This window comes from Mugil cephalus, chromosome 14 (assembly GCF_022458985.1).
Source record: "Mugil cephalus isolate CIBA_MC_2020 chromosome 14, CIBA_Mcephalus_1.1, whole genome shotgun sequence".
Lineage (NCBI taxonomy): Eukaryota > Metazoa > Chordata > Actinopteri > Mugiliformes > Mugilidae > Mugil > Mugil cephalus.
This window is the reverse complement of record NC_061783.1, coordinates 9,157,847-9,266,520: the sequence shown is the minus strand read 5'-3', so window position 1 is coordinate 9,266,520 and position 108,674 is coordinate 9,157,847. Positions and strand designations below refer to the sequence as shown.

General features: G+C 44.9%; 6 protein-coding genes across 7 annotated transcripts; 3 read left to right on the top strand and 3 right to left on the bottom strand.

Moving 5' to 3' along the window:
• Positions 1–271: 271 nt before the first annotated feature.
• On the bottom strand, positions 272–20,858 carry hibadha (3-hydroxyisobutyrate dehydrogenase a). Its single transcript, XM_047605375.1, has 8 exons — positions 20,715–20,858; positions 18,523–18,683; positions 18,223–18,332; positions 17,936–18,057; positions 8,110–8,243; positions 7,050–7,126; positions 2,289–2,445; positions 272–1,623 (listed from the first exon to the last, which is right to left on the bottom strand). The coding sequence occupies exons 1-8, from the start codon at positions 20,782–20,784 to the stop codon at positions 1,465–1,467; spliced, it is 990 nt and encodes a 329-aa protein (XP_047461331.1). The 5' UTR covers positions 20,785–20,858; the 3' UTR covers positions 272–1,464.
• A 417-nt stretch (positions 20,859–21,275) lies between these two features.
• Positions 21,276–39,401, top strand: tax1bp1a (Tax1 (human T-cell leukemia virus type I) binding protein 1a). The gene is made up of 18 exons (XM_047605309.1): positions 21,276–21,402; positions 22,117–22,206; positions 22,618–22,832; positions 25,818–25,920; positions 26,540–26,730; positions 26,920–27,075; positions 29,568–29,716; positions 30,123–30,213; positions 30,299–30,484; positions 30,587–30,838; positions 31,081–31,272; positions 31,370–31,442; positions 31,536–32,047; positions 33,830–33,916; positions 35,024–35,210; positions 35,322–35,530; positions 36,316–36,398; positions 37,907–39,401. The coding sequence occupies exons 3-18, from the start codon at positions 22,644–22,646 to the stop codon at positions 38,115–38,117; spliced, it is 2,871 nt and encodes a 956-aa protein (XP_047461265.1). The 5' UTR covers positions 21,276–21,402; positions 22,117–22,206; positions 22,618–22,643; the 3' UTR covers positions 38,118–39,401.
• A 62-nt stretch (positions 39,402–39,463) lies between these two features.
• Positions 39,464–53,444, bottom strand: jazf1a (JAZF zinc finger 1a). Its single transcript, XM_047605394.1, has 5 exons — positions 53,120–53,444; positions 47,176–47,248; positions 45,241–45,437; positions 43,802–43,971; positions 39,464–42,161 (listed from the first exon to the last, which is right to left on the bottom strand). Exons 1-5 carry the CDS (start codon positions 53,232–53,234, stop codon positions 41,985–41,987), a joined length of 732 nt encoding a protein of 243 aa, XP_047461350.1. The 5' UTR covers positions 53,235–53,444; the 3' UTR covers positions 39,464–41,984.
• A 4,659-nt stretch (positions 53,445–58,103) lies between these two features.
• Positions 58,104–74,240, top strand: creb5a (cAMP responsive element binding protein 5a). Of its 2 annotated transcripts, none has more exons than XM_047605351.1 (11): positions 58,104–58,173; positions 60,393–60,459; positions 60,792–60,885; positions 62,510–62,619; positions 62,923–63,182; positions 66,268–66,397; positions 66,652–66,723; positions 71,602–71,976; positions 72,064–72,345; positions 72,440–72,548; positions 73,345–74,240. In XM_047605351.1, exons 2-11 carry the CDS (start codon positions 60,406–60,408, stop codon positions 73,479–73,481), a joined length of 1,623 nt encoding a protein of 540 aa, XP_047461307.1. In that variant the 5' UTR covers positions 58,104–58,173; positions 60,393–60,405; the 3' UTR covers positions 73,482–74,240. The 2 variants fall into 2 exon arrangements, with proteins under 2 accessions (XP_047461307.1, XP_047461306.1); XM_047605350.1 differs by lacking the exon at positions 58,104–58,173 and adding an exon at positions 58,185–58,583.
• A 1,081-nt stretch (positions 74,241–75,321) lies between these two features.
• Positions 75,322–78,603, bottom strand: tril (TLR4 interactor with leucine-rich repeats). The gene has a single exon (XM_047605317.1). The coding sequence runs from the start codon at positions 78,333–78,335 to the stop codon at positions 75,840–75,842; it is 2,496 nt and encodes an 831-aa protein (XP_047461273.1). The 5' UTR covers positions 78,336–78,603; the 3' UTR covers positions 75,322–75,839.
• An 8,936-nt stretch (positions 78,604–87,539) lies between these two features.
• On the top strand, positions 87,540–105,571 carry LOC125020067 (oxysterol-binding protein-related protein 3-like). Its single transcript, XM_047605318.1, has 22 exons — positions 87,540–87,677; positions 93,374–93,563; positions 93,866–93,982; positions 94,654–94,707; positions 94,788–94,901; positions 95,026–95,178; positions 95,277–95,367; positions 96,198–96,301; positions 96,516–96,605; positions 96,712–96,871; positions 97,010–97,134; positions 97,228–97,353; positions 98,560–98,653; positions 99,681–99,916; positions 100,389–100,526; positions 101,730–101,793; positions 102,142–102,220; positions 102,365–102,509; positions 103,424–103,568; positions 103,655–103,781; positions 104,450–104,572; positions 104,821–105,571. The coding sequence occupies exons 2-22, from the start codon at positions 93,501–93,503 to the stop codon at positions 104,915–104,917; spliced, it is 2,445 nt and encodes an 814-aa protein (XP_047461274.1). The 5' UTR covers positions 87,540–87,677; positions 93,374–93,500; the 3' UTR covers positions 104,918–105,571.
• Positions 105,572–108,674: the final 3,103 nt, after the last annotated feature.

Sequence of the window (108,674 nt, the reverse complement as noted above, 5' to 3'; positions counted from 1 at the left end):
TTGTTAGCACACATTGCTTTGGATAAAAACACAACATATCCTCATTATTTAGTGAAACATGAACAATTGACTTTTGCAGCAATTATCAGGTCAGATTACCACTGTCTTAAATGTTCCGTATTTTATTAACAAATAATATCAAATTCGCTATTTCTGCTTTCCTTATGTATACCTGTCAATATTGTGTTATAGTGTGTTGCACTTTGCATGATATACTGTACCTCATGTACGCTGCAAAATATTTTATCTTACAAAAAAGGTAAACACCAAATACACAGAACATCTTTTATTATAGGCTACAGTGTGGCTGAAGAACGGCTTCACAGAACAAACACAAACTGTAGACGCTATTATTACATTTTCCTAACAAAAAAAAAAAAAAAAAAGACAGTCCATTCAGTTTCCTTTTCAATTCTACCTAATCAAATGAAATATACATTATGTACAGAGGAGGACAAAAGAGACAGGAAAGGGTGCTGAGAACATTTTGTCCCGAACGGTATAAAATTGAAACAGTGCCGGTCAGAAAATAATACTAAGTGGCTCGATAAGCAGTTGTAGACAGTAGAGAAAAGAGGTAAGTTCAAATAGATTCTGTAACAGTATCAAAACAGCCCAGCACATCGCACTGCGACGCACGTGGTACAAAAATAACCAAGTATTTATCTCACAGTAGAGTCGAGCAGAACTGGCTGATCCAGTGAGTGAAAACAAAGAACCAAAACAGATGTAACTATAGTGTATTCACAAGGTAAAAAGTGGATTCAACATATGACTGAAAAAATGAAAGCATGTATCGACCAGAAGACAGTGAGGTGGCTGAATAATACCACCTTCCTGCCAAAAACAGACAAATGGAATGAAATAAGTAAATATGAGCTTAAACTGGAGCCAGTTTTGAAAACCTTACATGCAGAGCTGGGAATGTAAAAATAAGCACAAGGATAGTGTAACCACAGCTCTCTCTTCAATTAAATTTCTTACTGTTGTTTTACTGTCCTCTATAATTTAACTAGGGAAGGCTCAGGTAATTTAGGTAACAGACAAATTGCACAAATCTGACAAAAGGTACATTTTAGTATTTTATAATATTTTTTATCCTGAAAACACATTAGTTGGATTGTTTCAAGTAAACCTGCAGTGCTTTATCCCACCTCTCATTTACCTGGCCCAGGCCTCTCAATAAAAACCGGGAAGTGAGTCTCTAGATACTGATCTAAGGTCAGTTTTAGCATTTTCCTCATGTAGAAGGAGCGGCATGAAATGAAAATATGATTCAGCTAATGCAACGAGGAGACATGTGTCGACATACAGTATGTTAATTGGACCCCAGATCTGTGCCTGAGGGCAAGGCCTTAGTCTCTCCTGAGCATAGTGGGATAAGGAGCACTGGGGTGTGCGGTTCTCATGTGTAGGTGGATTTGTGTATTGTAACAACGGAGTCAAATAAGCTCCCCCCTCCGTTCACTGTCCTTCCTCCTCGCGCAGGAACTGGAAGACGGATGAGAAATCCTTGTTAGCGTAGCCGCGAGAGCACATGACTCGGAATATCTGGTGGGCGAGGGAACCCAGAGGGATGGGGGTCTTAGTGTTGGTGGCAGTGTTCTGGGCTAAACCAAGATCCTTTGGAAAAACAGAGACACAGAGAGCGACAGTGAAAATTAAAGACAAACTGGTTAACTTCATTATAACCTGAGGAGCAGTGGGGAAAACAGTGTTTATCTCCAGTTGTTTTTCATTTTAATAAGTCAGACCTGTATGAACCCAATTAAATGGAGAAAATACGCTGAATGTGACTGAAAACAATTAACTTAATAATGCAGACCCAGACTGACCCATGCAGAGGAGCTGAAGCAGTGACAGTCTGTCACATGTGAACAGGAGCAACCACACTCAGACAAAAGAACAGAAGAAAATCAAAGTAAAGTGAAAATAAAGGGACTGTTAAAAGAGACACCAAATAAAAAAAAAAAGAAAGAAGAAAAGGAGCTGAAACAACTCTTCAACTACAGCAGTTTTGATGGATGGTTAACAATATAGGTGATTTATCATGGAAAAATATTAACATTAGTTGAGATTTGCATGTTTCCCCCCATTTTATTATATGGAATATTAAATGTTTTTCAGTCTGGACTGTTGGTTGGACAAAATAAGCCATATGAAGCTGAAGCTAAAGAATCCACAAATTGATCAGGAGAATGATAATGGAACTGATCTGATGTGAGAATAACACAGATGACGAAAATAAAATAAATATGGGACAAATTGAGAGAGAGCAGGTCTTGTACCTTGGCCATGAGTGTGGTTCCAAAGCCGCCCTGGTAGTTGTTGGCAGAGGGGACTCCTTCCATCACTCCGGGGACAGGGTTGTATGTGTCGCTGGACCAGCAACGGCCTGAGGACATGTTGAGGATCTGTGCCAACAGCTTGGGGTCCAAACCCAGTCTGGGACAAGGAGGAGAAGGTCTGAGGTCAATAACTTCTATGGACCTTTGACACATGTGGAATGGTGTCAAGTGTCTGAGGCTATACGCTGGCCATTACGATTTTGACAATGTTAGTTAGTGAATATAAATGTCTTTTCAACAGCTTCCACGAAAAAGAGAATCCAGAAAAACAAGCCAGACAAATATATTTCCATTTTACTTAGTTTTCACCAGCTGTGTGGTGGCGTAAAACTTAAAAGCACAGAGGAATTATGAGAGAAGTGCTAAGGAAATGGGGCAGACATGAATGGGATGAGCAGAAATACCGATTATGGCTTTCTTTTTCAAAACGGAGCGAAGAAGAAATGCGCCGGAAGATGAGTGTGGGGGCGCCCGGTTATTATAGTGACCCCCGCTGAACCTTACGCCCGGCTGTGACCATTCCTCAGTGTTAATGGCTGAAGGCTTTGTAATGCCGGCTAATGCAGTATTGATGTTTACCACCACATCTATCCTTCATCATCCCTCTTTCAAGAAAAGTGGAGGAGGAGAAGTGGTTAAGCAGCACCGGGGAGCCATAAACCTCGCTGTCACATACGGAGGCACGCTCTTACTTCTGCTGCCCCATTTTGCAGCAACCTACTTCCATATGCAAGAGGACCAATTTCCAAGCTGTGATAAGAAGCGGCAAAAAGGCGAAGGAGACGAGGAGGCAGAGCACAGACAGACAGAAAGAAAAAAGGAGTGAAACCCAGTGCCAACCATTACAGTAGGGAGGGTGTAACTATAGCGTCTGTGGCAGCCAGTCAGCGTGCCTGTGTAGTGCAGCTTTTGTATATTAATGGTTTTAAGGCCAGTGTAAAAATGACCACATCAAGTCGTGGCTGCCTTAGTTTACTGTTTCTTACAGGCCTGTAACTCTATTCTGCTCTCAATATGACTATTAAACCATCATAGGTCCTAAAGGCCAGCAGCCTCCCTCCCTCCACCTGGCTCTCATTCTGCCATTACCGCCACAGCTTTATTAGCTGTCTACTAACTAATTAAGAATAGGAATTGCATTAACACTCTCTCCATGTCTCTCCCTCCCCCTTTCCCTTCTCTTCCTCTATTATGTGTCCGCTCAGACTCCCCAATTTTTTTTTTTATTTTTTTTTTTTAAACAAACTGTTTTGGAGAAGTGACATAAGTGACTCTGCATGCAGTGTTGTTTTCTTTTAACAGCAGTCATGATGGCTTTTTTAGTTTATGTCTACGAGCATCCCTCGCCATCCTGTTCTCCTCCGCTCTTCCTCCCCCTCGCCTTCCATGCTGACACCTCCCTGTCTGAGGACTCTTGGGGACATATGTTTGACATCGCGCACAATCCCCCAACTATCTCCCCCCCCCGCCACACACACACACACACACAAGCAGTCAGCCCCTCCCTGCGTTATGGGTCAGCAGCTGAAAAGGTTACTGGCTGAGCTACAATAAAGCGCGTCCGAGCGCGCAGATCGTTTGTTATAGCGACCAGAGACGCTGACGGCGAGCTGTTGTCCTCTGTTAACGATAAATCAATGAAGTTCCCCTCTTGCTCCCATCACGCATACACGCGCAGCGAAAGCCGCTCACACACACGCGTGCAACTGTGGTTATTAGCTGACGCAGTGGTGTTGTTCCTCGCCTGCGGTAATTTGCGTGGAGAAGAGGACATGTCACGCTTTAACAAGGCTGACATGGATAAACAGACACGAACGTGTCGCCGCGCCGTGCTGCTGCAGATAAGAGAAATGCGAGAAAGATGGAGCCGCAGATGGAAATGAGAGGGGAGGGCGTTTATGTGATGGGAGCTCTAGCAGGTGGAGTTCATTTGCAGCACTGATATTAACTGGCTGTTTCATTATGATTAGCTTCTCGTCCTCATCTGATGCCACAAGAGAGGAAGCCCAACCCGTTCCCCATTTATTATTTCATTAAAGAGCTAACGAGCACATATACACACACAAGCATTTACTATCTCATTTAAAGAGGCAACAAGCACGTTTATCACCCAAGTTCAATCTTCATCAGAGCATATGCTCACAATTCATCTGTGCTGTGGAGAGAGACGGAGAGATGTGTGTTTGTGCTCATGTGCGTTGTGGTTACCCTATTTCTGTCTCTCAGCACCGAGACTTGCGCCTCGTTATACACTTTGATTTGCCTCTTGTTCTCCCCATAAAAACGAACAAAGGAGCAAATATGCGAGTCTCCTTTCTTGTGCATAAGTGACTGTTTGTTTGTACGGATGACTGGGCGCAGGTACATGGGCGTGCAAGGTGAGCTGCGAGCTGTGAAGGCGTCATATCCCTTCCTCAGCCAGACGTCTCTCTCCCCTTCTTCCTCTCCTTTCATCTTTCCACGTGCATCATTAAAACCACTGCTGTCCCTCTCCACTACTCCGCACTACTCTCTCCAGCTCTGGTCGGATTACTTCAGAAATTACCACGCGCACAAAGAGACAACAAGAGATGAAAGGATTAAAAAAAGTAATAAGACGACAAGGTAAAGCAAGTACAGACAAAGGAGAAAAGAGAGAAGAGAGGGAATAAAAGGAATGTGGAAAAGACAGGGTGTGCATGTTGGTGTGTCTGCGTGTGTGTGTGTGCGCGCTCATAATTGTCATGCGTGGCCATTCCTTGCACTAAGAGAACGTCACGCTCTGTTGGAGACGGCCCGAGCTTCCATCTGAGATCAACAAATTAGCTTCATGAACAGAGCCGTGTGTGTGTGTGTGTGTGTGAGCGTGTATGTGGGTTTGCCTGCATGCATAGGTAGGGATAAGTACACACACACATATATATTTGAAGAAAGGGCAGCTCTATCAGGCCCGAGTACTGCATGATAAAATGTTATTGCAGTTTTCCTGTAAATTGGCTGTGAGTGCTCGGTCTCCTTTGTGCTGGACTATGTCGGTGTGTGTGTGTGTGTGTGTGTGTGTGTACACATGCGCCTAAGAGAGCGTCCTCTCTGCATAAGAGGCTGGGCCGCAATGCAGCATGGGAGATTTACGGGTGTGGGCTCTCTCTAAACGATGACAGTCTTTGTCAAGCCCTCTAATAAAGCCCAAGAGATTGGCTAGTAAGAAGAACGGGGAAACACAATAATACACACACATTATGCATGTACGCTCATACAGACAAGACTGAATATGGGTCAGACTTACAAAGATATAAAAATAATTCAGCCTCCAAATGAATGGATGCAGTAGTTAGTAGTCTTTTTTATAAAGGAATACATTATAATGATGTGCGCTGTGAGAAGTTGTTGCACTGGTACGAAACTGCTGTCTTCAGTGTCTCTGGATGTAAATCTGTGTCTGTGTGTGTGTGTGTGTGTGTGTGTGTGTGCGCTTCAGAGACAGTGTGGCAATGTGTAAATCTGTGTTGCTCCCTTAATGCCTCCATATTTCAGAGGCCTAGTGAGGGGATTTATGTGCGACTGCTCATGCCAATTTTCCTCCTCTGTCTCAGCACAGATAAATCAGTCGCACTAACACAGCTGCTCTGTGCGAACAGCAATTCGTGTACACTCACACGCGCACACACACACACACAAAAAACTGGATGAACAAACCATTTTACATTGTAAAACCCATAAAAACGCATAATAGCAAGACAGTGAAGAGAGGAAACAGTCTATTATTGACAAGGGATATGCATAAACGGAGTAGAAAATAAATTCACACATCCTTCTTCTGAGGGATCCCTAACTGCTATATGGGCTAACTGCAGGCAAACAGCATTTAAAATCTACTTACTTCTAGAAACAAGGGCATTTTTGAGGGAAAATACACTTTGATGGGATTTGGACCACCACAGGCTTTCTCACACCTGTCCCCCATCATAGAATCTCTGACTCCTTACATGATTTCTAGTCATGTGCCATAATATGCTGTGTTGGTCTAATTCAGCAGACTTCACATCGCATCATCCGCAGCCTCCTGGGGAAAGGAGCTTTGTGCTAGGCGTGATGAATGACGGGATTTCTAGGTGGTATTTGGTGGCAGGGGTGTGGCAGGATACTGCTGAGAGCTCAATCAGCAGATGTAAATCAGACTCTTTGGCTCCACCCCCTCATCCATCTCACTCCAGCAGAGGAGGCTCTAACTTGGGGCAGGGCTGACCCCCTTGCACTTCCATAAACTACACACACACACACACAGGAACACATTGGAGTATATGGTGTATTGGAGCAGTAAATTATAGCTGAGCCCATATCACTGGTATAGTAATTGCTTTCATAGTGACGGCTATATCGGAGAGTGATTTCTTAAATGGACTAATGGGTTGTTGCATCTAACAGTGCTACGCTAAATGTACAACGATAACCAACATACATCACATCCTTCAAAAAGAGAAAATAAGCTGGCTCTGCTTAATCCTTGGGTTTCACATGGATACCTTAACCCCTAGGCTACATCTGCTAACAATATATTCTGATAACCTTCCAGGTTTTGGTTAGGAAAGTTATTTATATCTACTTTTGATGAACCCACTGATGAACATCAAAGTCCTCACAGATAAAGCCAATGATTCATTCCTGTTTAAGACTGTAGAATTGCAGGTAGAGAACATGTTGGCACACATTTGCATACAGTACCTGATGCCAAGGTTCATAGTCTCTGCGGTCCCAATCATCCCAATGGCCAACAGCATGTTGTTGCAGATCTTAGCTGCCTAGAGGAGTGTGAACAGCAGGAGGGAAAAAAGCAACCCGTGTGTTTGTGGTGAGGTTTGGAAAAAAAAAAAAAATAAATACAATACATTTAAAGGTACATTTATATGTACACATATGAGTTCAGAACAGATGGTCACTAAAGACATTTTTCCTATATATCTTCTAATTACTGCAATTACATTATTTAACATAATTAAATTATTTCAATAATATGTTAAATCTTAATAATGCTCAGCATAATTTCTTTTTGTGACAAATATGGTTTGGTGATGGTTTGTTCAAACCACTGAGGAGTTTTACAGCTCTTCAATGATTTTATAGATCCGATTTGAAATTTTGAACATACTGTCAGATTAAAAAAAAAAAAAAAGTTACATAAGTATGCCAGAGTAGAGGCGTATATGAAGGAAAATTTAACCAAAAGTCAGATCTTCGTGTGTAGTTACATACAATAGTACATAACAATGAGGTAAAGAACCAACAAGTAAGGGTCAAATCCATTTCATGTGAAACATTTGTCATACTTGTTAGTAAAATGTCTGCTTAATTGTGTGTTACGCTTGAGTGCTGGAGACTTCTATAAACTGCAAAAAAGGAATTTCAAGAAAGCCAAAAATCATTGTATCAAAGAAATGCATCTTAAATGTTGTTCAGATACAATAGCTTTATGTTAATTTGAAAACTTTGTGCTTATTTTAAGATTTTTTGTCAAGTAAAAAAAGCTTAACCCATTGGTAGTGGCAGATTTTTTTTATTTTCTTTTTGAAAAAAACAAGATGATTTGATTGAATATAAGAATATTTTGCTTCTTTCTAGTAATACTATTTTTGCAGTGCAGGAGGTTATTGTTGCCTGAAAAATGTCTTTGCACTCCAACACCTTGTCCATGCCGACTAGGAACCTGTATGTGCATGATACAATAACTAACAAAGAAACTAACTCGACTGTGTGATATCTCTAAGTTTGTGTTTTTTATCTTTACCTGTCCAGAGCCAACCTGTCCGCAGTACACAACATTGGCTCCCATGCAGGTGAGCAGCTCCTGCGCCGCGTTGTATTCCTCCTCCACTCCACCAACCATGAAAGTCAGTTTGGCCATGCTGGCAGCACCAACACCTAAACCACACACAGCACACATTCAAAACACAGTATTGAGGCTAATGCAAATTTGACACATAAATGTAAAACAGTCTGTGCCAAACAAATAGACCAGCAAAATACCTTTTATATTTCATATAAGGCTGAATAAACAAAGATGAAGCAAACAGGACTGTTAAAATAAAATGGATGGCTTTGCCATACAAGTGACATAACATATTAACCACTTGACTGTTTCAACTGTATTAACCGTGTCTAAAGCTGTGTACTGTTCTGAGTGTGTATGTGGGACTCATAGTGGGACAGACGTGTTAAGTAGTGGTGCACCAGAGGGACAGAGGCATCTTTAAAAGCCGATTGTTGCCATCATCCGCTGCACAACCCTCATGGGAACCCTTGCCTTTTGTCTTGTCACCCCGACTCTTTCACATACACACACACATATACACCAACAGCTGTGCCTGAGGCCACCCCCCACTCATGGGGGTATCGGTGACAGGCGTGAGGGGTAATTAACTTTACACTTTATCATGTTCAATTAGGCGTCCCTCCCCGTGCCTGATGGCTTAAGGAGCGTGCCATGTTGTAGGAGGCAACCTCACCCCCCCTTGCCCTCTCTACAGGGTCCTTAATGCAGAAATAACCTCTTTTCAGAGCAGCTCGAGCCCAGCCGGCCTGAGTCTCTTATGTGATTGCACTGAAATGCTTCAGCGATTAGCCCTGAACCTGTGATACACAGCGACTAATGGAATACACATAAACAGAGAAGAAGATGCAAACAAAAACATTTGACAAGTACTACAGAAGCTGTTGCGTTGAAAGAAGGAAAAAAGCTGATTTCATTCACGTACAAAGCAACAGACTTTCTCTGTAAGAATAAGAATGAAAAGTAAAAGCGTGGGGAGGGGAGGTGGAGTTCAAATTTGTCTTCAGGGTGCCATCCAGCTCTAATGAAAGGCCTCTTAACAGTGAAAGCCTAATAATGTCAGTGTTAATAATTAAAAGGGAATTACTGGGCACAAAACAGCTGAAATCACATTATCAGACTTCACCGCAGAGGGAGAGGAGAGGAGAGGATTTACTGTATATTTTCATGGCACATAAACATTAATATACATCTTGTACCCCTCCCCCTTCTTTAATTGGCTGTGCTGTTGTCAACTATATGATGATGCTACTGTATATGTGTGTGTATGTCAGTGATGAGCTGTCAGCGGGTCATTAGGGCCACATAATGAAGCCCAAAGCCCACGCTGCAGCAGCTGCCTACGGACCACGGCTAACATGCGCTCAACATAAGGCTGCCACACACACCAATCATACACACATATGGCCCACAGACACGATAGATTTATTTCCTTTCTTGTTACTTTATGTCATTTTCCATTTGGGTTAAGCCTGTTTAGTTGAGTATCATCTGCTTCCGTTTATAACAAAGTTTTTGTCCAAGTCTTTCACTTTGATACACACATGTATTGTGTACAGCGCGATGTACCAGGAAATTTAACCTCCCTTTATACTATCATTACATAAAAAAAGTTTTCTTCGCATTTTTTTTTTTAATTAATTTTTTTTCTGAATTGAGCAAGAAATACACACACGCATGCAGAGACATAGCAGTTTGACAACTGTGCTGGCTCATTAGTGGAGATCACTGTTTGCAGACGACTAAAAAGGAGATTATTGATAACAGAGTCGACATGCTGATCAATATATCTCACTAAGAAGAGAAGGAAGGAGAGCGAAACAGAGGCGAGCGAGGGAGAAGCAGAGGTAGAGAGAGAGAGAGAGAAGTAGAGATGACAGCAAAGAAGGAAAAACGACCTTTCTCTTTCTACCTCCCAGCATCCCTCCCTCAAATTAACTAATCACCCATAATAAGCTCTTATGATCTGTAGTGGATTTCTATAAGGAGTGACACTGGGATGATGGAAGATCCTTGTTGGTGGAAGAATAACACATCATTAGCATAACAGTGTGAGTGTGTCTGCGTGCGCGCATCTTGAGGCTATCAGCGAGTCTATTCAAAGTGCACGGACTGAGGCGCATTTTTGTTTCCTTGTGCGACTACAATATTGTGTATGTGGTCTGTACACTTTCCCTGAGTATCTGTGTGTGTGTGTGGCGTGTGTGTGAGAGGGGACGTCCCGTTCTCAGGCCGGTCCTGTCAGAGACGGATTAAAGAAGAATCTTAATGAGGCTTCTTGAGCGCCGGGTACGCCGGCTCATCCATCCCAGCGGGAGTGACAGTCCTGGATCGTTAGCACTGCACAACTACACAACGCCCCCTAGGGGGAGAGACAAGGTGTGTGTGTGTGTGTGTGGTTGTGTGCGCGTGCGTGTGTGTGAATTGGGTTGGGGGGGCACATATGATAGAAGATGCAGGGTTTAGACATGCAGAAAAGAGTAGAGGAGGCATAAGAATGCTAAAAAGACACCCACAAGAGGAAAGTGACGAACATAGGAAATAATAAACGGGGCACGACATAAATATGCCAACGTGTCTCACAAAGATTTAGAATAAAGATGAAAATGCCACTCTAATAACTAGCAGATGATCCTTCCTTGGGAAATAATTCCCTTGGGAAAGCACCACCTCTTTCCTCTGTTACTTTCTCTCATATCTACATCCTGGGGACAAGTTTTAAAAGTCGCGACGCAAGTTTTCACCCCAAAATTACAACTCGAATATTCCCAGCCCAAGTCGAAGCTTACTAGACTATTAATAAGCTACTCTGTGAGTTTTTTTTTTCACATGGTTGAACCGAGGTTGTCTGAGAGTGGCTCATGCAAGTGCACTTCCTTCAATTATAGACATCTCACATATAGACATCTCCTTCATCTAAACTCCTCTATTAACAAAAACACAAGTTAATAAGCAAGCTGTCAAACACCATTAGGACAGATGCTGAACAGCAGGCTTTGACAGTGCGCATTAGTTTGAAACTGGCTGTGTGAAAGGACCAGAAGATCAGAGAAACAACTCTGGTTTAGCCTGTTTGTAGTGAACACTAAGTTCATTAGCACTTCTTTCATTACACACATCAACCAAAGCGATTCATGACAGCCGTGTAACCTTTTAAAACTTAGCCCTTTTTGAAGTGGTGCGTGTATGTACAAAGCAAGTGGGAATATGAGTGTGAATGCGCCTCCCGTATCTGTGTGTGTGTGTGTGTACCAGAGACAGGTGCAGATCCCAGAGCTTGCCGCCAATAAGACGTCAGTTGGAGCTTCTGAGGCCGTGTCTCGGAGTTACGAGCCGCATGTAAACCAGTAGCCACTTTTTATTGGCGGTGGGTTTAAATTAAACTACATTTGTGAATATGAGGCTGCACAAACAACACACACACGGTCGCAGGCGCACATACACACACAAGATGGGATGTTCCCAGTGTTTGGTAATGAATGACGCATTTGACAACGTTCCACAACCCTGTTTTTTTTCCCCTGGAGATTATACGGAAAAACACTTGGAGCAAAACAACACCTATAATATCATTAGAGCTCCAGCAAACACCTCATTTCCTCAAATGATAACGTTAACTGCTCTTACTACAAGAATGCCCAGAGAAAGGTAGGGATACGCCAGGTTTCGTGTCACACCTTCGAGTCAAAATCTAACTGGTGCAAACAAACTCTAGCCTCGCCAATTCACTACACCATTTGCTGCTAAGTTTTCTAACTATATGCACATGCATGGTTGCTTTGATTCAGCTGCCGTCATCTATAATTCCGACTGTAAAGAGCATTCACACTTAATAGTGTAACAGCCTACAGTCAATGGGAGTTGACTGCTTGGAGTGTAAGCCAGTGGGGGTAGGATGTTTACAGGCCAACAACGTAGCCTCATGTGGTCCACCATTATAATTACACCCAAGGGCAGATCTTTTTCTCAAACAAATTAAAACCCTAAACAGGGCCCGTAAAAAGCACAACGGATATCGAGTAAATAAGTGAAACGGGACGAGGGTGTGTGTTGACCAAAATCGCTAGCATACATCGGCGTCAAAAATTCAGCACTTTCAACAGTTTTTCTGCCAACTTTACTAATGCTCCTCTGTTATGTTAAAAACAGACTCTTTATCGGCTCCACTTAACGAGCGCAGAGCCATGAGAACTGACTGCTGTACACAAATACTCCATGAGAACCTCGAACGAGCAGGCGACTGGAGAGAGTTTGGATTTTTGGGGGGAAGAAAGGAGGAGGAAAGTTAATTCGGTTTAGAGGGTGAACGTAGATGCTTGCTTCCACAGCCTTAAGGGTTTGGTTTGCAATGTCTATCCATTGACCACTGGGTCGGTCCTCATCATCATCATCATCCTCATTATCATCATCATCATCATCATCAGTAACTGCTGTATTCCGTAGGGGAGCGGATGGTCAATGCTAAGTGACAGAGTATAGAGGGAGCTGGAGAGAGCCACAATCAATCCCTTCCCTGGCCCAATGAGACTAATCTAGAATAGAGCAAGTTAATAATGATCCCCAATTAGGCTTTTAGCAGGCAGCGGCTTACATACACACACACACAAACACACACTTTTATGCAGGCACAATGGTAATTCGCTTTTAGATGAGTGACATGCAGTGTGACGTTGTCCAAATTTGATGGACAGAGACTTTTGGTATGACTCATACACCAGCTGACTATTTTCTGCGCACACACACATACACAGCAGATGACATAGGGGCAGAGTTGTGAGAACCAGTCCCCCAGCTGCTGCGGGTCTACGTCCATCTGGTGCATAGGCAGGACCCCACCCCTCAACCACCCCTCCATCATCACTGGTCACTTTACCGCCCCCTCCAGCCTCCCTCCTACAACCCCCTCACCCGTCACCGAGAGTCTTGTTATGCTAATCTAGTTTTTGGACGACTGACACTCTCTAGCACTTGGTTGAACATGAGAGACTGCGACAGCACCACCCCCTGCCTGTCCAACCTGATTCCTGAAGTGAGTGTCAGAGAGTCATCACTAACCCTCGCTAAACACCCCTGAGGCTCTCAGCACGTCTTCTTAAACAATTCTGTTCTCAGACTGGATTAGGTTGGCCCAAGTGCACACGTATCGGTGGCCGCTTTCACAAAGCACATTTAGGGGAAAGGCAAGTCTTAAGCTGTGTTCAAATCAAACAAAAATGGCCACCAAGCTCACTGCAGTTTATTTTCATTCCATTTATGTATCGTACGGTGCACTCAAAAAATTCCACTATAGAAAAATATGCAGTATTCAAAAAAAAATTTTTGTTAAAAAACCTCCAGAGTAATACTTGACTACACTCACTTGACAAAACATTAGGTACACTGGTGGAAACGAATGCATTCTCAAATATTAGTTCTGCACTAAATAAATAGAAATACAAAGAAATAGCATCTGAAAGGTGGCGATTGTACTGATTGTTTTGGAAAATGTAAGTTGTGGTGATGTTAAACTAGATTGACATTGGGTTGTCAAAATAAAAGAAACGTGTCGATACAATATAATTAAATAGTACTACAAACCACAGCCGTTAAAAGGCTCTCAACTTATCTGAAAGAAATACTGAATACCATAACCGCCACAAAGTGAAGACGTAATGCTGTTCCATGAGAATGAATTCATTGCTACTAGTGTAGTTCGGAAAGGCACTCGACAATGATAGGATAAAAAGAGGAGGATTCATGAGCATCCAAATTTGTGTCTCACTTTACTAGCGAAGACAGAAATGTGGGGCTGAGACGAATGATTGTTTTCACTAGTCATCATAAAACTGATGATTGAATTCTTTAGAATCAATCAATGTGACAACTTCAAATGTCTTGTATTGTTGAACCCCACAGCTAGTATTTCTATCAAAGTCAGTTGCAACCTTTTGTCTGATAATTGTCTAATAATTCCAGCTAAACAAGACTGACAGTTAACCATGGGTTATAGAAAATAAGTGAAGAAGGGAGTGATTTCAGACACAGTCCCAATGAACACAGTTCATACTTGTGTGATCTGATAAGTACGTATTGAAAATAAATTGAAATTAACAACTCAACTGCTGAACTGAATGTTCCACGATTCTATGGCCTGTGACGTCGTCTAAAAAATTCAATGAAGGAAAGATTGGAATTTATCCAAGATATGTAAGGAAACAGTCCTCTTTGACAGCCAAAAGATATACAGTCTGACAAAGCAATTGCAAATCAAGGACACTCCGTCAACCGCATCATGCAGTTGTCCTCGGGGAATGTAGTTTCTCACTTGTCATGGAATTGGCTCTGTTGATATGTAAGCTCAATAGCTGTTTTGATTTTATGACAGTTTCAGTCTATGTTGACTTTAAAGATAAGCATGAAAGTTTATTCTAGACCTTGGAGATAGTGTAGCGAAAACACCCCATGTGCTGATTTCATATATAAACTAGGACGTAAACTAGCAATGAAAATACCATTTCCAATGACAGACAATAGGTAAATCAATAAATACTAATAATCTGATACCCAATATGACGTCAGTTCATGTGTTACCTGTCAAAACAATACTTTCATGCAAAGTGAAAGCTGATTTTTGTGGAAGAGCCCCAGGTCTTATGGCTCGCAGGGAGAAACAGTCTTTTATCAGTCAGCAGAGGAGTGGATCAGTGGTGTTGACAGACGAACCAACTGGTGCCAGCCTTGGCTTGAACAAGCTCCTACAGGCTGGAGGATGACGTTCAAACTGTCGGCAAATGACACATTGCAAAACTTAGGTTGAGTTGATGTGGTATGGATATGATTAGAGTGGTGTTGAGACTCAGCCTAAATAGGCAGTTAGCTGTGGATTATAGGACCTCGCAAACAAGCAGCATTAGCCTGAATGCCTATGGTCTCACAACAGCTAGGCTGCCTCTTGCTTTCATTTACACTCAGAGCTGACTTTCCCAGCATTGGGAAAAACACAATGAAAGGTTTTTTAGGGCCTTTTTAAAGCCACCGTCCGTTAGCAATGTGGCAGCCCACCATGGGCACACAGACACAAACACGAGCATTCTGGGTAATTACTGCTAACGACCCCGCCGCTTGTTAGCCAGACCTCCTATTTTTGCCATCACTGTGCCAACACCCTGGGCCTGTGACATCAGAGCTTGTTTTGTTGTGGGTCAACTTTGCATGCGGACGTTTTTAATGACACCAGACAGTGGTAGGAGTGTGTGTGTGTGTGTGTGTGTGTGTGTGTGTGTGTGTGTGTGTGTGTGTGTGTGTGTGTGTGTGTGTGTGTGTGCGTTCTAGCAAACGTTAGCCTGCCTGAAGAACGAGTCCATCAGTTAATATAACTGCAAGAAACTGTTTAGAGAGTGGGGGTGGGATGTTTAAAGTGTTCAACCCTGTGTGGATTTCTGTCTATGTACCAGGACACAGCTGGCTCACCCAGGGCTCAAGCCAAGACACTGGTCAATGTGCAAGACTCGAAGCCAGCAGCATGCCAATGAGAAGAAAGTGAAGGCTTTTTTTGAGCTTTTTAAAAAGGGTTATGACTTTGCAATTGAAATCCCACGGTCGCCTGCCAAACCTCGAGTGACGCACATGACATGCAAACACACATTTCTGTGTAAAAAGTGCCACCTCACACAACACACAGAGGGATTTATTTTATATCAAAAGAAAGTCGACATTAAAAATAAAAAAGTACTGGAACCACAAAAAGAACAGGCTGTGTCTGCAAAAGTTTAAGAGAAGGGCACATCACAGCTAGTCTGTACTCAGAGTATTGTTATTCCCAGAGGGTTAAATAAGTTCTAATTGTACAACACATTACATTATCAAAAACTTAAGTTAGTTAAATCAAATATATACAGTTTATACATCTTTAGGATATAGTAAACAATATGCAGTAGGTGAGCTATAATGTAAGTATTATATCATGATATGTGTCGCAAAACTACTTAACTCAACACTAGATGTGTTAAACTCAATGAATGAGGTGCTTCTTTTACTGATTATTAATAGTGATGTCAATATGTGGTAATAGGAGTATGGTTGGTATCTGTCACATAGTTGATGTCATGCATACTCATCTCTGTTGCACACACATACACACAACCTCAATAGCATGACAGTGCCCTGTTTGGGTAGGGTGCCATCTCCTGGTTAGAACAGAGCATGTAACCTCATATCCCACCTAGAGATGTGGATCATCATCAGGGTGGGGGGGGGGGATGAGGGGGTGTATACTGATCGCTGACATTTTCCATCGACTTGTTACATAGTGGTACAAACTCTTTTGCAACGTGACCATCCAAGTTGGTCTTAGTTAACCAGGGTCACGCCATCAAGATCAAGTCCTATCGGTTAGAAGAGAGTAGACCTCAATGTTTCAGACTAAATATTTCCCATTTTAATATGATATAAAAGATGGAAATTGTAATTAATTTAGAATACTCTGTAATCATACACTTGGCCCGATATACATATTTATGGATATGACTGTGTCGAGGTGACATGGGTGGGCGGGTGCATGCAGCATGTGTGCATATGAAAGGCGAGTGTCTGCAGAGTTAGCTGCAGAAACCAGAGGTAGCAGGTAAATCATTGGTCATCTCAGGCTAGTAAAAGAGGCTTAGATACAAGACAGGAGAGGAAGAACCTTCACAGGGGACTGCACACACGAAACTGCACACTGTCTATAGTATGTAAACAGTGTATGTGTTAAGGGAGAGTAACAGGTTTAAGGCTGTGATCTCATTGACTGCAGTCAGTCTGTTCTGCAGACGCCAGCTGGTAAACATGCCAAGTCTGTGTTTGTATGGGAGAGGTTAGGAGCTACAGTGTGTATTATGCGTGAATTAAAAATTGTGCAATTAAAAAAAGAAATAGACAATGATCAGAGTTTTTAGTCAAACTTGCAGGATTGTCAGGATGTAGAAAAGCATAAATGCATACCAGAATCAAAAGAACTGTGTGTGTGTGCGAAAAAGAGAACGAAGCATAGAGAGCGGGAGAGATGGACAGTTTTACTAAGATGTATCTCCTTCATGTCTTATCTCCCACCTCTCTTCTCCTGCTCTCCATGTGAGGACAGTTTCCCTCTTCTTTATGACTCCTTATCTGACATGAAAGGCCCTAACATGGGATACCCGCCATTACGGCTCCATCAACATGAAAAGCCCTGACATGGGATTCTCCACCGCGACTCAGCCCATTAAGGACGACTGGTGATCCTGTGCTCTGTCAAGAAGCCGTCACAAGTAGACAGCGCCAACATAATGAGGACTTAAAACCTTAACCTTGCCTTTAAGACCCCCGGTCAAAAGCAGCAATAAAAATCTCAAGAGGGCACCTACTGGCAGGCCCGCTCAGTAATTACAACCCATGTCCGAGCACTAACCCAAAAGGTCCAATAGTTTAGATATACAAAAGAGTGCAGGACAGTTCAGCACTAAGACTGAAGGGTCATAGACCTAACATTACGCTTGGTATTGTCCAATGAACAAGCTAACTGCCTAATTCTCTCTTTGATACTGCCATCGACACACACATTTTCTTTAAATAACGCTTGACCAGTGACAGCCCACTTAAAGTGAGTTATTAAGCCTGCTGTGCCATTCACAAAAATATTCTCTTTAGGCTCACCTTGTGTGAGCGACACCATCTATTTTTGTTGATATTTAGTGGCTGAACTGAAGTTTACAGAAGTGAAGTGCTTTGAGAGAAAGACAGCTAACAATATTGCGCATTCTTGCTAATGGGTTGGTTGATGTATTACCTCCTGACACTGGGGCATCCATGAATACAGCACCCATCTTCTCTGCAGCCACCGCCATTTCTTTAGAGACGGCAGGATCGATTGTGGAGGAGTCGATCAACAGCGTGCCCTTCTTCACCTTCCTGAACAGGTTGAAATGGAAAGCATTAACACAACGTGTACAGTGTGCGAGAATGCATGTTGTTTATCCAAACTTGTATTAATATTATTGTTTAAAGACCATTTTAATGGTAGAATGGGTTTACATGAATCTCACAGCAGAAATGTTGACACTAAAGCTTGCTTACTTAAGGATGCCGTTTGGACCTGTGTAGACTTCAATGACGTTGGGACTGGAGGGTAACATTGTGATGATGCGGTCTGCTTTCTCTGCCACCTCTGCTGGGGAATCCACTACCTGAAACGTGCAGCCGTCATTAAACTGAATCATTAACACAAAATAAACACAGTTGTGAACACAAAAATTATTGCTCTTATTTCTTACAACCTGTCGGCCCCGGAGGAGTTTGTTCACTGAGCCGCTGTTATAAAAACCGTTGAAGAATAACCACGCTGGCTAAATAGGACGTTAAAGGCGGCCATGTTACCTGGGCACCTGTGTCCTGCAGCTCCTTGCGGGACTCGGGGAAGACATCAGTGGCAATGACGGGGTAGCCATTTTTTAACAGGTTTTTGGCCATGGGACTGCCCATGTTTCCCAGACCAATAAACCCCACTGGTGTCTTTGAGGCCATGGATCGCGTTGACACTATTGGAAGAACACAAAAAGAAAAGAAAGTGTGAGAAAACTGATCATTTCTTTTGTTTAGATGAACTCCAGAGCAATCCACACTCTCATAAACTCATGTGTTGAAAGCATCTCTGAACTGGGTCAGATGATTATGAGGGTACGACTAATTCCCACAGCGAGTAATGCTATAAAAAAGTTGGGATTCTAGGAAACTGTAAGAAAAACTATTCTTACATCCTCCAGAAGGAAATACACTAATTTGAATGAATAACAACAGAGCAGACTTTTATGCTGGAACTTACAGCGAGGCTTTTGGAAGTCTGATCAAGCTATTAAACACTTCTGGCCCAGCCAAGGCCCAGCCAAGGTCCAGCCAGGTTAAGAGACACTAAACAGAGTGGAAACTCTGGCGCCAAACCAGCGAGACTACAACAGGATTAGGCAGGGATGGAGAAGCCCAAACAGAAAGCTGTATCTTAAATTCGGCCAAGTCTTTAAGAGACACTGATCGGATCAAATAGTTAAACTAATCACTATCGTCACAAAACTTCCACGGCTGTTTACTTCCATTAATCCAAGCGCCTGAAATGTTATAATTACACACGCAAAGGAAGAAAAATAACAATAATTGGTATAAGTGTCCAGTTGACAATATGAACAGCTAAATGTGTATTCTGGATGGTTTCTTTGTGTTTTTCTGAGTCTGAAAATATCAACATTGTAGATACCATATCAAAACAAATCAGACTTTTTCAGACTTTGCTTCTCACACTGCAAGGAATAATTTGTCCGTCAATGATTTACTGTTATTGTATTTATTGTATTTCTAGTAAGATGTGGTAGTGTTCAGCGAATTAAAAGGAGCTGAAGAGAGGCTTCTTCCAAGTTTATATGAATCGTTGTCCTCAGTTCGCAGGTCAATAGTTTGACATTATACCTATTTTCCTTGATGCGTCTGATTCAGTGCTTGCTTTTGGGAACCAGGCTTTTCAGTTACATTCAGTAAGCAGGACACAAAAATACTCCTCCTTTAAAAGAAACTGAAATACAAGTTAAGATAATTGAGGTGGTTTCATATAATTCATATATTTGTAAGACTGAATTTGTTCTTTTTTTTAAATTTAATAATTCAAATCTGCTACCCTGGCCCAAAGGTGGGAAGACATAACAATAAAAACAAAACAAAAAAGCTCATAAAAAACATCAGTGTTTTGCATAATTTCACAACCAGTGTCATTTGCCTTTTGCAGTAGTAATAGTAGCAGCAGTGGTGCAATAACATGATGCACTTGAATGATAGAAAGTGTGAATGATAGAAACTGACTGAATGATATAAATTGTCAGCGTTAAGCGTATTCTCGTGTATTTCATGAAATTATAAATCCTCTAAATAATACACTGCATCCTCAGACAGCCTCAAACTAAGCTAAAACTACACTCAGTCAACCCACATGACCGGGACTGACTCTGTGAGAGTCTGAACTGAGAGTGAGACTGCACTTAAACCATTCTAATCAAAAATTCACTGATTCACTAAGCATGTAGTCATGTCCTGCACTGTGGGGTGGGGTGGACTGAGTGGGCGTTATGACTAATGCAATCCAAGGCTAACCCACAGATCTGTATGGTACATAGCAAACATTTGACTGGCAATAATATCATCTATCAGCTACATCTCATACTCAGAATATGAGATGTAGCTATTATTTTAGTATTCTCATATATACACAATATATTCACCCAATAAATCTTATTGCAAGAGATGGTTTATAAAGGGAACTGTCGTTTTAGAGTTGTAGCTTAGCTGTTGCTTCATATTTCAGTAAATTCATGCTCACTGCGCACTGAACGCTGTCCACCACACATGTGGCCAACTGTGTCCGAGCTGTAACGCCAAAAAAACATGGGCAGTAGATATTCACACTTTCTTCGGAGGGCTAACGAGCGAGCTAACCAGCTGCAGCAGACAGCCCTCCGTTAGCGTTTAATTCCGAACCTATATCCGTAAACAGGAAGGGAAAAAAGCGGACGACATAGCGAATACGTTACCGAGAGCCAAGTCGACATGCTTATTCCACCTTAACAATAAGTGTCGGGACCCCCTGAACAGCGCAGCCATGCTTCTTTCCCCTTGACCTCGGCGCACGGTGACAGCTGTCAAGCCAGGAAAGCCTTGCTGACCCGCTTTGATTGACAGTCGTTCTCGCCAATCAGAGCAGCGGATGTGTCGGTGGAGCCAATAGGAACGAGGCAAAGGCGGGACATCCTGTGTTTTTATTCCTTAATGCCCTTTAGCCGGCTGTGTAATTACAGTCTTCACTCCAAATGAATAAAATAAGAAAAAATCACCACAATAACAGCAGCATTACACTATATTTTTCGTCCCTAATGAGCGGTTCATCTTTAATGCAAATGATCTGATGAACAGTTATTCTGTGGCACAGTTGAAGTGGGGTGGAATAAAAATGTATAACGCGAATAAAATACATTGTGTAAAAACAAATGCAGTACTTTTAGTCATTAATAAAGTTTTCTCACAGTCTTCTGGTCCACCCCCCTTTGCACCGACAGCATCAGTGGTACTGCTCAGCATCCCGGAAGTTGAGCATCATTTTCTCTTTCAGGAAGAAGAGCGCGTCATCGTCAGAGCGTTGACAACAACGGGGACAGTGGCATAAACATCGGATCGGTCGGCAGAAATTCACCTTTTCTTGCCACTGGAAATCACACTAAAAGGGTACCCTTTCAATTTCTTGCTAAATTAACGCCTGTGGTCGTTGCCTCTTGTGTCTTAGCTGGTGACTTGACACGACATGGCCTACTTCACCAGCTAACGTTAGCTCCTTAGCAACCTGGGGCGAGATTAACCTCACAGAGCTGTGCCACGGATGTTTAGTGACACAGCCGCCGTGCGTTGCTTTGCAGCGTCTCGGTGCCCTGGCGTTGTATGTTAGGCTCTTAGCTGCACCGAGCATCAGTTACGACTTAGTCATTTCACGTTCGTTTACCTCAGTCCGGGGAGGGGTCGTGAGGAAACGCAGGGTTTTGATGGTTTGTTGTTTTTAACTTCGTTAGCGTCTGTGACTTGGAGACAGGGATACAAAATAGCTGCATCACTTGCCAGCAGCCACGCCTGCTTCTTCTTCTTTTTTTATTTTAGCTTATTTATTTATTTTAGCTTATTTTATCATGCATCTTGCTTTAAGGTACTTAGTCACATGGGTGGGGTGGCTGAAATGGTAAATGATATTAATAATGTGATTTCCACGCCCCTCGTCCACAGCAGCCATATATTCTGTAAGTTATGGTTTCAGCAATGTGGTACTGCATGTTGGAGCAATGTTGGATGGTTTTTTGAAAGTTTGAAGCCACAGAGATTTGTTACAGTAGCAACCATCAGCTGGGTGTTATATTTCCTATTATATAATAAATATATATATTCTTTCCTTAGGTTGTCTCACAATGTCATCACCATCTCTGACTTGACGGAGCTCCTCCAGAGCCACAGAAGACACATTACGCAACGGTTTTCACAGGCTGGGTAATGTCTTTTTTTTTTCTTTTTTCTTTTTTTTTTTTTTTACTAGTGACTCGACTTTGACAAGTAAAATTCTCTGTTACCAGTGAAGGTTCGGAATGATCTGTCACTGGCTTCAGGCTTGAAAGTAACCCAAGCTACAGGGACACAGGAAGACTGGTTAAGCTTGGCTGTGTTTTAGGACAGATCGCTGTTGCCTGACAAGCGGTTCTTCCATAAAAGATAAAGTAGCATTTGGATAGACGTTTCCACATTTTAGTAAACATTCAAGACAGCATTAAACATTTTGACAGAACAGGCTGCTGCCTTGATCTCTTACATAGACACTGATGCTTACTTAAACCTTTTTTTTTTTTTTTAAACCATTATCAACACAAACAAAATTCTCTGTCCCCTGCTGTTTTCCCCACGCAGACAAATGAAGTGACCACCAGGAGACAATGTCATCGTTCCAGGTGGTGGACTCATCGCCGGGCAGCAGCGTCAGCGTCATGGAAACGTCCAACTTTGCCCATGTCATCTTCCAGAATGTGGGAAAGAGTTTCCTACCCCAGGCACCCTTGGAGTGTCGTTACACCCTGACCCCTTACATTGCTCCCCACCCCAAAGACTGGGTGGGCATTTTCAAGGTAATCACACGCACACACACGCTGCAGCTGCTGTAACTCAGACCGTGCTTTTAAAGCCGAAGTCAAGCATAATCAATTAAGGAGCAGGCTTTTATTAACCTGAATCATTCGGGTTACAAAGAGATATGCGGAGATCAGAACTATCCCGCACTCATTACAGAAGTGTTTGTGACATGGATTATGTGTTAGGACTTTATTAATTGGCCATAGTTTTGCACTTGGCACATCAACACGTGCATCTGCCTTAAAACTAATGGCTCAGCTCTTCACTACATGCCTGGAACCTCACCGCAAGCTTTGGTGTGGTCGCTCTGTATGCAGAATGAGGAAGAGTGTACATGGTGGGCTGGTTGCATTAGGTCTCACTGGGGGGGCGAACATTTGGTGCTCTTTATTTACCTCTCTGATTCTTATTACATGTTTGCTCCCCTCTGTCTTTCCATTTCTGTGTCTTTTTCTTTTCTTTTTTCGCCGCTTAACCAGCGACCCCCCTCCCTCGCCCCGTTCTTTTATCAAGGCCATCAAATCTCACACGTAATTAACAGGAAATGTGAACTAGGAAACTTAATGTCTCGTAAAGTCAAAAGACAAACATTTTATCGTCGCTTAAGAACTGACTTCAAATCCACCAGCTCACTTAAAAAGGAATAAAGATGCTGGGTTTATTTGGAAAAAAGTCAATTGGAAAATGTAACTGTTGTAATCCACGCTAATGAAACCCGTTTGATGGTTAGCGCCTTATGTCGGGGGAAGAAGAACGCCGCGCTTCTTTAATCCTTTTGACGTGCGCGTCTGTCTTTTCATCTGAGATCTTATTTGATCGTGGCAAAAAAAAAAAAAAATTATAACCATCCACTTTAATCATTGGAGGAAATGAGCTGCACCGATCATTTAATGTAAAAATCAACAGGTTGCTTTTGACTCACTAACCGACTGAACACTGATGAGCAAAACTGATGAAAATGTTAGTCTTCTCTTGTGTATTTTCCCCCTAGAGCCAAAGTCTTTGAAGGAGGGATGACTCAGTTGAAGAGTATTTTCTTCTTCTTACCTTTCACATCTATAGGCGTTACCTGAATGAAAGAAGCAAGAAGGAGCAGAGATAGAGAGAGTAATACAGCTGACTTGCTGTGAGGATGACTTAGATGGCACAGTTTGTTTGAGTTGTGTACAGATACCCCCTAGTGGCGGAAAATGTTCATAGAAAAACACTTAGGATCCTGACATTATGAACTTGTTCCTAGATGGTGGTGCACTCAAGAAGAGCTCGTACGCAGTGTATAAACTGTAAACTGCATTGGTGTGCATTCTAAACAAGCTTGTCATGTTTTCTTCTGTTCTTAGCTCGACAACGTTTTTTTTTTTCTCTATGAATTGCTGAAACGCAGAACGCGAACCGCCATTCGTGCACCCGACGGCTTGGTTTCACAACAAACATGCATACGTTCGCACGCGCGCATAACTCCCCGAAAAGCCCCGTGGAGGCTGTTGGTCGTGGCATGTTTGTTCGATCAGCCGGGAGAAACCCGTTGTGCAGGTGTATAATTATCGTGTCATCGTGCCGTTCCCTCACACCTAGGCTGAATGACTGATAGCTGCTTTGCCTGTGATTATTTTATAACATCACTCCTGTGCTGGAATGCCACGCCGTACCTGGCCGAACGTCAGTCAACTTCACTCTGCAATTAGCAAAATAATTTATGTCCCTTGTCTTAAGCAAACACACGTGAGCGCACAAGCAAACTTGGCAGGAGTCCAGCTTTACTCCAGCTTCTCACTCAAATGCTGGTGCAAGTGAAGAGAATGTTCTTGGCCTGGGTTTACGCGGTGACAATTACCCTTTGTTTTTGAGCGGCATTATATTCGGCGTAATGTGTTGATGGGGCGAAAGCCACAATTATCCATCAGGGTTATCTGAGCTGAAATTTTGACAAATGTTTTTTGGAGTTCAGTTGATTTACTGTTCTCAGGTAAAGCTTCCAAATAGTTTGTCACACATCAGGCTCTAGTTATTTTCTCCTAAATAGTTTTTGTACTTCAATTCCTTAAAGTAAGTCATTTGATTTAGTTTTTTTCAAACGTTCAGTCGCATAAATGATTTTCTGGTGAATTTATTCTTTGCGGGTTAAACAAAAGCGGCCGCTCCCTCCGTGTGTCGTATGTCCTATAATTTCCTGTGTAGCATAATCAACCGACTCCCTAATTGTAATGTCGTGATGAGTAATCGGCGGTTGTTCAAGGGATAAACGTTGCTACAATTACTCTAAAATGTTCAAAATGTCGCATGCAATCGCAGGTGCTTGAGGTGCCCGCCGCGGTTATATAATGTCACAAACATGTATCGCATTTGTGAGTTGAAACGAGGTATGTGCGTGAACGGCCCAGACGGCGAGAGTGTGCGGTTGTATTTGACGGATTTACGACGCAGGGCCTGAGTTATGACGTCCACAAATGCCCTTTCATCATCTGTCACCTAGAAACACACGAAATCCAGGGAATTACTTTTCCCTTGCCATTTTGTGTAAAATTTTCACCTTTTTTTCCCTCTCGTGTTTCCCCCCCCCCCCCCTCCCCTTTTTTTTTCCTTCGCTTCCATCTGGGTGATTTTCTGCCGTTTCGCGGGTCTGCGCATGTATGCGTGCAATGCACGCCCCTGCCCTTCCACCCCATTCTCACACCTTCACACTGCCCCTCTTTTTTGTGAGTCCAAAAGGGGCAGGAGCTGAGGGGAAGGAGAGAAGGAGGGAGGGAGGTTTACAGAGGAATGAGGGAGAATGCTTTTAAATGTTTCCATACTTGAACATGATGCGTAATCTGCACAAATCCTTTGCCGAGCATTGTTTCAAACATTGAATTTTCAAACAATCATTATGTAGCTTTTAAACATATGTTTATTATTTTTTTTTTTGTTATAATGTGTTGAAGTGCACTGTGCAACTAGCTTTTTAGTTGCGTATTTTAATTTCTGTTTACAATGTTCCTCAGGTGGGTTGGAGCACAGCCCGGGATTACTACACCTTCCTCTGGTCTCCTATGCCCGAAAACTATGAACCAGGAAGTACAGTGCACAGGACTGTGGTGTTTCAAGGTACGCGCACACACGTGCGTGCACACACACACACTATGAAAACCACTATACCCTGGGTATTCCAAAGTAACTCCTGCATTTTACGGTGCATATAAAAACCAGCACTTTTATTTAATAAGGGAACACAACCGCAAACGGAGGCCTGGGACCTGAGCACCTCTCAAACCACACACACAAACGCACACACACACACACACACGCACACACACACACACACACTCATTGAGGGCCTGCAAACAGGTTTTACTGGGCCTGGAACGGTCAGATATTACACAGTGAAAATATGAGAGCACGTTGTGGTGTGTCAGGAGTCAGTAAAACCAGTAGGCTGCTGAATATTCTGTGCTTAGTCCTCCCGTTCCAGAGAACCAAGCCTAACATTTAAACGACGTGCGCCCTGGTTAGATCTCAGTGTGCGACTGCGGACTGCAGTGTGTAAATGATAAGATTATTCGCGCGTGTTCCTAAAAATTTATTGACTATCATGCTTTGTGTTGTAACAACGTCCTTCTCCACTTTGGAGCAGAGCAGCTGTGGACGCTGTTCTGCTGTCAACTGAAGCGGCGCACCTTTAAGCAACAAAAGAAGAATTTTACAAACAAACGTGTGTTTCTTTTAGGTTATTACGTTCCCAAATCCGACGGAGAGTTTTACCAGTTCTGCTATGTCACTCACGCTGGTGATATCAGAGGGGCCAGCACGCCCTTCCAGTTCAGGTCGGCCACGCCCACCGAAGAGCTGCTGACCGTTACCGAGGACGACAGCAACTCCGACATACTGGTCGTCACCACCAAGACGGGCCTGCTCGAGGTAGACCACACAAGATTTTTTGTTTAGATTTTATCCCATCTTTCTGCTCTTGACCCCCAAATAAAGTGATCGAATGTGTCTGTGCGACACGAGCGCAACATCCGCCACCAGATATTTCGATATTATGTGCGAGTCCGTTTAACAAGGCCCCCCCGCCCCATCTCCGTCTGCCTCTTTTTCCGTCCTTAGCGGGTGGAGGAGGCGCAGCAGGAACGCAGGGAACTGCTGAAGGCCATGCGCCTCCTGCAGGAGGAGAAGCAGCAGCTGCAGGAGGAGCAGAAGCGCCTCGCCCGGGAAAGGGAGCAGGAGAGGGAGACGTGCTGTCTGCTGCGGACGCATAACCAGGTTAGATGGCGTAACTGAGCGCACAGAGCGACGTGTTAGGTTTCTGTCTGCACGCACCAAATACGTTACTATGTAGGGACAAAAGTGTCTCGTGGGACCGTAGAGTTTATGGCACATAGGCGTGCACAAATGAAAAATTAATTTTTCAAATCAGTTTTAATGTGTTGTTGTGTTTTAGTGCGTACGTGTGTTGAGGTGAGTGTGCACGTGGACGGACAGGCGCTCCTGTCACGTGTGCGTGGAGCCCGTTCCTCTCCAGAGATCATAGGTCTGTAGACTTCAAAGGTCTGAATTTATGAATAATCTGCGTCCACGTTTAAGGGACACTCAAGGAGCTGCAGCGTGTGCGTGTGTTTGTGTGTGTGCGCACGAGTGCGCGCGCGTATGTGTGCACACCGCTCTTTCTGTCCCTCTTTAACGACCTGACTCAGTGGGCCAGAACGGAATTGGGACGCAGTTTTCTCGGGCATCTGGCGTCAGGGACGATGCCATCGCGACCGCAGAGTGAACAAACATGACGTCAAACGCACACAGGCCCATACACATGCACAAACTGCATCCCCTCCGTCTCCCGTCTCCCCCCCAACGTTCACTGTCACATTCAGGTTCCACACCACAGGGCCCCTCTAATGTGCATTCACACGTGCACATGTGCGCACAAACACAAACACGCTCATTATGCCACCAGCCTGCAAACCCTTTTAGTCTGTGTGTGGAATGAGAGGAGGGTAGTCCGCAAAACCGCTTGTCTGAAAAAAGAGCCCGGCCCAGCCTCAGGGACAAACACCACTCAGTCACGCGATTCAGTGGCCACTGCTTTCTCACTGTCTATTTTCTCTCTGCCTTTTCTCTCTCTCTCTCGCTCTCTTTTCATTTGCTTTATGGCCGGGAGAGGAAAATAATTGATTTGTCCACAATTAAAAAAACACATAACTCAGCTAAATAAAAAAAAAAAAAAAACCTCAACACTGGTTTCGTCACCTTTTTTCCCTCGTGCCTTTCCATTAACTCACTCGCCAGCATGAGTCAGATTTTAGTATGTTATGAGTTGCTCATTTGATAAGCAGTAGCTTGGCACACACGCCTAAAAGCAGTCAGCTCAGTGAGAGCGGGAGAGGGGAGTTGGCAGAGAGACCTGAAACTCTGGAACTCGACGAGAGTTCTGGGAATTTGAATCTAGTCTCTTATCGCCCCCTAGTGTAGCCACGCGGTGCGGGTCCCCGGTCCAGGGCAGGCTGCTTTGAGTTAGTCCTCTGCTCTTTTTACGAAGGACAAAATCGCCATAAATTAAGTGGTAGTACACACACACACACACACGCACACACTGTTATTACCGTGCCGCCTTTCATTCAACAGGCATGTCCATCTGTAGATATACGACCTGTGTGAGGTGGGTGTGTGTGTGTGTGTGCGTCTTTTCGAAAGCCCGTACAGTAGGTGCGTTAGCTCGTGGCACTCTGATGAAAATATCCTTTGAGTTTAACATGAAAACATAAGTACATATTTTGTGGCTGCTAATTTTACGACTACACTTTTTATAAGGTCTTTATGCACTGCTAAAGTGCTTCCCAAACGCCAGCCGTAAAAATCATACAGTAATCTAAGCAGAGCCAAGCCCAGAGGGAGACAGGCCTGAGTGTGCACTGGTGTGTGCACGCCACATCGGATTGATGGCTGCACTCTCGCGCTGTCTGTCTCTATATGTCTTTTGTGTGGCTGGGCGATCTTTCCTCCTTTTTGCCTGTGACTGTGTGTGTGTGTGTGTGTGTGTGTGTGAGAGAGAGAGAGAAAAACTCCTTGTATGTCCCATCCAACAGAAGAGGAAGGGTGTGTGCAGAGGTATGTTGTTCTGTCACAACCAATATTAGCTATGGATGATTTAAAGTCTTTCACACGGCAAGTTCAAACAAGGCATTTCCTCGGCGGGCACACCACAAAGAGAAGGCCGTGTGCAATCCGTCGGGCGATATTGGTATTTGTTTTTCGGCAATCCGCTTGACGCGCTTGACAGCTTACTCCTGTGTACCTCCACCGCATAATGCCACTGTTTGTTTATTAACAGCTACACAAGATTTCTGAATGCGTGATTTGCATCCATTAAAAAGGCTCACATGAGTCACAATTTGTTACTGCTGATATTTAATATGATAAGATAAGGCTTTGTAGATTCCCCAGAGGGGGAATTCACGTGTTGCAGCTGCACTTGAAATATGCGGTACATGTAGCAAAGCAACATGCTGAATATGAATCAGATCTGCTTTTATTACGGAGTAGCACGAGATCCGCAGCAGTGTGACATAGAGTATGAGTACATAACAGTTCATCTTCGCATAAAGTTTTATCATCTGTTATTAATCACGGGGCTTGCGTAAGCTCCAAACGTAGTCCAGGGCTTTTTCCCCAAGCGCCAAGTCCGGCCCACCGGCTCGGCCGCAGCGATTGGCCGAGGCCTCGGTCGGCGTAAACCCACAACTGGCTCTCTGTCCCCGCAGGAGCTGCTGCGCTCGTCGCAGGGCCTGTCGGAGGAGAGGGAGGAGGTGAGGCGGAGGCTGACGGAGGCCACTGACCGGGTCCGCCAGCTGGAGGAGGACCTGCTGGGAGTCACCCAGAGAGGCCTGCAAAAAGAGACGGAGCTGGATTGGTCAGTAGCGGAGTGCGGCGCCGTCAATCATCCATTTGTGTGGAGACATGACCGTGCAAATATGTGGGTTTAGAGGGAGATTTGTTGCAGTCGCTTCTTCAGCGTCTTCATTTCAGTCGGCTCAGCTTGGGAGTGATGATAGGTTGAATCTGACTCCTCACATATATTTTTAATTTTCCCCAAAAAACTGAAATTAAATGCACGTTAACACGAATCCAGTGCATTTTAGTGAAGGGATAAATCTTTCAGTCACAACATCATTCATTTACTGATACAGGAGCTGTAAGTTTCCCCTCCACTGTCCCTGCTACATTTGAAATTTGAACCTTAATATTGAATGCACTGAAACATATAAATGTTTCTATAGTAATTCTGAAACATGTGTGGTCACTGTCAAATATTTCAGTCTGCGCGACCGTTTGAAGAAGCTGACGGTAGAGAGAGACAGTCTGGAGAGCCAGCTGAAGAATGAGAAGGATGAGAGGGATCTCTATAAGGTGAGAGGTTTTCCCATTCATGGAGTCACCAACAAAGGCTGCGTTTCTGTTTGCGCGCTGACTCCCGTTTCCCACACCCATGCAGGCCCACCTGCGCAGCACGGAGCTGGAGAACACCAAGCTGAGCGCGGAGCTTCAGATGCTGAAGGCTGTGGAGCTGAACCGGGAGGTGACCATCGCTCAGTTTCAGGAGGAGCTGGATAGGCTCAGGGCCTGCGTTGCCCAACGAGACAGCCTGGAGAAAGAGCTGCTTGCGCACAAAGCCGACAAGGTGGTGTACCGCCGCCAGCGCTCCGAAAACAAATAGGCAAAGTCTGTTTTTCTGTCGGAACAGTATGTGTTTGTACAGCGTCTGTCTTCCCCGTGTCTTCAGGCGGAGCTGGCCCGCGTACGCGAGCAGCTCCGTCAGGCCGAGGAGCAGCTCCAGGCGTCCCGGCAGCAGGCCTCCCTCCTCGCGTCGGAGCTCCGCGACTCAGCCAGCGCCCGTGACCACACGATGACAGAGCTGTACCGCGCCCGCCTGGAGGCCGACAAGCTCCGTGCCAGTCTCGCTGATGCTCAGGCCGAGTGCCAACGCATGGAGAGCCAGTTAGACCGCATGAGGAGCACTGCACACAAGGAAGTGGTCGGTGTTTAATCAACTTCCTCAAAGAGCATCTCTGTCTTTTGGCTAGGATTGAGAGAGAACTCTGACGCTAAACTTAGAAAGGAATTTTCCTGAGGGAATTGTCACACTTTTCAGTTTTATTAGATTTCAGCATTTAATTTGAGAGTAAGGAACTTTCTAAATATGAGTTCCTGTCACACAAACACAAATAACATTTTTATTTATTTATTTATTTTTTCTTCTACTTTCGACTATTTCAGGGTGTTGGGACCGGTGGGGATGTGACGCCCAGCATGATGGTGGTGTCGGAGGCAGAGGCCGAGCTGCAGAGGGAAGTGGAGGAGCTGAAGCTGCGCCTCCACATGGCTGCCGAGCACTACAAGGAGAAGTACCGGGAGTGTCAGCGCCTCCGGAGGCAGGTGGCCAAACTGAACACAACAGAGTCGCAGGGGGTGAGTACGCCTTTGTAAAAACAAAAATAATAATAATAATAAAATAACTGTTCCATGCAGGGTAGTATGTGCATAAAACTTGATTATATATTTGCAGGAGCAAAAGAGAAACGCATCCACCGAGACGACTCTGGACCCACTGACCCCTAGTCCAGAATCACCCACAGCAGGTACAAACACCACTAGGCCTCAACACTGCTAATAAGCCCTACCTAGAGTAAAGCAGCCACTGTCTACTTCATGACCTGTGTGTGTTTTTACAGGGGATATAGCTACTACAGTGATACAAGAAGCCACAGAGATGACAATCACCGTGGAACTCCATAACAAGGAACCCACATACTCCGACAACAATACAGAGAGGGAGGAAAGGCAGAGAGATGAGGTGGAGGTAGAGAGGGATGCGAAACTGAAGGAAGGCAGCGAAAGAGAAAACGAAGAGGAGGAGGAGGAGAAGAAGAGGGAAAGCCTGCCGGAGGAGAGCCTGAGGATGACGAGCTGGGTGGAGGTGGAGAACGAGAGGCTGAGTGCCGAGTGCGTCGTGGAAAGGGCGCCGGACGCGGGAGGAGTCGGGGATGGCGGCGCCGGGGAGCAGGGGCTGCTGGAGGAGGAGGAGGAGGAGGAGGAGGATGAGGATGCAGAGGAGGAGGCGGAGAAGGAGCAGACTCGCTCGGTGGAGGAGGAGCTGGCGATGATGGAGGAGAAGTGGAGGGAGCAGTGCGCAATCAACGAGACGCTCAAGCAGCGGCTGGCCGACGAGGAGGAGCGCTTCAGAGTAAGACGCAAGGTTACACACAGATCCCCAACGCGGAGGCTCAATATGTGCTAAGAACACACTCGGCCCTTTATGTGAAGACATAATCCTACTCAAATCAAAGCAGAGATTTGACGCTTTAATGTTTAATGCATCAATTCTTATTATTTAAATTTAAATGTGCCAGATGAGAGAGCCTGGCGAGCAAGAGCCGTCCAAATACTTACGAGCACAACAATGCGTCCACGCCACAAGAGCCAGTGTGTGTGGTACGTGTGCGTGATTCAATAGCGCCCCTGCATTCTGCGTGCATTCGACCAGCAAAGCACCTACTGGCATTTAATCTCCATGAGTGAGTGTGTGTTTATCGGCGCTGTAAATACGGCTCTCCCTTCACTTTGATAGAGTCTCCTGTCCGAGGCGAGTGCCCGGGGGCCCGAGCCGCTCTTAATGGCCCCGGAGACTGACAAGAGAGTCGGCCGCAGAACGCCATGCTTTACGGCTGTTTACATCAGCCACCCGGAGGACGGAGAGAGAGAGGGAGAGGGATAGACACGGACAGACAGGAGTGGGAGGGCGGGCGGCACAGGAATACACTGCCGAAGACTCCCTTCACCTGGACTTAACCCGCTAATGCTGCGCCGTAAATCCACGGACGAAAGGGGGGAGCCGGAGAGGACAAAAGGAGATGAAAGAGGATGAGGAGGGAGGGGACAAGGGAAGCGGACAGAATTTAAGAGTGAAAATATCGAGAGAGACAGACAGACATGAAGCAGAAAGAGAAGCCATGGGAGAAGAGGGGATTTGGAACCTTTGAAATGGGCTGAAATGAGAGGAGGGCAGGCAACCGGCCATGTAAACTATCCCACAGGGTCGGTTCTGTTACAGAGGGAGAGATTTATTGGGATCCGCCGGTCCCCTTCAGCTCTCTCTCACCGCAGACCGCGTTTCTTTGGCTTCGGTTGTGCCTCGTACAGTAAGAAGCACGGATCTGACGCAGGCTGAATGAAAACCTAATAGTTAGGATCGTGGATCGCATCGTGTTCAGCTGAATTTAAAGTGAAAGCAAGAGTGAGGAAAGAGGATCTCATCAGCCAGACCAGATGGCTTATGTCTTTTCCCTCAGCTCCCCTCAACTTGAATAATCCATCAGTTCATGATAAGAAAATTTGGGTTTGTTTCATATTTTAGCACTAATGCAGTTTATGTGAATTAAATGCCTTCGTGACAAAAAAAACACACACATTTGAAGAATTTACATTTTAACCCAAATACTGTATTAATTAATATAGAAGCATTTATAGAAATTATTAAGGAATATTTTATTTTATTTATTATATTTTTTAACTGCTAAAGATCTGAGTACATTAAATCCCTTTGCATTTGCATACTTGCACACATTTCTGCAATATGCAAGCTAAACAGCATGAACCAGTACCACAGCCTTTTTTTCTTACCTTAATCAGATTTCTTAAAATTTGTACTGCAGTTAGAGGGCCAGAAGTCATAATGTGGCAAGAAATAAGTGGTGAGTGAGATGCATTGCAGTTCATGGCTGGCACCTCAATCCTCAGGCAGCCAAGGCTACCCAATTTAACAATTTTAAAGGTTCGGCCCTCTTTATTATTATTATTAAGATGACATCATAAATAACGTATATTGTAAAAGAACACTTGACATGTGTTAGACAAACAGGCAGAATAAATAAAGCAGCATTTCTTCTTATTGAAGTGGATAGAATAACTTGCCTTTGTGATTAATGTAAGTCTGAATCTGACGCTTCTGTTCTCATCTCGCTGCTAGGTGCAGATGGCCGAGCGAGCCAGCGAGGTGACCGAACTCAAACGCAACCTCGCCCAGGCTCTCAGAGACAAGGAGCAGCTGCAGGAGGTAAAGCAGCACCACCAAAGCTCTGTTTGTATCTTCCCCACAGGCAAAACAGCGCGGATTTAAATTAAGCTTCTAGTTTTATTAGAGACACTACGGAGATCACACACAATAACGTAGACTCTCCGCTGAAGTCCACCGCACTATCGTCGCTTTCAATTATGTGCAGTTTTGTGCAGCGTGTGAACTCCTTCCTCCCCACTCAACCCTCCCCTCCACCCACTAATTAATACATCTATACTTGCTTCTTTCGCCCACTGGTACAGCGCCATTAGACAGTGCAAATGCCACGCGACGTGTCTGTTTCACCTTCCCAACCCTGGTTTAAATGTTAAACCTGATAGCAGCGCACTAATGAAGTCATCAAGAGAGGAGGTCTGGGAGGAATAGGCGGAGAAAAGGAAGGAGGCGCAGGACGGGAGAGGGTGAGCGCCTCCATCAGCAAAGCCAGAGCGCGGGGAGCCAGAGTCTGACACTCATTACAGTAATGAGTAGGATACTAATGCTCTCGCTTCAGATATAATCACAAAGGGCAGAAACGGTGTAGAGGGAAACTCGGCTCCGAGCGAAAAAGCACTCGCTCACGCTGTGGTTTTCCAGCGGCGAAAAATGTGCACTAGAAATACTTATAAAACAAATAATTAGATAAGAATTCCGTGTGGCGTTTCCCCTGTTCGTCTGCATACAAATCTATAAATAATGCACACATGAGTAAATCTGTCCTTTTAAATAATATCCGCGCTTAAAGCTTTTGCGTTTTTAAAATAACGAGCAGGTAGCATATTGCAGGACAAAATAAGGCATGAGTGAAATATTATTAACTGACTTTTTGTTCTAAATTATAAGGAAATACTTTGCCATCCACTGAAGAATGAACTTTCATTCCCTCCGCCGGTTTTTGGAAGCAAACACGTCACAACTTGTAAAATCTGAGCTTTTGGAAAATTTCTGTTTAGGAGGTTGTAATTACCCCAAGGGGAGGAGGAGGGGGGAGTTTATATGGATTCTTCTCTGTAAACACAACCATATATCCAAGGTTGACTGAACAGCTTACATAGGTGTGTTTGTACAGACGTATTTGTTTTAAATTAAATGTCATCTCTTATCCAGGAGCTCCAGCGTTACGTGTCCAGGCAGCGGGAGCAGGAGGTTTGCGCTCAGGGCGCCGAGGTCAGGCAGCCGATGGTGCTCCGCTACCCTCTGCCCTACCCCCAGGACCCCTCCCCTCCGCCCCTGGTGCCGCAGAGGCCCGCCGAGCTGCAGTACGGCAATCCCTACTCCACCGACACCACGAGAGGTGGGAGACACAAGAGCTGGGAGCGGCCTCTCGTACGCTCTCCACCCTCTCTTGCCTCCATGTCGTTCATTCAGTTTGGGTGATAACGGCCCCCCCACGTGTGTTTTACAGACCGGGTGGACGTCGCACTCTCTCCCGAGCACGTGCCCCGTCCTCCGCCCGAGGCCCCGCCCTGCGCCGCTCCCTGCGCTCCCCCGATCACGCCACCCAGCCCGGGCCCGGGAGCGCCGGGCTGGAGCAGAGAGGTCGTCTGCATCCAGCCGTCCCGCAGCACGAGTCCTCCCGAGAACGTCGAGCATCCCCCAGAGGAGCCGCAGAACGTGAGCGGCAGCGACACAAGCACGCACGGAGAGCAGAAACGCTGCCTCCGAGCGCAAAAAAACACGCTGTTTTGATTAGAATTCTGTGTGGCGTTTCCCCCGTTAGTCTGCATACAGATCTATAAATAATGCACACATGAATAAATCTGTCCGTTTTACATGTGATGTGGGCTGAGATACAAGACCGTAATTGATCACAGCATTAATTTGACCTCAGAACAGCATTTTTACTCCGGATGTTTTGAAGCAACACAAACGCATGACAAACTAATTGCGATCCCAGCCTTAGCTTCTCCTACCACGGCTTTGTGTTTTTTCAGCCAGTGGATTCCCGCTATGCTAATCCCTCATTTACTTCGCCTCTGTGTGCCTCGGTCTCTGGAGTGCCCCTCTCTCACAGAATGAAGGGAAATGCTGCGTGCCCTTAAAAGAAGAAGCTTTGAACTCATTTGCATAAAGCCCTAATTAGTGTCACTCCTTCAGAGCTCAAGAGGGAAGAAGGTAACGAGAGCGGCGAGAGAGTAATTAGGGGAGATTTCGCACAGGGACAGACCTAAGATCAGTTGGCGACTTTCGGATTATATGTTCGCTTGTTTTGGGAGCAAACACAAACTAGTAGAACTTTACCGCATCCTGATCACATCATCCAGACATGTTGTTGCACATATTCTGTACTCATCCAGTTATTTCCTTTTAAAGTTTTCATATTTAAAGGCTTACAGCTCAAATAACGAGACATAATTTTCTGTCTTTTTTCTTTTTTTGTGTGTGTGTGTGCGTCAAAGGTGAGTGATGGGGCTCAGCCACCTTGTGATCATCAGTCCAGTAGACGCAGCGAAGCCAGGAGCAGCTTCTGTTTCGACTCCAGGTACTGTCAAACATAAACGTATGCGGTCATAAGAGAGTAAGAAAGAGGGAAAGGTCATCAATAAAAAAACAGACGCAAAGAAGGCGGGATTGAGTTTTTTTTTCTCCAATTAGCTTGTCTGCTTAAGGCTAATCAGAAAAAAACAAGACATTTAACTCCAAAATATATAATATAAAAAAAATCTGACATTTGAGTGTTATCAGATTCTTAAAAATGACTTATTGATTATCAAATAGCTGCTGATAAATATTCTGTCAGACGACACCTGCTCCGAGCGGCTTCATTCATCCGCACCTCTACTGGGTCTCTTTCATCTGACTACAAACTACATATAAATGTACATTTACCGTATAATCATATGGGAAATTACACACGTTTAGAGATTTACAACTTCCAAACGCAGAACAACACTTGAGGACAGCGTTATTTATCTAGTTTCTACCCCGGGCCCTTAAAGGGAGGAGTAGCACAAAATGCCATAAAAAACCCCTGCGGGAGGTAAAACAGTTGCTTAATGCTGGTGACTCAACAGCTGTTTTTTCTAGGGGCAGACATTTCTGGCTTTCATTACTCACATTCTGGTCAGTACAACAAAAGAGGCTCGGCCCGTTGGAAAGTCAAGGCACTATTTTCATAACCGTGTAGAGCAGGGCCGGGGAACCACTGAGGCGCATTCCTCATGCTCAGGCCAAAAACGCTGCATTTTTTAAATTCTGTATTTCAGCTTTAGTTTGGGTTGAAGCGAAGTAATGGGGGGGGTTGGGGGTGAAAACCAGTAAATGCGTGTCGGTTTGGATTCCCGTAGAATGTTTTGTGTTGGTCAAAGAGGATGGAACAGAAACTAAATATGAAAAACATGACGCATTCACACTCTTGGATATTACTTTTATGAGTGGAATCATGCTCAGTGTTATTGGGTGTTTTGGACCAAAAAAAACCCAAAAACAACTCTTTGCTGAAAACAAATTTCTACATAGTAATGTCAATTATTTGAACAGATATAGTGTAAAATAAGTGATAACATACAAAAGTTTCAAAGTGACACCCAATTGTCCCCGTTCTGATTGGTGGTCAGCCAACCAATCAGAGGGCTCCTACCCTTTGTCAAGTCCCTACTTCTTGTGTTCATGTTGCTAGGTTACATGAACATTAGCCATGTGGGTGGCTGTTCCTATAGAAAAACATTAAAAACCTGTAGTAATTGAAATAAATATAGGGGTGAGGCAGCTAACAGTCAAGAATGCTTATAGAATTAGAATGAACTGAATTAAAAAACCTTAAGTGCGTCGTGCCAATAACAGATCAGTCAATAATCATTTTCTAAACTCAGTATTTAACAGCTGAAGGAAAAAAATTATCTCGCGTGTCGGTTCGTCCTTCAGGGAGGCAGCAAGTAGCGCCAACCTAAGAACAAACTGACTGGTCTCACCTTCTTGTAGCCACACTCACACGTCTTCTCCTCCCCCCCCCCGTATGTCCACCCCCCCCTTTTTCCACCTCTCCCCCAGCACCGACGTCCACAAGCGGTGCCCTCTGTGCGAGGTGATCTTCCCCCCGCACTTCGAGCAGCGCAGCTTCGAGCAGCACGTGGAGAGCCACTGGAAGGTGTGCCCCGTCTGCTCCGAGCAGTTCCCGCTCAACTGTCAGCAGCAGCTCTTCGAGAAGCACGTCCTCACGCACTTCGACGGCCACGTGCTCAACTTCGACCAGATCGAATGAAGGGGGAGGGGGGCGGAGGACGGCGGGTTATGCTGTTAGGTCACCTTGATTCGGGTCCAGTTAAGTTGTCTCGTTGATGTACAATCATTAGCACTTTGTTTTGCGATCTTTAAGGTTTCGAAAGAATGTAGTCAGGCGTTTGTGCTGTGGCGGCTACTCCACCAACGTGTTTAGTTTTATCTAGGGTAGCTCACACTTTAACACACTACAAGTACAGGATCATTAACTTTTTTTTTTTCGTTTAATCGTTTTTAATGCTCATAGTTTTCCTTCAGTGGACTAAAGCACCATTTGAAGTGCATGCATATAGTCTGTGTTCAGAACAAGTCATAGCCACAAAATTTCTTCCTACTTCTCGAGTGAATTGTAGCAGAAAGTTGAGCTTTGGAGAAGGAAAAAAAAAAAACACTATAGTCTCTTAACGTCCCCGTTCTTTGAGAACGCCGAACGCGCATCCAAGAAGTGATAAAGCAGCCGAGAGATGTTCTAATCGTCCACAGAATTTGATGAGAGAGATGAGGTGGCGGTTTTTAAAAGTGTAAATGCGGAGTGAGAGGAGAATACCTGCCGAGTGTGTACATATAACCGAGGAGACGCGGTGATTTTCACCCGTGCTGTTGTACGTATGAGTTTTGCAGAGATGGTTTAAACAAAAAAAACAAAAACAGCACTACGTTTTCATGTATCTGCACTAAATAAGGCTTTATTCTGAATGTACTGTACATAAATGAAAATAAGTTGTGGAGAGACCTGTGAATTACTGTCGTGAACCTTCCTCCCCTTCATCCTTACCTCCCTGTGATGAAAGAAGGACTGACCAATGATGTTTTACTTCCTGGTGTGCACTTTCTGCTCTCAGGTCGGCAGGCGAGGAGCTGTGCTTGAGAGACGGCCGTTTTAGACTGCAGGACACTTTTAACGTTGCGTACTTTCATGTTTTAAAGTTGTGAAGAAAACGTCATTGCTTCTGTGCACCAGTCTGTCGGCCCTCGTGACTGAATGTCACTTCTATATGTGTCTTCACGGGGCTTCATACCACCGCTCGTCTATTTTCGGGTCATTACGATGTGTTCCCTGACCGTGTTGTATTCAGGCTTTAAAAAAAAGAAAAAAGAAAAACTGCACATGCCCAGTAATCACAAGGCAAATCTGTATGTGTGTGTGTGCGTGTGTGCGTGTGTCATGTGTCTGATGCAGCCTTTTTCCATGTGAGAATGTCAGGACGCTGGTTTAAGTGTGTACTGCAAAAGATCTTTATGAATAAAGTAAGCTTGTCGAAACGCATTTAAACGCGCCGCTGTGTTTTTGATTTGAAGGGGGGAAGAAAGAAACCACCACCACGAGTCTGAGCTACAGAGCTTTTCACTTTATTTTGCTGTTTTTTTTTTTCAGTCATTTCCTGTTTACATTTAAGCAGCTTCTCTTTTGTATAGAAAGACAGCTTGACATCATTTACAAGTCACTCTGCTCCTGTTGTACCCCCGTTACAAAAAAAGGAAACGTCGGTCTCCACGTTACATACGAAAATATAATTTAAATGCACTTGACAACAGACGCACGTTACAATACATTCACTGTACACGGTATATTGAAATCCCTTCCTCGTCCCCTCCTTGTGCACACAGCCTCCGCTCCTCCTCTCCCACATGTGTAATACTGTGATAGGCCCCCGTGAAGGGCTCCAACTATCGCCATGGTGATGTCAGTGAAGCGAGGATGGGTTTTTTTTTTTACGAGTGTTTGACAGCTCCACTCTTGGTCCATCCCTCCGCTAAGAGGCAGCTCCGACCATTATCTCAGGGTAACTTTCAGGGTAGCAGCTCCACAGATGTACTCTGAGGCTGGTACCAACATTTTACAGATGCTTCAGGACCCACATGGGGGTCTCAGAAGTAGTGTTTGTGCTTGGTTTTGTAGCGGCACGCAAGCTGAGGGCAATGGAGTACTGCAATTACTCTTATCTGCCTTGTAAAAACATGTAAATGTGGTATCAAAGAAAAAAGTCTTTAAGCCATGTTGACCCCGCGGTTCCTCTGGCAACAGCGAAACTGGAGGACGGGAGGTTGTGCGCACGTCAGAGGTCACTGTACCCATCAAATAAACAAAAGAGAACAAAGCTCGCGTCTCGAGCTTGCACGAACGCTGCGTACGACGAGCACACACGAGAATGATGTCATGAACAAAATGCGTCCTGGCGAGCGGCGGCGCTGCTGCTGCTGCTGCTGCTGCTGCTGCTGAGCCGCTCCGCTCTTGTAACAAATGATGAAATCCCAGTCAGGGGGCAAACGAGTTGGCCCACCGCAACACTAGGCGACGCCAACGAGCGCTGCCGGCCAGCAAAGCGTCCTGCTCCACAGGAGTTGAACCGGCAGCCTGGCGCAGAAACGACACAATACAGTAATACTCTCTAGGCTGATGACTTGGATACTGCAGAAAACACGCGCACGCACACGCACACGCACACAATGGACTGGAATGCTGTTGTCTACAACACACGCGAACGACGCGTTGTAGATGGTGACCCCTCTCACGTCCACCCTCTCCTTTCACACGACACAGAAAGCAAAAACATTCTGATGATGTACATCCACATGTTTCTTTCCATTTTCTTTTTTTTTTTTTTAGGCGCCATGAACATCAAATTCATTGCCACACATTTGGCGACCTCCGGGGTGATTATGACTCTCTCCCCAACCCCCACTTCCCTCCCCTTACCCCTCCCCTCCCCCCTCCCTCTTCAGGCACATGGTATGGTCAATGTTTGGCAGTGGAGAGCTGTTGGCAACGATCATGGAACAACAAAACAAACAGCAAAGATCTTGGCAACTAGAATACAGCATGATGCTTAACCGGCTCTCGCGGCTAAGCCTGTGGGACGCAGCTCTGGCACTCTGGATGAGGGAGACGCTGGAGATGTGGATGGCCTTCTACGGGGGCGAAAGATGCGGATAATTGGCCCGGGCCGTGTTCTGACAGGTTCTCTTCCTGATCAACAGTAAAACACCGCGCTTGCTTCTGAGAGCAAACCGAAAGGAGTGTCGGCTCCTAATCTATAGGATTTGTGAGAGAAGTAACTAAACTGGCCGTCTCAGCAAAGAAGGAATGAAAGGAACACGTAATACATAGAAAGAATCACTAGCTCTAAAACACTGACAAAAATATATAAAATAAAGCTCGAAAATAAAGTGTAACTATTTATGTATATGCTTATGAATACTTTTATATTTTTTTATGTACACATACATATCTGTCTATTGTTTTATTTAACAATATATCTATTGTAAGTATAACTTAACTCTTGCGGTCAAAGCCCCAGAAGTGACCGTGAAGGCACAGATCTAAGCTCAGCTAACGGAAAAAGGAGTGTAACATCTGCTGAGCTCACATCAGCACGAGACGTCGACTTCGTCCCCGCTCGACGACGGGCGGGGGTTTAAAAAAATTAAAAATAAAAATAAAAAGGCCGGGCTTGGTTGCGCTTCTTGTTTCGCGTCTCCTTCTTTCTCCTGTCTTCTTTCGTTTGTTTTTTGTCTTTTCTTTCTGTTGTTTGTTTTTACAGTTAGCACCTTATGTAAGTCAAACAATAGAAAAAAAAATAATAATAATAATGTGATAGCATATACGAATGTGCAAATGTACAACAACAAAAATACTACAAAGATTTTTTTTTTCTTCCAAAAATACGAGTGATATAAACGTGGATAGAAAAAAAAATAACAACATAAACAAAAAGATGACAAAAATATATATATATATATATATGTAAGAGAACTTAAAGCATGCACTTGATCCTTTAGTGTGTGGGATGAGTGGGGAAAGTCGGGACAGGGCTACGTTTGGGGTAGTTGAGTGGCAAGACCTCGGGCCCTAGCCTTGAATCTTGCGCAGGATCTCGGTGGAGACGGGCGGGTGGAAGTTGATGGTGTGGTGTCTCAGGCCTTGCGAGGTCTTGTAGCTCTTGCCACAGCGACACTTGAAGGGTTTCCTCACACGAATCTGTGTGCGGTGGCCGTTCTTAGCGTGGTATTTGATACCATTCACATTCTGACGGAGCGACGGAAGGAGCAGAGATAAAGAAGACGAGGGGACACGGGTTAGAACTGTTTGGTATCCAATACAAAACTTCACATCGCAGCATTATTCTACATCTTCTATACATAACTGAGATTGAATTAATACACATTTAATACAGGGTATTAAAGGTCCCACATTACGCATTTTTCAACAATATCATGTAGGTGTCAAACATCCAACATCACTGTTTTCAAAGTGTATTTCCCCAAATTCAGTCTTGGTCCTGAATTTTAAACAGTCAAAAAGTGGCTCTAGTGAGCTCGACTGAGAACAGGCTGCTTATGTGTCTGTACCTTTAAATGCTAATGAGCTGTGTCTGTCCATGAGCCTCTCTCAGGGAGAGGATGCAGCTATCGCTGGCATTACGGTGCGCTAATGTTTACGGTGGATTTATGACTATGGCTGCTAGAGACCCTGTCATTCAACCTCACCAGTCTGAACCAGAATATGACCTAGAAGGACTCATCTATCTGGGGCGCGGGTCAAAGATAGTAAACCTTTAAAAAGTAAACCTATAAAACTTTTTTCGGTGAATTTTGCGTAATCGTAGTTTAATAGTAGCCCGTGCTCATCCAGGTCATAGTGTAGCCACAAAATGCTGAAACAAGGTCAGCTGGACCTTTATGAGCGGCTAAATATCTTTGAGAAACTCTACAAGTAGTAATTACCATTATGGACTGTACTATACTGTCTCAGTCCACCTGGTCCTGATCCCATGCGGTTAAAACCGTTGGTAATGTCAACTGTGCACTCACATCCGTCCAACATTATGACTGCATTGATATGTTTCCTTGTCTAGCTATTACAGAGCAGATGATTGGCTGACAGTGCAGGGGGCAGGACATGTGTCTTTGGTGTTAAATAAATGTTCTGTTCAGGTTTATTTTATAGTGGTTTGTTGCTCCCTTGTCACGTTTATGGTGCTAGTTGGCTAATGCTAAACTAACACGGTAAATACTGTATTTCACCTACTACCTTTTTTTGTCAACGCACCGTGCTGCCACACAAGAGCAGACTAGCATGGCTGCATATTTTCAGTCCTGATACACAACAGTGGGCATAAAATATGATAAGATAGATGTGTTTGCATGACCCAAAAAAGAGCTTTTACTGCCACACACAAAGTGGTAGCTTCTGCCATAGAGGCTGTTAGAGGAGTAATTTTTACCCTGACTAGTCTGATAACCTGATTAAAAGTGGAATAGTATATTTATGTCCAAGTAAACACAGAAGATCAGTCCTTCATCAAACCCTCACGGGCCCGTTCTGATTAACACCAAATGCGGCTTTCTCACAATGCTCTTCTGGTCTGAAAGGGTATTTGAGTGTGCAGCTCCCACACTGTCCATTAGTTAAGGGGCTGAGACAATGAGCCGAGGGGAATTTTTGTTACCAGCTGTAATAACACTCAACCAAAGCAAATATAACATGATGCATTTATCACCGCTTCCAGTCACAGCAGCCTGGATTTATAATGCGCTACTTCAAATATTACGCCCGGGCATGTGATACCCAAACAAAAGCTCCAGTGTGGATTTAATCAGACGCTAAATGTGCTGCGGCTGTGCGGCTCTCGCGCCGACTTCCCCGTTCCCCGGTCTGAGCCTTACCTTGTATCTCTTCTTACAGCCGGGGACGGGGCAGGCGAACGGCTTCTCCTCTCCTCCGTTCATGCACATGGAGCTGAGGATGGACTCAGAGCTGATGGCGCTTTCTGTGGTCCACGACTCATCGCTGTCCGACTCCTCGTAGTCTACCTCCTCCTCGTCATACTCGCTGCCTGAAGGCACAATGGAGTCACGCAGAACAAAAAAAAAAAAAAAAACACTTGTCATCCCAGATGAAATAAGGACGGGGGACATAAACAAAAAGGTCGTCAGGCCTTAGGGATATGTGACTCTTTATTAATACTGTTCTCGGTATTATGCTCCAACTTTGATACATAAACAGCCCACGTGTCACTGAAAGCAGACGAAACAGAAGCGGCGCGCATGTGTTTGTGCTTCTGTGCGTGTGTGTGTGTGTGTGTGTGCGCCTGTGAGTCAAAACGCAGGGATTGGCACTGACAAAGAGATCATTAAGTGGGAGTGATCCCCATTGCTCAGCCTGGAAAAAAAGTGCTTTGCTAAGTGCAGAACATTTTCCACTCACTTGCATGCACGCACAAACACACATCTACATACCACATTACTGAATGCTTCAGACACACACACACACACATAAGGGCCCACTGACCCCCCACCACCTCACAGGAAATGCTGCACCTCAGCATGAGGAAATGGATGGCACCCTGGCACATGTTGAAAGAGGGTGTGTGCGGTGTGTGTGTGTGTGTGTGTGTGTAGCCGTGCCGGTGTGTACGCCCAGACCTAACACCACGTTTGGAACCATTTGGGCTGGAATTGGACATCTGCTTCTGGGCTGTGCAACACAAGGCCCCCATGCGAACACACAGCGTGACAGCTGCTATGTAATTAGCAGAGTGTTGACTGGTCTGCTCACTGCAGGAGCCACCAACGCCAGCACACAAACGACACACACACGCACACAGCAGATAGCGGTTGAGCGTTTTCCTCTTTCCACTCCTGACAGCAAGTTTTCCCATTTCATCTAAAAAAGGCTGAGAAATTATTAGCGTGAAATCGTCCGAACATAAAACTTTCTTATGGCTAAGAGTGAAAAATGAGCGGTTTCTATCGCGCCGCCGAGCATGAGGTGACCCGACTGGAGCTCTGCTGGCAGGTATTTGGAAGTTATGTTGTCAAGTCGATGTGCAGAGTCATTGGAAAGGTACGAAATAAGCTGCATTCCATTTGCATTAGTCATTTTCTCTCCAGTGCGCTGTCGGGATGTGATGAATATGCTCCTGATGGCGCAATCACAACTGTAAGCTTTTTTTTTTTTTTTCTCCTGTCACCGCTAGTAGTGTTAATTTGCATTAGTCCGTTTCAACACCTCCATTCCCTCGACACGTATAAGCAATCCATCTTTCCTCTCCTCAAACACACATTTCAACACAAACACACACACGCACACACACCTGTCGTACCTGTGGGCGTGCTGCTGCGGAATGAGGAGGAGGGGGTGATGGGAGGCGTGACGGGAGGCGTCAGGTTACCGCTGGTGTGGCGGGGAGGCGTGGCCGTGCTGTTCCTGGACACTCCGCCCGTGATGGACAGGGACAGCTTGGGCGTGGCCTTCTTCTTCATGGTCTCCTGCTCCCGCCGTGCTGCGTCTGTCATGAACCTGGCGGCACATCACGACATAACGTTGTTGTTGTTGTTGTTTCTCACAGAGGTGATAATAGTGCAGTGGTAATATCACTTCCCCAAATTACTTCAAACCTATTAATTGTTCCTCCTGTTATTCTTGTTATTACATTGTTTCTCTCTATCAACAGAGCTTTCATCATCAACCATGGTGATGTCAACTTGGCGAACACTAAACAGAGGTAATGCAGGTCGAACAAGTTATTACACTTTCACATAATCAAATGCCAAACATTGTTTTAAAACACGCAATGACTTTCTTTTTTTTATTTGTAGTTTCATCCATCGTCATGGCTACAATAGGTTTGTGGAAAACTGGTTCAAGCCACTGTTTACTCGTGTGACTTTTTATTTTTAGCTCTAGTGAACACTAGAGATCTCAGATTTCCTTTGTCTGAATGATCACAATAAAATAAAAGTTGTGATTAGTTGGAATTATACTTTAATAAATCCCTACTTAATGTAACTTAAGTTTTTTTTTTATCCTGGAAGCCAGACCTCAGTCACAATTTTTATGTGGTGACAGGTTGATCTATTAGGGCCAATCTAATAATTTGGGGGGGCATTGAGCGGTGATGGACAGAAGAGTAACAGTAGTCGCACACGTCATCTGAGGAGGAGCTGAATTTGTTCACAACAAAATGACTCAGAGTGGTTGTAAGATTATCCAATGGCATGCGTAGTTATTTTTATGTATGTGCTGGTAGAAACGCAGCTTATGATGAATCAAAACTTTACCAGAGACACATTCTGATAACATCTGAACGGGGCTGGTTATGTATTTCTCTTTTCAAGCCAGAGCAGTGACCACTCAACATACGATGAGGGTAAAAAAAAGTCTGTTCTCTTGTGCTTCATTCTCATTTTATGCAACAAGTGAAATCCTTTTCTGATTTTCAACTGTTTTTGTGCATTTTTTATTGTTTTTATTAACTTTTATATGCCTGTGTTTAAGCTAGCAGATTTTTTCTGTCTTTGTTAAACACTTTTTAATGTGGATTTAAAAATTACAATAGAAAATTGTATTATAATAATACTAATTATTATTATTATTGTGATTATTATAAGTGGCACCATGTTTGAAATAGTGAACCAAAACTTGACATATCATCAGCCGCTGGCATTGGTGAATGTCATCCTAATTGCAAATAGGCTGGTGGCTGGGTCATTTGATACTATAGTATAACCCTCAAGGTTTTATCTCATCTGATTACGAGTGTTCAGCAGACTGCGGCTCAGACAAAGACCTCAGTGTTGTGATAAGACAAACTAAACTGTCAGCCTCAACGTGTACAGTAAATACAATTGACATTTACAACCTCGCCACTCCAACAATTATCACAGAAAAACCACCCTCGCTCCCTCTTTTCCATTTTACCATTATCTCTCTCAACGTTGCGTCTCGCAGTGATTTAACGGGACATAAAGTGGGACGTGACAAGTCGGTTCACCACACACAAAAAAACACACATATCCTGAGTGGGCGCCTCTGGCTGTGCCGTTACTGGGAGTCATGAGTGATTGTCTTGTGCGGTTTTTCTGTGCCGGTCTGTGGATGAGTCACTGCTGTGTCTATGGGAAGACATCAGCCATGTGAGATGCTCTTCGCAAACCACATGCACCATATGCAACAGGCTTTCACCGGTGGAACAATGCTGCCCTCTGTAGACGGGACGCTTTCCGATACCTGCGTTTGTGTGCGAATTTGTGCGTACCTGTTGATGTAGCTTAGGGCCAGATAAGTGGGCTGCTGTTGCTCCTGCTTCTCCAGGACCCGCGGATCTGTGTCTGAGGGGAGAAAGAGACGCCGAGATTAATCACCTCTCCTCGTGGAGGGAAAATGTTGTGTGAATACGTTCAGTATGTGGCTGACTCATACATGTATTCTTCCAGGCAGACAGGCTGATAGATTACTGGATGTTTCTCACAGCGGGTTCTGTGTATTACTTCATAATGTGTGGCAACCTGCAGATATATATCAGATACTTTCACAGGGGGGGAGTGTTATTACTCCAGCGCCGACCCCCTCTCTAATTTACAGCCGATGCCTTCTCCGAAGTGACCCACGGCCGCTTAATCATCGCGCGGCGTCTGAACGTGGCAAAGGAGAAGTTTGTCCGAGAGCAGAGGAGCTACTTAGGGGGCTGTGATGAATGTACACAGTGTATTAGTCCAGACTCACACACAAGCGCTTTTTCCAGTTGACTTGCTAAGTCAGTAACACTACAGTAGGCAACTTCCACTGCCCGAGGGAAGTGGTGCTCACTTCAAAGTCCTGCCTCCCACCCCCTGGAAAACAGGAGCAAGTGTGCATGAAAACACTGCGGGTGGGTTGCATCTGTGAACTACCAGTGCCATCAAGTGTTCGACGGGGGAACACTCAGAAAGTAGAAAACTGGTGGGTTTGTGCCACGGCATCTATGCCTGTGTGAGTGCACGTGCGTAGGCATAATTGCAGCTTCATATCTAATGACTTGCAGATGTATTTCAATTCACCTCCGAGGACTGGATCATCTCTGAGCAACAATTACCAACCAGGACGCTCTTGCCAACTAATCCCAAGTGTGTGTGTGTGTGTGTGTGTGTGTATGTGTATTGGCCTTCTTAGCCCTTTGGTTTTTCAGGCTTCACACCTCATAATTAAAAAAGAATGCAGACTTCCCACAGTGCGAGGAGAACACCAAGGAGACCAGCAAACAAGAAAACAACCCAGGAGAAAGCTGCTGCGAACCTACACAAGTGACTTTCTAAACACGCAACCGAAAAGGACGCGAGACAAAGGTAGCAGGAGGGAGAGCAAACGCAGGATAGCACACAAACACGTTAGGTGGTCCCGAGAGGTGGTCTTTGACGTTCTTTTTACAGCGGAGACTTAATAATCCTACCTGCTGCTCGAACGTAGACGCCGGAGCTCTCCGCACGCGCACCAATACACGTACGCCCGCACAGCTCGACCTACATCGATGACGAGGCTGAGTCACCAGACACGTGACGGTGAGGGATGGTGAGCGCTAACGGCATCGAGTCTGAACTTTTAAAAACTTCCTAGCCAGCCCGGCGAAAAGAAGAGAAAATCTGACAGGGGTGAGGGCTGAGTTTGCCTCAGGATATCTACAGGCCACGACATCTGTGGAACTAAATGCTTGAGTGTGGACATCAGTGGAATCGTGACATTAATAAACACAGTTTTATAATTTCCATTTATTATTCATCAGCTCATACAGAGACGTTGCAGGGGAGAGTGGAGTCAAACCTGGGTGATACTGAGCGAGAGGAAGTCCCTGGACGGGACGCCAATTTAGAATCGCTAATGTACACCTAACCAAGTAACATGGTTAAGTCCGCATGTCTGTGGAATGTGGAAGGAAATCACCAGACACAAGGAGGTCATACACGCTCTTTATAGAAAGGCCTCAGTTCCGCTCCCAGAGCGACCGCTGCAACACAGTGCCACACACTTTTTTTTGTACCCGGTTTTGCCCGTATACAAGTACTCAATTTACGTCTGAAAAGTCTGAAAAGCAGGCAGCGGCAAAAAGACTGACATGTTTCCCTGCCCTTTGATTACAAAACCGGTTTCCTCACTGATAAATCCCCTAATCTCATCTTGTTACAATACTGTAAAAGTCTCAGTCGAGTTCGTAAAAACCGAGTGGACTCGGAAGTAAAAGGAAGCGGCAAAAGCTAATTCTGCTCAAAGCAGTCTGGCATCTGCCTGAATGGCAAAAATGCGCCAGAGTTAATAAGTTGGGATGTCCAAGGAGCTGAGGGGTTGTGGATGAGGTAAGTGTGTGCATGTGTGCGCAGGAGAGGGGGGAGGGGTGTCGATGGAAGTGGAGTGAGCCAGGTGCAGAGAGCCGGAGAGCTGCAGTTAATGTTTGCCCGCTTTATGACTTCCGCTCACCTAGCAAGACAGGAAGCTAACACGCTGCTGGAGCGGGAGGAAGACCTGGACATGGAAAAACAACATATATGTATATGTGTGTATGTGTGTGTTGTTTTCAGTGAATTCATGGTGCAATACTTTGAGCAAGATGTGTGTGTCTGTGTAGGAATTTCAGTGCATGTCAGAAGGATCTGTAAATAATTCCTGCCATTAAAGCAGCATCCAACCAACAGCTCCTCCACTCTTCCCCTAACGCAGACATCCACCTCTGGCCAGCAGCGCGCTGCTGCCCCCTGCTGAACACACCCTGCGTGCATGTGTCCACATGTACATTCCCATTGTGTAGAGGCCTGCGTGTATTTGCTGAAACCAGGCCAAGAATGCATGGCTTGTTTTGCAGCCCGCTAATTAAGCCACAGAGAGCATTTTAACGTGTTTCTAGAGCAGCAGGCAACCGGATGGAGGGAGAGGAGGAGAGGAGGAGGGGGAGGAGGATCAGGAGCAGAGGGGGGGATATGGGTGGGGGGAAAGGCAAACTTCTCTATAATTACACTTCCCAGGGCTTGGTGGGGCGCTCGGGCCCTGCGACTTCCGAAAGGCAATGTGTGCGACTGTGTGTGCGCCGACCTGTATGAAAAGAGAGGGTCTGCAGTTTCCAGTTTGGGATGCCAGTCCGAGTAATTGCTCTGCTACACCCTGACAGGTCATTTAGGAAGTATGGCGAACACACTCCCTCGCACGCACAAACACGCACCACTTCCCGTGTCACACCTCTGAAAGTAGGATGGGAAACAATCTGGCAACTGGAGACTAACTATACTAAAGGTCGCTTTACATGTATTCATATCTCTCTTTGAGAGGCTAAAACTGAATGTTTTGCACTTTTGAAAATACGTTCATTTCTGGCTTCAACAAAAAAAAATCTATTTCCTATCTGTTAATAAACAAAAAAAAAACTTTCAAAAATACCTCAATGATTACATCATTGCATCAAGTTACTGCAGATTACTTATTAGTGTGCTACAGTAATGCCCTTTATTATTACACACATTGCTTCAATGACTCCAAACTATGAGCATTCCAGGTGTAAACCCAAACACAAAAGGCAATCTATGTAAATATCCAACCAAAGTTGTTTTGTTTGGGATTTCCTTAAGCCACCATCCACGTTTTCGTTTTCTTAACCACGTCTTTCACGTCCCTCCTCCATCTTTAATCCCTATCTTCCACCTCCCCCTACCCCCTCGCTGCTTTTTTGCTGAGGTAAGAGGCAGGTATGTGCTTGTGCAGGTGAGAACACAGCGTGCTGCTGCCGTGCACATGTGAAGAGGCCTGACATCATTGCATTCCTCAGGCCTTACCTAGGCTCCGCCGCACAAAGCTTTCGACAACAGCCAAACACAGCACTAAACACTGCGCTCCTAATCCACTTCCCCTCGCATTCAGATGTGATCTAAACGGGGCAGGTATGTCATTGGGAGGCCGCGGCTGCTCTTTCTTCTGGGATGAGGTCAGCGCCGGAGACCCACACATGACCCAGTTTTCTCACGGAACGTATCACAGGCTCATCTGGTTTGTTTGCTGACAATTATTGTGCGCTGCGGCAGAGAAGTCGGATGTGAAATGAGATAACTGAGTTACACAAGGGGTGCGCAACCACAGGAAAGAAAAAAAGATTTTTTTCTTGGCCATCTAGCGCATAGGATACCCTACCAGAAGAGGGCAGCAGAGTCTGATTTCTGCAGCCTGACCTCAGCCTCACTGACTCACTTTGACACCTACTTACATCTTACAACAAGCTTTTTGTCACCCTAGCTGATTTATGGTTACGGGGTGCTTTTTCATAATCTGAGAGCGCACTGCAGCAATGGCCACAATCAAGCCGATCTATCTCCAAAGCCTCAAACAGCTTATCTGACGTCTCAGCCAGGAGAAGTTAGGAGGATCAAATTAGCTTATCGTTTGATTTTATCGATCACACACCAACGCGCCACTACAGACCCAAAGCTACAAATTCAGCCCTTTCCGCCCATGCACGCACACACACACAATCTCACCTTTAATCCCCTCCATCTGTCAACACTAATCCCCGCGGTAACTGATCTGCAAGCCGTATTGATTAGACCATGTGTGATCTTGATGCCGCTGATGACCAGCCGTGGCACACGGCCAGCGGAGGGGGCAATTCATTAACCCGAGAGATCCGACTGGTGAACCGCAGTTCTGCTCAGCTGACGGCTGGGGTCAAAGGTCAAGCTAGGTGGCAGATGGAGCATATATCAGTGTCTGTGCCGGCTGGGCTGCATGACTGAAGAAACGCAAATGAATTTAGATTAGCAGATTTCCGGTTTATGTTTGTCTACTCGTGCCTTTAGGGAAATGTTGTCGAGATATATCATGACAAAAAACATCATCTGTGAAATATGTGGATTTTTCCCCCTGTTTGCTTTATTTGGAAGCCATCCACTGAGCATATGGGTAACAGGAAAACCAGTCTACACCCTGCTCCACTTTCTCCTCACCTACAAGCAAACCTTTTTCTCTTCCCTTTTTTTTTTTTTTTTTAAACATCTGCACATCAGTCCACGTGTAACGTGACCTCGCGCCGGGTGTCCTCGCCACAGCTGGCAGCGCATTTTTCTTTTTTTTTGTTCGCGAGACAGCAGGTGTGCAACAACTCAGCCAATATACTGCCCCCAACCCTGTCAGAAGACTGCCAGTTGCCATGGAGACCGGCTCAATGGAGCATCCATTTTACCCCCTCACCCCCTTCTTTGGAGCAGGCCTCATCAGGATGGATGCACGCCACAAATGATGATTAGCCCATGTCAATTTTGCCGCAGTGTTCCGGCGGGTCACAGATATATTAATCATAGAAAGATCATCTCATTTGCTGGGTTATTTTGTGTTTAGGTAAATGTGAGGGTAAAAAAAAGTGTTTGGTATATAAAAAACATACTAGAAACGTACATTATTAACACTACTAATATATTTTTAATAATCTGATTTAAGAAATAATGACTGCACTTGTACTTGTGCAATGCACTGCAATCAAAACACTTATTTTTCTCTTATTCTGAAAATCTGCACTGCTGCTGAAATCTATAAGCTGGAAAAATGCCTCAGTTGCAGTGAACACGGTGTGTGCTCATGTTGATTTACCCTGCAACTATTTTCAGAGACTAGTGTCAAATGAGTCCATTTAAACGCTACAGTCGCCAGAGGGTCTGAAGTCAGAGGAAAAACCTAATAAGCAGTGCAACAAGTTGAAGCCTGTGCTTTGCAGGAGAAAATCGAATTATGCCACTTCGCGTCTCCTACAACTTGCCACAGAGCAAATTAAAATTAGAGGGAAAGCATCCCATGATGAGTTGAGAAGCGACGAGGTGACCAAAGTGGCAGCCTTCCGTCGGGAGCTTGCACTGCATCAGGCCTGGAAATGGAAACACCTCCGGCTCCTCGGCAGTGCTAGCTGTGAGCCGCTGCCCGGTCGGGATGCTAGTAACACCTAGAGACCTACGCGGCCCTCCAGCCCTCCAAGCCGAGGTACCGCTGCAAAGGTAAATGTCACGTCGTGTGGAAAATACACCACGGTCGGCCCCGCATTTCGCAGAAAACCGTCACTTTTCATACTAATAAAAGTCCGAGACAGTGGACCGAGAGCGGCAGGAATAGCGGAATGAAAAGCCTGTCTACGTTTAGCCAGTTAGCCGGTGCGCTAGCTGGTCGCAGCTAGCCGCCTAGCTCCGTCTCCCCCCTCCGGCCCGACTCACCGATGTGGTTGTCCTCGATGTGGACGATGAGCTCGGCGAGAGACTCGAACTGGAGACCGCAGCCCCCGAACCTGCAGGAGTTGGAGAAGAAAGAAGCGGCGGCGATGCCCGTCATGTTTGCGGCGCTGGTGCATTCACCGGGTGGAAGGGAGGGGGAGCGGGGAGGGTCCGGGAGCCGGGGCGGTGAACGAGGAGGCAGAGGCTTCGGGGTCCGGGGTTGGGAGCGGGACAGAGCGCGGAGCGGCGGAGCAGCAGACACCGGGGCGGCCAGACAGGACAGCGGCGGACGCAGCTGGGAGGCAGGCGTGACGGTGGGGGTGGGGACGGGGGAAGGAGGAGGAGGACGGGGGAGGAGGGGGAGGGGGGTGGCTGGTGGCAGCCGACGTCACTATCTGCCTACCTGTTGGGATCTGAGCCCGGTGTGTGATAAGATGACACAAAAATAAATGCATCTGTTATGTACACATAAACGAGACAGAGTGTGAAAACAACACGGAGTGAAAAAACTAAACAAACAAACACATAATCAATCCGATTTTCTTAGCTGCTGTATATATTAATCAAGCAGATATAAAACACCTCTTTAACATATTCCTTAAGGATACCCAAATAATATATTTTTTTACAGTGCATATCTCAAGATCATCTCAAAAAACAGTGAATATTAAATAGGTTACAGGTTACAGGTATTTTTATTCAGGGTGATAATCTGATGGAAGCAAATACTAATCACCTGTAGCAGGTAATATACATTTGTATTATGCTACACTGCCTTTCTTAATATATTGACATACTAATATTGCAATTGGTGTCAATAGAAATATAAATAAAGAATCATTTACAATTTACAACAAGTCCTTATGCAGTAATTTCTATATTAAGTTAAACAGACCTGTTATTAATTAACTCTCCAGCTGCCCTCTGGTCAAACTGACCTGCCACTATGTTCACCCGCCTTCTATGTTATTTGTATGTTTTGCAGTGACACCTTCTGTAACAGCAGGGAAGATTATCTCCTCTGTGACATTATTCCACGTGGAATTTGATAACTTTTCCTAGACTGACCTATGGTCTCTTCCGACAGAAAAATAACACCGTCCTCAGCAGCATATGACAAAAATGGCAGCAAGGCAGAATGAAATGTGATGACAATGACCCGAGGACCCATGACATATGCTGTTTCCTGTGCCCATGACCTTTCCCCAATATTCTACCTGTTCATCACACCAGCACTGGAAAAACAAATCCTCCTGGAGAAGACAAATCTGGAGGCCTTTAGATAATATGGCAAAAGCTGGAACTCTTTCACACTTAGTTAAATATGCGCTCAAGATGCAAGAGCGCACCGGGAAGTCGACCAGTTTGATGTCCGGGGAGGATGTCACAGAAGGACTGAGGGGTCACAGTGTCACATGTGACAATTTCTTCTCCTCTTATGAACTGTGACTGCAGCTCACCAGATCACATGGTTGGCACCGTCAGCAAGAACAAGCCTGCAGTACTCATATCAAAGAGGTGTTCTCATCAAAGTTTGCCTTCACGCCCAACACCTTGCTAGTGTCCTACCTCCCAAAAGAAAAACAAGAATGTGGCACTTCTGCACACACACACACACACACACACACTGAGGTTGACATTAGCAATCACCATGACAAGAAGCCATCCATCATCCTGGGGTACAACTGCAACAAAGGAGATGAGGACAACCTAGATAGGGTGATCGGACTCTGGTCATCTTCCACAACATGGCTGATGTGTGCTCCTATAGCGCCTTTGTGATGTGGGGAGAGATCGGATGCCTTGTGAGCGGAATAAGAGAAGGGAGTTCCTGGAGCAGCTGCGAAAGGCACTTGTAACTCCAGTCATCAAAGACGGGAGCATCTGCAGCAGTTGCGAGAGCTGTTCACAGGGCTCATGATCAAGCTGGGGATCCAGCCACCCTGGTCGTTTCCTCAGCTGGGGTAAATAAGAGGAAGAGGTGTCAGACCGGCCCATCAAAGGACTGTAACTCACATGCTGCAGATGTGAGAAATGTATCTGCAAAAGCTGCGCAGGATAGACACTGACTATCTGACAGATTACACATTTTAGGGACATTACATTTAGTTGTGCTTTTATCATATGTACCTTCTGTACTGTTGCTGGTCAATTGGAGTTGCATTTGCATGAAGTGTGCAGTATGAATTGTAGTGATTCGCTATTCAGGGAACTGATTCAATGCAATGGAGCAGAGCCAGTATTTTACATATTTATGAGAAATCAGTGTTTCAGTTACTACATGGAAGGTGTATGACCTTGTATAGCCCATAGAATCTATTAATCCATAAAATGTATTGATTAATGTTACCGTATAATGTCTCAGGGGGAGGACAGAACACGTGTGTGTGTGTACCTAGCTCCCAGAGAGAGGAGAATGTCCTTAAATCACTGGGATTGGCCAACCAGGGCCGGCTGGCCTGTGTTGGACCTGTTAATCGAGCGTTAAAATGGCCTGTCATAAACCACTGGCCAGTGACTTCAGCAAACAACCTTAAGACCCGGGAACACACATTTTCTTTTTCTGAGTGCCTTGTGTCTACCTATCCACATGACGCAAACACAAAATATGAAATACACTCGGATTCACTCGTGCACACACACACACACACACAACAACACATCAGCTGCGCGGTGTAATAGCACTCTGACTTCACCAGGCTAACACAGATGTTCCCTCTTACACACAAGCACGCAGACACACACTCAACATAAACACACTCATTGCACACACATGGCGCATCAGGACTGTGACGGTGACGCAGTTCACGACGCGATTACGTAAATGCGAAGTGGTAGCATGTGTTGTGAAACGCAAGAGAAAAAGGGAGAGACTCGGGGAGAGTTTATGGTGCATGACATCATCCGATCTGAGGTCTGTGGGTGGCGCACGCTATTACGCTTTGGGAGTTCTGACTTGGACAGTCTGATTATCAGCTGCTGAAAGAAAGCCGAGGAGAAACGGTCCAACACACTCAGACGTGCCCACCAGTAGTCCTGCTCCTAAGATGATCTGCATGTGAGGCCAGCGCTGGATGTAAATTTAACTCAATCATTACATAATCAGATCTCTGTAACTTCTTCGCCTGGGTGCCGCTCAAAGTATCGGTTTCCAGTTTTTCTTTTCCAGTTTTCCCAATGGAAGTATTTAGAAACCACCATGCTCCGAAGCCAAGGTGAGGATGATTACATGGGGATTAAGGTCGGGAAGTTTGTGTGAACTTTGACCTAAAACTCAATATTTTTACAGAGAGGGTGACATCAGCCTCTGAGCGGGCGGCTCTCTAAAAAGCTCCCAGACTGGCTGTTAAAAGCCACGCAGAGGTGAAGATGCCAGATGGTAATGGCTGGTATAGACCCCCTGAGTTATGGAGGGAGCTGTAATCTCAGTGGCATTGTCTGCTCCGGGGCAGCAGCCAGAGACTTCCTGGCTGCCGTCATACGCTCCTCGGTGTGACCGTGCACTCTTCACGCACATGTGCTGTAAAGAAGAAAAAAGGGGGGGGAAAAATCCCTTATCTCTGCTGAAAACAAAACTCAGTCATTCACAACCACACAGGGAGAAGAGCTCAAAACACAAAGTGACATCATCACAACTTCCTGTTTCTTCCCGTTGCCGGGGCCACCAGAATTTGCATACCTCCAATGATTGGTCGATGATGAGTCAGTGGGGTTTGGTCCCATTTCGCACTTCAACCACAACAAACCCATGTCCCTGTGTTCAGTTCAACCGGAAAACATGACCAAACATGGCATAGATATTACTCGATGGTTTGTCTAATGTTAATGACCACAACTTCTCCCGCTGTCTTATCTTGTCTGTGGAATTTAATGGCATCATTTAAGTTATTCTAGCACACGGGACATTAATTTGCTTTGAGGCAGCACGCACTCTACTGTAGTAACTTTTTAAACCACTGCATTAGGTCAGGAGTGTGACATCATGTTACTAACATAAAAGGTGCCAGCGTGATTGTCCTTAGCAGCGCTTTCGCACTTACGTTTATACAGATGATTTTTTTTTTCTTTCTAACAAATGCGGATAATAATTTCTGCTTAAACTTGCTGGTTTCCCCGTTTACATCTTGTATTTAAAACAATCCAAAGGTTTATTTAAATAATTTGCTCCGGCAAGACTGTTCAAATAACCTGACCTGTAAACGGATTCCAAGCGAGATTCTTTTCCTCCCACTGAGGTTTTACAGACTCATTGGACTTGTTTTAGGAGGCCAGTGTGTGCATATGTGTGTTTTTTTTTTTTTTTTTTTTTTTTTTGTGCTTTGGACTGTCTTCTTGTGCCCTAGTTCACAAAGAGTCCACAATCGAGCAGCAAATATAATAAAGAAATAAACAAATATATGACCGGGAAAATCATGATAATAAAACACTGCTATTATGAATCATAGATTTGACGATGATTATTTTTATAGACTTCTTAGTCATTTTTGCACTGCCATGTAGCTTCATGCTGATATTATTATTATAAAAAAAACGCCGCCTCTTTTGTTCTTTAAAGGTTAAATATTATCGCTGTTATTTTAGGATAAAGTTACCCACTTCTCGTTTCCTCGCTTTCACGAAAACTTACATAGCTTATTTTACTCGTCAACTCGTGCTCTTTTTCACACATAAAGTCGATACAGACGCCGGGGACGTCCCGTTTCAAACGGACAGCAGAAGTGGGGAGAAAAAAAAAATGGGTCTCATCCGCCCACCCGGCCCACCAAGCCTCGTCACGTTGCCACTACGAGTGTGTCCGACTCGGTCAGTCCGTGGGCCTGGGTCCAGGTCCAGCACCACCACAGCACGCCGCCGCCGTCGTCCCCCTACCGGCCGGTGCCGTAACCCCGCCCCCCTCCCTCTCTCCGTACGGGACCGCAATGATTTAGAAGTTCAGGAATCCCACGTGACGTCACCAGGGGGTGATGTAATGCTTCTGTAAATAGATCGTATTGTAATCTCGCTCCAGTCCAACGTGGTTCCTCTCTGGAGCGCCGCTCGTCCCTCTCTGCTTGGAGGTAAGCCTCCGCTTTTACTTTCATTCACAAAACTTTCAACTCAGGCAGCACCGCTCGCACCGCTCACCACAGCTTCCCGAAACTACTTTTCCTCTAACTTTATTTGTTTATTTTTTTTACAAACAACGGCGGAAAGTTACCTTTTTTTAAAAAAAAGAAAAAAAAGCTTGGTGTCCCGGTAGAAGTCTCATCACCAAGCGGACGGAGCGTGTCTATATTTGGGGGGGTGTGACAGCCCTTCTCCGTACAGCTGTGCCGGGCTTGTTTATTGAGTTGAACAGGTTGAAAACACACGGCCGGGTCGTGTTCTTCACTGGAATATTATTATTTTCTTCTGCTGCTTTAATTTGAGCCGAACTCGATGCCGTTGTCATGATTCATCCGTCAAATATTGAAACTCTGGGATCTAAGTAAGTGAACCTGTCATACGTTTTTTTTTTTTTCAATGCGGGCATGTGTTTCCTTAAAAGTTACGCGTGTGATATTTCATTCATTTCCATTGCTGTGGTGATTATGAGTGCTGGCAATGACACAGAAGGAGGAGGAGGAGGCGGGAAAATGTGTAATTTAACTGCTCCAGATATTATTATGTTTTCGTTTTTTGTTTTGTTTTTTCTTAAGCATTAATCCGTCTTAAAATTGGCAACATGTTGTCCAGTCTGTTGTTGCCGGATTTATGCATTAAGAATGACGTCATTGTGCATTGATGTAACCCCTCTGACAGAAGGCTTTTTTTTTTTTTTTTTTGCTGCAAATGTGCTGAGTCTGCTAATCTTGAACAAGCACTAGCTGAATGGGGCATAGAGAGGGGAAACTGTCAAATAAACTGCTGGAAACATTTATTTGTTTATGAAATATCAGATTATGTAACAACACTGTAAATTCTGCAAGTTGTAGCCTGTAGTTATGTAAACTGCACAAATGTGATACCCTGTGTCCTTTTTTTTTCTTTCTTAAATTACCCAGATTAATTACTTAATCTCTCTGTAGTTGCGGCTTTGTGTGCGCCCTGCTTGCCGGTGTCATTTTGTAACACATAAAACTCACAAACACACACCTATGAAGTCACCTTGCCGAGGGCTGGAAAATGGGGGCCGTGGCAGGTTCAAACCTGTCAGGCCTAAAGTGCGGCCCTCCCTCTGCTGCCTCCCACCCTCATTCCTTCTCTCTTCCATTCATTGTATCCTCCTCCTTCTTTCTCTCCCTCTGTCTCCCTCTCTCTCTCTCTCTCACACACACACATTCCCACTTACCCTTTCCGTTGCGCTCTCCATCACCCATAGTGCCGCTGTCCTCCACCTCCCTCCACGCACACTTTCCATTTCTTATGGAAGCTTGTGCTTTTGGCCCTCCTCTCTTCAGCTCTCACACTTTCCCATAACATTTTAATGTCTCATCAAGTGCATACCCGCGAATGCGCTTTCTCGTCATCGTCTCTGCACAGCGCTAATATTTCTCACCTTCTTCCCCGCTGGAAGATAAAAACTCGAGGCAGGGCCTGACCTGTTGACCTGTGGGTCTTCTCCCAGGGAAGCCTGAGGCCAGGGAGTTGAAGGCTTTCTTCTTTAGCTCTCCAATAAGTAGTAATTACCCCCCCATCAGTGGCTTAATATCTCCCACAGTGGAGGGGCCCGGGTCAAGCCTGGGTTAGCGCTACGAGCTGGTTTATTATTGCTCTCCATTGTGCATGTATGCGGATATTTTTATCCTACGATGACTCGTTGTCAGACACAAGAGTTCATCCTTTCATCACGCCGGCATTACCAACCGATGCCCGGATGAAAGCCTAATTGCAGGCTAAAACAATTGCACTACTCTTAGCACCACGCTGCCCAAAGTAAGACTTTGATGCCGTTCTGGTGCTTACGTGTTATTAGTAATGAGTAATGAAAGGCTGCAAATAAAAACACGAGCAGCTTGTACGCATTATAGCACTTGTCCTAATAAAAACGAATACCTCCCGTAGCCATGCACTCCCGCTGGCACCAAAGGGATCATTTTCCTCCAGATAATGTTGTGTCTCAGGGTGGAACATCCATCATCTCTGGCAACTGTCTCATTACGCGCAGCTTCCACAATAAAGGCCTCATAATAAGCGCGCAGAGTGTGTGACTCGTTGTGTCGGTAATATAAAGCAGGGACCTCGGAGCTGCCTGTTGAATGAACTCATCTGAACCAGTAGGGTTGGAAGTTAATTTGCTCCTCTTCTGTTTGTGCAGGCTTGTGTATGACATGAATGACAAACAGGACAGGCCTTATGTGTGCGGCGCCCCAGGCTGCTCTCAGGTCAGTTGGATGTGGTAGTATGAGAGCTGTGGTGTTGAAACGTATGACATTTTAATTAAAATGCTGGAATGTTGCAGTAAAGTAAGAATGGCATTACTTTTTAATGTGGAAATCATATATGTGTTCAATATGCATTGGTATGATGTGAAGAGCTGATGAGTGAACATGTTTGGATTCATTTATCATCCTTTATCAAGTGCTAAATATTCTCAGAAGACTAAGACCATTGTGACTGATAAGCTAGCGATCAGCTGATTTAACTGAGCAGCCCAACCCGTGTGTCACCCAGCAGCACTCACCTCCTCGTGTCTTTTTCACTCTGTGTGCTGCAGCGCTTCCAGTTAGAGGAGCACCTGATCATCCACAGACACAAGCATGAGATGACCCTCAAGTTCTCCTCCATAAAGACGGACCCAGCTTTTACAGGTGAGTGAGTGAAACGAAAATCATTTCTTTTCTCAGCATTTTTTTCTTTGTTTGTGCCTGTGTTTTTGACAAACCTGCACCAACACTTTACTTTCAATTAGCTGGTCCGCCCTCTTTATCTCCCCTCCATCTTCCCTCAACCACATCGTCTTCCCTTCGCTCCATGCAGTTTATGTCATTGGGTTTGGTCGTCGTCTGGCAGCACGTGTGCGTGCACTGACCCCTTTTCGGGGTCAGCGCTCGATGAAAAAATGATGACGATATGTTATACAGTAAGAAATCAGATAACCTCGATACAGGCTTCCTTCACTCAGATAGTCTGCACCGTGAAACAGAGCTGCTCGCGTTGCAGCACGTACAGTGTACTCCATCAGATTAGGTCAAACACACAGATAAGTGGTTTAAACAACACAGAGAGGAGGTGCGCACGGGTCGGCAACGTTTCTCTTTTTATTTAGACAACAGGCAAATGAAGCGTACTAAGCTCTAAAGGGACTTGATTTTTTTTTATCAAATGCAGTCATAATTCACTTTAACTGTGAGTCAGCACTGCAATATCACATGAGGGTTGAGCTTAATTGATGAATCAAACAATAATGAAAAATGACCTGTAAATTTTTTTTCCATGTCCAACTGAGCGACAGAACCATAAAGAAATCAATTTTTTATGTAAGAAGAAAGCAAATTTTGCTTTACATTTCAGCTAGACCTAACGTTGGATTTTCGATGTGGTGACTCATTTTTAACGGATCATCATCTGCTCCATGAATCATCAAGTACTAACTATAAAGCGTGCTCTTTTTTTCAGCTGTTTGTAGATTCCCCATCTTCTCCCTGTGCATTTCATGTTTAATTTTCCCTAAAAGTGAACAAATAAGGCGGCAATCATGTTCAAGGGACTTTCTAAATCAAATATAATATAATTTCCCAGTGGTTTATGGGTAATTTAATGAAGTCTTGTGTGCGTCCATACTCTGATTTAGAGTCAATACAACATATGAAGAAGAAGAATTTGTTTTAAAAAAATCACAATCAATTAACAGCCGAACCTCGTGTGCACTGAGTGTATGTGACATTAACACTCACTCATGTGTTAAATGAAACAACTTTAGAGGTAAAACAAACGACCCTGTGGCCATTCATGACGTACAGTATTTTTGCATCGGTAAACTAACATGAAAGCCCCTGAACTGCATGATGCACATGAAAAGTAACCGCACTCGAGCCCTAACCGCAGAGATCAAAACGCCGCCACAGGACCACGTCTGCGGCCACAGCGACAGCTGTCTGTCTGGATGTAAACACCAGCGTGTGATCGAACCTCCGCAGACTCTCTCTCTCTCTCCTCGCGCCTCCATCCTGCAGGCCGTCACGCCTCCTGCAGGAAATCTCATGTCAAAACAAAAAACCCGGCTGACCCTTGACCCCTGCATGTTTAGACGGCTCAGAGAGGCAGACTGATGTTATCAGACAAAGAGACAGAGGAGCTCGGCTGAGAGGAGACTTGTTTCTCCGCCACAGTTAGTGCAGAAAGCAAATGAGCTCAAACCTCGGAAGCCGCTCCATACATTTCTGCTGAATACTAAAATCTGTTTTTGTGTCCATTTTCATGGGATGTTTTCAGACCAGACTCCAACGCCGACGAGATTTTTGCAGAACTGTGAAGAGGTTGGTCTGTTCAAGGAGATAGAGGAAGAGTTTCTTCAAGCACAAGAAGAGGAACAGAACAAGCAGGTAACTTTTGACTGAAGTGAACGGAGAGAGGGACGCACTGCAGGTGTGTGCTGCTCGTCGGGTTGGTGTTTTGAATGACACTTGTTTGCTGAGGGGGAGAAAAGCAGTCAGTCCCAGCTCGACAACCGCAGATATCTGACCTGCTGCAGGAAAGATACACCGGGCGATCACGTTGTACCCTGTAAATTAAACAGCTAGTCATCAAACACACAAACAAACGCAGGCACGCACACACACACATCACTGTGGCCATCACGTCGTACCGTGTGTTGCACGTGTGACCGCTCTCGCTTCTCTCTGCAGACGCTCTCTCAGAATGGGCCGTCCTGTATGAACCAGCACCCGCTCAAACCCCAGCTTCAGCTCCAGCACCCGCCGCCCCAGCCTCAGCACCCACATCCCCAGCCTCCGCTGCACCATCCTCAGACCCATGCCCTGCACCACCCCCAGGCCCACGGCCCCATGATGGCCCCCAGCTGCAGCCTGGCTGCCCAGCAAGCTCTGTCCTCCTCTGAGTCCGGATCAGTCATCACACAGGCTCCTTCCACCTTAACACACTCAGGGTGAGTGCACACTACACAATTAATCCATTCACTCACGCAGCAATTTTTCCTCACATTTCTCTCATTCTCCCTTCTACTCCATCACCGATCCCATTTCGAACGTGTCATAACTCGTTCTGCCGGGCACAGACTGGCATTTCCTCCTGTGTAATTCATCACTGCATTAATGAACTGAGACAGAGAAGGAAAACGAATCAAACGTCAGTTTACTGAGAGAACAAAGTCACGGCAAATGAGACAGAGAACCGCCGCATGACACCCACTCAGTCCCACTGACTCTACCCACCCCACCACCCGGCTACCGCCTCTGTTGTGTCTGCGGAGGCTCACAAGCAGACTGGAGTCTCTCAGCGCCCGGGCCGCTTCCATGGCTCCCTGGTTATCACCCGGTGCAACAGACAGATTAGAGGAGTTCCTGGCTTTCATCTGACCAGCTCCCAGCAGCTACTCCCACTCTTCCTGACAGCTCGGCCGCAGATTTGTGAAACTCAGCAGACTCTCACAGTTTATGATAAGATACTGCAGAGTTAATGAAACGTTCCGCTATTATACTCGCATCGCACAGCCTGATAAGAGGATATTAGTTTTTCGTTTTAGCCGTGTCAACCGTGCCTACAGAGTAATATTACTAAAGGGCTTCAGGGAGTCAAAGCAGTAATGTTGTGAATGAGAATACAAGCAGCGCTTCAGCTGCATAAAAACCAATGTCACACACACTGGCAAAAATCACACAACACAACACACACAAAAATGTTTGCACTTGACTGCTAATGTTTGTAGAATTGTCATTTTCACTTATTACCATGTGTAGATCATTTCCTAAATTAAAAAACAAATGAAACTTTATGCATCATTATATTACTATATTATTCTGATTATTATTTTTTTTTCCAAACACGTCCACCTAAAGCTATTTTGCGATCGTACTCTTCGCAGCTGTACGCAGATAGTTTCAGGTTTAGGTGCCAAAGTTTTGACACATCCAAGGCTGAGTTTTCTCCTCCGTTCCCCAAACAAAGAAGCTGAATGGGAGTTTAATCTGTGGCGTTCCCATCATTTAAAAAGCTGAACAGCAACATTTCTTAGCAAAGTATCCGCCTAACACTCCGGGTTATACACAGAATACACGGCCAACTGTTTGTGTTTGAGGGACTATCCACACTTCCAGAGGGATCTGAGCCTTAGTTTTATGTTTTCTTGAGATGGTTTGATTTCTCATTTACTGACCTTACAGAGGCAACACTAGCACTATATGTTGGCAACGACGGGACTAAGATTGCTGTACCTACAAAGTCTGATATTTCTGTCCTTTTTAGAGCACAAAGGCATTGATTTGAGGAACATGTTCACGGTCACTGTTACATTCATGGCTTTGGTCTTATTGTTATATCTTATTATCGGGGAGTAGATGGTCAGCATATTGGCCACCAGGACTCATCACACGTAAATCCCACGAACTGAAAACTCTTCTGGGGGAAGGAAACGTGGACAGTAAGCAGAAAACACGTGAAAGACGTCTATTGTAGTACGTGCCTTGTTCGTTTTGGCACCAGCGCGCCACGCCGCTCTTATTCCGACGTCAGAATTTAAAAGCCTTCTGACCTCCCATCAGCTGTCCTACATGTGATTTCTCCTTGCAACACATACTGTAGATAAACAAAGCCTCTGCCACATCTCTGCAGTTGATTAGATGAGTCAAGGTACCAGAAGTAAGCCAGTGACATAATAAGCTCCAAACATCTGTCCAGGCCCAGACGGGACATGACAGGACAGTGTGGAGAGAGCTGACAGTCGATTATGGCACGGCAAATCAGTGCCAGCTGAATCCAGACAGCATGTTAGTGAGTGAAACCCGCTAAGTGTTACTAAATGAACCGTGGATCGAGTGTCTGGCTGTTTCCACCAGTGTTTACTGCCGGTTTCCATAGCGACCTGGTTTTCTGAGAGTCTGGCTGTTGGCCGGGCCAGACTGTTGTGGTTACGTTCGGAAATGCTGTTTTGGTTTGTCTGTACTTTGTTGTGCGGAGAAAAGGGGGTCGCATACCCCGGATTCAGTGATGACATCATTGGCGATGACCTCAGCGCGGCCGCGGAGGCCCACGCGGCCCGACTGGCCCCGAGCCAGAGCAGTTAGGTCAGCACATGGCACCCCGGGTCTCTGCATCTCCCCCGCTGTGATTCCTGAGCTTCTCTCCTCCCTCTCAAGCTGTCACGTTTCTTTTCCACGTCTTTTTCTTTTTCTTCATCTCATCATTTTTTCCATTGTCGTCTCTTCACCTCAAACTCAGTTTTACTCGCGCACAGTCTTGCGCTGATCATTTGACCGCACAGTAAATGATTGTTGTTTCTCACAGATTGCCCAACAGCATATTTCCTCGCTTATTTTATAGCGTTCGTCTCTGCCAATGTTTCGACACATCCAAAGCTGAGATATCTCCTCCACTCCAAAACAATGGGAAGTAGATAGAGAGGCTCACTGCATTTTTTAAAAAAAGCCTTTTCCAGCGTGGCTAATATTATAGAAAACAGAAGAAGCTGTTAACATTTTATAGGGACTATTTCCTCTGTAAAAAGTAGTTCCTGTGAAATCTGTGAAGGCTCTGGATGTTTTAAAGATTGTTTCTAAAAAGACACATGTTACAACAACTGTTTCTTTTATATTCCTCTTCTTATCTTGCTCTTTTCAGAAAGAAATATTAGCCCTTGCAACTCCGGCGCCAATATCTCAGTTAACTACTCTGTCACTGTTGTACTTTTATCCAACTTTTCCATCACTCAAACCTGAAAACAGCATAGCTAGATACACTCGAGGGCAACTGAGGAAATATGTTTTTTTGTTTGTAATTTTGGATGAACCATCCAAAAATAAAAAGTCAGTCAGCTTTTTTTTTCTTTTTCTTTTTTTTTTTTTTATCCATTTGCACTTTCTGCATTTTTTTACACAGCCTCACCTACATCTGCCATTAAAACCCCATCTATAAATGTTTCAACTCGCACCTCCCTCTGAACCCGGATTAGTGAAACTTTAGCCGTGCGTAGCTCTTTGGCGTGACCCGTTCCTCTCCGTCTCTGCCACTGACCACAGGCCGGTTCCTGGGCCGCTGTCTTGCCTCCACCACATGAACAGGAACAGACACAGACAACCTCTGCCAGCCTCCTTACCTGGCACCCTGCCAGACCCCGCCATGCAAGGGGCATCTGCTCAGCACATGACGGTGAGTATGAGAGGCGGAGTCTGTCGTGGCTCGGACTCACACACATTTAGACATGTATGATTCATAGACGCAGGTATGGTGGCCAAAGTGGTCAAGAACCCCAAGTCAGAAATATTCATGGTCGACAGGAAAATTCACTTCTCTCTTGCGGATGAATTAATGAAACCGCAGATGGATGTGACCTTGTGGGGAACTCTGTATACCTTTTTCACAACTGAAAGGTTATTTTTCTAAATCGCACTTTTCTTCTTCAGGTGGAGAAGCAGATGTCTTGTGTAATGGGTATACCAGCTCCTGTACACAACCCCTCCTGTTCCTCACCTCAGGTACTAACCAGCCCTTTTCTCTTTGGTTGTGTGGATCATTACTTTGGCAATAACATTTTTATTGAGTGTGTACCTGCGCTTGGCTTGGCTGTGTCGAGACAAGACAAGACGTTCTGGTCCAAAAAGTTGTACTGCAAAACACACAGCAAAGAACGCAGCCTACGGCTAACTAGCACGCACATTCTGTGCTCCGTGAGAGGAAATAACTCTCCATACCAGCAGGTGGCAGTACTCTGTATTCGAATAGGACATCTACAATCGAATATCGGCTATATGAGGTTGAATATTTTTGCTTTCTAGCAAAGCATTAGATGGAAAGACTGATATCATTCTTATGTTTCCTGTGGTTTAGCTGCTAAGCTTAGCTCAGCTTAGCTTAGCTTAGCTTAGCACAAATACTGGAACCAGTGTGAAACAGCTAGCCCAGTCGAGTTTGCGGTGGAAACAGTGATAAATATTTCCAGAGTTTGTGCTGAGCTAAGCTTCAGCTTTACGTTTGCCTTCTATTCATATAAGAAGTGGTATCATCTTCTCCTTTGACTCCCCCGCTAGAAAGCAACTCTGTCATTTCCATCGATATTTGACTGATCTCATCTCTGCCCTAAAATTAAAGTGGATTTGAACGGCAGCATCAGAGGCGCTGGCAAAAAGAAAATATCCAGCCGACTTCCCAAAGCGATTTAATGCTTTATGGAGTCAAACCCAAACAGTGAAATGCATCCGTGAGCATGCAGGATGTAGGATACTTTAGCAGATTACGCAAAATTATTTTTTCAGTGAAGATCCTACGAGTGGCAAACTGATATATTAGTTGAGCAACACTAAAACACGCCCGGCCTCACCTTCTGCCTTGGGCTTCTTCCCTTCTAATCAGAATAGACAGGAAGCAGAGTGTAACTCTACACTCGAACACACGCAGACACAGAGGCCTGGACCACAGGAAGTCACAATGTTCATGCTCTCCTTCACTCCCTGGGTTGTTTTATTTTCCTTGTATCGAATCTCTCCCCTTGTAAATTTTACATTTCCTCTTTCTAGGCGCATGTAGCATGAATTGTTAAATCCGTGTGTGCTATCAAGGGCAGCTTCACAGGGAAAACTGTGAAATTGCTTTCTCTGTATCTCCCTCTTTCTCTCTCGCACACACGCGCGCGCACACACACACACACACGGGTTATGACTTCTTGTCACAGAGCTTGTACATAGAGTGGAAAATGAAAAGGTTTCAGATTGCAGAGCCACTCAGGTCGCAGGTTCAAATATGAAGCTCTCATTTCTCCCTCTCCACCACTCACACATTTATTCCTCTATGTTTGTGAGGAGACTCACTGACATGATACACACTGTATCTCTTACCTTAAAAAGTATAAGGACTAAATGTATAACCATAACCTTGACTGTGATCTAAACAACTATAACTTAAGTGAATCCACTCCAGGTCACAATTTAGATTTTATGCTTCTTTTTTTCGACTCCACTACAGAATATTTCTGATTTATATGACTGTCGTTACTTTACAGAAGATGTAAACGCGGCCTACAGCTAAATTATTCGATAACGTGACACAAAATAGCGATTAAAAGAGATTTCATTCGTGTGAAATTAGCCTGCCGGTTGCTAGGATGTAATGAGGTGTGTTCTGTGTACGTTGGGTGCTGCTGGTTGCCAGGAGCAGCGGTGGTATATCGAGAAATAATCACAGCTGAATATTGGTGACCGACCAATCAGAGTCGAGCGTTCGAGAGGGACGTGTTGTAATGAATTATATAAAATATCCTATCGCTACAAGACAAATGAAGCCACTTGACAGTTTATAAAATGTATAAAACGAGCTCTGCCTACTACTTAATATTTATATACTCGGTAATATATTAAGTAATAAGCCAATTGTGTAACACATAAAAATAGCACACTGACCTTACGGTGCCTTATGATTTTTTTCCACTCTGATAATGCCTTCATATCTTTATGTATGAGGTTTGAAATGCATGAATGAGTCTTTCCAAGTCTGTATTATTGCTTTTACTTTTATAAAGCTCGTCTTTCATCACTGCCTTAAGCCCAGTCTTAACCTTCAAACGGCCCTATAAAAGAATGCCGGGTGTATGTCAGGACGGACCAAATGTCACACCGCCGTCTAAACCCGACGTCGGCCCTCAGAAAAATAGACACACACGCCACAGGCTCCTTCTCCAGACTTATTTAATTGTAACTTAGCGCTCGGAGGCTTTTTGTACGTTGCCTTTTCAAGGTGTGAAACAGGACCCTGCCTCTTTAAAGCCACAGAGGGTCTATTAACGTGCCTCTGCTGTACAGTAACGCCGCACTCCGCTCAAGTGGAAAAGTAAACATTTGACAAGTGGATCAGTGTTTCATGTACAGTTTCTGCGTCTTCATTCACTGATCCCTCCAGACAGAAATATCAACGTGGTGTGTCATCCGGGCCAAGGAGACTCATGATGTAATCGCCAGCCCCGGAGTCGGGGTGTTTCTATGTAGTAAACAGAGCTGAAACACTCGTGTCCCGTCCTGTTCTGTGCGTGTGTGCAGTTGTGCATGTGTGTGTGAGTTTGACGGGCAGCCTGACTGGCTGGTAAAGCTGGCACAGACAGCGCAGTGACCTCATCCTTGGCACCGGCTAAATGTGCTCCCTTTTTTTTTCTTTTTTTTTTTCTCTCTCACCGCTGAATGCTGAAGAGAGAGAGAGAGGGAGGGAGAAAAAAAATCCGCCTCTCCTCTTAAAGAAATATTGTGTAACAGGGAGCAGATAGCAATATTGCTGGGGGTGGGGGGTGATGTCATGCTCCAAACATGACCTCTCCCTCTCTCACTTTCCTCTGCTGAGTGTAGGAGAAAGGTGAGATGAGGTTTAATTTAGCCCGTACAGTGTGTTTAGTCAGATGATACGCGGGAATGATAAAGTGTGAAGGTATCAAGCTGCAGACGGCAGCATTTATTGGAACACTTTATCCGCCTTATCAACGGCCCCCTTCACAGATATGGGTCGTCAGGAGAAGCGGCAGCGACGGAACAAAGTGGAGGCTTTTCACTCAGGGCAGTTTACATTTTGAGACATTTCATGTCACAGAGGTTTGGGACTAGGGGTGGCGTGTGGGAAAGGGCTACCTGGGTTTGTGGGCTTGTTGGACCTGAGATGACGGTCGCTGATTTAGCTGGGGTTAGGGCTCAAACTCACCACCCCCACTGGAAGAGAGATAAAAAATATTTCAATCACATGACCCTTGTGGAGCGGTTTAGTTTAACAGAGTCTACTTAGTTGAAGGTTCAATAAAACTCTGACTAAACTTGTGTTTCGTATAAGGAAACAGACTTTTCTAGCATGTATTTAAACTGAATTTGCTCTACAAATCTAACCGTATCATCCTACGCAATATCCACATTAACTGCACTTACTTGGGGAGGACTGAATTCCTCTGGTATACACTCTCCAGTTTTCTCCAGTTGAGATTCTCAGCCATACAGGTCATGGAATATATCTCGGTGTTTTAAACAAAGTAAGTAGACTCACTTGGCAACTGTCACCCAGAAGGCTTCTATGGTTCTAGTCTGTTTTTCAGCCGTCGCCCCGGAGGATTCTGCAGTTGTACGAGCGCGAGAAACCTTTTTTTTTTCGCGAGCGTAGAGGAAATACAGACCAGAGCTGGACTTTTGGTCTGATGAGGTGAAAAACACAAGTAAAAAAAAAATACAAACTTTTTAATGAGCGGGTGAGACTGAAACTGAAAAATGTGGGGGGAAAAAACTAGGACGGAAGGAGCTTTTTGGATGAGAGGAGAATCCTTTCCGCGGTTTATTGGAAAGTCTAAACTTCTGCTACACGTATACATGTATATATATATATATATATATAGTTTCAACGCAGCCCTTTCGATATGACTGGAAACCATTTAGTCTAAAAAGGTCTAAAAGGACTAAAAGTCTACATAATACAATTTACAGTAGAAGTTTAAAATAATATTTGGGTATTTACCATTATTTATTATCTCTATTTGCTTAATTTGGCCTCACTATGTATGTTATTGGCTTTTCTTTTCAGTGGTACAGGCTGATATCTCCGGTGTCATTGCCCTCCTAAGTAACAGACATACTGTAAATTTGCCTTTTAGGGAAATGTCTGATGAATTGGTTTTAAGTGGGGAGTAGTTAATTCTCATCAGTGGAATATCTATCTAATAATATATCCTGCAGAACTTAATCCCAATTCATCCGATGAAATTAGCTTGTCTCCCATCCGTCCATTGCTCTTAAGCAACTAAATATTACCCGTAAAACATAAAAGAAAGCGGTGGTTATGGCGGATTTAAAACTGCTCGTCTGTCTCTCTGCGTTGGCTTTGCGCATTTTCCTCTCTGAAGTTACTTCGGCCTCCTCCCACGGTCTAAAAACATGCGAGCTAGGTCAGATGGCGGTTCTAAACTGGAGCATGACAACAAATATTTGACCATTTATGTGTTTCCACTGTGATGACTGAATATCTGCCCGGGCTGCACTGTGACTCTGGGACAGACACCGCCCCCGTGAGCCTGAAGTATAAAACAAGTGGATGAAGCTCATTGTCACTAGGGTCTTGGCCCTAGTTCTCAACTTGTATGGGCTATGTAGTTCATACCAGGTTCACAAAACACTGAGCTGTCATATGAGATGTCAGGTACTGAAGCTCAGATGAGGCCCGGTGCGCTTATCTCTCTTGTCATGCGCACATCTGTCTCTGTGACCTATGTAACTAAGAACTATTTGCTCACTGTAATGTGTATTCTAAACACTGTGCTCCGATATTACTTGGATACTCTACACAGCCGCAACACGTGCAGTAGATGTTAAACGTCTTCCTTTTGTTCACCACCTGCGTCCTCTCAGAGAAACAAACAGACGATGGGTCACCATTACCAGCAGCACCACCCGGGAATGGCCGCCATCAACAACCCCGCCACATCCATGGGTCACATGATGGAGATGATGTCGCAGCGCCACCAGGCGCCCCCCCTTCAGCAGCAGCAGCAGCACCAGCACCCTCACCAGCATCACCATCATCCTCATCACCCGCAGCTTCCGGCGCCGCCCCTCACCTACCAACAGCGATGTCACGCTCCCCCTCCGCAGCACCTGGGCGGCGCCCGCGGCCACCAGCTTCACCAGGCGGGGAACGTGCCGCACGCTCAGGCTCACCAGTCGCCGCCTTCACACTTGCACCAGGGCTCGCCGCCCGCGCCCGCCCTCTCCGGCCCTCCGCAGGTAAAAATGCATTCTGCTGAAAGATCATTTCAATATGTGGTTCAGTTAGGACCACTTGAAAACTTTGTGTGTGTTTTTTGTCTGCAGTTGTCGCCAGTTGCACAGCAGATGCAGGCCTCCCACTCTCAGCACGCATCACTACAGGGTGGCAGTAGCTGCAGCAGCAGCAGTGGAGGAGGGGAGGGCGGAGGCGGCGGAAGCGGCGGCCGCCGCAGACGGACGGCGGAGCAGGACCCGGACGAGCGGAGGCAGAAGTTCCTCGAGCGCAACCGGGCCGCGGCCACCCGCTGCCGACAGAAGAGGAAGCTGTGGGTGTCGTCGCTGGAGAAGAAAGCCGAGGAGCTGACGCACACGAACCTGCAGCTACAGGTGGGACACGCTCTGTAAACACACACACACAAGTACAGCACAGCAACGCCATGCACACTCCAGGGATGCTTATCACCTGTCTGCGTGTTCCCAGAACGAGGTGACGTCGCTGAGGTCGGAGGTGGGTCAGCTGAAGCAGATTCTGCTCACCCACAAGGACTGTCCCGTCACTGCTCGGCAGAGAGAGGCACAGGGGTACCCCAGTGAGTAAAAGCCCCCCACCCTGCACCTCTGTCTAGAAATCTCACCAGCTTATCAAGGTGTCACCTCCATCCACCACTGAGGGTAAAACTCAGACACATTAAACCTTATCGAATGTGCACACAAAGGAATGCCCCATGGTTACACGATGTCTTGCATTGACAAAGCGACCCCGTACACACGCCGGGACCTTAAAATGTTTCTTACAAAGAACAACTAAAGGGCGCTCAAGAGTATAAAAAAAAAAACTACTTTAAATCCCACAAATATTAGCGATGCACTTTTATTCCTAAGGAGAGTCAATCAGGGGAACGCACTGCACTCTTACCTCTCCAGTTAAAGGAATATCTTACCCCAGCATTTGTCATATTGTTTCAATGAACCAGACCTTGATGGTATATATTGCGTGAAGCCAACAAAGAACAAGATGCAAACCATGCCAATCTTGCACTCCAGGCAGGCTAAGGCTGAAGCTCAGCAGTGACTGAAACGAGAGATATTTAAACAAATACTGCACCCTGTGGCCTAAACAAAAATCACCAGCTTCAGAGAACAAAAAAAAAGGATGCAATGTTGACATGTGTTGCGTCCGTATATTTTTACCGATGTCTTTTTACATGTATGTACAGTATTCGATTGTTAAAATAAAAGAGATATTTTCATTTAATCGGAACTGCAGTGGGTTTTTTATTCCTCTGTTAAAGACGCGAAGTGAACCCCCGCCCCGAAAAACCCCCACTCCCCACAACGGACAGTCCGCGCATTATAAGTGACTTTGACAGCTGTCTCTGTGTCCAGCTGCAGGCGTGAGCCCAGGAGGAAGTCCCACTCCTGTAGTCCCTGGGTCTCATCTGCAAGCCATCCAACACAACAGCGTCTCCACCTCCTCGGCAGCTGGAGGCGACACAGGGCACGACCCCCAGCCCGGACGCTAGCCCTCGCCGTATAAACGAAACGCTGCGTAGGCCGATGTGATGTGAGGGATTTGTTCAAGGTTGTTGTCAGATGTTCTGGTTTGGGGAGGGGCCAGAAGCTCGTACTCAGAGATAACCTGCAGTTTCGTTTTCTATAACAGGTGCAAAAATGACCCTTTCTTGGAGCCTTGTTAAAAAAACTGTGATGGTTACTTGGCAACTGGATCCTGTGTTTATTCAGAAAACGTCTGTTTCTGTGTACATCAGTCTAACCATTGCCTGGTGCCCACTGGCCATGCCCAGATGCAGTCATAACACACCTTGCTCTCATTGTTTGCTCTTATACTTTGCACTAATTTTAAAAAAAAAAACAAAGCCTATGTAGTGGTATATATTTCTAACAGAGCGGCAGCTAGTGCGCGCCGCATTGCCTTTTCTCTGCAGCAGAGGCAGCTTGTCATAAATAATACAACTGTGTTTGTTCGTTTTTGTTTATGACAGAAATGCATTATTTTGACATTTCAGATTTCCTAGTGTTGTAAATAATAAGTCGGTCAGGCCCGCGGCCGGGTTTGGAAAGCCATTTAAAAACATTGATTGTACAGTATGACACGGCACTTTTGTAATAGCTACAACTGCCCTGAGTAATTAAGGAACCGTAAGCTGCACCTCGTGTGTCAGTTTAATTTACACTTAGACGACACTTTTTGTACTGTAAAGATGTTGACAATCGCTGTAAATCTAATGCAAAAAAAATAAATAAAAACACTTATTCTGGTACCTTCTTGTGAGTTTTATATCCTTTTATGGCATAAAATATGTCTGATTTTTAGTTTAGGTGTTAAACTTCTGGCTTTAAGCAATGAAAATATGGCCATCAGTTAGATTGTGGATATACAGTGTGGTCTAGTCTGCCATCTAGTGGCTGATTTTGTTAGTGGTGGATAAGTGGAGCAGTCAGTACAGTAGAGCATGTTCTACTTTTGGTCTAACCACAACACAGATGTATACACACTGATCAGTCACAGAAAACCACTGACAGGAGAAGTAAATAACGTCGAACATCTTGCAACAATACAAAGATCTGCTGAGGAGCTTTCACGTGGATGTTAGACATGTACCACCCGCATAGACCAGACCAGCCTGCCCCCCCACCCCCGACCCTACAGCAGTGACGCTCCTGGACGGCAGCAGCCATCCCCGGCAGGACACAAAATAACGACAGCAGCGCAAGGTGATGACCTGGCCTCCAGGTTCATTACATCCCAAAACGTTTGAGTATCTGTGGGATGCACTGGAGCAAACCTGATCCACAGAGGACCCTCCCGTCAACCCATAGCACCCAAAGACCCCCACCACAGGACACCCTTAGAAGACCCATGTCCATTCTCTGATGAGTCACAGCTGTTATTAGGAAGGTGGTCATAATGTTATGCCTGGTACATTTTTTTAAGGGCAGGATATTTCTTTATTTCTACATTTCCTTGTGAAAAGCTTTAATCTGTGAAGTGTTTGTCTGGTGATGCTGAAATAGTTTGTGTGCCTGTGTGTGTGAGACTTGGCCTACATGTGGGACGCACTCCACCCTGTTGACTCCAACAAAGGGGCTGCTTAACTATTGCCAGACCTCATCTTGACATGAATGCAAAACAAGTACTTTTCCATCATACTATTGCTCGTGTCTTCTGTTCAGGTTTTCCTATAAAACACTAGCAGAACTTTAAATATTAAATGAAAAATAAAGAAATATGTTAAAGTCATGCGCATTTTGGATGTGTGTATCGTAATGGACCGGCGGTACTGGGCGCACTCTTGACCAGTGGCTTACAGAAAATACGCAAACACTCAAATGACAAATCAGTCACATTGTTTGGGATTTTACTTCATCTTCGTGTAATGCAAAACGATACAAAGTTCCGTATAAAAAGTATTAAACGTGATACATGTGGTACAAAACAAGTGTCTTTTCCTGCCAGCCAGCAGCCATCTTTACATACTGTACAAATATGAGACAATATGATGTCTATGAAGTCAATATTAGCACCATAGTTGAAATCAGTGGTACATCACTCGAGCGTACACATTCTCTGCACTCACAACAGAACACACATTTTTGAAACACACACAGGTGCGAGGAAATGAAAGAGGAAAGGCACAAAGCGGCGAGGGGAAGTCAGAGGGACTGGGCTTCCTCTGGTGTCTGAAAAGGCCCTGATGATCTCAGCTGTTCTGAATGAATTCTCTTGTTTACAGCTGCACCTATGTAACACTGCACTTCATCTATGAGAGGACTCTGTGTTCTAAACCAAACCATAAACATATTCACATATTTTTTTTTTGTACTGTACAGTGTCAACATTTTTTTGCGGCTTTATGGATCTAGTCGGAGAACCTCTGCATGTCACTGTCTCTCCGGGCGCCACTGTCCAGAAAGCGCTCGCAGGGGAACTCAATGAGGTTGCCCTCCTCCAGCGGGGCAAGCCGCGCCGGTCGGTTGCTCTGGTAGCTGGTGAAGTCGGCAGACACGGAGGCCGTCGCCATGGCGGGCCGGAACGGTCGCCTGGTGGAGTACATGTGCCGCACGTGCACAGCCGACTTCCTCCTCTGCAGCCTCCTCCTCAGGCTCCGCCCCAGCCAAACGCCGCCGATGACGAGGAGCAGTGCGGCGTTCCCCGCCAGCGTCGCCACCGTCACCAGCTGGAGGTCGGAGGTCAGCGCTGCCCCGCGGCCGAGGCCCTCGGGGAGAGTGACCAGCCCCGCGCAGTGGTCGCGGGGCGCCACTTGACACACAGATCCTCCCACCACTCCTTCCACGCAGACCATGTAGGTCACGTCTGAGCTGAGCTCCCTCAGGGTCACGGAGCGAGTGGTGCCGCGGGCGTAGACGTAGCGGGGGAAACGGTCTGGGGTGCCAAACCTGTCGAACAGAACCCTGTAGTGGACTTCGTCCAGGCCTGGCCCGGCCCCCGGCGTGTAGCGGTGATGGTCCCTCGTGGTCCAGTGGACTGCGACGGAACTGGACGTCACTTGATCCACTGACACGTTAGTGATGAAATGGCGGTTGAACACGCAGGGGTCTGCGATTACGGGTAAAACCACCTCCTGATCTGACCGCAGAAGATCGAACTTTTCTCCTGACTGCACGGAAGGAGTGGGAGTGAGCCTGATGTCTGTCACGTAGCTCGGCGTGGAAACACCTGGCAGATCCGTTTTGGACACGACCTTTGACCTTCGCCTCCCTTTGGCTCGTTTCCCAGCTGCCTCTGCAGGAGGTCGCAATCTCGGGCTGTGAGACACCAGCTTTTGTGTCTGTCTCTCAGGTAAAGAAGAAGGCTGTGCCACCTCTGGACCCCCTTGGTCTCCTTGAATTCCCACATCTTCCTGCCCCTCTCTTTTCCTTTTTTCTCCCTCTTTTCTCCTCACCACCCCTGCTCCCGCACCATCTGTTTCCTCCACTTCTCTCTTTAACTCTTCTTTCTGCAGCTCACCCCCTTCCCCTCCATCCTCCGACTTTGCTTCATCTGCCTCTCCTCTTCCTATGCCCTCCACCTTTTCCAGTACGCCCCCTCCCCGGCTCTCCTCGGGCCCAGCTTGACTCCTGCACAAATGGGTCCAGTTCCCGAGGGGCTGCAGCTGGGAGCTGTTCACATAGTCCAGATATTTCCCCCTCAGAGTCATGGGGTAATGACATTGCACAAACACAGTCAACAGCTTGCCCTGAGAATGGGCTGCGGTCATCCATCTCTTCAGCTCCTCCAGGCGACAGTCGCACGTCCAGTTGTTGCCATGGAGATCGAGGTCGTAAAGGAGATTGTTGAGGGCAAAAATGTCGCCGGACAGGCTGGCGAGGACGTTGTTCTTCAGTTTCAGCACCTTTAGGTATTTAAGCCTCGAAAAGGCCAAAGAGTCCACGTTAGAAATCCGGTTGCGGCTGAAGTCCAGCTCCTCAATGCGCTCCAGTGGGTCGAGGAGACCGGCGGGGATTTCCACCAACTCGTTGCCGTCAATCAGGAGCTCTCTGAGGCTTGACAGCCCCTTCAAAGCGCCGCTGCCCATACGGGAGATTCTGTTGTTGCTGAGGGAAAGCTTTGATAGCTTTTTCAGGCTCTGGAACACGTGGTTTCCCACGTATTGGATTTCGTTTTCGGACAGCAGCAAAGTTGTCAAAGCTCTGAGTTGGGAAAAAGTGAAGACGTTGCGCACGGCCGCCTGCTTGTTGTTGGCCAGGTTGAGAAAGCGCAGGTTGGTCAGTTTGGAGAAAGCGTTTCTGTGGATGTGCTGCAGTTTGTTTGATTCCAGGTGGAGATAATGTAGGCTGGTTAAGGTTCTGAAAACAGAGTCCTGCAGGGCTTCTATTGAGTTACCGTCCAGGCGCAATTTCACGAGATTGTCCAAGTTGGAAAAAAGCTCCGGGGTGATTTTCTTAATGCCATTGTCATTTCCATAGAGGATGGTTAATTTCTTCAGGGGCTGTAACGTCCCAACGGGTATTGCTGTTAACAGATTGTGCCCCAAGTACAGCTCCTCCAACCTGGAGAGTTTCTCAAATGCTTTTGGGTGAATAATTCCTATTTGGTTGTATTGTAAATTCAAGCGTACGAGGTTACTGTACCGCGTGAAGTCGAAGGCGGAGATGTTGGCGATGAAATTACCCCCGAGGCTGAGGATCAGCAAGTCCTCGGGCACGGGCGCGGGAGGCTTGGGCACCGTGCGCAACCCGCGGTTGGTGCACATGAGGTGCTGCGAGTTCTGACAGTCGCAACGGTCGGGACAAAACTCCATCCCCGGCGAAGAAGACATGCACCCACCGAGCCAGAGCAGGAGAAGGCACGTCCCCGCCAGGAACTTGCTGCCATCCATTCCCATAGCGCGCATGGCACGATCAGATTCTGACAATGCATTCGCTTTGTGCTATTCAGGTGCAGTCGCCCCTCTCTCCTATCACGCCGCACGCCCGCTCTTCCATACCTCAGTCGTTGCGCTGAAAAGTGTTGTCAAGTCGCTCCATCACTTTGCAGAATCATGGCGCAAATTAATTTGTCCCGTGCGCCTCTGGTGCGGTCTGAGGAAACGCTCGTCTCCCCAGTAAAGCCTGCATCCCCCCCGAGTGGTCATCTGCTGCGAATTAGACCCACTGAAAAACACACACATACACACACACACACATACACACACACACAACGAGAAAGAAGTCCCTCCCACGCAACTCTGCGACCCTGATAAAACCAGATGTGCACGAGTCTTTACGCGCGAGATCCTGGATTTTGCGCGTGCGCGCAAGCAATCAAACACACTGGCGAGAAAGAGAGAGAGAGAAAGGGAGAGAGGGAGAGAAACCCTTTGACCGAGTTTTGTGCGCGCCCCCGCAGTCACCGGGGGTCTGAGATCTGGATCAGATCCCTGGTATGGACAGAGCAGACAGGAAGGTTTCCTTCCCACGGAATCCCAGGAGAACCCCAACGTTGTTCAACTTTTTCACAGCAGATTTCAGACGGAGTCAGTCACTCATAAAACAAGTTTACAAAGAAATCACCAACACAATGTCACTGTTATGTTTTTAAAAGCAGTGGATGATCATTCATAAACATAGCCTGTGTGTTTGTGTCCGTTGGACATTGAGTCTCAGCAACAGAGACACTTTTCCCCTGATCGGTCTGTGTTCCCTCTGTACTGTAGGAACACCACCAACATGCAGCCCAGTAATGTGGGTACTCTTTTCTCATTAACGTGTCCTTTGTTGCCGAGGCCATAAGGAGCACAGATGGTTCACATTTGCAGACGAGGAATTTCGGGTCGTGTGTTAAGACTGGCGAGGAGAGGTGCCAAATCTGAGTTAAGGATCTCCGACTTGAAAGTTGGGAAATAAACGCAGTGTGAGTGGAGCATGAGGATATTTAGTGGAGGTAATTTCGCAGACAGAAAAATGATTCTTTGCACTGTGCATGAAGGTTTCCGGGCCTGTCTGGAAGCACGCGGTGTTAATGCCAACACATCTGCACAATCATACAGCAAACACAGGGAGCGCCCTGACACTCGGATCCGGCATCAGGTTGAGTCCACTAGCCAGACTCAGTTCTTATCTGTTTCACTGTGGGGCGTGTTTTTAACCAGCACGGAGAGAGAGAAGAAAAAAAGTACCTCTGCACGCAACTGGATAGACCTACAACAGATCAAAGTCACATGGGTGTGAACAAATTCAGCTCCATGGTGTGTGACTGTTGCTGTCACTCTTCTGTCCTGTCCATCACCACATTGACCCCGCCCAGGCGATACGATTGGCCCGGCAGATCTTTGCTGGAGCATAAGCACGCCACCAGTCAAAAGTTTGGACACACCATCTCATTGAATAGAACAAGAAGGTGCGTCCAAACTTTTGACTCATAGTGTTCCCAACAGAGTTTCTCCACACCAGCTTTGGATGGAGAAAGTTCCGACTGGCTTCCAGGCTATGAGCTCACTACTTTTTTTTTTTTACTGTTAACACGTTTTAACATAACATGTTCAACGGTTGACACTATTTATCCATTTCTTTTAGGCAAATATTTTTTACTATTAATAAATTCTTTTTTTAGCTAACTTTTCCACTTTTTGACAGCGGATGACTTTATTGTCCATGACTAGCAATTTGTCATCCACAGTAAAGTTCCCAACTCACTCAGGCGCACATAAAGCCATACACCGCACTAAAGCACAAGACTCACATAGCGTATATTCTTTTCCACACACCCATGTGAACAAGTGATGCAATGGTTTCCAGAGCCTGAGCTAATTCATGACCGTTGCAGCTCTGTGCATTTCCAGCATAGGCCAGACGCACTCCCCGCCTGGCCTCATTCTCATGCATATCTGCTGGTAGACATCATCGGACATTATAGCTCAGTGTGTGAACGAGTGTCTGTGAGAGGGGGAAAAAGACAGAGAAGTACAGCCCAAGGGGAAGCCCCTCTCTCTATGGGAGGTCATTTCCTGTCTGGCCCCTTCACCATAGTATTTCTGCATCTCCACTCCCCCCCCCCCTTCCCTCTACAGCCTATCTGTCCCCACAGTCTTTCTACTCCTCCTCTGAGGAACACACACAGTCGGAGGAAAACAGTCAGAGATCGGGCCCCAGACACAGTGGGACCAGTCCAGTTATTCCATGGCAGTCGCCTGGGCTGTCTCAAAGCCGAAAGGAACACACGAAGCTTTCGTCAGCATAAACTGGCTCGCGCTATAGCATCAGAAACTGTAACTTTAACTGCATTTGGGAGGGGGGGAAGCGGTGAAAGATCCACCCCCGAGGGGGCAAACACGATGGATGAGGGAAGAAAAGATAAACAATGCGAGGAAAGTGAGAACGGTGGACGAGAGGGAGAGGAGGGGAGCGGGTGCAGTTTCAGACTGGTGTGCGGTGGATTGTTGTGAGGGAAAGCACGCTTTCGAAATGACCCAGATTCACAAAGAAGTTGCCAAAATAGGCCCAACACACAGGACCCCGCACAGAGCTGTCTGACACAGCGCCTGCACACAACAAAAGCTGCAGCCTGGTTTCACCGGCCCATCCTTTCATTGCCTCTCCGTCTCTCTCTATCCCCCCCAGCGGGCCTCTCACTGACCAATCAACCGGCCATATGACATTTCGGTCTCTCAGCACCGAAGAGAAGAGAAAGTGTGTGTTTGTGTGTGTGTGCGCGCGCAGGAGAAACCTAAAGCTGAGGGGAGAGAGAAGAGCTGCCTGCACTTGAGTTCCCCACTTAGTGTGTGCAAGTATGTCTGCATGAAAAGAATAAAAAGAATATCCAGGTCACTGCTGGTGGCTCAGTGTGTGTGTGTGTGTGTGTGTGCATACATGTAAATGAGCCGATACTGCAGTGTGTATGTAGGTCGTCTAACGGGAGTGTTGGATTTCTCCTGTTGAGACGGCTTCTCATCAACGGGGGGAAGAGACACACTCGGCTGTATTTTAAAGAGATGCTGCGCGTCAGGCTTTTTAATCTTCCTGACTCGGAGTTGCCATAGCAGGAGCAACTAACACAGGTGTTATATCAGTAGCATGCTTAAACACGTTCTGGTGTCATACATACTTTTCTGTGAGAATTTCCTCCAATCTTTCTCCCTGCTCCACCTGGTCCCCATGCCTTAATTCCCGTTGTTGTCAGATTATGTCATTCCTCATATTATTATGTTTTTGCCTTCTGGTAACCTGTTTGATGCTTTATCCGCCATCTGTTTGACTGTAAGCCTGTATTTGATCATCAGTTAATGGGCTGTTCCTGCCTGCCTAGGATTGTCTAACCCCCCCCCCTCGTTGCCTTTATCATTGTGCACTCCTCAACAGTGTTCTGGATAAACCTTTGAAATATCTCCCTTCAAGGCATTTCCGATGAGCCACACTGTCTACCTGCATGAGATGTATTTTTGTGCTCTCGTTCCGAGAAAAAAAAACATAGGAGCTCTTATTGACATGATTCCAATTCTGACCAAAAATCTCAGCTTTTGTTTTGTTTTGTTTTTTGAGCCATGAGTCACCACTCCACCCTTAGAAACTGTTGGCTATATAGCACGCAGAACTGACCACCGAACTTCTATGTGGAATATATGTTCCATATTCTGAATGTACGTAAAAGCAGACCAGGCTTGTCTTAAATGAAATAATTGGGAAATGTGGCAATCAGAAGTCCTATTTAAAACATCCAAACTGAACTTTTGAAGATTAGGTGGAGGGATATGACGTTATAGTGAAAAGACACATACATCCACGTGATGCATTTAACACAGACGGCATAAACCTCAAGAAATACTTTAGAAATTGTTAATTTTACACCGACTGCTGCCGGTTTGGATAATGCAGAGGTATATTTCACATGAGAGTTCTTCTGAATATACAAATCTATTTTTTGCAGAGTTTGTTCCTCTAAACTACACAGACTGGCTTCTGTTAACTTCATATTTACCTTACAGACATAAGAGGGGGACGGATTTGTTCAACGAATTCAACCAGGTGAAAATACTGTTCACTTCACATGTACAACCAGTAATATAGACTATATAGTACCACACACAAAGATCAACTGATTTCTGGCAATATTATGGCAGATATGTATGTGCTCAGGGATTTGTTCTAAACAGCATGCATATAAAGATGTGGTAGCGCGATAGCTATTTTAGACAGGGTGAAACCCTTGAAGTAGTCCCGCGTATTGGACAGTTGTTCGTGCAAATGCTCCCAACGCAGCAGAACTCGCAGCATGGGGACTAACACAAAGCCACAGACTTGCAGAAAGTTGTCAACATGTGCATCTTATTGCATCTAAATGTCGGCGATGTCGAGGTCCCACCATAGCCCCGCGGGCCTCCCTCGGATCAGAGAGACAGTCCATATGAGACACATCCTGGTAATTTAACACTGCACGAAACTAGCTCATATCCACGGCTTATCATAGCAATCAGTGTGCGACAGATGGGCTGCACCGAATGAAGACAGAGCAGCGGATTTGTCCTTCAGATAAGAATTCCAGCAGTGCTGCAATCAATAGTAACCGGCTCAAACAGATAGCAGATTGTCCATTTCGCGTGCATGAGCACATGTGAAAGTGCTACATGTTTCCCTGAGTGAACTCTTGATGCTTCTATACAGTATCAAACTAAAAGGGGGGATAAAAGGGAAGCAAAGGACGGAAAAAGACAGGATGGGGGGGGGGTGGGATTGTATGTGAGAAGAGTTTACATGAGCAACAGCTGCTGTGATCATTAAGTGCTTTAGCTGGACAGGGGAATCGTAGATCCAGTGCTCGCTCACACGCATTAGCAGAGCGCACGTATGTTTGTGAGTGCACGAAAAAGTGTGCAAATGCATTTAGAGGGAGATGGTGATACATTTGTCTGCAACAGCGTTAACGTGTTGCGGCGAGCGGAGACTGAAGACGTCCTATATGAGATACAGAAGATGAAGACGCAGCGTTCCCTCAACGTGCGTGCATGATAGAAGAAGAAGACTGAGAGGAACAAGAGCAACACCTGGGCCCCATGCCTGCAAACCTCCACATTCCCAGTGCTCCTCCGTTCAACTCCTCCAGCTGGTTCCCATCGGAGGCACGGGGGAAAGCAGTTCAAGATGGACAGAACCAGTAAAAGAAGCAAGGAGTCTGGTTGCAACAAGTGACAGATGCTTCGTTAACCCTAACCCCAATCACGGCGCCACTTTAAAAAATGCATACAACCTCATCAGAATCAGAGCATGTCCCAAACAGTGGCCGTCCACATGAAAGATGCACCATGAGAAAAAAAAAAAAAAAAAAAAAGAAATGTCTGATTGCACATTCATGCAATGTGGGAAACGCATTTTCACGACATGAACAGTCTTCTCGTTGGGAGGGCTCCAGGGTCCGCTGCCTCACCTCCCCCGGGGTCACGTTTGGCTGTTGGGGATCAGTGCGCTAAAACAAGCCGAGGAAAAGGGGAAAGACGTGGAGGGAAGGGAAGGAGGGATGGCAGAACCTTTAGGGTTTCAGTTGACCCTGCGCGCACTGAGAACGGAGGGAACAGAGTGCAGAAAGGGAGGAAGGGAGGTACTCGACATCTGGAAAAAATTAGAGAGCCTGCTATTGCCCATGTTGAAAGTCTAGAGGGAGTGGAGGTAGAGGAATAAGGAAGCTAGTGTAGAGGATAATGTGCGTGTGTGTGTGTATGGCAGGGGGGACTCTTTGATCTACTAAGTTTGATAGAAACTGTCTAGATGCCCATAATTGGCCCCGGTCACATAATGACATGGAGACTGTAATGCTGTAAGATGTTAAGACCACTGGGCTGCACAGAAGATAACACTCAGACCCAGGACCTCAAACACCCCGAAAACTGCGATAGAGACGCATGGGCACACGAAGAAAAGCACATGAAAGCAAGCAGGGGAAAAAAGCACCCATATGGACACGATCTCTGGATTAGCATCGCTCAATCACAATGCAGTACAAGTCACAAACAAGGCTGCAGAAAAAAAGATGTGGGCTTTGTGAGTCATTAAAACAAAGTCATCAATCAGTAAATTAGAGAGCTGAGACATCTGATCCGCAGCTGTTTGGGTCCCCACATTGCACTGCCTGTGTGTAACATCGCCCTCTGCAGACATCAGATGTTATAACTTAACAGAGCATTGTGTGCCCTTGCAGAGAAACTAAGTTTTTTGCTAGTTTAACAAACCGTCATGGACCATACAGACTCGATGTCTACTGTATTTGTGTTGAATAACTGCAAATAACTGTCTGTTCAGTCGTACTGAATTATCTCAACTACTGGACAGAGCCCTGTGAATGTGGCTAATTAGTGAAAAATATCTTGACAGCTTTGGCACCTTAAAAAACTTTGCATCAATGTTCTCGTCCAGATGAATGCAGACACTAAAAATCCACAGGGTTTTAGCTCTAGTGTCAAATACTTCCGATACTTGCAGTTGCTTGCATGTGCGTCCCGATCCATTGGCCTCAGGTGCACTTTGTGTTTGCCATATATTAGCAAACGTTAGCAGCCAAACACATCATGTCAACATGTCAAAGATAAGCCTACACACATTACCATCTTTACACGTCCCTCTAATACAGGCTGCTGACAGTACACCTCACAGAGCCAGTGTGGCTGCAGACTCTCCCACTTGTTTAATACCATTTACCTCACAAGATTACAATATGATAGTTTAAGACCTGTGTTGTTTGTTCTTACATGTGCAATCCTGCATGTCTAATCATTTTAACTAGACTAACTAGTCTATTTGCTCTCAAACAATACATGAATTGAGAGAGAAACAGGAATAACGAAGGCCCCACGTGTAATTTTTTTGCATTCTGTAGTTTAATCACATCCAGCATCAGGGAGGAGATTCAGCTCCAGAAAAGAAAGGACCTTTAGTTGAAGGGTGTTCTGATCTCCTCCTTACACTTAAAGTAAAAATGTCCAGTGCAGAGTAAACGGCGACCCCTCTTGTTCAGTCTCAAGCGGGATTAAGGCCCTCCCAGATTCTAATTTCCTGCATCAATACAAACTGCTCTGTGTGCACTGCAGTTACCATGACTAACCTACAGATGACACTGTCACACACAGTCAGCTCACATGGAACGTCTCTGTGTGCACCGTAAGGGACAGAGATGAGGAAGTCTCCTGGTCTCCTAATCAATCTCCGTTTAAAAACAAGATTTGAATTGTGCTATTAGTACCTATCACGGGTCCTGTGTGTTTTCTTTGCTACTGACAGGCATTGTCAGTACAATAGTCCCTACTGTGAGTTATGATAGGGTGTGTTCCCTGGTGACTACCATTGTTCACTGCTTAGGCAAGTTCACAAGAATCCAGCTGGGTTTGACACTGATTCAAACAGAGATAGCAACACTTTACGTCTGCTGTATTTCCGAAGTTGCACCACTACATGACAGCGAGGGACGCACACATTCCCCTTCACTGTCTCAGTCTCAGGCCTGACTTAGGGTTAGTCAGCCTGCATTCCTCCCAACCCCAAACACTGCTATTAGCGTTGTCGTCTCCAGGCTTGTGGGCACACCCTAGCTCTCCCTTGCAAAGACTACTCCCCCCTCTTTTTTTTTTTTTTTTTTTTTTTAATGTTTTTCCTTCCCTCCGTTGCCATAGAAATAAGCTCAGACAGGAAGTGACAGCCTCGTGCCCATGCAAAGGAGGGAATTTGTTTTGTTGGGCAAACAAATCCACAGCATGAAGGCCGTACAGGGAGCCGCAAGGACAATAGAGGTGAACTGATTGTGCAGAGCTTTTCGGAGAAAACGGGTTGAGCAAATCAGAGAAAGACGGACACATGCTCCGTCCATCGCCCGCTCACTCCATTCACTCATTCCATCTGTGTTGCAACTTTTCTCACTTACTCATTGTTTAAGTAAACATTCAGCAGCTGTGGGTAAAGCTGTCTTTTGCAACAGAAATGTCTGAGGAAAATTACAAAATATTGTGCTGACTATGGCAAGAAGCCCTTAGAGCAGAAGGATTATGAAGACAAGCTGTACCTCCACACATAGTGGGTTTTATTTTTTTTTAATGATCTCAAAACTGAAAACTGGTGATAATATCAAAAGCGTATGTTTTAGATTGGTAGACTTAGTAGACTGATGGCAAAACAGTGACTGGATGCATTTGTCTTAGTAAAGCCATAGTAAAATTCACTCACTTGTCAGTTCACTGGGTACACAGGTGAAGAAGAATGCATTCTCACATAACTACACGAGTAGTAATAAACAGGCAAGTGAATGGAAAAATTTAGTAATCAGACAAAGCAAGCAATGGAACAATTAATACTGTAATACTGTAGCTAGGAGAGTTTACATTTAAGCATATGTGTGTGTACTAATAGGTTTTGACGACAGGCTAATTTCCTTCTTATTAAGTAACACAAGGGTTGAGGTCAGAAGAAGAATAAACATATACAAAAACTGATGTTACAAACTAATCAATGTCGTATTTTTAAAGCCAAGTCACACCAATGTTGTGCTAATTTTGTGCTGAGTCGTCACGTGGTCTTTATCTGACGCTGTCTGACGTAATTTATGCGTCTGCCTTAATTGACGCAGAGGCTCCCTACACCTCCATGGAAATGGGCGACGCAGAACGCAAGAGCTGTGATTGGTCCACTTGGTAGTAGCGTATTTCTGCTTTAGTATTTCTTGGTGCTTCTCCGTCTCCGCGATTTTCGAATTGATTGTGTTGGATCAGTAAAGAATCTGTGCGGTTAACTGGGAATGTTTGGAAATACAAACATTTCTATGACTCCATGAAAATTTGTCAAGAATTAGGTCAAGCAGGAAGTGAAGCGGGAAGTAGAAACAAAAAATACAGCGCCTTCTAGTGTTTGGGTGGCGTTTTGTATAGAACGAGCCAGACTCACGTGTGCGCATAAGTATAAAATGTCTCACACCCGCGTAGGGTCCGTGCGTGGGTCAACGCAGCACTATAAATTGGGCTTCATGGTAAACTAACTCTCACCTTGACTGTTTCCTCTGTCTTTGACATTTCTGTCACTCTGTCCCCGCCCCGTCATTTATCCCCCGCCCTCCTCGCCATTATCCTCGGTCGTGATTGGCTCCGAGAGGACGCCAGTCAACTCCTGCCCACCTTGCAAGCCCCTCCCCGTCTACCTCGCTGGAGCGTTGGAGCGAGCAGCACTAGTTTGAGGCAGGTACCGTATCTCCCTCGGCTGACAGGATAGCATGCTGTAGCTTTCGCCGCAGAACCGTAAGCTTTTCTTTTCTTTCTTTCTTTCATTCTTTTTCATTTCTTTCTTTTTTCTTTTTTAATTAATACTCATTTCAAGTCGTGTTGTTGCTCCCATTGTGTAGCTTCCGTTTGAATTGAGAGTTGTCAGCGCTCATGTGGCGTCTCTCGCCGGCCACGTCCTCCTGCTGTCGTGTGAATTATCGCTGTCGATAGAATTATTAATGGATTCCTCGTGACATATTTGGTGCCCGGTTCGCGTGTGGGACTCTACTTTTGGTGGCTTGTGACGTGTGATATCTGACCGGTGCCGCTATCGAGTTCAGGGACACATGGGTCGAATTTGGGACATTTTGTCTGCGCCGACAAGTTTGAATTGCTTCGTTGGCAGCTGGAACCGAGCGGGGCTGTGGATTAAAAAAAAAAAAAAAAAAAAAAAAACGGGACACCTGTGGTTACTCTCCATGGAGTTTGTCCCCGTCATATGTGATTCAACCAGCCCTGAGTATAATAAAACTAGTAGTTTTCCACGTTTTCAGTCTGATTATATGAAATATTAAGGTCATGTAGGAGGCTCACTTTGCCTGCTCATTTAATCGCGTCTGTTACAGTATAAACATTGTGTACGCTATCTCGGTATGATTCACATGTACAGTTATGACAGCTGTGTGTTTTCCATGAGGCCACACTTATCATTTTGAGTCATCAGATTAATTAATTAGTCAAGGATTTTAACAATAAAAGTTTCTCAATCTTGCAGGATAAGAGTGGACATCACTTTGGTCTTTGGAAACCTTTACTACAACGCATTAGTTGTTATTTTGACAAGGAACAAATCGGCAGTTTATGTGATGCTTAAAATACCTGCGTGCCACTCTTTCATGAAATGCCACCGAGCGTTTCTGCACTTTCACTTTCCTATTTGACTTTAGCAGACAAGATCACATGCATGCATGGCATCGCTATCACAGTGCCAGTCACAGATTCCCTGTGGATCTCTGCCACTCCAGCACATCCAGACTGATATAAACAAAGTGATGACCCCGGAGTTCACATCGCAGCTAAGAGCTAAGGGTGATGTGGGTTCATAAAGATGCATTTGTCCACCATAGGCAGTAAAGGGCTGTAGGTTAAATTACAGGTCTTGTACTTACTGGAAAGCCTTTAAATGTTTTGTCGACAGCAGCTGTCTGTCTGATCGGGCAGGAAGAGCCGAAGCTGAAGGGATTGCTCAGCACTTAATGCCAGTTTTTCCAACTTCCAGCTTTTGTGTGCGCATTTGCTTCCCCTGTGTTATTTTAACGGAATACTATTCCCTGACAAAATACACATGTTTTTAGTGTCATCTTGTGAGTTTTCTGAAAAATAATTAATCCGTGACTCAAATTTATAGTTTTCAGTTCATTGTATCAAAACCATCGTTCTTTGCCGACGCAGGTGGGGTATTAGAAGTAGGGCGGGGTTCATAAATGTACCAATCTGCCTTAAACCCATTTTTTTTTGGCATGCATCCTCCTTGTTGTAGTGCCCTTGAGCAAGTGTTGCATTTCCTCCTCCAGGGGGCATTGTTCCAGGCTGCTGTCCCAGCGCCCTCGGGATCTCAAACCAAAAAGAGGATTGCCCCACGGGATATTCAATTTCAAATCTCTCAATCAGCTGATCTCTGTCCAGCTAAAATGTTTTTTTTTTTTCCCCTGCCGTGGCCTTTTTGGGTGTAAACATCCAACGTGGCCGACGTGACTCACTGCGTTATCTCTGTGTCACTTTCTCCTTTGCACAACACCCACTTAAAAGCTGGTAAATACAGAGCACTCCTGTTTGACTAATGCGCCAAGTGGCCGGTCTGAGAATAACCCGCTTCGGTGTTGTGCGAGGCTATGGGGTGTCGTGCCCTACTTCCATTCAAGCCAGCTGGTCAGAGACTCATGTGAAATCGTGTTTCTGCTGGTAACGGTAACGGACTCTATAAATATCCCCATGTTTTATGCCCTCAGATTTTTCATAAAGAACAAACAAACCGAACATACTCTTGCCTTTGCCTCGGTTTTCTTTGTATCCATGGCAACGCCTGATTGAGCAGCTACACAAAGTGTCCCTTGTCTCTGCAGGAAGGAAGACAGTAAGACATCTTTTGTGATGCAGCTTTTCGGAAATACACTGGTCGGGAATCTAAGGGCGGGCTGGTTCTCGGGCAGTTTTCTGTGTTTTTTTGGAGCGCACATGATAATAACTGACTGTTGAATGGCACATTGGGGTTGCTGCGCATCTCTGTGATCACACGCCGATGCTCGAAAAAGGAGACTCGGTCTCCCTGCCACACTACCGGCCGTTCACTCTGTCGGACTGGATGTGAGAGGTCAGATAAGCTAAGCGCTGCTGCCACCGACCAGTCCGAGAACATAAGCTGCCACACTTCCGTCAGCCCGTTCTGGAGCCAATTTTGGTATGAAGGCGCACGATAAATATTGCCAGATGTGAATCTATTTAAAGCAGCTATCTATTTGATAATCAGAGAATCATGCGCAGCTTTAACCTCGGTAATTCTGTAAAGAAGCTTTACGGCAAGATCGGAGCTCTTCATTGGTTGCGCGGTCACAGATGGGCCATCTGCAAGGACCTTTTTGTAGTCCCAGTCAGACAGTAATGGTGAGGATGTACGACAGGGTGGACTGTCAGGTTGATAACCGTGCTACTGTGGCACCTTGTGTGGCAGAAAGCAGACAGATTAGCTGTTAAGTCTATGCCTGTGTGAGTCTGTGTGAGTCTGTGTGTGTTTGTCATACCAGGACTGGAAAGTCCAGCCTGACAATTCCTCAGCCTGGAACTAGTGGCTTTATGAAAGCCACAGGGCTTTCTAAAAATATGCAGTATGTGTTGCCTGTGGTACAAGGATGTACATGTGGACATAATGGCTTGTTAGGTAATTGCTGTTTGAGTTTTAGTTGAATTACGCCTATGAAAACAATGCTCCCGAACGGTTCTTTACATAAAAGAGCTATTTGCTGTGAAGGTCTGAGAGAACACTGTTTTCCTAATGCTTGTCTCTTTGTTGGTTGCTGGGAATCATCTGCACTCAACACAAAACTTGTTCAGAGACTATTCTCAAAAGTGTGAACTTTAGGGGAATAACTGATATTGTACACTCGGGCCTCGGAGGTACTTTTGTGTTACGTGCCCTGCGGTGTAAGGGATCACACGCTACGACGCAGCCGCATTACCTCCATTCACAATGGACCATGCAGGAATCATGTTGCTAGACGTTGCCCTCAGGTCTAACGCAAAACCAGCTCAAATCCCATTTGCATCTGTTTTATACCTTCCCTCCTCACGCACACTAATCCCACGGATTCTCGCACACATGAAAACACAAACAGTAAACAGTCACATTTGACATCAGCTTTAAACCTTTTATCCCCTGTGGCCTTGCCACGAGAATGACCCACGAGAATGACCCATTTCCATCTTAACAGATCATTTACAAGGTGTTGTTCCATTAATGATTGACTCCCGTTACGTAAGACCGAAGACAAAACCTCAGCACTTCTAGTCTTACAGTGTAGAGGTCTCGGTGGTATAGTATGGTCGTACAGTAATCAGTCAGTCGCAGTAAGGAGGGCACGCGGTGGCTGCTCAGTGGCGCGTCTCCTTCCTTCATTTACATTTCATCCGTCGAGGGTTGTCATAGCCGTTACTAACTAATCTCACACGGGACTTTTAGCATTTAAAATGTGTCTGGAGGTGGCGACAGCAAAATCTCTGCAATCGTGCCGTTGCAGTTTCTGTGGTTTTGCTGTAAGGAAGTTTGCTGTTGCAAATTGTGCTGATGAGTTGTGTGTAAAGGGAAAAGACTGAGGAATGGAGGGCAGGGCAACACAGTGTTATGTGAAGTGGTGCTTGACATTTCTTCCCTCACTCACCTCTCATTGTGTACTTGATTCAAACGACTTGCTCAGAGCTCTAAACTCACCGCTGATGTCCCTATACGTCAAGCTCGTACGGCACATTTCGTGGATAGTTTAACCGTCTGTTCTTGAATATCTAGATTTCACACGAGTGTATTTGCGCAGTACTTATGTGTGCGAGAAATTCCTGACTGGATCCGTGCCTGCAAAGCTCCGCTTGCAGCGGGAGACGGCAGGCGTGTCGCAGCCTGAAAAGTGCACGCAGAACAGCTTGGTGGGCTGAATCGAGTTTATCATTTGAAACCTACTCAAATATGTTGCCTGTCCTTTTAGCCTGTGCTCCAGAGCCGTGAGCTAAGTGGGCCGTCCGTGTGTTTCGGTCTGCTTTTAGCCAAGTGTTTCACTGTAGCCGGCCGTGTGTTGTGGTGTGTGTATAGAGGGTATCGAAGCACGGAGCACATTCTTTCCTGTTGATGACTCACGTCCTGAACATGGCACGGACTAAAAGCGAGGCCCTGGGGAGTTACAGAACACACACACACTCAGTGAAACCACCGAAGAGCTCGCAGAGGATGTTTCTAGCAGCACTTCAAATCCAAAAGTTGACACAACTTCGCGTTGCCTGCGAGGACGCGCAGGCCTCTCTCCTCTCCGTGTTAATGCACCAGAAGGATGTACGCACTGCACACACTTAGAGCAGCGCAGGTATTAGACGGGGGCAGCGACGCACAAAGGGAGTGGCGTTAAAACACACCTGGAGGCACAGCCAGGCTGGAGCATGTTCTGTTCGGCAAGTGGGGTGTGACGTTCCCCGCGCGCTCCGTGTGATCATACACGTGGGAATTACACAAAACTCCTCAGACCTGTCGGGCAAACTCACTCATATCAACAATCACAAACTGAGCTGAAAATGCATAGCTGGATGTAAAATTCTGACACAAAAAGAGACTGAAGCAGCTAATAGCATGGATCCAGTTTTTAATTCAATAGAATGAAAATTAAGTAAATGCAAACAGTAAATGTATATGTAGATTTATGAATATGTACATATTTGACCACGAATTCCAATTCTGAATTGATTTTTATGTAACTGTTTGTATTGTAACTATGTATACCTCCTGTAAAGCACATTGAGTCTTTCTTGTGCATGAAATGCGCTTTATAAAATAAAATACATAAATAGAATTGAATTGAATATAAGGAACTTGCTACTATTTAACACAGGCCTCACATGTGAAAGGTTCCACTAATCATATCACTGTGGGCTGATTTTAGCTTATTCTTTCTAAAAATAGTTGGTTTGTACTAGTTTGATCTCACCAATATTGAGGTTACATCTCAAACATGAAATACTCGCGAGTAGGGAGGATTTTATTTTTCATCTTGTTTGTTTCACACTCTTTTCTCTCACCAAGGTTTTTTTTTTTTTTTTTTTACTGAATTCCTGATGCTTTTATCAGCAGCAGGCCTTTGATCACGACACTTGTATGGTACTGACGTCGGCATAAATAATTTAAGTGCACTTAGTTCATATTTATCAGTCCATTTATAGCCAGTCATCTGTCGGAGAACATTTGAACTCCCGTATATATTCACAGTCTGTATGTGAGAGGGCTCATGATCATGATTGTGTTCTGGATATTTATGCTCACCCACTATGGACTGTGGGGATTTCACAATTAGTCATTGGGCACGCTGTGAGTAAGCGATTCCTCTGTTTTTAACTGCTGTATGCCCGCTGCCGTTCTCTTCATAATAAGCTCCCGTAACCTTTGCGCTGACATCACCTCGTTTCGCCCCCCCTCATCTCTGCAGTGCTGACTGTTGCCGTGGCCTTCAAAGGTCAGAGTGATGCTCCTGGAGGCTCTGCTGTGATCTGCGCTGCTGCGGTTTCCACAGAAACGACACAACGGCGGGCAGGAGGCAGTCGAGTCGCAGAAAGATGACATCACCGTCCCCCACTCACAGTGACAGCAGCGGGTCGTCTAAACATGACAGCAACCAGGTATTTGTTCGGGGGTCCGCGCATGTGAATGTGTTTGTCGACTGACCTCTGATTTGGTGAATTTCAATTGTGCCGTGTTTATCCAGAGGGCTGTGAAGTAGGTCAGATATTGCAGAGGTTACGCTCGTGTGTCTGTGTGTGTACGTGTTGTCTAGTATTAATTCAAACAAAGTACAAAGACTAGTTTTGTAGCGATAACGGTATTCCACTTAAACGATATCTCCGAGGATGTTGACGTGTGTTACATAGATACCTCTGATACTTCAAGACTCATGCTGTATTTCTCCCGTGTCTCCTTTCAGGATAGCTGGGAGATTGTGGAGGGGCTCAGGGGGGTTCCTGCCAGCATGCAGGAGCCTGCCAGACAGGAAGGCCTCCTGCTCAAGAGGAGGAAGTGGCCCATGAAGGGGTGGCATAAGGTGAGCACCTCAGCACTGACCCTCTTAAAGCCCCACAGCAGCGAGACGCGTCAAGTTCACTCAAGTTCATTTTGGGCATATTTTCCGTGTTGTGGAAAGTTTCAACTGGTTTGGTTGGTCGATCTTGTAGCTAAGATTGAACCAGGAATATTTATAGTCTTCCCTTAATGTCTACCTAGAGTTGTTTCCTGCTGCCTTTTAATACCTTTAGTCTATATCCGCATTTCCTCCTTACCGCCACTAATAGTTCTCAGCATTTCCTTCTTTCCATTGTTTTTATTCCCAGCTGATGTACTGTAATCCTGACTCATAACCCTCCCCCGCCTCCCTTTCTGAGACATACCTGGAAACTTGTGCCATGTGCGATGATGGAACTGCCCCTTTAATAGTCCATATTTTTTTTTGCTGATAAGGGACCTCGAGTTCTACCAGGGCGCCTTGTCAGCGTACTTTGTTTTTATTGTCAGATGTAAGTGTGCTTGTAAACCGTGTTTATATCTGCACACAGACATTCTCCACAATACGACTGTTCCCTTATTTCTGTTGTAAAATGTCAAACGGTGAAAGCTTCACAGCGCTTGCATACGCTCTTTATCGGTATATAACGCATGTGTAATGACCTTGTTTCTTCCACGAAAGACTATTGATTCCATTTGTTATTTTCTGCTCAGAGATACTTCATGTTGGAGAAAGGCATCTTGAAGTATGCAAAGCGTGGGACTGATGTAGGTATCACCTTTGAAATCATCTGTCTGTCATTCTTCCACACCCAAACTAAACACTAACTGCAATTATTTTTGCACAGCTGAAGAAAGGGAAGCTTCACGGTTGCATCGATGTCGGCCTCTCTGTTATGTCAATCAAGAAGAAAGCCATGTGCATCGACCTGGACACAGAGGATAACATCTATCACCTAAAGGTACATCCCGAGGCTCAGTTGAATTCCTCAGCATCTGCAGCATTTCCCGTGTCTGTTCCACACAGAGACATGCGCAAGAGTTTTCAACAAGTTATTGCTCCTAATTTGAATTTGTGTCACCCAGGTGAAGACTCCTGAGCTGTTTGAGGAGTGGGTGTCAAAGCTGCGCAATCACCGGGTGTTTCGGCAGAACGAAATCGCTATGTATCCTCACGAGAGGCATCTCTTCCACCCCCACGCCGCATCTTCCCCTTCGCTTAATGATTCCCTTAGGAAAGTAAGTTGTCCTGTGGTCCTTTCCGAGGAAAAGAAATGTCTCCACTGTTGCCGTAAGGATGTGAGATTACCGGTATCGCTCTTTCTAATCTCAAACAGAGGTCTACCCTTACCAAGCAGGCGTCAGTCCACCAGGCTAAGGTCAGCTCCTGGCTCCACTCCTCAGAGGACATGGACAAGTGCTGCAAAGGTTTGTTGTTTTTTTTTTCTATTTCTGTCTGCTTCTGCTGGCTGACTCGTCGCTGTTCCTTCTCAGCATTACTTCCTTTTAGTTGAAGTCTTTCATGTTCTGTTTTATCTACAAACCCCTGCATGGTCTACGTCACTGTGATGTCACAATGTTAGCTGGAGGCAAAACAGAGGGAAGCTTGAGGCGAAAACCGTCACTGTCAACCATGAAAATGTCGTCTTGCTGTTTTGTTTTGGTGCCAAAACTAAAAAAAAAAAAAAAAAATCAAAAACACAAAGTTTTATTGATTGCCAATCATAATCATTATTTAGGGGATTCTTGTTACACATGCATGCTAATGCTAACTGCGGGCTAAGTAAACGTTAGCTGCGTGTTTCATGGGTGTCCAAACAGAAGTTGCATTTACTACATTACCCTCCACAGTGGTGCCACTTACTTCTTGTACTATCTCTGTTGGAGAGGCTTCTCTTGATAAAGACAGACCCCTCTGTGTCCTACTTTGGTCAAATCGTCCATCCAGTGAGTGAGAGCGTAGGGGTCAGTGAATGTGGTCCCATTAGTCAGAGTCAACTTTTTAAAATAACATTCAGGGTCTCAGGGAGTGAACATATTAGTTTATTCTCTAAAATATGCGTTTCCCTTGTCCCTTCTTGCCAAAACAACTCTCTTGAGATATGCTAACAGCTGTTTACAGGCTATAGTGTTTGAGATCTTTTGCTTCCAGTCAAGCCCCGCCCCTCAAAATACATTGTTTACAAACTGTGGAGGGGTCTGTTATCACGAGCCCTCGTTCTAAGCTTTTATCTAATAATAATCTCTCTTTCCTTTAGACCTGGAAGAATGTGAATCATATCTCCAGGAACTCAACCTCCTGCTGAAAAGCATGGAGGTCCTACACCGCACATACTCGGCTCCAGCCATCAGTGCACTACAAGTAAGGACAGGGACACAGATGAAGTTAGCCATAGTGTCAAATGTGAAGGCGTTGGGCATGTAATAGAAGTCTATGTCCCTTCTTTATGGGTGTAACAGAAAAGTGGTTGATGTTCTCTGGGGTTAAGAAATAAAGCAGTTGTCTTAACTACGGAATTAACTTAAGAAGGATTTTGTTACTATTCCTAATCTATCTGTCTTATATGGTACCACAGGCATCTACTTATGACATTCCAAAAAAGGAAAAGAGGCCAAGGAGGTGGCGATCAAAAAACAACAGCAAAGAAACCAAAACTACACTCCAGGTACACGTCAAGCTTATTTTTATTTTTCTTTCCGGCTGGTTATTAAATGCACGTTCGTTTAATAGTTGGAATGAAGGGATAATCTCTCGCTGCGTTTGCACACCAGGTTCCGAGCTGCATCTCCTCCAAACCCCCCCGCCTTCATGCCTCCAATCCCAACCTCTCCATCACTGAGTCAAACACCCAGGAGGTCTGTCCCGAATCCCCAGACTCGCCCACAGACGCGTCCCGTCTACAAGAGGACTTCTGCCGACTGGCCAACAACAGTGAGTCTCTGCCGTTGCTGTCGATTGAAAATTACACATTTTGGTGTTTGCTTCCATAAGGTAAGATAGTTTCCATGACAACTCAGTACCTCCTATCTTCATGTTATTTTTCCATCTGTGGCCTTTGCTTCTCTCCAGTACACGTCACACTAAAATCAGCCTTTAGTTCCCTGGCAGCAGAGAGAGACAGACTGAGGCACACCATCGACCTGCAGGCCCCCCAGCCATCTCAGGTCATGGGCCTGAAGACTGCCTATGCCTCAGTGAGTGCCTCTGCGGCTCTGCATTATTATTCCACAAATGTCCGCCGCCTATTGCCACAGGTCTAATTTTACTGCATCTTAATAACCAACCAGGATTGTGCAAGCGCCTCCCACTCTTTGGTCCACCAGGCGTCCAATGAGAGCAAAGCGTCCATTCCAGAGTCCATATCGGAGTTCTTTGACGCTCAGGAGTACCTCCTCTCCTCTTCTTCATCTGAGGTCAGACATCTGTTATCTTGTCTACATTCAGAGTCAATAACAATGAATCATTCGCTCAGCCTAGTAATCCATAACACAGCGTCTACACAGAATTCTAGCAGCAGCAAGTGCTCTGTCTGTGTGTGTTCACAGGAGTCATTCAGGCAACGTATTGAGCGCACTGGTCAGCCGAGTCCAAAGAGTGACTCTAGTTGCACTTTTAAATTGGAGAAAAATAGTCCTGAAACCTTGAAAATATGCTTCACTTTCCTTGAGACATGCATAGCATTCATGACACTTGAATACATACCCCCACAGTGTAAACAGCTGTATTGATTGAAGGTAAAACAAGCACGATCCTTCTCAAAACAAACCACATATAAATTAATAGACAAGCGTCAGTCATCACGTACGACCCTCAAGAGGTGTGTGGCAGTGTATCTCCAGAGACCTTGACCCCTGTTTGAATTTTTTCTTCCTTTTTTTCCTTTATTCCTGCGCCGCATCCTTTTGACAGTGGGTATGTAGCCTTCAGCCAGGTGGAGAGTGAGACTTAAAAAAAACCATAGTGGTTTAACTCTCTCGTCTTTCTCCTCATTGATTCATTAAGAGCTGCAGGTCCGTGTCTGTTTGAAGCGTGCCTTTCAGCTGCATTCACTGAAAATCCAGCAATGCAGCACCTTCCTGCACGGTTGCAAGGAGGTGTGGGCGTGTTTAGTTGCGTTTCAGAATGTAACCGCCACGAAACAATCAGAAAATAAGGTTTTATTTGTCTGACTCACTGCTTTGTTCTCGCCAACGCCGCTCCCTCTCTTCATTCACTTTCCACCTCACTGGAACAATACTTCTGTCCTGTCTCTCTTGCTCGTTGAGCTGTGGAGGACGGGCAGTTTTAATGGCGCCTTTATAAACCCCAACTAAAAATGCAGGTAAACTTTATTCGTTATACACTTCTGTTCAGTCTGACTGTGACACGGTTGACACAAAATCTTGGTTCAAACGCTGTCTGTGTAGACACTGTGTGTCAGGAAGTTGGAAGTTAATCAGTTTCCCAAAATGCAAACTACGTTTTTTTTTCTCAAAATATAAAAGGTCTTTTCCTGAGTATTCTATTCACCTTTTGTATTCTGTACCTATGATGCAAGTATTTGAATAGTGTGTTATTGTCCTCTTTGTACTATATTGTGGTGGCTCACTGACCTTTTATCATCGATTTTCCGTCTCCAGGTGTCCGACGATGACTCTTACATCAGTGATGTCAGTGACAGTGTCTCCATGGATACCTACAGCAACGGGGGAGGCAGTGAGAGACACAACTCGGGTACATGAAAAAAAAAAAAACTAAACAAAAAAAACAAGTTGTGTGTCTCGTTGTGAAGTCATACTGAACACCAACAATGGGCACAAAGAGACATAAATAAACCTCAAAGAGACGTAAATAAACCTCATTCTGCCAAGAAGAGGCAGGGACTTTCTGATTAAGCGTCTTTGTGCGGGTATTTTGCAGGAAGTGTCAACGTCAGATAAAATGTGAATGTCTGGAATCAGGGAAATTACTCATTTTCTCAGTAAACGTGTTGAACGTGGCCAGCGCCAACTTCCAGACGTGTTTACAAACTTATTGCAACGGTTCATCGCACAGTATGTGACAAAGCATCTGTGATCAGGCGTCATTAATTCACTGCTGCAGATGGTGGCGCCGCATGGTCGCACATGCCTTTGCTTCCAGGTAGCTTTAATGGTGAATCAGTTTGAAATACAAATGTTGGTTTTATTTGCATTTATGTGGTTTATATATATATATATATATATACACATAAATATATGCATATGTAAATATATTTAATTTTGCTTATCTAAATTAAACAGCTTAAACACTAACATATCCCAATCAGTTGTGTCAGTAAACAGATCTACTAGAGCAGGAGTCTTCAACGTTAGTCAGGCCAAGGACCCCATTACCTATTATTGTGTGTTCTATATTAAACTTGGCCTAAGGCTTTTTACAAATGTACATTATTATTATCATTTTGCAATTAAATATTAAGCTATCCCTTGTCGCTTTACTAAAATATGTTGGATTTATGTTAATGTGTATTTAAAGAAATGTAAATTTGGGGAGTCAGGGGGGTCTAATCACTATGTAGTCTACTAGAGTTTCTTCTCACTGGGTGGAACAAATGTCGCCCCTGAAGCTACAATGTATTTTTATCTCCATTCAAATAAGCTTTGAACAATGAGACTTCACCGCATCTGTCATTTGAACAGTTCAAGAAACCATTCCTGCTCCGTCTCATTTGTCCCTACTCTTTGTGTCTCCTGCCCCGCCCTCGTGAACCGCCCTGCAGTCAGCAGCGTGGTGACCCTGGCTCGCCGACGCTCCACGCTGCCCTCCACCAGACCCACCAGCAGCGTGAGCCTGTGGAACATCCTGAGAAACAACATCGGCAAGGACCTGTCCAAGGTGGCCATGCCGGTGCAGCTCAATGAGCCGCTGAACACCCTGCAGAGGCTGTGTGAGGAGCTGGAGTACAGCGACCTGCTGGACACCGCTAACCAGACTCAAGACCCTTACCAGCGCATGGTAAGGAAACCTGCACGAGCAACATAGAACCTTGTTAATGTGGTTTAATTGTACTCATACTAATGAATTTGGAAGGTGTGAGTTCAAGTCTCCTGGCGTTGAGGCTAATTAACCCACACATAAATAGATTCGGACATCAGAAAAGCAGACATGTGCATATGTAAGCGGTGGATAGTCTGTCCACACAGACACAATAAACAGTAAGCTCAATACCACCTACGTACTGAGGATTAATATTCTTTAACACAAATTCACATTTGCCCACATCTAAATGGTGTCAAGTATGAGAAGCCACACAGCCCGTACGCTGATTTAAACACAGCTGGCATCTGAAGCACATGCCTACACACAATATTACCTTCACAGTCCTAGACACAGTTTACAGTCACACACTGACATGAACGCAGAGTGTCATAGCACACATACCAGTAATTTCAATATTTATCCATCTCCTTTGTCCTTTTCTGTGCAGGTGTACGTTGCTACGTTTGCAATATCTGCCTATGCATCCAGCTTCCATCGAGCAGGCAGCAAACCCTTTAACCCAGTGCTGGGTGAGACGTACGAGTGTGACAGACCTGACAAGGGCTACAGGTTTATAGCTGAACAGGTAGAAGTCACGCAGCTTGCACATGAGTTATTCATTCAGTTTACTAAATGTAACCTACAAAGATAACATGTAAAGAGTAATTTCATCAGTGAAGTGTTGAATACATTATCTCGCTGTAGTTAAATTCATTCACTCATTTTCTGTAACCGCTTGTACTCTCAACCTCTGGCGGTGTCCCAGCTTTCATTGGGTGAGAGGCAGGGTACACCCTGAACAAGTAGCCAGTCGATCACAGGTCTAACACAGAGAGACATCTGATTAGGTTAATTGTATTAAATCTAGACGAAATACTGATACACAGATCAAAATATAAATGTAACACTTCATCAGACAAGTTAAAACCCTGTGAACTGGAAGAACAGCGCCCTCTTCCTGTTTTATGTGCACTCACTTGACAGTTCATTGGGTACACAAGTGAAAACCAGTATATTATAATATATTCTGCCTTTATTCCTTGTTAAATAATTCGATTTACAGTACATGGAAACAGTGAAAAATTGTATGATCATTTTGGAAGATGTAGCTGGTGGTGCTGGTAAACACAGAAGTGTTTGATTTATTTAGGCTTGTCCACTTTGGTTGGAGAACATGTGCGTTTTCATTACCCCTACAAATACACGAAACCTCTCAAATATCACTATTTGTACTAAAATACCTGTTGCTATAACAGTGTGTTGCTAAAGTGCAATGGAAACACTTTATTTTGCAATTCCCCGTCACCAGCGTCTCTGGAGATGACGCAGTAGGTCATGTGACCAGTTCATTTTGAAGTCCATCTTCCTCAAAGTGAATGAGTCACAGCTCATTCGCAAAACACATTTCAATGGAGCACGATTGTACTTAAAATTTCAGAGATATCGCTTTCATTTAGTGAAAAGCTGTAATGGAAACGGAGCTATTGATTAGTTACAGATGAACTAGCGAGTGTACCTATAACAGGAAGAGGGCGCTGTTCTTTCCGTTCACAAGGTTTTAACTTGTAACATAATCTACATCTACACTTAAATGTAGAGTTGCATATCCACGTTACATAATTCACAAGCAGAAAAAAAGCAGTCAAGACGCACGGATCCCTCAAAATAAATGACTCAGCGGCTTTGTAGCTGGTTACATGTCACCTTTTGAGTTCATTTTTAACTGATTAATTACTACGCTGAGAACGTTTTGACGAGACCCTTATTACCTCTTCTCTCCACTTCCCAGGTGAGTCATCACCCACCTGTGTCAGCTTGTCACTCAGATTCAAAGAACTTTACCTTTTGGCAAGGTGAGTACAAGAGAGCGTGTTTGGAATAAACACCCCATCTCCTCTGTGTTTGACTGGACTTACTTGTACTTACATCATGCTGCCACACCTTTTTTTCCCAGGAATTTGCAGCATGTTCTAGGTGAAAAGTGGCCTTATGATCACTCTTTCTGTAGCTCAAAAACAACTAAGCATTGGTAGTAAAAGAAAATGCAGCCCTTTGCTCTGTTTCCATTTCCGTCTGTGGACATAAATAGTTGCTTTATTCTTCACTGAAGGGACCAGATACACAAACTACATTAAGATAATACAGCAGTTTCCATTGTCAACAAGCACTCACCTTTTGTTTTGTGATCATTTCTCTTTTAGATGTTCGGTGGAAAAATAAATTCTGGGGCAAATCCATGGAAATAGTTCCCATGGGAACCACACATGTCACACTACCTGCGTAGGTCCTTTACTTACTCTGTGTGGGCGTGTGTTTGTATGTGCTGTCCGTGAGTGTATATATTCAATACAAGTGGCCACATCAGTGTGCAGAGTGCAAGCTAAACTGTGTGTGTGTGTGTGTGTGTGTGTGTGATGCTTCCAGGTTTGGGGACCACTACGAATGGAACAAAGTGACATCATGCATCCATAACATCCTGAGCGGCCAGCGCTGGATCGAACACTACGGAGAGATGGCCATCAAAAATATAAACAGTGACGCCTGCCAGTGTAAAGTAACATTTATCAAGGTTAGGAAACACTCTGCTTCAGCTCCAGCAGTGAATGAAAGTAACACTATCCTCAGTCATTTAGTCAAGAGAGGAAAGAAATATTTTACAACGCAAATAAAATGTTCCCTTATTGTCCTATCTAGTTCCTCCTATCTCAGTATGTATTGATTTGTCACATTCACGTGGACCTCTGTTAGAGTCTTGCAATTATCAAGGTTTGTTGGATTTCAGCACGTGATTTTACTGTTGTCATCCTCTCACTAGAGCATAAACAACGTCACACTTGTTCAAAGGTTAATGCCGTTTTATTTAATGCCAGACGACTCTGACCATGTCTGACCAGTAGCGTTATAAAGACAAACAGCTCCCTCTACTGGACAAAAGAAGAAGTGCTTCCCAAAATATTAAAGTCTTGCACAATGACCAGTGACACTTGGGATATGCTCCAGCCCCCCTCTGACCCTCCAGTGATGAGCAGTAATAGTTGATGGATGGATAAACTGATGGCTTCCTTGTAGTGGGACTGTATGAGCTGCTTATTCATAGTCGGCCTGTATTATAGTAGATGTATTGGGGCATTAAACAGCCTTTTCCAAGAGGGAACTGGACCCGTTACATTAAATGGCACTGACAAATGTAGTTTTACACCACAGAACACACACAGTTGGTCCACTGCTGTATTATTTCATGAGTTTTACCTCATGAATTTGGATTTGTGTTGATGCTTTAACACACCAAGTTCACACAATAACAAGAACCGATCAAGAACTCTACCTCAATGAGTCTGAACCGTACTTTAAAGACAGACATGGAACATTTTTTTTATAAAATTATACAACATTTATTAGATAGTTTCTGTCATGTGTACAGTGTCTGTGCAACATATGTCTTCTGTCCATACACATACAAATGGTTCCCCTTTTTCTTTTCAGGCAAGATCATGGAGCTCGACGGTTAATGAGATAGAGGGCGTTGTTACAGATTCAAACGGAAAAGTGGTCCACTCCATTTTTGGAAAATGGCATGAGTCAGTGTTTCAAGGAGACCCTCCTTCCGCTACGTGTATTTGGAGAGCAAGTGAGTAATTGGTTTCTGGAAATGTCGTTTACAAAGGCTTAACTTACTTAGTCAAGCGGCGTAGCTGACCTTATCACCTGACATAGACCCCATGCCAGAGGAACAAGAGCAGTACTACGGCTTCACCCAGTTTGCAGTGGAGTTGAATGAGCTGGACTTCACATTAAGACCTCTGCTGCCCCCCACAGACACACGCTTCAGGCCGGACCAGAGGTAGCTTGCAGAGTACACGCAAAAAACAGCTGTCTGCTCACAAACTTTGCCTTATTTTTTGTCATTTATTGTTAATTCTGATAGTAGCAGCTGACAATTCTGACCATTTGGTCTCAAACAAACATGACTTTCTCATGCCAAGTCTGGTTTAGTCCATGTGCTGTGAAGAAGAGAAGTCAGAGATATGAACATAACCATGGCAACAGTCTGTTGGGTTTAGATCCAGGAAAATGAACTCACAGGGATATCAGCTTCCTCTCATATATATAGAGAGACTGCCCTTTAAAATGTATAGTAACATTTTGAACCCTGTAGTTCAACTGATATATTCCTCAGCATCAGTCATATAAGAACTTATAAGATGACAATATGAAATGTAGTATTAATGTAATCTGTGGATACTTTACTAACATCCTGATTTACAGTGATTATATTTTCATGTATGTTTCAGTCAACACTAGGTGTAATATTTGAAAAGTAAGCATGAGCATTGAGATGCTACAGGCATGGAGGCAGCTGCTATTACACATAAACTGTTATTTTTCTTTCTCTTCTTTTTTTTTTTAAGTTTTCATTTGTGTGTTTTTTTGCTGAATGCTGCTGTCACTCTAGTAGAAGCAAATGTCTGCTGCTTTTTCCTGATGTGCTTACTATATCCTCCTTTTCAGGCTTCTGGAGGAGGGCAACACGGAAGGAGCTGAGGAGCAGAAACAGAGGATAGAGCAGCTCCAGAGGGAGAGGAGGAAAGTGCTGCAGGACAACAACATGATCCACCAGCCACGCTTTTTCAAGTACGCTGCTCAGCTTGTCTCTAACCATATAGTCTCCATCAGACACGGTGCCCACGTGTGTTTCTCCACATAATTGCCTCGTCACATGATCAGAGATCACATGCACGGGCAGTGTGGTGTGTTAGATAAGATGGACTGTTAAATAAGAGTTGGGATCATCACAACAACAAAATATGCAATACTTATTTCACTTAAAATACAACTGAAGCAAGATTTTATTAAATAAAAGATTTCATTTGTGTGTGCAGGAAGTCAAAGGACGACACGTGGGTGAGCAACGACACATACTGGGAGCTGCGCAGAGACCCCGGCTTCAGCAAACTGAACTTCCCCGTTTTGTGGTGACCCTTAACCTCTCCGCCACTCCGACTTATCGTATATAAGGAAGTATAAAAACTGAACTCCTGAACTCCTAGTTTCCTGACACTGCCACCATGAGTTGCAGCGTGTCACGGCAACACAAATCCGTATGGACTTCTGCTTCCTCTGTCGGGACGGAGCAGAGCCCCTAGAACTAATGCTAATTTTGTTTATATTGTTTATTCCTGTTCTCTGTACATTTTCTGCTCTTAAAACTGTAATTTACACGGTGTCATGGTAGACTAAACATGCATATCACTAGTTTCTTTTCTTTTGCATCTTAGCATTTACCAAAGTGCCTTTTATTGTCGTGCTGCACTCCACGGACTGCTGTAGCAGTTATGCAACAACACTTTTAATCAGAAGTTAAACATGTTTTTGATGAGGTCAGTATAATTCTTCACTGGAGGGTCTAAACTGGCAAACGTATTGCTCCATCGTGTTGACATGTAATGACATTATTCCACAGAATGCACATGTTGTACTTATGGTACAGGAAGTTACGCCTTTTCCAGTATGCTGCTTCGTTATATTCAGACGTGACTGTCATAAGACTGTGGATACAGTTTAACACTGAGGAAAACAGCAATAATTACCTCACGTTGAAAGAAGATAATAAACTGTACAATGGACGGCCAAGTTACGGTGTGACCCACTTTGTGTTCTGCATGTGACTGAGATGATTCACAAACAAATCCATTCCTTTCTCTTCTAATGAGTCATATTTGAAAAAGTGAATTAATTTTACTTGAAAGACATTGTAGCGTCGGGGTCAGGTAGTTCCTCTTTCTGCTTCCCTTTTCCTAAAAGCTTCTTCCTAAAAGCTTCTTCCTAAAAGCTTCTTCCTGTGCCAGTATATATTTAATTTTGACCCGATGTCCTCATCTTTCCTCCCATTTGTCATAGGCCTCTTTGCAAATTGAAACGGAAGTAGAGAATAATAAATATTTTAACTTGTAATCAGAAGAGGCAAGTTGTAAACACCGCGGCCATATCACCTTTCAAGTGGAAGTGTCTCAAATGTATTAGTGAAGTGTTTCTTATTTACACATCCAACAGGTACGGAGAAACATCATATGGAGTTGTATTTCCATTCTTTCTGTTATTTTACTTTTAGCTGTAGATTTGGTCACGAGCTGAGTCTATATTTACCAGCTGAGCATGTGGTGGACAGTGTTACTTTCAGAGCCTTTTTTTGTCCTTCCCATTTTTTTTTATAAACTTTATTTTGCAGTTTTTCGTTAACAAGCATACAACTCGCAAATATAAGAAAATGTGTCCCCCCGACCTCCAAGGCTCTTAAACAAGAATACATTCAGAGCTTTCTTGCTGCAAACACATGCACGCTGCGACAGAGGCAGTGTTATCTGAGCCGTGACACTCGAGTAATTAAAGTTGCAGGCCGACAGCTCAACAAAGACACAGAACTCTCTTCCTCATTCATCCGAGTGGAGCTGCACAAGCACGCAAACGTTCTCAGAAGGTAAATCTCTTTGATACATTTTTAATACCCCTTTTTTCTGCAGTCTTCTCAGTTTGACCTTTCTAATACCACAAAACACATTTTATCACCTGTTCAATGTCCAATTGGGTCAAATGTAAACATAGAATTAAAACCTGCACTCCTCCACTTATTTATCATTCACATTTTCAGTATTTGCCACCAGTTAACTTATACTAATATAATGACTTCAACTAACGTGACGTATGTCTGAGTGACAGAATAACTGAATAAAATTAAAAGGGAATTTATTTTACGTGGCTAGTTGACTATTTATGGGTCCATGGTTTGCTAGCTACTGTGGCTAGCAGTGCTAGCTGACTGAATAAATGAAGAAAAATACTCATTCTAAAGACATCCCATTTGAGGAGATTTTGCACTGTAGTGCTTTAAATGTTTTTTTTGTTTTTTTACAGTAATATGGTGTGTTTATTTTACTAGAATGTAATTTTGTAATATGAGCTTTGCACTCATTCACTGAAGTAGTTTTCAGAAAACAGAAGAACTGAGAGTAACTTCCTCAACTACCTACTACTGAGATCCAGGGTTTATACAACGGTTTAAGAGATTCTTGGAAGTACCAGTATTTTGCAGCTCATCTGGAGACACAAAGAGGATACTGAGAAATCTGTGGAGACACTGCAACGTTTCTGGCTTTTCGTCGTACCTATACGAAAGCTGGCCACCAGCGGCTGCCTTGACATTGAAAAGAAGGCCTGATACCCTGACCCGAGGAGGTTTGTGGGGCAGGTCGGGATGAACTCCAGCATTTTCCGACACTACGCAGAGCCCGTCGCTCAAGCCAGACAGTTACACAACTTTCATTTTTAAAACAATGGAACTGTGCTCATGAGAGACAGACTTATTCACTCGCACACCAGTTAGCTCCTGTTGATCTGATAAGTTTGGGTGTTGTTTAACCTGGTCACCTTTATTGCCCCTGGGGCAAAGAAAAAACTGTAATCTGAAATGGGTTGTGCGTGTTAGTGGGTAGTTCCATTAGTCGTTCCAGATTCAGGTTTGACAACATCCATATGGGCTGCTTTTCCTGAAGAGTAAAGGACCGGTTGACTTTTTCCTCTTTGTCTCTGTGTTTTTATTTGTGTTTGGTGGAGTCATAATAATAATAATTAATAATAATTGCATGCTACTTCACTCAAAGACATGAAGGTTACCTAAAAAGTGACTGCCCACTTTGTCATTAAAAGCAGGAAAAAAGTTAAGACCTTAAAAAAATTACATAAAAAAAAAAGACGATAGATGGAATTCTTTCCCGTTCTTACTTGATGTACGACTTCAGTTGCTCAACAGTCCCGGGTCTCCGTTGTCGTGTTTTGCTCTTTATAATGCTCCACACATTTTTAGTGGCAGAGGTAGGCCAGACTAGTACACTGTGGTAACACGTGCAGAATGTGCCTGGGCATTGTCCTGCTGAAATAAGAAGGGACGTTGCTTGGACGGCGGCACATTCCATGGGTGTTTACACTCCCCCACACACCACAGTTGCCGACTTTTGAGCTACGGGCTGATTACAACGTGAGTGGTCCTTTTCCTTTTTAGCCCACAGGACATAAATAACCATAATTTCCAAGAACTATTTAATATGTGGACTTGTGAGACAAACTGCGTGAACTGACAACAGTTTTCTGAAGTGCTCCCACTCACGCTGCCCCCGCATCTTTTCTTGTCAATGACTAAGCCTTTCAGGGATGCTCCTTTCACACTCAGTCATGACACTCACTTGTCTCCAGTTACCCTGTTTTCGTGTTGAATGTCCAAACAGGTGTTTTCAATTGAGCAGCTTTCCCAGTTTCGCTTTTCTTTCCTCTGTCCCAGCTCCATCCAATTCACATTCTTTAAAATTACTTAAACCTCAGCCAGTGACACATGTCAATACTTCCGGAAAATATTTTCACTTTCATAAAACGGTCTTTACTGCAGTGGTCAAGGGGTCTTCTTTAAGCTATAGCTGTTAATGTGCATGTAGGTGCATTCTTAAGTTGCTGGCATGACTATCTGTCTATATCTGTGACAACTCCCTCTCAGGGTTCCGACTTATCACCTCTGACAAGTAGGTCACGGACCAACATGTAACCACCCAACCAAAAGCACTCATTCTTAGAATGTCTGTGTGCGTTTCACTTTAAATCGGAAACAACATAATACTAGACAACAACAGCAGCACCTAGAGTATGGTGTGCTTTCAGGGGAATGCCACAAACATCAGAAGAGGAATGCAGT

Coding starts and splice junctions, on each gene's coding strand:
- tril (XM_047605317.1), bottom strand. CDS start 78,335: ATGCGCGCTATGGGAATGGATGGCAGCAAGTTCCTGGCGGGGACGTGC.
- creb5a (XM_047605350.1), top strand. CDS start 58,546: ATGATTCATCCGTCAAATATTGAAACTCTGGGATCTAA. Junction 60,886..62,509: donor GACGGACCCAGCTTTTACAG/GTGAGTGAGTGA, acceptor GGATGTTTTCAG/ACCAGACTCCAACGCCGACG. Junction 63,183..66,267: donor TCCACCTTAACACACTCAGG/GTGAGTGCACAC, acceptor CACTGACCACAG/GCCGGTTCCTGGGCCGCTGT.
- jazf1a (XM_047605394.1), bottom strand. CDS start 53,234: ATGACGGGCATCGCCGCCGCTTCTTTCTTCTCCAACTCCTGCAGGTTC. Junction 47,249..53,119: donor CATCGAGGACAACCACATCG/GTGAGTCGGGCC, acceptor TTCTCCCCTCAG/ACACAGATCCGCGGGTCCTG. Junction 43,972..45,240: donor CCGCAGCAGCACGCCCACAG/GTACGACAGGTG, acceptor TTGTGCCTTCAG/GCAGCGAGTATGACGAGGAG.
- tax1bp1a (XM_047605309.1), top strand. CDS start 22,644: ATGTCATCGTTCCAGGTGGTGGACTCATCGCCGGGCAGCAGCGTCAGC. Junction 29,717..30,122: donor AAAGAGACGGAGCTGGATTG/GTCAGTAGCGGA, acceptor CAAATATTTCAG/TCTGCGCGACCGTTTGAAGA. Junction 35,531..36,315: donor CCCCAGAGGAGCCGCAGAAC/GTGAGCGGCAGC, acceptor TGTGCGTCAAAG/GTGAGTGATGGGGCTCAGCC.
- LOC125020067 (XM_047605318.1), top strand. CDS start 93,501: ATGACATCACCGTCCCCCACTCACAGTGACAGCAGCGGGTCGTCTAAA. Junction 98,654..99,680: donor CAGTGAGAGACACAACTCGG/GTACATGAAAAA, acceptor ACCGCCCTGCAG/TCAGCAGCGTGGTGACCCTG. Junction 102,510..103,423: donor GTAAAGTAACATTTATCAAG/GTTAGGAAACAC, acceptor TTTTCTTTTCAG/GCAAGATCATGGAGCTCGAC.
- hibadha (XM_047605375.1), bottom strand. CDS start 20,784: ATGGCTGCGCTGTTCAGGGGGTCCCGACACTTATTGTTAAGGTGGAAT. Junction 18,333..18,522: donor TGCAGGACACAGGTGCCCAG/GTAACATGGCCG, acceptor TGCACGTTTCAG/GTAGTGGATTCCCCAGCAGA. Junction 7,127..8,109: donor GACAGGTTGGCTCTGGACAG/GTAAAGATAAAA, acceptor ACACTCCTCTAG/GCAGCTAAGATCTGCAACAA.